General features: G+C 35.8%; 4 protein-coding genes and 2 long non-coding RNA genes across 12 annotated transcripts; all 6 read right to left on the minus strand.

Moving 5' to 3' along the window:
* Nucleotides 1-3,393: 3,393 nt before the first annotated feature.
* Nucleotides 3,394-9,505, minus strand: LOC126825343 (uncharacterized). Of its 2 annotated transcripts, XR_008788582.1 has the most exons (4): nt 9,374-9,505; nt 6,046-8,049; nt 5,427-5,521; nt 3,394-4,987 (listed from the first exon to the last, which is right to left on the minus strand). It is a non-coding gene; the product is annotated as an uncharacterized LOC126825343 (long non-coding RNA). The 2 variants fall into 2 exon arrangements; XR_007681907.2 differs by lacking the exon at nt 9,374-9,505 and having other exon boundaries at nt 6,046-9,007.
* Nucleotides 9,506-9,898: 393 nt separating this feature from the next.
* Nucleotides 9,899-12,467, minus strand: LOC130013216 (uncharacterized). The gene is made up of 3 exons (XR_008788583.1): nt 12,375-12,467; nt 10,660-10,778; nt 9,899-9,923 (listed from the first exon to the last, which is right to left on the minus strand). It is a non-coding gene; the product is annotated as an uncharacterized LOC130013216 (long non-coding RNA).
* A 3,512-nt stretch (nt 12,468-15,979) lies between these two features.
* On the minus strand, nt 15,980-22,302 carry LOC126825347 (zinc finger protein 239-like). The gene is made up of 4 exons (XM_056101964.1): nt 22,080-22,302; nt 21,587-21,776; nt 19,153-19,240; nt 15,980-17,551 (listed from the first exon to the last, which is right to left on the minus strand). The coding sequence occupies exon 4, from the start codon at nt 17,522-17,524 to the stop codon at nt 16,943-16,945; it is 582 nt and encodes a 193-aa protein (XP_055957939.1). The 5' UTR covers nt 17,525-17,551; nt 19,153-19,240; nt 21,587-21,776; nt 22,080-22,302; the 3' UTR covers nt 15,980-16,942.
* Nucleotides 22,303-34,060: 11,758 nt separating this feature from the next.
* LOC126825332 (zinc finger protein 678) lies at nt 34,061-65,035 on the minus strand. Of its 6 annotated transcripts, XM_050554935.2 has the most exons (6): nt 64,967-65,035; nt 64,310-64,407; nt 58,527-58,601; nt 54,147-54,211; nt 36,646-36,754; nt 34,061-35,668 (listed from the first exon to the last, which is right to left on the minus strand). In XM_050554935.2, the coding sequence occupies exon 6, from the start codon at nt 35,651-35,653 to the stop codon at nt 34,688-34,690; it is 966 nt and encodes a 321-aa protein (XP_050410892.1). In that variant the 5' UTR covers nt 35,654-35,668; nt 36,646-36,754; nt 54,147-54,211; nt 58,527-58,601; nt 64,310-64,407; nt 64,967-65,035; the 3' UTR covers nt 34,061-34,687. The 6 variants fall into 6 exon arrangements, with proteins under 6 accessions (XP_050410892.1, XP_050410894.1, XP_050410895.1 ...); XM_050554937.2 differs by lacking the exons at nt 64,310-64,407; nt 64,967-65,035 and adding an exon at nt 61,278-61,443; XM_050554938.2 differs by lacking the exons at nt 64,310-64,407; nt 64,967-65,035 and adding an exon at nt 61,247-61,443.
* Nucleotides 62,593-63,917, minus strand: LOC126825338 (zinc finger protein 253). The gene has a single exon (XM_056101985.1). The coding sequence runs from the start codon at nt 63,880-63,882 to the stop codon at nt 63,190-63,192; it is 693 nt and encodes a 230-aa protein (XP_055957960.1). The 5' UTR covers nt 63,883-63,917; the 3' UTR covers nt 62,593-63,189.
* A 440-nt stretch (nt 65,036-65,475) lies between the features above and the next one.
* Nucleotides 65,476-79,243, minus strand: LOC130013223 (gastrula zinc finger protein XlCGF7.1-like). Its single transcript, XM_056101986.1, has 3 exons — nt 78,349-79,243; nt 70,716-70,791; nt 65,476-65,480 (listed from the first exon to the last, which is right to left on the minus strand). The coding sequence occupies exons 1-3, from the start codon at nt 79,210-79,212 to the stop codon at nt 65,476-65,478; spliced, it is 945 nt and encodes a 314-aa protein (XP_055957961.1). The 5' UTR covers nt 79,213-79,243.
* Nucleotides 79,244-133,927: the final 54,684 nt, after the last annotated feature.

Raw genomic sequence — 133,927 nt, forward strand, 5'->3', positions numbered from 1 at the left:
CCCCTGACCAGCCTATAAAATCATCTCTCTAGACCATCAGATTGTCGTGATTTTCAATGCATTGAAATAATTTGATTTAAACAGGGATAATTGACACTGTTAATTATCGTAGCAATGATACATTACGATCAAGACAATATTGTGAACACTTCAAAGTCTGATAACGTCGCTCCGCAACGAGTAATTTGGCTAAGATTTTCAATTTATTCATCTTTAGACTTTAGTTTTGCGCGTTGTGTTGTACGTGTAGTCTTGTCTTGTAGCGTCACCTGCCAATTGAGGTATAACCTTCCTATGTGACACCATAGCCCGACTCAAGATAAGGAGTCCCCGAGACTGTGTAGAAAGTTTGGTGTCTACTGTAAACCACACGTTGATGGGGGTTCGTTATATTTTACGCCTGAGATAGAATTAACCATATTTTAGACCTGGGCTCTCCTTTCGGTACGATGAATATTATAAATGCTAACTAGACGGCCAGGATACCGTGAAGAACTTACTAATTCGTATTCAAAATTGGGGGTTTGAGTTGGTGAAAAAAAACTAGTTTCTTTGTAGACCCAATTTGTGTTTGTCTTATAAATCGTATATCTAGTAGATGAGGAGGAAGTGAGAGTCGTGGCCGGACAACTAACCGTAGCAATTATAGGGTAAGATCCGTCATATAAGGTCTCATGATGGACGTTCGGCGTAAAATATTAATATGAGTTATTCAACTTGAATCGAACTTTCTCATCGGTTGAATACAGATTCTAAGAATATATTTTGTAATTATTAAACTTGAAACGCCTATTAATCCAGAGGTCAATATAAATCGAACCTACTGATCAACTCAATGCAAGCTTCTCCAGATAAACAGATTAAATTAGACGGAAAAAGAACTGACTGGGTCAACTATCTCGTACATTTTGAATATGTGGCTATCTGTAAAGACCAGATTAAACGGAGCGGGCCCTGGGTACCTACCACTATGAAAATCATTTGTAATGGAAAAAGAAAAACAAATCCCCTAGAGACAACACGAAAGTAAACAAATAGGGCTGATTCGCAAATCACATTATAATAATGATAGAAAGCCCATGTAAACGTTTTAATATAAGACTGTTTCCGTATTTCACCAAACGTGAAATTGGATATATATATCACTTTATATACACTTATATTACACTAAACATACATTATGGCGTCACATTAATAATGATGTCATTGTATTAATCATATTAAACATACATTATACAAAAAAATATAACTGTCTATTGCTGGTCTTTCTTTAGGCCTGAAATGTTATCTAAATTATTAATAAGACATTAATTAACCTATCCAGACCATAATCAACTCTCGATGTCATCGCTAGCCTGCGATATTTACTGGATTAGGATTTTTTAACTTACCGACTTTAGTAATGATGATTGAGGCTATGGGAGGAAAATTCAATCGCTAAATTCTCGGTTCAGAGTGGATCAATGTGACTGAAATTTTCAGCAAATTCCAGTTAGATTATCTAGTTTTTAACTATTATAGTGCGAACTGTCAGCTCTTTATATAATCTCCCATAATGTATCTTTAATGCGTGCTTTTAAGGTTCTAAAAATTAGAGCTAACGACCTTTAACATAAACTGTTCAGAAAACACGCCCCGAGCGATACATAACTCATATTCTAATATTCGTGTGAAAGTGATAAGGAAATTTGAAATGCAACGGTATGAAAAGCAATCATATGAAAATTTATAAAGAGAAGGATATTTGAAATGCAATGATGAAATTAATTAAAACTAAATTACAGAAAATGAAAAGCGTATTGAACATTTTCACGTGGACGTATATTGTCATCGTTTCTGTCTGTCCAGTTCAACCAATAAAATATTAAAATTTAACCTAGATCGCACAATAAACTAACTTACCTTATGTATGTTGCTTGTTTGTTGTTTATTTTCTTTACATCATATTGCTGTGTTTATCATTGAGACAGTAAAATATCCAGGTTAACAGACCATATTAATAATTATTCATGGTATGTTATAGAATTAAAACAGCTATTTTAATATATCGTGCATGGTATTTAGTTATCAGTTTTCAATATGAAGGAAACATTTATCTAAGTTTAAATGAATGATGGAACACAAGATTGTACGAAAGGGTTATCGACTGAGACAGAGGGGTTCAAGTTAGGTGAACACGTTCAATTGCGCGAGCTCGGGTGTTCATCTAACTTGACCCCGAGGGTTGAAGGTCGGTAACTGACTTACACACTGGATTCTTTGTGTAAGAAGTTGAATGAGTCAATGAAAATGGGCGGATACGAGGAAGACGCAAGTTTATCACAGGCCCTTTATCACACAAAATAATTTTACTAAAATGTGGATTGGTATATGGATAAATGTATTTTAAGCCGATATGCTGATTTCCGGTTTTCGACACTTTTGTATACGCCAATATCGCGTATATTGTCGTCGCTCCCGTCAATTATGGCCATGAGACGAAGAATTCTGTTGATTTTCAATGATTTCCAGATTTATGGTCTTTGATATTTAATGTTTTTAGTAGGGCAGAATTAGAAGCCAAACAAGTATGACAATTACTTAATGGGTTTGTCATTCGTAATTATATTTTAGTGTGTTGTAAATGTTTTCCTTACCGACAAGGGGGCGGGGGGTTCGACGGCCGAATGGTTGGCGCGTCCGTGTTGTATCATAAGGTCTGTCATTGAGTCAACTGGCGTGGTTTCGATTCGCCGGTTGTACGTGACAAGGTGTAGGATAGCCTATCCAACCTCGTGGTTTTTCTCCGGGTCCTCCGGTTTCCTCCCACTGCTAAGGACCCCTACGCACAAGCGAATAATTGAAATAAACCCAACCATGTGTTAACAGTTGCGGTTCTCAATGAAAAATGATGCACAGAAAATATTTTCTTGGTCCCTACTATTGGGTGTTCAGCTAGACTGTTGTCTGGGATTTTCCACCCCGGGGGCTTATTGAGCAAGGTACAGGTACAGAGTCCGTGTGTTGACTAAGAAAGTTCCCCAGGATATACCAGCATGGTTTCCCCTTGACATAAAATGATATAGGATTTAACATCCTACTGTTCTGCTCCTATATTACTGGGCTAATGAAGACAGGCATATACCATACAGTGTGCTATGAGGAAAAGTTTGCCCAGATAGCGACGCTATGGATAACTCTTATTTCAAATTCTAACCGTCAATGGTTATTTAACATGTACGCCAGTGTGTATGTACACAATCCCTCGGTTTTTGTTCAATTCGAATTACTATACACCTGATGAACTTTATCTTCCAATGTAGGGATCGAACTCGGAACCACATTATTAATTATCGTTCTGCGACCTTCCATTCCGGAATTATGTAACACTACCTAGTGATAACAGTAGATCAGTTAAGTAAATATATGATTTATTTACATCAGGTATATAAAACAGCTACAGTTACATACATACAACGGGAACTAAACTACAACGGGAACTAAACTACATCGGGAACTAGACTACGACAGGAACATATATAACAATATTAAATCCACCATTCCTCCATTTGCCAAGACATCGTCTGAACTCGAGTCCATACGCTGGTCTCTTGTCTGCTTCTCTGCTTGTCTAGTCGTCTCCCCTTGTCTCAAGTCGTCTGCATAACTGTCGGTACACTCCTGATTATATAGCGCCGGAGAATAGATAAGACTCATGATCATGCATGCAATTGTCTATTTATCACGTCACGGTATGCTTACTGACCAGTGCATATTGCTTTGAAGTCATGTGGATCTTGTACACAGAGCAAATGTAGTTTGTAAATGACATATGGGATTAATTACATGTTTTAGATCATAGCCAGTCCGTGTGCCTTAACAGAATTTAAAAAGTCAATATCATATATTATCAAAAACACCTTAGGTCAATAAGTTCTCTACACCTAAATGATCGTTCAATTTGATGAAAGTTATAGAGTAGTTTGTCACAATTACCACCCTTTTCTGAAAACCCTGTCACCATAATAGAGGTCCAGTTTGTTGAAGGCATATCAACTTTGATCAAATTTCCACTCTTTGTGCAGCTATCAGCTTTCAGTTTAGATTAGAAATTAACCATACACTAACAGTTTGAATCCTGACACAAAAATTTACTTTAGATTAACATTCAATTTATAACTAATAACAAATATGTTAATATTATGTCTGAATTCCACATATTTATCATTTGTTAGAATGTACACACACTGGTATAATTATTTGATCCAAAATTACCGTTATTCAAAGCGAATAAATTATTACATCATTTTCTAACATAAAAATAACCATAACTATTCTGACGTAAAAGTAATACATTTAACAATATGATTTTTTACCACAGACATACTTATATATATTTACAATCTAGTCTATACATACTTGTACTTGCATCTCTTTCTATTTTAACAGGACAACTACTTGTGTGTCGTCTTAGATCATTATTAGTGGTAAATGATTCACTACAAAAATCACAAGCAAACGATTTTTCTCTAGTATGGAGTCTCATGTGTTTTTTTATATTACCCTTTCGCGTAAACGATTTACGACAAACATCACAAGAAAAAGATTTTACTCCAATATGTGTGTTCATGTGTTTCTGTAGATTACCCTTTCGCTTAAACAATTTTCTACAAATACTACAAGAAAAAGGGTTTTCTCCGGTTTGAGTTCGGGTGTGTGTAAGTACGTGTACACGTAGATGACTATTAGTGGTAAATGATTTACTACAAACATCACAAGGAAAAGGTCTGTCACCAGTATGACTTTTGTTGTGTGTTTTCAAATTGCTCTTTTGTATAAATGATTTATCACAAACATCACATTTATATGGCTTCTCACCAGTATGAATCATAATGTGACTATTTAAATGAGAATAGCTTGTTAGAGATTTACCACAAATATCACATTTATAGTTTTTATTGGCAATGGAATGCTTTGACATTTTCAGCTTTTCTCTTGATTCTTCTCTCTGAAAATTATAAAAAAAAAAATAGGCTTATAACTAATTACACATTTTAAATGTTTTTCTCTAAAAAAAATATTAATAATTAATTACAGAGTTCAAATGTTTTTTTCTATCAAAAACTAACCATAAACCATATTATCTTTAAGGTTGAATAGTTTTAATCTCAGTGAGACAGTTGCTTGTGTCTTTTGTTGTTAGATTATCTGCCAATAAACTTCATGTTTATATACAGTCCATTATAAATTAAATATTCTATCAAATTATTCATTTGTTTACCCTGGCCTTAACTTGAAACGATCACAGCTTAATATGGGTCTATAGAAAGTTAGTATGTAAGTGACTTAATAAGATGACTATTTGTGACACTATAGATCTATAAAAATAGCTTTCAAGTTTATTTTGATGAAATATGTTCAAAATGTTAGGCCTTAATTTACTCTACCTTTAACTGTAAGAAATTCCGCTATAAAGTCACTTCAAATCTCTTGAGTTGTTAGCTTGTAAACATCAGTTTCATCCTTTACACCAAAACTTACTCTGAATAAAGTAAGTAATTAATATTAGTTGATAATGTCTATAAAAGGCATTAATATTACAATGACCATCCACAATTAAATGAAATGAAATGGCGTTTAACGTCCTACTGTTCTGCTTCTATACTGGGCTATTGAAGATGGTCATACGCCATACAGTGTGCTATGAGGGAAATTTTGCCCGGGCAGCGGCACTATCGCCTACTCTTATATCGAATTCCAACTGCCAAGGGATCTTTTACGTGCATTCTAATGTATACACAGGACCTCGGTTTTTCGTCTCATCCGAAGGACTAGACAGCTGTCCTTGTCAGGCCCTCCGTTCTGCACCACTGACAAGGGGAAACCACGTCGGAAAATCAGGATGAACTTTCTCGGCCAATGCAGGGATTGAACACCCGACCTCCAGGCTAGTGAGCCAGCGTCTTAACCACCTAGCCACCGTGGCTCCCCCACAATTAAAAAAAATGTCAGAAATGAAAATACCGGTAGTCGTAAATCCATTACGTTGTGTTATGAATATCTTACTTTTACTTCTAATGTCACTGAAGGTTATTATGTTTCTTCGTATTTAATAGAACATTAAATAATGTATCTCAATCATCTATAATGAAGCTTAATACCCGTAAGATACATTAAAGTAATAAAATATCTCTGGATTGCTCGATCAGACGGCAGCCATTTTGTACCATTGGTTGAGTTTTAAATGTGACGTGGACCTTCTCCAGCCCGAGTAATTCATATTTGGACTTCAGGATTCGTCATTGTATCTGCGAGGGTATTTAATCCATAACTTAACTTATCAATATGAATGAGTGAGAGAGAGAGAGGGAGGGGGGCAACCCTACTCCTTGTCACGTTCAACAGGGGAATTGAATCCACGCCAGTTGACTCAATGACAAACTATCCGGTCACCCATTCCCTCTATTTCCCTTTACACCTTCCACCACTGACCCCCATTCTGTTTCCCTTTACCCCGCCTCCAGCTTATGATAAATATCTTTTATTGTTCAAAAGGCTGCCAAGTTATATTATTTCCTTTATTTTTCATTCATAAACAAACTAATTAAAACTCCTTTTTTACAGATTTTATTTTTCTTGTTCACAAGAAGAACCATTTTTGAGAGAGAGAGAGAGAAATATGGTTTAACATCCACTTGACACAGACTAGGTCATTTCGGGACTAAACATGGTTTAATTTTATTTCAATAATTTGCTTGCGCGTAGGAGTCTTTAGCAGTGGAAGGAAACCGGAGGACCCGAAGAAAACCCACGAGGTTGGACAAGCAACCCTACTCTACATTTGCTCCCAGTTCAACAACGAATCAAGTTCAAAATATTACTGTTAACTTTCAAGGCGTTACATGATCAATCACCAAAATATATCAAAGATCTGATTACCCCATATAAATCCATGAGAACTCTTAGATCCACAGATAAACAATTCTGTATCAACCATCAGTGAATCTTGAAATAGCAAAAAAAGATCTTTCTCGTTCTCTGCTCCTCTATTATGGATTTTGTTGCCTTACCACATTAGAACAATTGACTCCCTAGATGTATTTAAATCTCAGCTAAAGATGTTTCTGTTTACAGAAGCATTTCTGTAGTTCAAGCAAGAAAACTTGAAAAGCGCAATAGAAACTTTAGTTTTAGTATTATCGCGCTATATGAATAGAGGATTATCATATTATTATTATTGTCACATACAACCGAGGATTCGAAACCACGCCAGTTGACTCAAACCATTTTTGAAGATTCACTAATTTGTTATATCTGGTAAAATAAAGCAAAAGTTGTTCCTAATTTATGAAGTTAACCCAGTAGGTTATAATAGTTTATGATTTCATGTAGAATATTTCTGGTAGATAATGATATACATGTTTATTATAAATATTACAAGTTGTGGTGTCTTCCTGTTGTTAATGTCACGTATAGAGGATATTCCACATACACAGAGAGAATACAGTATGTTCAAAGTGTTTGAGATTCTCTTCTGTAAAATGAAAGTTCAACACAAAGCAACCACTAAACACAACCTACACTGTATATATAAATACGTCTTCAATGAAGTTTTTACTGTCGATAAAGATAGTAATTTTTATAGTCAATACATGGTTTTTACTGACGTCAACATCCAGGGATTCCACTTGACATCCACCATCTTGTGGTATGCTGACACTCAAAGCATGTTCAACCGGTGTTGACGTTACTGATTTAACACCCGATTTTTAAGAGAGATTTTAATACGACGGACAAATTGAACAGTTTATCATCAAAAACCAGGTATGCTGACACTTTTGATCCAATTTCCAAAGCTCGGTACTTCGATAAAATTAATCTAATTGATGATAAAGATCCATACAAAATACCGAAGAAAGAATGGTCAACTGAAAACAAATATCCAGAAATCCAGTATCCCGATATTGTTAACTATCTTGTGAATACACAAAGTACATATACCCTAAATGACATAAAGGCATATAAATCGTTAGAGTCTTATAATATCCACTGTTGGTCGATTGCCGAAAACTGAAATGAAATGAAATGAAATGGGGTTTAACGTCCTACTGTTTTGCTCCGAACTGGGCTAATGAAGACGGGCATACACCATACAATGTGCTATGAGGGAAATTTTGCCTGGACAGCGGCACTACGGCCTACTCTTATATCGAATTCCAACTGTCAAGGGATCTTTTACGTGCACGCCAATGTGTACACGGTACCTCAGATTTTCGTCTCATCTGAACGACTAGACAGCTGTCCTTTGTCAGGTCCTCCGTCCTGCATCACTGACAAGGGGGAACCACGCTGGAAAATCGGAACTTTCTCGGCCAATGCAGGGATCAAACACCCGACCAAGGAACTGTTCGTAAATATACATGGTATAACATGATCTATATTATATAACATTATCATACATGGTATAACATATATCTGATCTATATTACATAGATATATATACATAGTATGGCAGATAATAACCTGATCTATATTATATAACATTATCATCTGTCTGATCTATATTACATGGATATATATACAAGGTATAACATTCCATAACCTGATCTATATTATATAACGTTATCATCTGGTTATTTACCACAGATATACAACTTCTGTCTCAATCATATTGTAAGTCTATACATATCACAAGAATAATCCTGTTCTCTAGTATGAGTTCTAGCATGTACATAACCCCCTACAAAATGAAATGAAATGGGGTTTAACGTCCTACTGTTCTGCTCCTAACCTGGGCTAATGAAGACGGGCATACGCCATACAGTGTGCTATGAGGGAAATTTTGCCCGGACAGCGGCACTACGGCCTACTCTTATATCGAATTCCAACTGCCAAAAGGGATCTTTTACGTGCACGCCAATGAGTACACAGGGCCTCGGTTTTTCGTCCCATCCGAACGACTAGACAGCTTTCCTTGTCAGGCCCTCCGTCCTGCATCACTGACAAGGGAGAACCACGCTAACCCCCTACAAACATCACAAGAGGTACGGTTTGTGTCTAGTATGAATTCTGGTGTGTCTCTTTAGATGACTACTAGTGGTAAAAGATTTACCACAAACGTCACAAGAAAAAAGGTTTTCACCAGTATGAATTCTGGTGTGATAATGTAGATTACGATAGTTGGTAAATGATTTTTTACAAACATCACAAGAAAAGGGTTTTTCCCCAGAATGCGTTCCAATGTGTTGTTGTAGACCACTACGGTCGCTAAATGATTTATTACAAACATTACAAGGAAAGAGTTTTTCCCCAGTATGGGTTCTGGAGTGTGAATTTAAACTGCTCTTCTGACTGAATGATTTCTTACAAACATCACATTTATATGGCTTCTCACCCGTATGCGTTCGCATGTGTAGCTTTAGATTTCTTCTTTGCATAAACAATTTTCTACAAACATCACAAGCAAAAGGTATTTCTCCAGTGTGACTTCTGGTATGTTGCCGTAGATGACTACCAGTGGTAAATGATTTACTACAAACATCACAAGAAAAGAGTTTTTCTCTAGTATGACTTCTGGTGTGTTGCTGTAGATTAACACTTTGTGTAAAAGATTTACTACAAACATCACAAGAAAAAGGTTTTTGACCAGTATGGGTTCTGGTGTGTTGCTGTAGATTATTACTAGTGGTAAATGATTTACTACAAACATCACAAGGAAAGGGTTTTGTCCCAGTGTGGGTTCTAGTGTGAGTTTTCAAATTATTCTTTAGTGTAAATGATTTACCACAAACATCACATTTATATGGCCTCTCTCCCGTATGAATCATAATGTGTCTACTTAAATCAGAATAGTTTGCTAGTGATTTACCACAAATATCACATTTATAGTTTTTATTGGAGACAGAATGCTTTGACATTTTCAGCTTTTCTCTTGATTCTTCTCTCTGAAAGAAATTGATCTAATAATTATTTACACTATTTAAACATGAGCTAAATCTGCCTATTGCAGGTCTTTCTTTAGGCCTCAAATGTTATCTAAGTTATTAATTAGACATTACTTAACTTATCCAGACCATAATCAACTCTCAATGTCATCGCTAGTCTGCGATATTTACTGGATTAGGATCCGATTTGCTGCTCAACTTTTATTCATGATTTAATCATGAAATGGAGGAGAGAGAGAGAGGGAGAAATGGGGTTTAACATCCACTCGACACAAACTAGGTCATTTCAGGACTAACATATGGATCAATTTTATTTCAATAATTGGCTTGCGCGTAGGGGTCTTTAGCAGTGGGAGGAAACCAGAGGACACGGAGAACCCCCACGAAGTTGGACAGTAGGAAAGTAGGGAAGTTGCACATGTCTTGGTCTCTTGAATAGTCGTAATGACTCCACCTAAAAACCAACATGTTAGTTTGATCATAACAAGATTCTGATTTGGATCCAAACATTGAGCAAATTATATTCAAAGAACAATAATTTTTGTCTATATTTAGATATAACAGTAGTTATAAATTACAGGAATCAACAACTATTCACAATATTGTATATACACATAAAAACAAGGTAGCCTACAATATTTATAAAATCTCTTTTATTATATCTCTAAATCTTTCAATTGTCCAATAACAAGTTTATTTTGATGAAATATGTTCAAAATGTTAGGCCTTAACTTACCTTACCTTACTTTTAATCGTAAGAAATCCAGCTATAAAGTCACTTCAAATCTCTTGAGTTATTAGCTTGTAACCATCAGTTTCATCCTTTACATCACTACTAGATGACCAATACTGAACCTGATTAAAGTAAATAATTAATATTAATTGATACCGGTAATGTTCATAAAGTGACATAAATTATCATCACTACTACGAGGACCAATACTGAACCTGAATAAAGTAAATAATTAATATCAATTGATAATGTCTATCCCATAAAAGGCATAAATATCAATAAGAATGACCATCCAAAATTTAGAAATGAAAGTAGGTCAATAAGTTCTATACACCTAAATGATCAATCAATTTGATGAAAGTTGTAGAGTAGTTTGTCACTATTACCGCCCTTTTCTGAAAACCCTGTCACTATAATAGAGGTCTTATTTGTTGAAGGCATATCAACTTTGATCAAATTTCCAATCTTCAATAAGAATGACCATCCAAAATTTAGAAATGAAAGTAGTGGTAAATTATTATTATAATTTCATTTTTAAAGCGCTACATTGTAACAATAGTTATTTCTAAGTGCTGTACAGTCATATTTACACAATGGTAGGCGCATGACTCTATTTATATGAGTTACTAAACAGATGAGTCTTCAGTTTAGATTTAAACCGAGATAGGTGGGTATACTCTCTGATGTTTCTGGGAAGTACATTCTGAAGTTTGGCATCCCTAATGGAAAATGAAAACTTGCCCACCTGGCACTGAAAGTGTAAACATTAAACATATCCACCATACAATTAGAAGCTGTTTTGGGTATTACTGATTTATTCTGGGCGTATAAAAACGAGAATTTTAAATTTTATTCTGGCTCTCAGTCTTACCGGTAGCCTGTGTAGCTGCTTCATATACAATGAGATGTGATCCTGTGGCAAGTTATGTTATTATGAATATCTTACCTCTACTTCTAATGTCAATAAAAACAGAACTCAATGACCATTGAATACCGCTCAGGTTATTTAATGGTTCAAAAGAGTGTATCCCTGCACAAGTATTCCACGAGCAATAAGTTCTGTTTTTATTCTATAACTACATGCAAATCTCGAAATACACTGTACTATCCAGATTAACAACAAAAAAATCATCACCAATAAAATTAGAATTCATCATATGTTCTGCCCTTTTTTCTTACTTTTTACAAAAATTGTAGTTGCCTAGTGTTAACATCATTACTGTTTGACGTAATTCTGAAAGTTACGTCATTTTGGACAAAAGTAGTGCGTTTTCAAGCCATTGAATACAACCATAGGTTATTCAATGAAATGAAATGCAGGTATAACGTCCTACTGTCCTGCTCCTAACATGGGCTAATGAAGACGGGCATACGCCATATTATACAGCGTGCTATGAGGCAGCGGCACTACAGCCTACTCTTATATCGAATTCCAACTGCCATGGGGTCTTTTACGTGCACGCCAATGTGTACACAGGACTAAGTTTTTCGTCCCATCCGAACGACTAGACAGCTGTCCTTGTCAGGCCCTCCATCCTGAATCACTGACAAGGGGAAACCACGCCGGAAAAGGTTATTCAATGACTGTATTTAAAGGCTGTATTCAATATTTGCTTGTATTTGCGTGTAGTTATAGAATAAAGGCTATTATTATGTTTCTTTATATTTAATAGAACATTAAATAATGTATCTCAATCATCTATAATGAAGCTAAATACCGCTAAAATACATTAAAGTAATAAAATATCCCTGGATTGCTCGATCAAACGGCAGCCATTTTGTAGCATTGGTTGAGTTTTAAATGCGACTTGGACCTTCTCCAACCCGAGTAATTCATACCTGGACTTCAGGATGCGTCATTGTATCTGCGGGGGTTGATTATATTCCATATCAATACGAAGGTGAAATACAATTTCTACATGTGATTGATGTATTTGATGAAGAAGATAAGTTATGTCACAGGATGGGCGAGGCGTGACCGTTTTGGGGAATAAAGAAACTAAATACAAAAGAATTCATTTTATGTAACTCAAAATACAATATAACAATGAACACTTTAAAGTGCGCGCACTATATAAATTATGAAGCTAGGGAAAAATGTCCATCCGTCAGCATCACCATATATCGACACCATTTAACAAATATCATACATCGACGATACCATTGTTCAGCGACCACTCAGACGATACCATTCCCATAACACAGTGTCCACCCATCGGCAAGACCATACATCGACGAAACCACTTATCGGCGACTAATCATAGACGATACCATTCACAGAACAAACAGTCCACCCATCGGCAAGACGATACCATTTATCGGCGACTATCATAGACGATACCATTTACAGCACACAGTGTCCACACATCGGCAAGACCATACATCGACGATACCATTTATCGGCGACTATCATAGACGATACCATTTACAGCACACAGTGTCCACCCATCGGCAAGACCATACATCGACGATACCATTTATCGGCGGCTATCATAGACGATACCATTTACAGAACAGTCCCCCATCGGCAAGACCATACATCGACGATACCATTTATCGGCGACTAATCATAGACGATACCATTTACAGCACACAGTGTCCACCCGTCGGCCAGACCATACATCGACGATACCATTTATCGGCGACTCCAAAAGTGAACAGTTAACATCCGTCAGTAGGTACCCAAAAGGGGACCTGTAAAATTAGTCAACATTTATACATGAAATATTTACTCATACTAACAAAATATACAACGATGAGTAAAATATACGATACCTGCACATCGGAACCAAGAAACCAAAATTAATAGCATAACGATTTTACTCACCCAAGTACCCGATGGCAGTATCGAGTCCTCCAATCCAACTGTCATAATCCATCTCCTAAACCTGCCCGTTTGTCAGTTTATATACTACCTGTATGCACGTGCATTGAAGGTAGACAGTTTGGGCGAGCCTTAATATTACAGGTAAATAGTTTGGGCGAGCCACGCGGCAGAGTTTGGGCGACCCATAGTGACACTAATGAAATATGACCGTGACAAGTTACATTTGATAATCGTCACTGCAGCTTATCAACTCCCATCTTCACTAGAAGGCTTGATCTCGCTTTAACTACGTACATCAAGACCTTCACGTAATACCCTGCATATTTTGGCACTAATTTTGATTGGGTAAAAGCCCAGCTTGTGAGCCTTCCCGTCTCATCCTTTTTAATTATAATCAAATTGTAATATATACAATAGTTGCGGTTCTCAATGAAAAATAATCCCCACACTATCTGGGATTTTCCAGACAGGGGGCTTATTGAGCAAGGTAAAGACTAACCTGGAGACTGAGAAAGTTCCCCAGGATATACCAGCATGGTTTCCCCTTGACATGAAATGATATGGGATTTAATGTCCTACTGTTCTGCTCCTATCCTATTGAAGACAGGCATATACGAGATAGCGCACTATGGGTAACTCTTATTTAGAATTTTGTATGACATTATAGTCATCAGACAACAGACCCAATCCATCCATATTCATTGTTGCATAGCTTTTTGAAGTTAACCCTGCCGAAAACCATGTGAACAGGATAAAGACTAAGTTATTAGCATATTGGTTTGGGTTAAGCATTTCAAGGCCATGATGATGTTCAGAATTCGACAACTGTACACCGACAATTTTACAAAACCTTGTGAACATGATAGAGGCTACAGTCTTTAATAGTTTTTTTTTACAACTCTGATCTGTAGCATTAGGGTAATGAGAGGACAAATCTCATAAATAATTATCGTTCTGCGACCTTCCATTCCGGAATTATGTAACACTACCGAGTGATAACAGATATCGGTAAAGTAAATATATGATTTATTTACATCAGGTATATATAACAGCTACAGTTACATACATACAACAGGAACTAAACTACATCAGGAACTAGACTACAACAGGAACATGTATAACAATATTAAATCCACCATTCCGCCCCTCTGCCAAGGCAGCGGCTGAACTCGAGTGAGTCCATACGCCGGTCTCTCGCCTGCATCTATGCTCGTCTAGTCGTCTCTTCTCGTCTCAAGTCGTCTGCCTAGCTGTCAGCCAACTTCCGATTATATAGCGTCCAACAAATAGGGAAAATAGATAAGACTCATGATCATATATGGAATTGTCTTCTTATTACGTCATGGTATGATTACTGACCAGTGTGTATTCTTTTGAAGTCATGTGGAGCTTGTACACAGATGTAGTTTGTAAATGACATATGGGTTTAATTACATGTTTAATTAGATCATGGCCAGTCCGTGCCTTAACAGATGTATATAAAGAGTTGAAAAGTCAATATCATTTATTATCAAAAACAGCTTAGGTCAATAAGTTCCAACACCTAAATGATCAATCAATTTGATGAAAGTTGTAGAGTAGTTTGTCACTATTACCGCCCTTTTCTGAAAATCCTGTCACTATAATAGAGGTCTAATTTGTCGAAGGCATATCAACTTTGATCAAATTTCCAATCTTTGTGCGACTATCATTAGTGAGTGGTAGGTGAGATTAAAATGTTAGCATTGCATCTTCCAGAATGTATGTCTAAAAAACTTGCATCAAAAATATTTATCCTAAATAAGATAAAAGATCATTTACCTTACGAGACAAGAATTTTGTTTTATAACAGTTACATACTACCAATATTTGATTATTGCTCTATTATTTGGGGAAGTGCTACCAAAAGTAGATTAGACATTCTTTTAAAATTACAAAAGAGGGCAGCAAGAGCTATTCTTGATGCACCGATTGAAACTCCGTCCACCTCTTTATTTACAAAACTCGGTTGGCTTACCCTTACACAGAGGATTCTTTACAATAAAATTGTCTTATCATTCAAAATTATTACATTTAATACTCCACTTTATCTAAATTTCCATTTTATTGAAAAATCTCTTGTTTCCAAAACGGATATCTTGCTCCGTTCACAGACCAGTAAATCTCTTTTTCTTCAAAAATGCAAAACGGAATCCATGAAACGTACTTTTCATTATTCTGCATGTCTTTTATGGAACAATCTGCCCTTTGATATAAAGATGTGTAAAAATGTTGAAAATTTTAAGATTAAACTGAAAACTCATTTATTTTGCACACTGAAGGAACCATAATATTCAACTGATGACATACTTATTATTTTTAACTTGCAACTGCATTCTATTTTATTTTGTGTGTAATTATAGTGTTCTTCCTATATTCTACTTGTATAATGTATATGTTTTGTAGTTTGGGAGTGACTTATCAAACTTCCCACTTTAAAATGCTATTGCATTTCTAATGATTTTAAATTTATCCTGATATTACATGTATATATGTCTTTGTAGTTTAGGAGGGACCTATGGAAGATTAGGTTTTTTTTTGCAAACTAAATACGTTGCCTCATTAAATAAAGTTTTTATTATTATTATTATTATTATTAATGTACATGTAGATTAAAAACATACACTTAAAATTAAGAATATTTAAGATTAGGGTTAGATAGCTAAAGTAATTTAATTGTTTTGTTAGTATCCTAACATTAAAGTTACTTTCAAGTTACCAATCTGTTTCACAGAGAATTACGAGTCTCGTATAATATCTCTGTCATAGATGACTGCCTTAACACGTGCTGTCACAGCACGCGGTGTGAATCATTGGCTGAATGGCGCGTGCATTGTTTACATAAGACATAACTGCTTCGGAGAGAATGCTGCATTTTAGTCAATTTAATACCCATTTACGCTAAATCGGAAATAATTTTTACCTACAAATACGTCAAACGCCTTTTTTTATTTTTCCAATATATACAAAAAATGTTTTAGAATTTAATTTGTCGCAGGAAAAAAGTTAATATTTCTAGCTCATTAAGCCGCATCAATGTCATCCTTATCAGTGATTGTCGCGGCCAAGCAAATATTCACTGCGGATCAGTGTGTCAAGTTACATTAGAAACTTAATTGTTAGTATCCTGATATTAAACCAGCTTTCGGTTTATGTTAGAAACTAATCATAAACTAACAGTATGAATCCTGAAGCAACAATTTATGTGAGATTAACATTCAATTTATAACTAATAACAAATATGTTAAATATTATGTCTGAATTCCACATATTTATCATTTGTTAGAATGTACACACACTGGTATAATTATTTGATCCAAAATTACTGTTATTCAAAGCGAATAAATTATTACATCATTTTCTAACATAAAAATAACCATAACTATTCTGACGTAAAAGTAATACATTTAACAATATGATTTTTAACCACAGACATACTTATTATATATATTTACAATCTAGTCTATACATACTTGTACTTGCATCTCTTTCTATTTTAACAGGACAACTACTTGTGTGTTGTTTTAGATGACCACTAGTGGTAAATGATTCACTACAAAAATCACAAGCAAAAGATTTTACTCTAGTATGGATTCTCATGTGCGTATTTATATTACTCGCTCGATTAAATGATTTACTACAAACATCACATTTATACGGTTTTTCGCCAGTATGAGTTCTGATGTGTTCACGTAGATGACTACTTTGTGTAAATGATTTACTACAAACATCACAAGAAAAAGGGTTTTCACCGGTATGGGTTCTGGTGTGTACATGTAGGCCACTATTAGTGGTAAATGATTTTCTACAAACATCACAAGAAAAGGGTTTTTCACCAGTATGACTTCTGATGTGTACATGTAGAGAAACTTTTTGGCTAAATGATTTATCACAAACATCACATTTATATGGCTTCTCACCAGTATGAATCATCATGTGTTTACTTAAACTAAAATAGTTTGTTAGTGATTTACCACAAATATCACATTTATAGTTTTTTTTGGTGACAGAATGCTTTGACATTTTCAGTTTTTCTCTTGATTCGTCTCTCTGAAAATAAAAAAAAATAGGCTTAATAATTAATCACACATTTGGAATATTTTTCTCTAAAACATATTGTTAGGCATAATAATTAATTAGAGAATTCAAATGTTTTTCTATCAAAACTAACCATAAACCATATTACCTTTAAGGTTGAATAGTTTTAATCTCAGTGAGACAGTTGCTCGCGTATGTTTATATACAGTCCATTATAAATTAAATATTATATCAAATTATTCATTTGTTTACCCTGGCCTTATCTGACATGATACGATCACAATTTAATATGGGTGTATAAAAGGTTGTATTTAACATAAGATGACTATTTGGGTACTGATTTTTGTAATGTTAATAGATGGATTATCCCATAAAATACTAGTATTATCTATTGTCTCTGTTACAGCTGACTATTGCCTATTAAAGGGACAATAACACTCTTGCTGGCTTGAAAGCTCCAGAAAATAAATAATATCTCTATCTAAGTACTAGATGTTTAAGTGTCCTACCTGTTGTGTAAATTTTCCATTACATCCTATTTTACTTGTCCAGAGGGTTCGAAAATATTTTTAAATCAAAGTTTCATTTGAAAAGGTTTACGTTAGACGTTTCAAACCATTATGTTGAATTTTTCAAAATGTGTTAAGATGAAATTTGTATCATCAATTAATTGAAATATTCTAAAAGAGTACAATTTGTTGACCAGAATAAAGATTGGGACATATTATTCAGTTACAACAAGAGTGGTATTGAGCCTTTAACAGTGAACTATCAATAATTGAACTCTAAATAATCCATAAAGTATTATTGTCTATAATCTCTGTTACAGTTGACCATTATGTCAAGTTATGATTTATATCTACAACTTGGATGAATGACTGTATTAACGAGGTATTATTCAACAACTAAATCTGCCTACATGTATTGCAGCTCTCTCCGTAGGCCTTAAAGTTATGGAATTACGTAACAAGATGGGGGATGACGAAATATCTGGTGCACAATAGCCGGGCATCGGAAGTCTTGATCATAATGATTGTGATGTATGTACATTCATGTAAATAGAGATGTCCATCCAGAATTATATCATGATTATTATATGATGAAGTAATTATGTGTCATTCCATAATTGTACATTTCAGAAGGATGACTCATACTATACGTCACCCGCTCATGCGTAGTGCGCAGGAAGATGTTCGCCATGCTGATTTCTTGAAGTATACCATTTCGATGTTGTTTAGATGTAAATCATTCTTTTACTAATAAATGTTTGTCTACAACGAACATAATAATGATAGGTCTAAATTATCAGTGATATGCTTCTAAGTTAACCGTCCGTTTGTAATTCATTCATTCTTGCCATTTCATTTCTTCATGATCTTTCCCTACTTTGACAGGTTACGAAATGATCTGTTCCAATCAGGATGATATTTAAATATTTAAAAGCATAGGCCCTACCTTTGGATTTTTAAAGCGGAAATTGCAAATTTTCTAAGAAAGTCAAAACGTATTTATTTCTATGTCTTTTGCTCAATAGGTTGTCAACTCACAATTATACGATCATAGGTGTCATTCTCACACTTACAACTCATTTACACAGGAAATAACACAATTACCTCCCTTGTTTTCTATTCTCCAACATGGAGTAGCTTTTTTCAACGTTTGAAAATGAAGAGCAAAATGATATTCTTGCCAATTTCTCACCTGGCAATAGCGAATTATAGGATTATGGGATTATTCTTTAACAAGGTAGGACTGTTAGTGTTTATGGATACCATCTATTTTCAGGCTTTATTTTAATAAATTTTAAAAATATAACTTAAAAATTTGCTATTTCCGCTTTAAATACAACAGAAGTTAGATTATTAAAATGTCAGTCCAAAGAATTTATTACACATATGTTCGTTTCTCTAAAATTGAAGAAGAGAGTACCAATAACCCTTAAGTTAATTGTCTTCAACTTTGACCCCATCGGCACATATGGCATCGTGATATAATATAAATACTTCCATAATTTTGTGTGTCTTCATCAAAGTATTCACATTTACTAGTATCAGGGCTAGAAATTCATGTGAATCTCCAAATCTGATTCTCGCAAGGATTCTCAAAAGAGCTTACGCTGCGAATCTATAAAGATTCGCGTAAAATTTTTCTTAAAAAAAAAAAAAAATCTCGGAGAATTTTGAGTCCAACTGTTGAATGTCAGTCAGGGTTAGTTTTCTTAATCGATTGTATTTTGTAGGATTTAGCCGATTGATGTTTAATCTAGCCAATTGGTAAAACAATGAATCGGCCACATGGTATCATAAATCAATCTACTTGTCTTTTATCTAATATTACAACGCGTTAATTATTACTTGTTAATAAAGAAGTGTCGGCTACAACAACAGTCATATTGCGAATCGGCCATATGTGATTCATAATCCGAGAAATTAGCACATTTAACGGTGATTTTGATAATCCGGTAAAAAAACAAAACAAGCTTGCTGATAATTCATATCCTACTAGGTTCAGTAAAATACACCACGTGGTGAATGAAGACGATTGCGGCATGGTTTGCGAATCGCGCATCTTCCACACTCCGCCTGTGTGAATTCCAGGTATTAAAATAATAACTGGATCATACATTGATGGATTCACTGACCAGTTGTTAGGTAAAATTAAATCTTCATTGAATATAATCCCCTGATAGAACACCGAATACACGGAGAGATAAACAGTGGATATTTTCCCAACAGAATCTCGAATCCCGAATTCAATGACATGTGACATATTGGTTGGAATTAGGTCAATAAACCAGTTCTAAATAGCGTTTACCGTTATAATTTTTTATTTTATATACATGCTGACAGAGACTTAATTTTAAAAATATTATTGAAGGCTATATCATAGTCGTACCGAAGTTTATTTTATAGCAATTTCAGTTATGGTTGTCACGTGATCATTGTGCGGTTTGTCTATCATCGACGAATGAATAAAAACTTTTGCAAGTTACGTGACTAGTTGTGTGATGGACAAAAGACTACAAATTGTGCTATGAAGAAATGCCATGGTGCTGTATCAGCTTATTTTGACTACGGCATTTTCTGGATATTACTTTTGACACAATTTAAGTGTTTACTAAAAGCCCCATCTGACTGGGGTTTTTTTATCATTGTTGTTGTATTTTGGTGTTTTAGATAATCACAATAAACACAATTTTGTTTTTTAGACAGTACATGTATTATTAATTAAGATTCGGAGGATTCGCGCAGATTCCATCTTTGGTGAAAGAAAATGCTGCAGCAACAATTCCTTGGTTTGAATGACAGATATGTTACGGCTTTTTTAACTTCCGCTTTCACGTATGGACTTACTTATTTTTTTCACATTCTAGCCTACTAGACTTATCACCTACAGTGTCATGTTTATCGACAAATAGTCGATTTTAATGCGCCAATTGATTGTTCATATTTGAAGGCAAACAAATATAGTTTTACAATTTTTGCAGGATGAATTTGTGACCTCACTAAATTTGACCAAATAATTATGGAAGGGGTGCAGGCTGTTTCGTAACTTGGCTGTTTCGTACTAATAGTTCATTTGTACCTCACTTCGTACCACAAATTGATTCGTACCTTTTCCTATGTTGTTGAAATCAGTTGGATTTGATCAAATCGTTTAATATGTTTCATCTTTATTTCAATTTCTTTCAAACACATTTAGGAAAACAAACTAATCAATTTGAGGTACAAATATCGTGCATATTCTAATTATGGCTCGGCAGCCACTTTTATAAATTTAGCGTAGCCGTTGGATTTGATCAAATTGTTTCACCTTTATTTCAATTTATTTCTTTTAACTGATTTCAACAACATAGGAAAAGGTACGAATCAATTTGAGGTCTGAAGTGAAGTACGAAACGGCTCATGCGAGGTACGAATGAACTAAGTACGAAACAGCCAGGTTACGAAACAGCTGACATCCTATGGAAGTGCGTAATTATTACGGATGAAAACAGACATGCTGGCGGGTCATGAAAAACTAACAATCAATTACCCGCAGCCTTACCTTTAATATTAAGAGTAATAAATCCAGCTATAAAGACTCTTGTTGTGAAGATGTTTATTTAGCACCTTAAGCTCAGAATAGTTTACCTCCAGTTAAAAAGTCACTTGAAATCTGTTGAGTTGTTAGCTTGTAAACACCAGTTTCATCCTTTACATCACTACTAGTAGAGGACCAATAGTCAATACTGAGCCTGAATAAATCAAAAACAAATAGTAGGCCTACATCACTACTAGAGGACCAATACTGAACCTAAATTAAGTAAATAATTAATATTAATTCATAATGCCCATCACATAAATGGCATAAATATTAAAATGACCATCCAAAATTAAAATAAATTTAGAAATGAAAGCAGCTGTACTGTAAATCCATTACGTGGTGTTATTATGAATATCTTACTTTTACTTCTAATGTCACTAAAGGTTATTATGTTTCTTCGTATTTAATAGAACATTAAATATTTATTTTAATCATCTATAATGACGATATATACCGGTAAGATACATTAAACAAATAAAATATCTCTGGATTGCTCGATCAGACGGTTGCCATTTTGTACCATTGGTTGAGTTTTAAATGTGACTTGGACCTTCTCCAACCCGAGTTTTTCATATTTGGACTTCAGGATTGGTCATTGTATCTGCTAGGTTATTTAATCCATAACTTAACTTATCAATATGAATGAAAGAGAGAGGCAACCTGCTCCTTGTCAGGTACAACAGAGAAGTCGAAACCATGCCATCTGACTCAATGGCAGATTGTACCTATCCGATGTCTATTAATTCAGATAATAAAGAATATGATGATTTATCTGATATTGCTAATATTACGAATAATCATTTTACCAATGTTACTGATGATATTAAACCTGTATATAACCCCCTTTCCAATAAATATTGTGAAAAGATTGATAAATTTGTTCAAAAAACAATTCCTCCTGACAAAGAATTTACCATAAATTATATCTCATGTGCAGATGTACACAAATATCTAAATATGCTCGATCCAAGTAAGGCTACCGGTATTGATTCTATAGGACCAAAAATTCTAAGGATGTCGACAGACTATATTTTCAAATCATTAACTTATATAATAAATTTATGCATCTCAAAAAATATTTTCCCTGAACAATTAAAATTTGCTAAACTTATCCCAATCCACAAGAAGGAAGACAAGGATCTACCAAATAATTATAGGCCAATTTCTGTCTTACCCACCATATCAAAAATATTTGAAAAACACATTAGTTCTCAAATTACAGAATATTTTGAAAAATACAAACTATTTTATGAATTTCAATCGGGTTTTAGGAAAAATCATTCGTGTTCAACAGCCTTATTGAGAATTACAGATATCTGGCTGACAGAAATAGACTCAAGTAATATGACCGGAGTTGTTTATCTCGATCTTAGTAAGGCTTTTGATCTTATAGACCATAGATTAATCCTCCAAAAGTTAAAATTATACAAATTTGACTTGAAATCGCATGAAATAATTTCATCCTATCTGGATCCAATATTTGTCCATTACTTTTCTTGATTTTTATGAACGATCTCCCACTTCATGTCAGTAAATGCCATACTGATCTTTTTGCTGATGACAGTACCCTTCACTTCTCTAGCAACAATCTAGCTAATATAGAGATTGCCCTTCAAGAGGATTTACTAAATGTATTTAATTGGTGTAATGATAATGGTATGGTAATAAATGATAAAAAGACCAAAGCCATGCTAATCGCTTCAAAACACCAAACAAACACAAACTGCTTATCACTAAAAGTTAATGGAGAATCATTAGAAAATGTATCTGAAGCAGTGTTATTAGGACTTACTGTTGACTAAAATTTAGATTGGAATCTCCAAATTAACAAAATTTCCAAAATCATTTCCTCCAAAATCTACCTCCTGACAAAGTTAAAACCTTATTTACCACACCATCTTAGAATTTTATTTTTCAACGGCTATATTTGACCATACTTAGATTACTGTTCCACAGTTTGGGGTAATGCCAATAAAGGTAAACTAGAGGTCCTGTATAAACTGCAAAAGCGTGTGGCAAGGAGCATTTTGGATGAAAAACCTGGAGTCGTCTTCATATTGATTACGCGGGACCAGTGGAGGGGAAGATGATATTAGTGGTAGTTGACGCACATTCGAAGTGGATAGAAGCGTTAATTTGCAGTACAAATTCATCAAAAGTAACAATTACTAAGTTGCGTAGTATCTTTGCAACGCACGGTTGTCTCTGACAATGGTTCGTGTTTTACTAGTGAAGAGTTTAAGACTTTCCTTTGTAAAAATGGGGTTCATCAGTTATTCAGTTCACCCTATCACCCCAGTTCTAATGGTTTAGCAGAGCGTGCAGTAGAAACTGTGAAGGATTGGTTAAAGAAGAATAAACAAGGTACACTAGATGACAGATTAAATAGACTTTTATTTACATATCGCATATCTGTACACGCTACTACAGGAAGGTCTCCTGCAGAGTTACTTATGAAACGTCAGTTGAGATCTCGTCTTGATTGTGTGTTTCCAGATAGTAAACTGAAAATTCAACAAGAACAAGAGAGTCAAATTAAGTCACATGATAAGAAGGTTAAGCTTCGAAACTTTCAAGTCAATGATCGCGTTAGTGTAAAAAAATTATGGTTATGGACCTAAATGGATATCTGCAAGAATTGTTAAAGTTACAGGTCCATTATCGTATCAGATTCAGACATCAGATGGAAGAGTCTTGAGACATCATATAGACCAGATATTATTACGTCATGCATCTGATGATGAAGTTGTTGAGCCAGTGGTGGATCCGGTCCCTGACAGTAATATTCCAATGGATATTCCGGTGCTAAATGAAAATCATTTGCCTGTAGATCGTCATGGTGTTATTCCAGACAATGTGTCACGTTTTCCTGCTCGTGTTAGGAAACCACCTGCTTACTTAAAGGACTATGTTGTTCAAAAATAATAGTTCTATTAACCTTACGTAAAGTTTAGTGACTCTATGTTCTTCTGTGTTAATAACCCTTTTTATGGTTTCTAGGTGAAATTGAACTGTTTAGTTTTTTTTAAGATTATGTTTAATCTTAGGATGAGGAAATGTAATAAACTAGGACTTTAACAAGAGTTTCCTCCCTTATACTATACTATGGGCTGTACATTGATAAAGATAATAAACAGAGGGCGCTTGGTGTTCGCTTCGCCATTGACATGACTTTCTTGTTTGAGGCCTTATAACTTCTTAAAATGTCAGTCACCACTCGACTACCCGACAAATGTTCATCAGAAGGCATAAATCATCAGAATGGGGTTTAAAGTCATACTTTACTGGAACAACAAAGTTTTAAGGGTGAATGGAGAAGTCATAAAATCTTTTCAAAAGTAGGCCAGTGAAAGGAGTCATGGTGGATTTGTGAGCAAGGCATTAGCTCACTAACAATGTGGCCCAGTTATTGACTGAGAAAGTTTCCCAGGATTTTCCAGTGTGGTTTTATGGTTTCAGTTGCTGTCTGTGACAAATTTCGCTAATGTTGCTTGTTAAAATATTTATAATATAAAGAAGATAGAAAACTTTTAGTTTATATATGACTTTATTTTTACGAGTATCCGTGCAATGGTTTCAATATAAATCTCCTGGCGCTATTGCACTTTCGTACCTCTACCAGTTCCCGTAGTCGTAGGCACTTGAAATTTTCAGAGGATGTTAAGGGGGGCTAGCAATGACCACACACCAAATTTCAGCCGAATCGATAAATAACTTTTTATTTTACCGACCTTTTAATTTCTAACGAGAGAGAACTTCATCCGTTTGACGCCATTTGCTTTGTTTACTAATTAGACTTGAATAACAAGACACTAAGACGGAAACCGACTCGAATAACAAGACACTTAGACGGAAACCGACACACTGCACCAGCTGCCTAACACTGCAGTTCATAAAAATTAATATAATTTTCGTATACTTTAATTTTTGCGCGAAGCCACCATTTTCTATAAAATACTATTTGGTGTGGATCAGTGGATTGGCCGTTAGGTGTAAATATTGCCGTGACCTTGATTTTGACCTTGAGGCCAAACTTCCCACCCATATCGGGGCCTTTGCGTTTATGCTTGCCGTGGCCTTATTTCTTACTGTATTATCAAAGTTAATGTTCGAGGTGAAAGCAGAGATGACGTCCTTCAGAAAAGATAATTGGGTCAAAGTCGTAGGTCAAGGTCATGTTACAGAAAACTAAACTCAAACTTTTCAAAGTCATTTTTGGGACATTTGACCTTGACTTACGACCTTGACCCCGTAACCATTTTCGAAGGCTATCACATTGGCTTGAAACATGAACGTTTACCTTGGTCCTGTCGCACACTGCTCGGTCAGAAAACGGTCAAACGCAGAGGGTCCGTGTCCGAAAGGAAGTCAATGGGCGTGGTCAATGTGAAAGGTCGTGGTGACCTCCACTAGTCACCGTTAACCATCCGTAACCTTGACTCTGACCTTGAGTCCAAACGTCCCATCCATCTCGGGCCCTTTGCGTTTATGCTTGCCGTGGCCTTATTTCTAACTGTATTATCAAAGTTAATGTTCGAGGTTAAAGCAGAGACGACGTCCTCCAGAAAAGATAATTGGTTCAAAGTCGTAGGTCAAGGTCATCTTACAGAAAACTAAACTCGGACTTTTCAAAGTCAGTTTTGGGACATTTGACCTTGACTTACGACCTTTACCTCGTAACCATTTTCGAAGGCTATCACCTTGGCTTGAACCATCGACGTTTACTTTGGTCCTGTCGCACACTGTTCGGTCAGAAAAGGGCCAAACGCAAAGGGCCCGTGTCCGAAATGAAGTCAATGGGCGTGGTCAATGTGAAAGGTCGCGGTGACCTCCACTAGTCACCTTTAACCATCCGTGACCTTGACTTTGACCTTAAGTCCAAACTTCCCATCCATCTCCGGCCCTTTTCGTTTATGCTTGCCGTGACCCTATTGCTTACTGTATTATCAAAGTTAATGCTTCAGGTGAAAGCAGAGACAACGTCCTTCAGAAAAGTTAAAAAGGTCAAAGTCGTAGGTCAAGGTCATGTTACAGAAAACTAAACTCAAACTTTTCAAAGTCAGTTTTGGGACATTTCCCCTTGACTTACGACCTTGACCCCGTAACCATTTTCGAAGGCTATCAACTTGGCTTGAATCATGGGTGTTTACCTTGGTCCTGTCACACACTGCTCGGTCAGAAAACGGTCAAACGCAGAGGGGCCCGTGCCCGAAAGGAAGTCAATGGGCGTGGTCAATGTGAAAGTTCGTGGTGACCTCCACTAGTCACCTTTAACCATCCGTGACCTTGACTTCGACCTTGAGTCCAAACTTCCCATCAATCTCGGGCCCTTTTCGTTTATGCTTGCCGTGACCCTATTTCTTACTGTATTATCAAAGTTAATGCTTGAGGTGAAAGCATAGACAACGTCCCTCAGAAAAGATAATTGGGTCAAAGTCGTAGGTCAAGGTCATGTTATAGAAAACTGAACTCAATCTTTTCAAGGTCAGTTTTGGGACATTTGACCTTGACTTACGAGCTTGACCCGTAACCAGTTTCAAAACCCATCATCTTGGCTTGAACCGACGACGTTTACCCTGGCCCAAAAATGACTTTGAAAAGTTTGAGTTTAGTTTTCTGTAACATGACCTTGACCTACGACTTTGACCCAATTATCTTTTCTGAATGACGCCGTCTCTGCTTTCACCTCGAACATTAACTTTGATAATACAGTAAGAAATAAGGTCACGGCACGCATAAACGCAAAGGGCCCGAGATGGATGGGAAGTTCGGACTCTAGGTCTGGGTCAAGGTCACGGATGGTTAACGGTGACTAGTGGAAGTCACCACGACCTTTCACATTGACCACGCCCATTGACTTCCTTTCCGACACGGGCCCCTCTCCGTTTGACCCTTTTCTGACCGAGCAGTGTGTGACAGAACCAAGGTAAACGTCCATGATTCAAGCCAAGGAGATAGCCTTCGAAAATGGTTACGCGGTCAAGGTTGTAAGTCAAGGACAAATGTCCCAAAAATGACTTTGAAAAGTTTGAGTTTAGTTTTCTGTAACATGACCTTGACCTACGACTTTGACCCAATTATCTTTTCTGAAGGACGTCGTCTCTGCTTTCACCTCGAACATTAACTTTGATAATACAGTAAGAAATAAGGCCACGGCAATCATGAACGCAAAGGCCCCGATATGGGTGGGAAGTTAAGACTCAAGGTGAAAATCAAGGTCACGGCAATATTCACACCTAAAGGCCAATCCACTGATCAACACCAAATAGTATTTTATAGAACATGGTGGCTTCGCGCAAAAATTAAAGTATACGAAAATTATATTAATTTTTATGAACTGCAGAGATAGGCAGCTAGTGCAGTGTGTCGGTTTCCGTCTTAGTGTCTTGTTATTCAAGTCTAATTAGTAAACAAAGCAAATGGCGTCAAACGGATGAAGTTCTCTCTCGTTAGAAATTAAAAGGTCGGTAAAATAAAAAGTTATTTATCGATTCGGCTGAAATTTGGTGTGTGGTCATTGCTAGCCCCCCTTAACATCCTCTGAAAATTTCAAGTGCCTACGACTACGGGAACTGGTAGAGGTACGAAAGTGCAATAGCGCCAATCTCCTTTGTAATCAGCTTAATTTTAATTTGATATTTTTCATTGCCTAAACTCAAACGATCTACACTTGGATCCCCACCCCTGCAACAACTTCATTGGTTTCTCCTAACAAGTGACAAAAGCCATGTTGTCTTCCACTCAGTCGTAATTACAAGTAAATAGTCAAAATTTTTAAGAGATAACTTTTTTATTTGTTGGAATATTTAATTGTGCAATGGATTTTATTTAACAGGAGTTGATTTCAAACACACAGTTAAGTTTATAATATCCAGAGGTAAGTAGTTTGTTCATTTTAAATCGAAGAAATCCGTTTAAATTTTCAGAGGATGTTAAGGGGGGCTAGCAGTGACCACACACCAAATTTCAGCCGAATCGATCAATAACGTTTTATTTTACCGACCTTTTAATTTCTAACGAGAGAGAACTTCATCCGTTTGACACCATTTACTTTGTTTACTATTTAGACTCGAATAACAAGACACTAAGACGGAAACTGACACACTGCACTAGCTGCCTAACACTGCAGTTCATAAAAATTAATATAATTTTCGTATACTTTAATTTTTGCGCGAAGCCACCATTTTCTATGAAATAATATTTGGTGTTGATCAGTGGATTGGCCTTTAGGTGTGACTATTGCCGTGACCTTGATTTTGACCTTGAGTCCAAACTTCCCATCCATATCAGGGCCTTTGCGTTTATGCTTGCCGTGGCCTTATTTCTTAATGCATTATCAGAGTTAATGTTCGAGGTGAAAGCAGACGACGTCCTTCAGAAAAGATAATTGGGTCAAAGTCGTAGGTCAAGGTCATCTTACAGAAAACTAAACTCAAACTTTTCAAAGTCATTTTTGGGACATTTCACCTTGACTTACGACCTTGACCCCGTAACCATTTTCGAAGGCTATCACCTTGGCTTGAACCATCGACGTTTACTTTGGTCCTGTCGCAAACTGTTCGGTCAGAAAAGGGTCAAACGCAAGGGGCCCCGTGTCCGAAAGGAAGTCAATGGGCGTGGTCAATGTGAAAGGTCGTGGTGACCTCCACTAGTCACCTTTAATCATCCGTGACTTTGACTTTGACCGTGAGTCCAAACTTCCCATCCATCTCGGGCCCTTTGCGTGTATGCTTGCCGTTGCCTTATTTCTAACTGTATTATCAAAGTTAATGTTCGAGGTGAAAGCAGAGACGATGTCGTCCAGAAAAGATAATTGGGTCAAAGTCGTAGGTCAAGGTCATCTTACAGAAAACTAAACTCAAACTTTTCAAAGTATTGGGACATTTGACCTTAACTTACGACCTTGACCCCGTAACCATTTTCGAAGGCTATCACCTTGGCTTGAACCATCAAAGTTTACTTTGGTCCTGTCGCAAACTGTTCGGTCAGAAAAGGGTCAAACGCAAAGGGCCCGTGTCCGAAAGGAAGTCAATGGCCGTGGTCAATGTGAAAGGTCGTGGTGACCTCCACTAGTCACCTTTAACCATCCGTGATTTTGACGTTGACCTTGAGTCCAAACTTCCCATCCATCTCGGGCCCTTTGCGTGTATGCTTTCCGTGGCCTTATTTCTAACTGTATTATCAAAGTTAATGTTCGAGGTGAAAGCAGAGACAATGTCCTCCAGAAAAGATAAGTGGGTCAAAGTCGTTGGTCAAGGTCATCTTACAGAAAACTAAACTCAAACTTTTCAAAGTCATTTTTGGTACATTTGACCTTGACTTACGACCTTGACCCCATAACCATTTTCAAAGGCTATCGCCTTGGCTTGAACCATCAACGTTTACTTTGGTCCTGTCGCAAACTGCTCGGTCAGAAAAGGGTCATATTTGTAGATAAATTATTAAAATTTGGTTTATATAAATAAGCCTCTAGTATATACCAAAAACCTACAATACTTTGGATGTGTAAAGAAATATTTTTTTTTATATTCTGATGTTTTCCTCTCTAATAGGTTATAGTATATTATTTCATGTTGATCTTCATTAGCCCAGGGCGTTAAACATCATTTCATGTTGAATACGTTTGGTGGTAAATGGTTTACTACAAACACTACAAGATATTCTCTAGTATGAATTCTTTAATGTTTATTCAGATTACTTCCATTATTAAAAGATTTACTACAAACATCACATGTGTTCTTGTATGTTTTTTTCTGCAGTGTGTGATTTCATGTGTCGATGTAGACCACTACTTTGTGTAAATGATTTACTACAAACATCACAAGAAAAGGGTTTTTCTCCAGAATGACTTCTGGTGTGTTCATGTAGATGATTACTACGAGCAAATGATTTTCTACAAACTTCACAAGAAAAGGGTTTTTCACCAGTGTGAGTTCTGGTGTGTACATGTAGATTACTACTATTGATGAAAGATTTACTACAAACATCACAAGAAAAGGGTTTTTCGCCAGTATGGGTTCTGGTGTGTAAATGTAGATGACTTCTACGGGCAAATGATTTTCTACAAACATCACATTTATATGGCCTCTCTCCCGTATGAATCATAATGTGTCTACTTAAATTAGTAGAGGTTCCTAGTGATTTACCACAAATATCACAGTTATAGTTCTTTTTTGAGACACAGTGCTTTGACATTTTCTAAATCTTCACCCTGTAAATACACAAAACAAAATGATAATTAGGAGATAAACACCGACTGTTTAGAATTTAGAGATCTGATATTGTCCATTTGATACCGCTTTAAATCATAGATGATGGTCGTTTCTTGATATTTATGATGTATTATTATTACAGAGGTTTTCATTAGGTCAAAAGTATATTCTTTGGCTTTTACATCATTGTTGACAGTCGTTTTGGGGTGTTTAATGATGTAATGCAATCACTAGGTTCGCCGATAATGCGGTGAACCACTGGCATAATTTCATCGTCGCGAGTCATGTCACAGATACGCTAGTGCAATTTGCGTATTGGCTTTTCTTCCTCGTCGGATTGTCCATTGGTATGAAACTGCGGTTTCAAAGACTAGCTTTTCACCTCTTTTTCGAATTTTTACTCTAGCTGCTCCGAGTGCGGAGAAAACTAAAAGTCAAAATGAAAGTAGAAAACAACTTGATTTTTGGGACGGGTACCAGGATAGCATAGGGTTAATAATATATTGATTTGAAAATACATATATTCAACTTTAATTCTGTGAGTTTTCAATGAAATCGGTAGGTGCAGAGTCAAAATATGAAGTGTGGAAAATTTTTGAACCAGTTTCGAAGTGACTGCCATGTAAGAAATTGGAATTTTACCGCTCGCAACCGCGCAGAATGACCTCACTTTACATTCATTGTTCTTCAGACAAAAGGGGCGTTAATTAAATTAGCAACAATTAATATAGGGCCTTTCAAGCTCATTTTGGTGTCATTGTAAAGCTGTTGGACAGCCCTATCCAGACATAACAGAATTAATAATTAATGCCATACGGGATAGTTGAATTTTTTGTTGTCCTCCCTACAATCACTAAAGATTATAATAAAAAGGCCTATCTATATTTAGATATTCTGATATTCCGAACCTGAATAAAGTTGTACATTAAGTGGCATAAATAATCATCCATAAAACATATAAAATATATTGGGGTTTAATGTCCTACTACTGTGTGGTCTACAATATGGCGGGCTTGGTGGCCAATTCATTTCCGGTGAGTGTAACTAGGTCGTGCAGTTAAATCATTACCTTGTAGTAACTAAAATTATTTGTTATGCTTCTTCATATTTAATTGAACACTAAATAACAGATATTAATCATCTACAATGAATTTATATATCGGTACGTTATATCAAATTAATAATTACGTCTTATTTGCTCGAGTCAGATATCCGCCATTTTATAAACATTTGGAAGTTCTAAATTTGACGTGGACCCTCTCCTACCCGAGTAACTCATAATTCAAGATTACCAACCATTATAGTTTGAGTGAGTGTACATTATACACTATAAAGGATAAATACAGTCTGTAATTTATATCATAAGAATGATCCAGGAGATCAATTTTGCAGCTTATGACCCACACATATAAAATCATCTCCTAGCATTCATCTCAAACAAACTGCATGCTGAACTCCGTCACAATAATGGCAACTTAAACATACTGCTAAGTATAAAGTGTAAATATTGAAATTGTATTTTGTAGTATTTTGTATTGAGAAGAAGGCGATTTACTAAGAGGTTTTGACATCAATGTATATGTGTATTTGACATCAATCTTATTGGAATAAATATTGTTAAAGATAGTTCAGTAGAATGCTTAGTGAATTCAGGACCGTATCTTATAAAACACGATGTCGTCTCTTATAGATTATATCTTGTCTCTGATTTCTTGTTGAGGGGGCGGGGGGCGGACTTCATTATTTTATTTTTTTAATATCATCTGCAATCTGACACAGATTCTATTTCGTTTTGTTTTTAAGAGATCTAAATTTCATCTTACTGGTCTTTTACACTAGGATCTGGAAGAGTTGTTATATAACCCGCTTGTATGACCCCTAGCGCGATCTCCCACTACAACTGGCCAGATCATCATGTAGTGTAAGCCATTGACAGTATAAAAGAATGAAACGAAATATTGATTAGTATTTTATTCAGATTGTGTCATCGGCTTTATATAAACAATTGTTTCTTTAAAAGAGCTAAATCACTAATATTTGGGACCTAGAAATGGACACAAATGGGTAGCAACGCATATAATAATGTTATATGAATGTATATAAACTGATTTACATTCAATCGTCTCTCTTTTTCCGGTCATATGCCAGATGTCTCAATCGAATGGCAGTCCCTAGCGTCTGGTTATTTGGGACCTAGAAATGGACACAAATGGGTAGCAACGCATATAATAATACTATATGAATGTATATAATCTGATTTACATTCAATCGTTTCTGTTTTTACTGTAATTTCTAATCAGTTATGTTCGGCGAAATACACCAGAAGTTTCAATCGAATGGCAATCTCTTAAGTCTGGTTATTCCAGTCTACACCGATAGTATTTATTGCGCATGCTCTGCAGATAAGAATATGACATCGCCATTTGACATGACCTGTGGAATATGTCTAGCCTCGCTCTTCGAGTCCCTTGTTACAAATGGCACTGAAACTCATTACGGTACATGATTTGTTGATCAGTTTTATTGTAAGATGAATTTATATTGTTTAAAGGTAAATAAAAAGATCAATAACGAAATCTGTCATCGCTAAATATAAGGTCTAGTTATGACTAGAAGCTCTTCATGGTCAGGCCTTTCATCCTACAACCTTGTTAGGCCTTCCACCCTACAACCTTGTCAGGCCGTCTATTCCACAACCTTGTCCGGCCGTCGATCCCACAACCATGACCTTGTCAGACCTTCCATCCTACAACCTTGTCAGAGGGAAACCATGCTGGAAAATACTGAGGAACCATCTTGTCCGAGGTGTACCCCAATTTTACAAGATATGACAGAGAACAAGCTACAAAAAGGGTGATTTTTCTTACAATCAGGGGCCATAATCCAGGATGTTGCGATCCGATATGTATCAATATCGAAAGGAACTGAGATCTTTGGGATATAAGATAGATATTTTAAGACAGGTTTAGGGATAACAATATAGACCTTAGAGATATAAGATACATATTTTAAGACAGGTTTAGGGTTAACAATATAGACCTCTAGAGGATGACAAAACACATCCATTTGAAAATCTGAGCATATAAAAATTGATAGAGCAATGGGGTGATGGGTTTAATGTTATCTGTAGGTCTACGTCGTTTCAAATAGCTGACTAGGTTGATAAATGAAACTATCCTTTATTTTTCATTCATAACAAACTAATTAAACTCCTTTTGTACAGATTTTATTTTTCTTGTTCAATTGAAGAACCATATTTGAAGATAAATTTAATTGTTATTGGTGCTAAAATAATTCATATCTAAATCTATTTTATGGAAATAACCCTAGACAACAAAAACTTACAATACTTTGGATGTGTAAATAAATAACTTTCTTAATATTCTGAAGAATTTTCACCTGTTTATAAAAATTTATGTTGGCTGTAAATCATTTATAACAACTATCAAAAGAAAATAGTTTTCCTCTCTAATGTTATATAGTACATTATTTCATGTTGATCATCATTATCCCAGTCGGTGCAGAATAGTAGGACGTTAAACACCATTTCATCAACAGTTTTTATGTTGCTGTAGATGACTACAAGATGTAAAAGTTTTTTTCACCAGTATCTCAATCTCTTGTATGAATTCTTATATGTTTATTTAGACTACTTTTGCTTTTAAATAATTTGTCACAAACATCACAAGAAAAGGGTTTTCCTCCAGTATGAATTCTAGTGTGTATAAGTAGATTACTACTAGTGGTAAATGATTTCCTACAAACATCACAAGAAAAGGGTTTTCTTCCAGTATGAATTCTAGTGTGTATATGTAGATAACTTCTAGTGGTAAATGATTTCCTACAAACATCACAAGAAAACGTTTGTTTTACCAGTATGTGTTTTTGTGTGTTGTTGTAGATTGCTATTTCGTGTAAATGATTTATTACAAACATCACATGAAAAGGGTTTATCACCAGTATGAATTCTGATGTGTTGTCGTAGAAGACTACTGTTGGAAAATGATTTGCTGCAAATATCACAAAAAAAAGGTTTAACACCAGTATGAATTCTGGTGTGTCGCTGTAGATCACGACTAGTGGTAAATGATTTTTTACAAGCGTCACAAGAAAAGGGTTTTTCTCCTGTATGGATTCTGATGTGTTGTTGAAGATTACCGCTAGTGATAAATGATTTATTACAAACATCACAAGAAAAGGGTTTTTCACCAGTATGAATTCTGATGTGGTGTTGTAGATTACTGCTAGTGGTAAATGATTTATCACAAACATCACACGAAAAAGGTTTTTCACCAGTATGAATTCTGGTGTGTCGCTGTAGATGACTACTAGTGGTAAATGATTTACTACAAACATCACAAGAAAAGGGTTTTTCACCAGTATGGGTTCTGGTGTGTTGCTGTAGATGACTACTAGTGGTAAATGATTTTTTACAAACATCACAACAAAAGGGTTTGTCACCGGTATGGGTTCTGGTGTGTTGCTGTAGATTACTACTAGTGGTAAATGATTTACAGCACACATAACAAGAAAAGGGTTTTTCACCAGTATGAATTCTGGTGTGTTGCTGTAGAATACTACTAGTGATAAATGATTTACAGCACACATAACAACAAAAGGGTTTGTCACCGGTATGGGTTCTTGTGTGTTGTTGTAGATTATTACTAGTGATAAATGATTTTTTACAAACATCACATTTATATGGCTTCTCACCAGTATGAATCATCAAGTGTCTACTTAAATCAGCCAGGCCTCTAAATGATTTACCACAAATATCACATTTATAGTTTCTATTGGAGACAGAATGCTTTGACATTTTTTAATCTTCTCCCTGTAAATACACAAAACAAAATGGTAATTAGGAGATAAACACCGACTGTTTAAAATTTAGAGATCTGATATTGTCCATTTGATACCTCTTTAAATCATTGTTGATGGTCGTTTTCTGGTTTTAATGATGTAATCGGTATTATTATCATCGCATTACATCACAGATGTTTTCATTATGTCAAAATTATTTTCTTTGGTTTTTACATCATTGAGCCTACAATCACGAACGATTTTGTCACCAATAAGATTTCTGCTCATTGGGGAAATTACATTAGTCGTCCATTGTCTACATTGATACAATAGGTAGAACTAAAACCAACATGTTAGCTTGTATCATATCTTGATCATTAAACAATAAAACCAACATGTTAGCTTGTATCATATCTTGATCATTAAGAAATAAAATGGGGCTATGGATACGTTTACTCTGATTTCAAATTCCAACTGTCATAGGTTGATTTACTTGCAAGTCGATGTGTAGACAGGACTTCAGTTTTTCGTACCATCCATACAACTTGACAATGTCCCATTCCAGGTCGTCCATGTGGCCTCACCGACAGGGATGGGTGTGGGGAGACCTACTAAGCAACTTTCTCAACCAACATTAGGTAGCGAACCTGAGATCTACTGGTTAGTGAGTCAGAGTTTTACTTACTGATCCATCATGGCTCCCTCGATCTTAGTCTTAACTAGATTATATAAACATTATAATCTATAGGCCTATCTATATTTAAATATTCTGATACAGGATATACTTCAGAGACTTTAAGCAACCACTTTCTTGTCTTATAATAATAGTTTTATATACAGGAATCAACAACCATTTACCATTAAATATATACAAACAATAATCACATATTCACAAGGTAAATTTTATCTAAGCCTCGTTTCATAATTATCTTTTTCTAAATCTTTCAAGTTTACTTTGACAATAAGAAATTCAAATATTGAGGAAATATTTTAATAAAGTTGTATTACCTTTAGCAGTAAGAAATCCAGCTATAAATTCCCATCAAATCTCTTGAGTTGTTAGCTCGCAGACATCAGGTTCATCCTTTACATCACTACTAGAGGACCAATACTGAACCTGAATAAAGTAAATAATTAATATTAATTGATAATGTTCATCAAGTACCATAAATTATCAACCATAAAACTTATAGAATTTTAAACATACATCCCTATTGCAGGTCTTTCTTTAGGTCTGAAATGTTATATAAACTATTAATTAGATATTTATTAACAAAACAAGACCATAATCAACTCTCGATGGTATGGATACTTGAGATTTCAACTAGATTAGAACGGTTCGCTATTTAAAAATTTAATTAAAAAACGGGAAAGCGAGGCTAAGTCTTTGAATATACCAGAGCCCTGGTTACCACTATGCACACATCTTTTCAAAACTAGAAACAGTGATAACTTAGCTCAGAGTGAAGTAATTTGAATGAAATGTTCAATATTTTCATTTTACATTATCTATTTTTGAGCTATTATAGGAAGAATGGTCAGCTCTATATCTAAATCGTACATAATGTATCTTTAATAAAATAAATAACTATATAGATCTTTCCACAGATTTAATAAAACACAAGCCCTCATATTGTAAAATATATTCTTTTTTTGAAATATGATATACATGTATGTACAACAATTTTCATCTTTCCATAGATTTTATAACATACATGTCAACACACCATATTGTTGTGTATTTCCCCCACTATAATTATCTTTATATTATTATAGGTTCCCCCTGCTATTGTTATCTTTATATTGCTATAGGTTCCCCCTGCTATAGTTATCTTTATATTGTTATAGGTTTCCCCCGCTATAGTTATCTTTATATTGTTATAGGTTTCCCCTGCTATAGTTATCTTTATATTGTTATAAATTATTAATCAGACATTAATTAACTGATGAGCCAAATGTCATGAAGGAAGGTTAGATAAGCGTTATATAAATCAAATCTACCATCGCCAACTCCATCAGAACACTATAAAATATATAAAATCACCTTGTCTGCTAGACAAGCGTCCATTAAACACATAAAATTAACTGGTTTGCGAAACAAGCGACCATTTCCTCAAACCAACCTCAAATGTTAGAAACTTGTCAAAAGATATCAGCTTCTGGGAAGTTACAAAATCACCCAATGAATTCCGATGTTTATAAGTGAATTCCGGTGACTAGTCTACGCGTAAATTATCTATTAAGCTTCTTCGTCTTTAATTGAACATCAAATAATAGATATTAATCATCTACAATGAAGTTATATATCGGTAACGTATACCAAATAAATAAATACGTCTTGTCAGCTGCAATCAGAAATCCGCCATTTTATAAGCATTAGGAAAGTATAAAATATGATGTGGACCGTCTCCTACCCGAGTAACTCATATCTGAAGATTACGGACCATTATTGTTTGTGTGAGTGTACATTATATTTTATAATTTAAATTATTAATATAAATGTTAAACAGAATCTGTAATGTATTTGATAAGAATGATGCTGAAGAGAAATTCTAAATCATAATCGTCACTGCAGCTTATAAACCCCCAACATATGAAATCATCTACTACTATTATAAAATCTGCCTATTGCAGGTCTTTCTTTAGGCCTTAAATGTTATATCTTTTATTAATTAGACATTTATTAACTTGCCAATAACCAACTCTCTATTACATCAGATACTCTTTATTTTCAACAGATTTAGACATGATTGGCAGTTAATAATTTAATTAAGAATAGTAAAATCAATAATTTGTTTACTATTGTAAAAATGATATCAATGTCAATCGAGATTCCTGTATTTTCTAAACAGCCTTAATGTCGCTCAAAATGAAGTTGACTGGAATGTTAAAAGATTCAATAACGAGTTGGCAGTTCTCACTATAATAGTTAAAAACTAGATAATGTAATGGCAATTTGCGGAAAAATTCATTTAAATTGATCCACTATGAACCGATAACTAAGCGACTGAAATTTCCACCTAGCCTCGATCATCATTACTAAAGTCAGTACGATAAACAGCATAGTCTTGATTATCCATTTAATCGTTAAATCGTGAAGGAAAGTTATGCAGTAAATCGGCTCATAATCCTTTAAAGATCGCAGGCTAGCCATCTAGAGTTGATTATGGTCTGGATAGGTTAATTAATGTCTAATTAATAGAGCTATGTCCCTTGGTTACAACTTTCAAACTTGCTTATAAATCACATTTAGAGGGGCATTTTGACATAAAAACGTTACTTTAAAAGCAAATATGTTTGAATTCAATCAAAGTTTGTGCAACTTTTTTCTTTCTTAAAATTGTTTTATTGGAAATTACATTTTTTGCATGATTTTCAGAACATATTTTTATTCCTATTAAAGCAAAGATATTGCCACTATCTTGTTGTTTTTCATATGGCAAATAGGAGTTATGGAATTATGCAAGCACCCTATTGGTATAAGATACCATGGCACAATTTCTAGACCTGGAATTGGAATAATTAAAGCGGTTATTTTTAAACTGGTATAATTAAAGTGGTTATTTTTAAATTGGTATAATTAAAGTGGTTATTCTTAAATTGGTGTAATTAAAGTGGTTATTTTTAAATTGGTATAATTAAAGTGGTTATTTTTAAATTAGTACAATTAAAGTGGTTATTTTTAAATTGATATAATTAAAGTGGTTATTATTAAATTGGTGTAATTAAAGTGGTTATTTTTACATTGTTGTAATTAAAGTGGTTATTTTTATATACCTGAGACACCGGAATAAAACAGGTTTTAATCTGTAAATATTCCACAGGTCAAGCTATTTGGTTTTTATAAAGAAAACTTTGCTATTCTACATAAAGCAAGCAGATTCTTTTTCCCCACAGTTTTTTTTCTATCTGCACTGATCACACCAACAAACATCAACTAGCTGGACTTCCTGTTTTAATTTGTCTTTATTACGACAAAGGGAGAAGATGACCTGCCTTCTCACTACAGCGATTTTAACACCAAGTGACTGTCCACAATATCATATTACAATGTACTGGATGTTAAATTTTTTTATATTTTATATTACGCCTCCATATGTAAGTAAATTACTCAAATCAACCTGTCCATAATATCATATTACAATTTTAAATTTGTAATAAACAACAACAACGTAAAATCTTTCAGAAGTCCATCATCGAGAAAAAACATGGGTCTGGTCAGGTAATCATACTCTTCATTACCTACAACCTTTCAGAACATCCATCGTTAAGAAAAACCATGGGTCTGGCCAGGTAATCATACTCTTTAATTACCTACAACCTTTCAGAACATCCATCGTCAAGAAAAACCCATGGGTCTGACCAGGTAATAAATTAAGAAATCTTTTAGTTTTTATTGATAAAAAAAACTAATTAAACTGCTTTTGAACAGATTTTATTTTTCGTGTTTAATTGAAGAACCATATTTGAAGATACATTAAATTATTATTGGTGCTAAATTAAATCATATTCAAATTTCTTTTATGGAAATAATCCTCTAGTAGAGGGTGTGTAAATAAATAATCTTCTTTATAAATTGTGATCTATCACTAAATGCCACTCAAGGATTATATTCATCATCAGTATGGAGATGAGGCAGTTAAGTGTGTTAGTAAGTCAACTTAGTAAACTAGAAGGTAAAAATGTTCACACATGTAATAACTTAACTTTTCTCATGCGGTGTAGGGACTGTGACATTGTGCCCAAGGGATTTCAGCTTAAACCATGTGTGCACTCTAATGCTGCGAACAGGATACTACACATCGCAAGTAAGCTTCAGGCCCGTGAACAAATACAACACCACAGAAATACCAAACGATTATTTCCCCAGATTTACCAATTACACCAGAAGCTACAGAATCAATTCACAGGAAGATTACCAGTCTCTTCATACCATTATCAGCTCCGCAAATCTTACCAAAGATGAGAAGATTGCCAACAAAAGAAATTTGAACATCTAAAAAAAAGCATAATGACCACCACATTCTAATGAATTTTATCTGGATATCAAAATTTCTATTGACTGTAAATGATTATCACAAACATCAAAACAAAATGGTTTTCTTTTCATGTTGAATACCTGTCTTTATTAGACCTAGTGTCGGTGGAGGGTAGTGTTCATTATCCCAGTCGGTGGAGGGTAGTCTTCATTAGCCTAGTCGGTAGAGAATAGTCTTCATTAGCCCAGTCGGTGCAGAATAGTGTTCATTAGCCTAGTCGGTAGAGGGTAGTGTAGCGTCTTAACATTTATTAGAGACTTTTTAGGGGTTCGTTCCAGCCTAGCACTTCAATCGAAAGAACTAACAAACTCGGGTGTAGATAAAATAAACATCTTTATTTGAATCAATTTATAATTGGGATACATCGCATTAAGGGGAGATAATTTGGGTGAGACGCCAACCCTTTGGATAAATTCCCAGGTATGGAAACAGGAATTAGGTAAATAAATACATTTGCCCTGTCAGGCCGGTGGATATGACGGGATTAAATCGGAGATTTGATGACATAAGGAATTGGTAAGACTTGGCCTTGGGGGAATGGGTGAACCACAACTAGGCCTAGTCTATCTTGGATCAAGCCAGTCAAGGTTAAACCAACCTATGAGTCTTTAAATAGGAGACCAGTTAGAGGTCTATGGATAAATTACCACAGCCAAAGCTAGGATATTAATTCCTTACCCATTTTTGGTGATCCATATCCAATTTAAAATAGCTGGATTACTGCCAATTACGTAAGGAGCTTTCCCGAGTGCACCGAGTGTCCACTGAGGATTTCCTTGTCGTCTGCTTTTATTTATAAGGGGATTCCGATGACGTCAGTTGTCGACCAATCAATGCGAGCGTTACTAACAATGACGACGTTATAGCCTTGACCGCGCCAAAGTGTCATGGCCGCCGGCTGTTTGATGTCGCTTGTTTCGCTAACTGATTTGTGTCAATTCATCGGCCTAACGGGAATGTTATAAATATAATTATGTGAAAAGGACAAGATGGATATCGGGCATTATATTGTGATACATGGTAATGTATGACATTGTTATATAAATGTGTTTCGGGCGTGAACTCTACAAGGGAGCTGGTCTCATTTTTTTTTGACACTCTCAGTCGGAAACGACGTGCGAAAGACTGGAATCGCCTGGACCGTAACATTGCCCCCTTCCTCGGAGAAGTTCGTCCCGAACGCTAAAACGGTTATCCAACACACACTGACTCTGACGTGATTGACTTTGCCAATGTTATCTTCCATGTGATGACTGGAAATAAGGAAAGAACAACTCACTTCTGCAGTGGTAAACGTGGATATTATTGCCACAAGATTAATTTTTATTTTAATACAGGTGAGTGGCTCAATATAATATTATATTATAAACATTAATATTAACATACGGGGTAATAATATTGAGTAAAAATAGTATATACAATTTCATATATGTTAAAGTTTAACATCCTCACTTGAAAATTACATTTAAGTTAATTACAATTTTGAATTAGATATGTTTATATTATTATAATGATAACAAAATTCACAATGATAAGAGCATTAATATTATAATATGGAATTAACATAATTTTATAACAAGATTTTAATAACAGGTATAATACATTAATATTCGCTCATTTTCTCTTTAGTGACTTCTAGTAAGGCATCTAGTTCATAGAATTTCGCTTCCTGGATTATGGCAGCGAGTTTAAGACCTTGGATAGGTAACAAATGTTTAAAAGATATGGGGGAGTTAAAATTTCGAAGGTACTCTAAGATAATGGGGAAATGATCAGGGCTACGGTCTAAAAAATAATAACTATAATAGTTGTCTTGTTTGTAGGGTTGAAAAGGGGAGTCAGGGGTTATCATCTTGGCCAGGATACAGGATGGGTCTTTGCTTAAAATGAAATTGCTTGTGTAAAATAGGGTACCTCCAACATTTAACGCAATACGGTTGTCCTGGGCGGTTTGAAAGGATTTCAGTTTTAAGGTTATTCTGTTCGTAGGGATTGGAGTTCGCTACTGTGGGGGTGTAAGGCAACAGCCCCAGGAATGGCTGGGTTAATTGTATTACTATTATTGTTACAATTATTATTAGATTTCGACACGGATGACAATGATGATGATGAGGATGATGATGACGACGATGACGATATTGAAGATAAAAGTAGATCTTGGATTATGGAAACTGGTGTCTTCGTCTTCTCTGGTGAAATTGGTGATTTCTCTGACAACACTGGTGTTTTTTCTGACGAAATTGTTTTTTTCTGTAAAGGAACAGATGTCTTGTCTGATGCAGCTGATGTCTTCTGTACGGTATCGGGTATCTTCTTTAATGTAATTTTTGGTATTGTAGGAACTGGTAATTTAACTTTAGGATGAATATAATTTTTATTTGACTGAATAGGTGGGGCAGGCGGGTCAATCGATAGTTTCAGGTGCTTCATCCCATTGTATGGTTTTTCTGGTATCGTACGCTTTCGAAACGGGGCTTGTGGATGCTTATCTGTAGGTAAAGATTGTCGTGTAATTATTAATGCCCTTCTCCTTCCACAGAAAGCTTTATATTCATCCTCGTCGTTTTGATTGAAGGTCATGGTTGCTTTATTGATCAGTTTCATCCTGGCAGTTCCAGGACATTTTGGATGTTTTACGTCCGCTCTAGCGGCCAGTCCAAAACAGTGCGTGCACTGATAGCCAAAGTTACTATGACATGAAGTGACGTGCCTCTCCGCATACTGATATTTGGCGAATTCTGCGTTCATACATAGTTTACACCCATACCGTATGTTCTATCAAAAAAAATAAAAATAAAGAGTTGATAATTTATGACATCTTTAACCAATTGGGTATATTATTTCCCGTATACGGTTTCAGATGATTATGGTGGACCACTTTAGGTTGGGTCTTTGGGGATTTTTGTATTTTATAGACTACATTATTAAGACATTTTGTCACCAGGTAGGGTCCCTCCCATGGACACCTTAACTTTGAACCTCCACCTTTGTATTTGTGGTTATAATACCATACAGGACTGCCGGCATTGTATGGATTTAATTGAATAGATCTATCGTGATCAACTTTCATGTTTGCCGTGGCTTGTTTTAAACGCCCTCTAGCAAAACTATGTATTCGTTCTATTTTATTTTGTAAGTCAAAAGCATAGTCTGACTTTATTTTTAAATTTGTAGGTTCCACTGATCCGAGAATGAGATCTACTGGAAGACGGATGTTGCGGCCGAAGACCATTTCACATGGAGAAACGCCCAGTGATTCGTGTTCTGCAGAACGATACGCTGACATGAGTAAGTATATGTGATCATCCCAATCATTTTTATTAATATTTACAAATGCTGACAACATGGCACTTATGGTACGATTGGCCCTCTCAACCATTCCATCGGATTGGGGTCTATAGGGGGTGGTTCGAGTTTTCTCAATATCTAAAATTTTACACATTTCTTGGAACACCTCAGACTCGAAGCTTGGTCCTTGATCGGAATGGATTTGCATGGGGGTACCAAAAATTGTTACAATTCGGTCAATAAAGGTTTGGGCTATTGTTATAGCTCTTTGATCAGGTATTGGCATAGCCTCAACCCATTTAGAGAAATAATCGGCTGCCACTAGTAGGTATTTATTTCCATGCTTTGTTTCCGGTAATGGACCCAGGACATCTATAGCCCATCTTTCCATAGGTAAACCCACGTTGTAGGTTTTTAAAGGGCCTTTGGCTACCTTGGCAGGGGATTTGCGAGAGGCACAAATATCACAAGTCTCACACCATTTCCTTATGTCATTATGCATTTGATACCAAAAGTATCGGTTTTTGATCTTAGATAATGTTTTTTTATAGCCTAAATGACCCCCTGTTCTGTGTTCATGAAGTTGGGACCATGCAGAATTTCTCAGGATATGAGGGAGAATAATTAAGATGGCTGGATCTTGGCCTTTCCCCTTATCCCAGATATAGTATAACCGATCGTGATCAATTAAAAGGGATTCGAACCGCATCCAATAGTATTTGGTGCGCTGATCTCTGTCCGATATGTTTGGTCACGAAGGTTTATCGTTATGCTTAACCCACTGGATTATTTCATGGAGTGTAGGGTCTCCCAACTGTAGGTTGATTATTAATTTGTCGTCATATATATTTATTTCTTTATTTATATTTTCAGGAAGGGAAGAGGAAGATAATGGATTTTTGTTTAATTGGTCTATTGGAGCACTTGTGCAAGCCAAAACATTAAGGTTTTCATTGGAGGTACGTGGATCTTCGATAATACTATGCTCGTATCTCTGTTCCGCTTTGGTACAGTGGAGACAGTCAACCATGCATGGTCGTCGAGATAGTGCATCTGCATTATTGTGTACTCGTCCTGCCCTGTACTGAATAGTGAATTGGTAGGAAGACAGGAACTCAAACCATCTAGCAAGTTGTCCTTCAGGATTTTTAAAATTTATAAGCCATGTTAATGCACCGTGGTCACTTCTGACTGTAAACGGTTGACCATAGAGATAATGGTGGAATTGTTTCACTGAACTTATAATTGCTAGTAATTCTCTTCTGGTTACACAATATTTCCTCTCCGTTCTACTAAAAGCTTTACTATAGTAACTTATCACTCTTTCTACACCATCTTGTGTTTGTGAGAGCACAGCACCTAAACCATTATTGGATGCGTCAGTGTCCAAAATAAAATGACCTTCTAATTTAGGGAATGCAAGTATAGGCGGACTGGTTAAAGCTTCTTTGAGATTATCGAAGGCAGATTGGCATTCATCGGACCATTGGAATTTAGTTCTTATCTCTGTTAGTTTATGAAGGGGTTTAGCGATATCTGCAAACTTATTGACAAATTTTCTATAGTATGAGCATAGCCCAAGGAATTGTCTGACCTCTTTAACATTTTGAGGAATAGGCCAATCGCGTACTGCGTCTGTTTTAGATGATTCAGTGGTAATTCCATCCTGATTAATTATATGACCCAAGAATGATACTTGTTTTTTAAACATAAAACATTTCTTTGGATTCATTTTCAGGTTTGCTTGTTGGAGCCTCTGGAAGACTTTTTCTAAATTGGATAAGTGCTCGTCAAAGGATTTTGCAAAGATAATGATATCATTCAGGTACACCATACATATTTCCCATGATAAGTTAGCTAAGACCTTCTCCATCAGTCTTTCGAACGTGGCCGGCGCGTTGCACAATCCGAATGCCATGTTTTTGAACTGCCACAGTCCACATCCGGGTACAGAAAAAGCAGTTTTGGGCCTATCTTGTTCGGCAATCTTGACTTGCCAATATCCCGATCTTAAGTCAATCGTTGAGAACCAAGAGAAACCAGACAAGGCATCAAGAGTAGTGTCAATCCGAGGTAATGGATGACTATCTTTTATGGTGACATCATTTAGACGTCTGTAATCAATACAGAACCGTAGTGTATTGTCTTTCTTTTTAACTAAAACGACAGGAGAACACCAAGGACTATCAGATTTTTCTATTATATTTTTCTGTGCCATGCTTTCTATTTCCAATTCAACCTCTTTTCTGCTTGCCAGGGGGACGCGACGAGGATGCTGACGAATTGGTGGAGCACAACCAGTATTAATCCAATGCTCAGCTTCATTGGTGATGCCTATATCAGATGAATCTTTGGAAAAGGTATGTTTGTATTTTAACAAAAGGGATTTGAATGAACGTTGCTCGTTCTCAGTTAATTCATCTATTGAATTATTATAAACTTCCATCAAATAATCAGGAAGGATGTCTGAATCCAATGCAGGAGATTGATTAGTGTCTATTTCATTAATGGGAATATTACTTTTCATTTCTAAGACCAGCTGAACTGTGTCAATACGGGCAATAATTGTGTTTTTTCGGACTCTTATTTCTGTGTTGGTAGCGTTCATTAAACGTACGGGCACAGACCCCGAGCTAGGGTTAACAACACTTTTTGCCATTAACAGTTCTGTCTTTTCCAGAAAATTCTCAGTAGGTTCGACAATTGCGCCACCACTTCTAGGTATCGGATCCATTAAGATCCCAAAGACAAAAGTCTCACTATTAGCGGGTATAGTAATATCCTCATTCATGCAAATCCTACTGCAAGTTTGCTCCATAGAACTTTGAAATCTATAGCATGGTAGATCATCTCCTTTAATATTCAGGCAATTCCTGTCGAGAAATATATTTATTGAATTGGAAGTAAGTAGGTCAATGCCAATAATTCCTTGCTGTGTAATATCAGCTATTAAAAACTCATGTTTTATCCTATGAGTACCAAGGGTTATATCGATCCAGCATTTACCATGGAACGGTTTCTTTTCGCCAGTGGCAGTTACCAGGTTAAGATTAACAGGCTTTATATTTAATTCATCCAAAGCCCCTAATGTTTTCATAAATTGCGTACTAAGTATAGACACATTAGCTCCAGTGTCTACAAGTAAGGATATAAATTTCCCCATTATATTTGCATTAATAAAAAATCCATGTTTATCATCATTAATATTACTTATTGTTACATTATTGGGCCCTTTGTTATTTTCAATTTCTGCTGAATTCTGACCCTCGAGTTCAGCAACATTTAGTTTTCCTGGTTTTGGAGATCCCTTTCCCTCTGTAAATGGGGATTATAGGTTGTCTCCCTTGGTTTAGATTGTGACTCCTCATCAGGGTTTTGATGATTAGGTTGATTCCAATTATATGGTGGACGAGACCATCCATTTCTTGTGTTTGCCATATGCTGGGGCCTATCTGTTCTCCTATTGGAGTTATATTGATACCCGCCATAATTATTATTAGAGTTTGTATGTTGTTGGTTATTTGGCCAATGACTCCGACTGTACTTGGGATTTTTATTCCAGGAGCTACGTGATGATTGCTGCAATGGTTGTCCCTTATTTAGGGTATTTATCAAGTGTTTGGTAGTTTTATCCAATGATGTGATTGAACCATTCAAGGTAAGTATATCAATTTTGCTTTGACCCATATCATCAGATTTTACAGCTCCAGCTCCAACCTGGTTTATATTATGATTTAGATCTACAGAATGAACTGAACGTCCTCTTTGTTTATCTGCCAGTCTGTGGGCTTCGATAGAATGTATCTCAGCCTAATTGATATCCTTGGGTCTTAGTTCCCTAATTCGTAATCTCATTTCTGAGTCTGGTATGGAGTCTATAAAATGTTCTAAGGCTAAAATATTGGTGAGAGATGCATCTGCCGTGGGGTAGGCCTGTCTCGTTAGTTTGCGAATGGATTGAGCCAGCTCAGATAAGGATTCGTTTCTTCCTCTAATACGAGTTTGTAATTTTGCTCTATATATTTCAGATTTTTCCATTGATCCAAAACGAATACTTAGGAGGGTTGTGAGGGTATGGAAATCCGTTCTCTGGATAGTATTTAATTCTGACAAGATTGTCCTGGCGTTTCCAGACAAACTACTGGCTAGGTAAAGGGATTTTTCTTCGTAGCTCCACTTGTTCAATGTGGCTATTATATCAAATTGGGAGATATATTCCTCAAAATCTTCACTTCCATCATATGATTGTGGTTTGATCCTAAGGGGGTTATTAATTCTAGGACTGGTGGGAACATGTGCTTGGATTGAGGTATGATTAGAATTTTGATTATGGCTTGGTGTGCTTCTGTTTTGAGCCTCTCCATTTCCATTTGAGTAAAATGTGGCAGGATTTGGATCATTTACTTTTTCATCCAATTTATTAACATGGTCTTTTAGTAATCTAACATCCTCCTTTAATTCCTTTAAATTGTCTAAAAAATCATTTTGAACCTGAGCATTTTCCAGGAAGAATTGATTAAATTGTCGGCTAATTTCTTTAAGAATTCCATCGTCACCCATATTCTGATTTTCTGATTCTACCGAGGGCATATCCGGATCAGTGTCTGGGATAATTTCGAACTCTGGGGACAAGGATTTGGTGGCCATTTTTATAGATGTGTTTAGAATCTATTACTATTATTATTAATATTAATAAAGGAACCTAATTTATTTATTTATTTGGAGTTTGTGTTTATTAGAACTTCCGATCCACTAGACACTGGAATAAGCTTCAATGAAATCAATTTAATTTGAATCCCACTTCTGACACCAATGTAGCGTCTCAACATTTATTAGAGACTTTTTAGGGGTTCGTTCCAGCCTAGCACTTCAATCGAAAGAACTAACTGTTAATGTTCTTTATTTCACCTTTTTATAATTATACTTTCATTTTACCTTTATCACTTTACTTTCACTTTGTTTATACCGGAAGTGGAACTCTTCACTGAAGGAGTCTGGGTAAGTGTGAAATAAATATGGTTGACAGAGCACATGTGTTTTATTGAATAAGAGCCAATTTTAGCTGATTAACAGTGGTAGCAGAGCGTGGTTGATAAACTACAGAGTGTAATATTGAAATATTAAGTGAACAATCAAAATGACCACAAAAATTAACCCACCAGACTTAATGGGTAAAAGCTATGAAAGCTACAAGCAGGAACTTTTAGCATGGTCAGAAATTACAAATTTAGATAACAACAAAAAAGGTGTAGCAGTGGCACTGCTTTTGCCAGAATTAAAGGACCAAGTAGCAGATAAAATAAGACAGGAAAGACCAGAAGTGTTTAAAATTAGAGGACAAGTTTTTGACCAGATTCCAATTGATGATTTGAAAGAAGAGGATGGGTTAGAAACTCTCATAGCTTTCATGGATAGACATTTGGGTAAAGATGATCTTGTTGATAGTTTGGAAAAATATGAACAGTTCGATAATTTTATTAGAGGAGAAAAAGAATCCATAGAATGTTATATTGCTGAGTTTGATATATTATATAGGAGAGTGGAAAAGAAAAGAATGTCACTTCCCTCAGAAGTACTTGCCTTTCAATTGTTAAAGAGGGCAAAATTGGCTGAAGATGAGAAGCTATTAGTCTTAACAGGGATGGATTATTCCAAACGAGAAAGTCTATATGAACAGACGAAAACTTCTTTGAAGAAATTTAAAGGGGGTGAATGGCGTTCGAATTTTCCCAGTTCCACTATTCCTGCAGTAAAATTAGAACCAGCATTTCAAACAGACCATGAAGAGGCTTTATACTCATCAGGCCATGTAAGGCGTGATAATTTTTATGGAAGAGGTGGTTACAGAGGCAATAATTTTAGAGGTTATAGAGGTTATAATAGTGCTAGAGGTAATTTCCAGAGAGGGGGGATATTTAGAGGAAATTATAGTGGTGTACCAAAATTGACGAAGAAGTTAAATTCTATAGGACCCGATGGTAATCCGCTTACATGTAGATCATGTGGCTCCTACAGACATATGCTTGCAGAGTGTCCGGATAGTTATGAGAATATATCTAGAGTTAATTTAGTAGAAGGTGAAGAAAATGTAATTCTTTTCACTGGAAATCAGAAAGCTGATGTCTCTTTTTTAGGAAGAGATGCTCAAAATTGTGCTGTACTAGACAGCGCTTGTTCAAGTACAGTATGCGGATCAAAATGGATGGACAACTTTATAGAATATTTAGATGATGAAAATAGACAGAAAATAAAAGTTACAGAGGGTCATAAAAATTTTAAGTTTGGTGGTGGTACGTGTCTTAAATCAATGAAACATTGCGAAATTCCAGTTACAATGGCTGGTAAAAAGGTGACATTGAACACAGATGTAGTAGATTCAGATATACCATTGCTGTTATCACGTGATGCAATGAAGAAAGCTGAAATAAAACTGAATACAATTGATGATACTGCTGAAATTTTAGGAAAAAATGTATCATTAAATCTGACGGCATCTGGCCATTATTGTATACCAATTTGTCCTACGTTTGATGAGATTCCTATAGAGACAGTATGTTTGGCTAGTTTACCGTGTGAAAATCCTGAAGATCAACTTAAAGTTTTATTAAAATTACATCGCCAGTTTGCACACCCCACAAAAAATAAATTCGCTGACTTGTTGAGAGATGCTGGGGCTTGGCGAGAAGAATATGAAGAGATATTGCTGAAAATTTATGAACGGTGTGATACATGCAAGGAGTTTTCTACTACCCCTCCCAGACCAGTAGTCGGATTACCCATGACCAAAGTGTTTAATGAAATTGTAGCTATAGACCTAAAGTATCGAAGAGGAAAACTCATTTTACACATAATTGATATGTGGTCTCGTTACACACTGTCAGTGTTTGTTAATAGTAAAAAACCTAGAGACATTATAAATCATCTGCTAAAAAATTGGGTTGCTGTATTTGGTATTATGGGTGGCATAATGAGTGACAACGGAGGCGAGTTTAGTAATGAAGAGATTCGCGAAGTAGCATCTATTTTAAATATTAGGCTAATAACGACAGCTGCTGAAAGTCCTTTTCAGAATGGGCTTTGTGAGAGAGTTCATTCAATAACTGATGCCATGTTAGATAAATTAGAGGCAGATTATCCTAAAACAGATCTTCATATATTGCTATGCTGGGCCAATATGGCCAGAAATTCACTAAATATGTGAAACGGTTATAGCAGTCATCAGCTAGTATTTGGAATGAGTCCAAACTTGCCAAACATAATGAATGAAACATTACCTGCATTTCATGGAACAACTACTAGTGAAGTATTTGCAGAACATTTAAATGCTTTACAGAGTGCACGTAGAGCTTACATACAAACAGAGGCTAGTGAAAGAATCAGACGAGCGTTGAGAAGTAAAATCAGAGTTTCAGAGGAGAGTTATTTAAATGGTGACCAAGTATTTTATAAAAGGGACGGTAAAAATTGGTGGTTAGGACCGGGAAAGGTAGTATTCCAAGACGGGAAAGTCATATTTATTCGCCACGGTGGCGTATTTATCCGTGCTTCTCCTAACAGGGTTAAAAAGGCCGAAAATCCGTTTGAAAAATTTGCTGAAAATGATGACCTAATTGCTAATCCAACATTAATTAAATCAAAAGAAAACTTTGAAGAAACCATTGGTGAGGAGCAAAGTGAACAGGAAAATTTTAATTTGCAAAATGGAAATGGTCAGAGACAATTAGATCATGATGGGATTATGATTCCAAATCTAAAACCAGGAGATAAAATACTATATAAGATTGAGGATAATAATCAATGGACAGCAGCTGAGGTATTAGGAAGAGCAGGAAAAGCAACAGGGGTTAATAAATACTGGTATAACATTAAAGATACACAATTGGAAGGAGAACCAGGAAAGAAAAGTATTAATTTAGAGCAAGTTGAATGGAGGCACCAAGAAGATTTTCAAATAGAAGAAGTCAATAGTGTTGAATTAGAAGAGGCAAAAACTGAAGAATTAAACAAATTTAAAAAATTTAACACATATCAAGAAGTAGATGACTGTGGGCAAACAACAGTATCAACTCGTTGGGTGATAAGTAATAAAAATGGTCAAGTTAAAGCTAGGCTTGTAGCGCGAGGCTTCGAAGAAGAAACTGATTTTAAAACAGATAGTCCCACAGTTGGAAAAGGGGCTATTCGACTATTTTTGTGTATATGTGCCAGTAAAAAATGGACAATAAAAACAACAGACATTAAATCTGCATTCCTACAAGGGAAGTGTTTAGAGAGAGAGGTTTATTTGACACCGCCTAAAGAAAGTAAAACTTCAAAGGGGAAGATTTGGAAACTGAATCACTGCCTGTATGGTTTGAAAGATGGAGCTCGACAATTTTATTTAAGTGTTAAAGAAGAGCTGATAAAGTTGGATTGTAAACAATCTGATTTAGACCCGGCTTTATTTTCTTATTGCATCAAGACTGAAACTGTTGGTATTGTATGCTGTCACGTTGATGATTTTTTACATGGTGGTACAGAGGTGTTTAATAAAATGATGGTAAAATTAACAGAGAGATTTAGAGCTGGTAAAGAAGAGAATACAGAGTTTTGTTACATTGGATTCAGGTTTCTCCAAAATCAAAATGGTATAGTATTAGATCATTCAGATTTCATCGAGAAATTAGAATATACACCTCTTCATACGCAAAGAGCCAGAAATAAAGATGATATATTGACAAATGACGAACAAACAATATACAGAAAAACAATAGGCCAATTAAATTGGGTTGTACAAGTTTCACGACCTGATATGGCCTTTGAACAAATTGATTTGAGCACCAAATTACAACAAGCAACAGTTGGTGATTTGAACCGTGCAAATAAAGCTATAAATAGACTAAAAGATGTAAAGACACAAATATCATTTAGGTCATTTGCACTTAACCCAGAAAAATGGGAAATACATGTTTATAGTGACGCATCTTTAAATAATATAAATGATGGAACTGGAAGTGTTGGTGCTCATATTATTCTTTTATATGATAGATCACTGGATATATACAGTCCAGTAGTCTGGCAGGCTAACAAAATTAAACGAAAAAAAAAAGGAGGCAATGTTAATGTTCTTTATTTCACCTTTTTATAATTATACTTTCATTTTACCTTTATCACTTTACTTTCACTTTGTTTATACCGGAAGTGGAACTCTTCACTGAAGGAGTCTGGGTTAGTGTAAAATAAATATGGTTGACAGAGCACATGTGTTTTATTGAATAAGAGCCAATTTTAGCTGATTAACACTAACAAACTCGGGTGTAGATAAAAATAAACATCTTTATTTGGATCAATTTATAATTGGGATACATCGCATTAAGGGGAGATAATTTGGGTGAGACGCCAACCCTTTGGATAAATTCCCAGGTATGGAAACAGGAATTAGGTAAATAAATACATTTGCCCTGTCAGGCGGGTGGATATGACAGGATTAAATCGGAGATTTGGTGACATAAGGAATTGGTAAGACTTGGCCTTGGGGGAATGGGTGAACCACAACTAGGCCTATCTTGGATCAAGCCAGTCAAGGTTAAACCAACCTATGAGTCTTTAAATAGGAGACCAGTTATGGATAAATTACCACAGCCAAAGCTAGGATATTAATTCCTTACCCATTTTTGGTGATCCATATCCAATTTAAAATAGCTGGATTGCTGCCAATTACGTAAGGAGCTTTCCCGAGTGCACCGAGTGTCCACAAGGATTTCCTTGTCGTCTGCTTCTATTTATAAGGGGATTCCGATGACGTCAGTTGTCGACCAATCAATGCGAGCGTTACTAACAATGACGACGTTATAGCCTTGACCGCGCCAAAGTGTCATGGCCGCCGGCTGTTTGATGTCGCTTGTTTCGCTAACTGATTTGTGTCAATTCATCGGCCTAACGGGAATGTTATAAATATAATTATGTGAAAAGGACAAGATGGATATCGGGCATTATATTGTGATACATGGTAATGTATGACATTGTTATATAAATGTGTTTCGGGCGTGAACTACAAGGGAGCTGGTCTCATTTTTTTTGACACTCTCAGTCGGAAACGACGTGCGAAAGACTGGAATCGCCTGGACCGTAACAGTAGTCTTCATTAGCCTAGTCGGTAGAGAGTAGAGTCACTTAAATTATGAAGGCCATCAAATGATTTACCACAAACATCACATTTATAGTTATTTCTTGAGACACAGTGCTTTGACATTTTCTGAATCTTCTCCCTGTAAATACACAAAACAAAATGGTAATTAGGAGATAAACACCAATTGTTTAGAATTTAGAGATCTGATATTGTCCATTTGATACAGCTTAAATCATGGTTTAAATCATTGTTGACAGTTGTTTTCTGGTTTTAATGATGTACATGTAATGGGTATTATTATCATCGCATTACATCACAGATGTTTTCATTACCTTAACATTAATTTCTTTAGTTTTTACATCATTGAAACAAACAATCGCCATAAATGGGAAATGAAATGAAATGGGGTTTAACGTCCTACTGTTCTGCTCCGAACTGGGCTAATGAAGACGGGCATACGCCATACAGTGTGCTGTGAGGGAAATTTTGCCAGGACAGCGGCACTACAGCCTACTCTTTTATCGAATTCCAACTGTCAAGGGATCTTTTACGTGCACGCCAATGTGTACACGGGGCCTCAGTTTTTCGTCCCATCCGAACGATTAGACAGCTGTCCTTGTCAGGCCGTCCGTCCTGCATCACTGACAAGGGGGGACCACGCCGGAAAAAAAGAAATGGGGTTTAATCTCCTATATTGATATGCTAATGAAGATGGGCATACACCATGTTGTGTTCTATGAAAGAAATTTTGCCCAGAGAGAGAGAGAGACAAATGGGGTTTAACGTCCACTCGACACAAACTAGGTCATTTCGGGACTAACATATGGTTTAATTTTATTTTAATAATTCGCTTGCGCGTAGGGGTCTTTAGCAGTGGGAGGAAACCGGAGGACCCGGAGAAAACCCTTGTCACGTACAACCGGGGATTCGAAACCACACCAGTTGACTCAATGACAGGCTTTATGATACAGCACGCACGTGCTAACCATTCGGCCATCCAACAGCCCAATTTGCCCAGGCAGAGGTGCTATGGTTTAGCCTACTATGATTTCAAATTACACCTGTCATGGGTTCATCGACTTGAAAGCCAATATATAAACAGGACTTCAGTTTTCCGTCCAATTCATATGACCAGAATTCTTCGGCTACATTTTTATATACACATTACAGATATAAAGAAATGAAACATTCTTTTCATTTGGAAAATTTGCCATTCATTAAGAGTTCTATACGGTCCGTGATCAACGACTCCACGTGCTGTACTTGATGGCAAGCGGTAAATTTTACCTGCATGTTATTTTTATAAAATTGTTTTTAGCTTATTATAGATTGATTTGAAAGTTGTGTTCAACCTTTCCTTTCAACTTATTCCCCGAGTCCGAAACGGATGTTGTAAGTCCGAAATGATGATGATGATGTACTTTTTTAATATAGAATATACATGTATATATAACAATTTTGATCTTACCATAGATTTTATGGTATCACGTCATTTGGGACTCACGTCATTTGGGACTCAATATAAACGACAGTTGGGACTATTTATTTATGAGATATATAGTAACAGCTGTCTTAGTTGTCTTTCGTTTTATTTAGTTGATCGGGGATTGTTGAGACCGCGATTAACACTGCTAGTTCTCCTTTGTTTTGTTTTATCTGCGAGTATAAAACTTCTCCTTTGTTTTGTTTTATCTGCGAGTATAAAACTTGACAATAATATATAGTTGAAAATTTGTGTATATTTAGTAATACCAGGTACTTCTTTGTTTTTCTTTTATCAAATAGTAAACGAGCTTGATTGAGCGACCACTGCTAATGTTTTTTCGTGAAACGGTATAACTGCAATCAACACACGGCCGCCATTCTCGATGATTGACAACTCACATTTTTCCTCATCCACCAAAGAACCGTCAGGTTTCTTTGAACATACTGCAATAACATCGGGATTATCAGTTAATCAGCTTTAATTATCCCGCTTTGATCGTTGCCATTTCTTATATTTTCCACAAAAAAACTTTACCTTGTACGCACTAATTTATCGATTGGTATTGCCATCTACGACAAGCATGTCAACGTGCAGCTCACGGATTATCGTTAACAATTTCTAGGGGCTTGTAAAAAAGATTGCATGTCGTGTAAATATTTATTTTGTTTTTTGTGTAGGTCATTTTCAAATAAATTCATCAGCATATTATTCGTTTTAAATAAATATATAACTTTTATGAGAAACGATGATTATCAAAGAACCGTAAGTGCAACTAATGTTTTATCGTTTGGTTGAACCTTTTACTAACCACGTGTTTCATGTTATTAAATATTTTCTTTCGTGTTTTGAATTGGCCTATTTCTAATAAATTATCCCGAGTCCCAAACGTCGTATACCTGAGTCCCAAACGACGTATACCAAAGTCCCAAACGTCGTATACCCGAGTCCCAAATGTGGTGGTCATATTTTTTTTAGTCCCAAATGACGCGAGTCCCAAATGACGTTAGTCCCAAATGACATGTAATCGATTTTATAACATGCATGTCCACACACAATATTGTTATAGGTTTCCCCGCTATAGTTATCTTTATATTGTTATAGGTTCCCCCGCTATAGTTATCTTTATATTGTTATAGGTTTCCCCTGCTATAGTTATCTTTATATTGTTATAAATTATTAATCAGACATTAATTAACTGATGTGCCAAATGAAGGAAGGTTAGATAAGCGCTATAAAAATCAAATCTACCATCGCCAACTCCATCAGAACACGGCGCTATTGCACTTTCGTACCTCTACCAGTTCCCGTGGTCATAGGCACTTGAAATTTTCAGAGGATGTTAAGGGGGCTAGCAATGACCACACGCCAAATCGATAAATAACTTTTTATTTTACCGACCTTTTAATTTCTAACGAGAGAGAACTTCATCCGTTTGACGCCATTTGCTTTGTTTACTAAAAAATTAGACTGGAATAACAAGACACTAAGACGGAAACCGACTCGAATAACAAGACACTTAGACGGAAACCGACACACTGCACTAGCTGCCTAACACTGCAGTTCATAAAAATTAATATAATTTCTGTATACTTTAATTTTTGCGCGAAGCCACCATTTTCTATAAAATACTATTTGGTGTTGATCAGTGGATTGGCCTTTAGGTGTAAATATTGCCGTGACCTTGATTTTGACCTTGAGGCCAAACTTCCCATCCATATCGGGGCCTTTGCGTTTATGCTTGCCGTGGCCTTATTTCTTACTGTATTATCAAAGTTAATGTTCGAGGTGAAAGCAGAGATGACGTCCTTCAGAAAAGATAATTGGGTCAAAGTCGTAGGTCAAGGTCATGTTACAGAAAACTAAACTCAAACTTTTCAGAGTCATTTTTGGGACATTTGACCTTGACTTACGACCTTGACCCCGTAACCATTTTCGAAGGCTATCACATTGGCTTGAATCATAAACGTTTAACTTGGTCCTGTCGCACACTGCTCGGTCAGAAAACGGTCAAACGCAGAGGGTCCGTGTCCGAAAGGAAGTCAATGGGCGTGGTCAATGTGAAAGGTCGTGGTGACCTCCAATAGTCACCGTTAACCATCCGTAACCTTGACTCTGACCTTGAGTCCAAACGTCCCATCCATCTCGGGCCCTTTGCGTTTATGCTTGCCGTGGCCTTATTTCTAACTGTATTATTAAAGTTAATGTTCGAGGTGAAAGCAGAGACGACGTCCTCCAGAAAAGATAATTGGGTCAAAGTCGTAGGTCAAGGTCATCTTACAGAAAACTAAACTCGGACTTTTCAAAGTCAGTTTTGGGACATTTGACCTTGACTTAAGACCTTGACCTCGTAACCATTTTCGAAGGCTATCACCTTGGCTTGAACCATCGACGTTTACTTTGGTTTTTCTCTAGTATGAGTTCTGGTGTGTGACTGTAGATTACTACTAGTGATAAATGATTTACAGCACACATAACAACAAAAGGGTTTTTCACCAGTATGAATTCTGGTGTGTTGCTGTAGAATACTACTAGTGATAAATGATTTACAGCACACATAACAACAAAAGGGTTTGTCACCGGTATGGGTTCTGGTGTGTTGTTGTAGATTACTACTAGAGGTAAATGATTTACTACAAACATCACAACAAAAGGGTTTGTCACCGGTATGGGTTCTGGTGTGTTGTTGTAGATTACTACTAGTGATAAATGATTTACAGCACACATAACAACAAAAAGGTTTTTCACCAGTATGAATTCTGGTGTGTTGCTGTAGAATACTACTAGTGATAAATGATTTACAGCACACATAACAACAAAAGGGTTTGTCACCGGTATGGGTTCTGGTGTGTTGTTGTAGATTATTACTAATGATAAATGATTTTTTACAAACATCACATTTATATGGTTTTTTCACCCGTATGAATCATAATATGTTTACTTAAACCAGTAGAGTCTTTAAATGATTTACCACAAATATCACATTTATAGTTTCTATTGGAGACAGAATGTTTTGACATTTTCAGTTTTTTTCCTGATCTTCTCTCTGTAAAAAAAACAAACATTAATTAATTTCCTAGGTTAATCTAATTCAAACAGGTATACTTTTTAACCTCTGATAAAATATCAGTAATAACTCAATCGTCATTGAAAGGCAACAGACAACTGACGTGAATTCTTTCCTTCATCCAGCTCTTACATTTCCCTAAAAAAACATTCAGATGACCGATTTTAATCACAAATTGAGCAGCATGTGGTAATGTCTTGCTCAATAGAATGTATAAGTCATGAAGCTGACGAGGCAAATTTTTCGATACACAAACTGTAACTTAAAGTGGGAGCTATCCTCATTCAAAATACACTTAAAGATAGGTTGCCAGGCGACAAAACATAATCCCACAACGTCCAAGTCATTCAGGTAGTCAACAAGGTTGTCGCATATTTCTTCTTTTGTCAGTAACGAGAATGTTTACAACACATGAAAATCTTTTTATGAGTAATAGTCCATTAAGTAATTATCAGAAATCATTAGAATTTGTTTCGATTATTTTTTGGCTCATGAGCCTGAACAATTTATACTAACTTTAACCTCTAGAGCATCCACAAAATTTACTCAAAGTGACTAAGGGTTATAACTTTGGCAGTAATAATCGGAATTGTTGAAAATCGATATGATTCATCGTCTCATTGTATTAAATACGTATAAATTTGAAGCCAATCGGAGATCAGTTTTAGATATTTCAAAGTGATCAAGGGCCATAACTCTGACAGTAATTATCAGACTAGGATCCTTCATCTCATAACCTTAAACAATGTGTATATATCTAAAGTCAATCGGGTATAAACTTATCCCTCCAGATCATCTACAAGATATTTCAAATTAATCAAGGGCCATAACTCTGGCAGTAATTATTAGAAATCATTGAAAGTGACTAGGATCCTTCATCTCATAACCTTAAACAATGGGTATATATCTAAAGTCAATCGGGTATAAACTTATCCCTCCAGATCATCTACAAGATATTTCAAATTAATCAAGGGCCATAACTCTGGCAGTAATTATTAGAAATCATTGAAAATCAATATATTTTTAGTCTCATGATCTTAAACATTGTCTATAAATTTAAAGTCAATCAGATATTAACTTTAGCCTCTAGGGAATCCACAAGATTTTTCAAAGTGATCAAGGGCTGTTGAAAATCACTGGGTTTTCTGGTCTCGGTGACATATAGCACTGTGCAAGTCAATCGTATATGAACTTTAGCCTCTAAAGCATTCACAACAATTGTGGACGCCGGAACGATGCTAATATATGACCTCATTTTAATGTGGGGGTATAAAAATGGTAAATGGAGAAATCATAAAAATGTTAACTATGTGTTATGTATACATAAAAAGCTCATCAACACAAGTGTCAAGGATATTTTGATGTTGAAATTAATCTATTTTCCACATAGATCATACATTTTTAATCCAGATGATGTTTGTGATCATACCCCAAACAAATGATTTAAAGATGTCCAATGAAAACGACCATGGTGGCTCAGTCATCAAAGCACTGGCTCAATAACCAGTAGGACCAGGTGTTTACAGAGAAAGTTTACACAGGATTTCCAAGCATAATATAACATTGCTCAGAATAAAAGGTGGCAGGTTTCACCCAAGTCCACTGTTATTTCAAATCATATGATAATAATTTACATCTATTTTTGATAGTATACTGTTCTTTGTGCAAAATAGGCATTTTTAATTTAAAATGGTAACGTTTTTGTTTCAAAAGTCCCTCAAAATGAAATTTAGAAACAAATGATTTTGTGCAATACACAAGTTATGTCCCTTGGTTGAAATAATAGTGGATTTGGTTAGATTTGGGTAAATCATGCTACGCCAGAATAAATATGTTCATTTTTCATAATAAACACAAGTTTCAAGGCAATTTTATTATTTTCCAAATAGACCCTACATTTTAATCCAGTTTATAGAGGTTCACAGAAAGGAGCCATTTAGAAAAAAGGAAGATTTAAGAATATGGCAGCCCACTCTGACAAAATATCCCCAAGATACGTCTTTGCTGAATAAAATTGCAAATAACTCGCTTTCACTCCTTATTTTTGCACTAGTTGTTGAACTTGATATGTGCGGATAGTTACATACTCTTTTAATGGCTACCCATACATTTTGTACAGAATTATTTGAGAAAAGCTTCAGAAATACGACATTTTGACATGATGGTGTAAATAAACACTGTTTAATAAATGTAGGCTACTGTAACGGTTGATAAATAAAAGCATTTTTAAAAATTCCATTTCTTTTGATATCTTGTCATGTGCATGTCCAATTACACTTCATCAATCAAGAACAGACAAGAAAGTGATTTTGACAGTGCCATAAATTTATTGTAGGACAAACTCAAATTATATAATACTATATGTTGACTTTATATTCTATGAGTTGGCGTAGGATCTAGTGATAGCGAGTCCACGGAACATTGACACAACAATACTGGGCTTCCCATATGCCTTGCAATCACAAATTATACCACTGTAACTGCAAGCCAGTTGTATGTGTATTAATTATTTACACTCAAGTTACATCAAATAATAAACAAAAACAAGCCTCTCTCTTCTGTGATGGATTATAATACTACTCAATATAGATATTAATCCAGAACAATTTACTTATATAGGCTACCGGTACTATGTTATATCAATTTAATAATTACGTCTTTTCTATCGAAATCAGACATCCGCCATTTTATAAGCATTGGGAAGTCTAAATTATGACGTGGACCATCTCCTACCCGAGTAACTCATACCTGACGGTCACGGGTCATTATTGTTTTTGTGAGAGAACATAACATTCTATTATTTCACTTATAAATATAACGGTTTAATAGAATATGTAATGTATGTGTTAACAAAAATGCTGAAGAGAAATTCAAATTTATAATCGTCACTGCGGCTAATCAAACCCCAACATATGAAATCATCTACTACTATAAAACTCTTTCAAGAAGAGTTCAAGATTCATTGTGCATGAGCTAAATCTGTCTATTGCAGGCCATCTTTCATAATTTTGTTTTTAGTATAATTTCATTCTTAGTTGTGACTATATTTTACAGATAAAGTTGGTAAAATGTAATTTTTATGTGTTTATTATAATAGGAGTTTATTATAATACTGACTGATAAAACCAATAATGAGACCATATAAAATAAACAACTGAAATTAATAATATGAATGAATTAAATCTCATAAGCTGATAAGTATAATATTCTCAAAATACACAAATTTAATATTTATGGAAATCTACTAGTAGCTTCATTATTTCATATATAAAATACACTCAAAGTCATTAAAAACGCAATGCCTGATTCATGAAATATTTCTGGTAAACGTTTTCTTGGGCTTTCCTATTTTATGGCACATAGGTGAAACTTGTGATGGGTCTCTTTTTGTGGAGTTCTGGGTTTGAACCCAATATCAGTTCTCGGTAATGAACGAACTTTGTCCGTGCAAACCCAACACTTGCCTTTTTTAACAATTTTAAGCACTCCCATGTCACACGTTTTGCATGTGCATTCCCTGCAATCTGGCCCTTTGAATACAGATCAAAATTTCAACATTCGGAGAAATCCCACGCCTTACACAAGAAAACAGGAACAGAGATATTGGCATGCTGGATCAGGGGGGCTTCACAGGTAGCCGTTGCCGGACACTTTAATGTCCACCTATCAACCGTTCCACGCCACTGAAGAGTTTCCATTCGATCCCCAACCTAGAGCACCACCTGAAACAACCACTGCTCAAGATTGCCACATTCAACTACAGCATCTGCGCACAGATTCCAGTCAGCTACTGCTACTGCCAGGGGAACTGTTGGAACACGACAACGTCAGATCATATTAAAGAGATAGCGGTCATCTAGACACCTCTTCATTACACTATCTTTTGTTTCTTCATTCATAACAAACTAATTAAACTCCTTTTTTACAGATTTTATTTTTATTGTTCAATTGAAGAACCATATTTAAAGATAAATTTAATTGTTATTGGTGCTAAAATAAATCATATTCAAATTTATTTTATAGAAATAATCCTCTAGTAGAAGGAGATAAATAAATAATCTTCTTTATATTCTGATGAATTTTATCTGTTTATAAAACTTCTATTGGCTATAAATGATTTATCATAAACATCAAAACAAAATGGATTTCCTTTCATATGAGTTATAGTTGAATACCCATCTTCATTATCCCAGTCGGTGCAGGGTAGTCTTCATTAGCCCAGTCAGTAGAGAATAGTCTTCATTAGCCCAGTCGGTGCAGGGCAGTCTTCATTAGCCCAGTCGGTACAGAATAGTCTTCATTAGCCCAGTCAGTGCAGGGCAGTCTTCATTAGCCCAGTCGGTAGAGAATAGTCTTCAATAGCCCAGTCGGTGCAGGGTAGTCTTCATTAGCCCAGTTGGTACAGAATAGTCTTTATTAGCTCAGTCACTGCAGAATAGAACATTTCATGTTGAATATTTTTGGTAGTAAATGAACAACTCCAAGAATCACAAAAACATCTTTTTCTCCATTATGAGTTTTTGAGTTGCTATGACTACAATATTTAATAGGTTTTTTCACTAGTATCTTATTCTCTAGTATGAATTCTTTTATGTTTATTAAGATAACTACTCTGTTTAAATGATTTTCTACAAACATCACAAGAAAAGGGTTTTTCCCCGGTATGGGTTCTGATGTGTTTGTGTAAATCACTGCCAGTGGTAAATGATTTTCCACAAACATCACAAGAAAAGGGTTTTTCACCAGTATGAATTCTGGTGTGTCGTTGTAGACTACTACTAGTGGAAAATGATTTACTGCAAACATCACAAGAAAAGGGTTTTTCGCCGGTATGGGTTCTGGTGTGTACACGTAAAAAAGTGCTAGTGGAAAACAATTTTCTACAAACATCGCAAGAAAAGGATTTTTCACCGGTATGAATTCTTTTGTGTGCATACAGACTTGTACTAATAGTAAATGATTTTCTACAAACATCACATTTATATGGCTTCTCACCAGTATGAATCATCATGTGACTATTTAAACCAGTAGAGTTTTTTAGTAATTTACCACAAATATCACATTTATATGGTTTAGCTACAGAATGGGTTCTGGTGTGGTGTAGTAGACCACTACTACTGGTAAATGATTTACTACAAACATCACAAGAAAAGGGTTTTTCACCAGTATGGATTCTGGTGTGTGAAGTAAAATTGATCTTCTGACTGAATGATTTATTACAAACATCACATTTATATGGCTTCTCACAAGTATGAATCATAATGTGTCTACTTAAATTAGAATAGTTTCTTAGTGATTTACCACAAATATCACATTTATAGTTTTTTGGGGAGACAGAATGCTTTGACATTTTCAGTTTTACTCCTCAATCTTTGCACTGAAAAAAAGACGTTAAATAATTTTACAATTTAGTTTTTTAAATCAAACGCAATCCATAATTACATCAGAAGCAACTTTTTCGCCATTAAAAGGCAACTGATCACTGACTTGAATTCTTGTCTGCATACAGCTCTTAAGCGGTGGACACACTAGCTTACTATGAACGAAGGAATCGGATATTAACTTAAGACTCTTGTGGGCGTATATATAAAAAAAGGTGATTTTTTTAAACAGTTTGATACCTAATATATAGAGTTTATTTTGAAAAATATATGTTAGAGGGAGATTTTGAGAAAAGGATATATCACCTTTAACAGTAAAAATCCAGCTATAAAATCACTAGAAATCACTTGAGATGTTAGTTTGAAACATTGGTTACATCATTACTTGAAGACCAACACTGGCCCTGAATAAAGTAAATAATTAATATTAAACATACATTATGCAAGAGCTAAATCTGTCTATTGCTGGTCTTTCTTTAGGCCTGAAATGTTATCTAAATTATTAATTAGACATTTATAAACCTATCCAGACCATAATCAATTCTAGATGGCTTGACTGCGATCTTTAATGGATTATGAGCCGATTTACTGCATAACTTTCCTTCACGATTTAACGATTAAATGGATAATCGAGACTACGCTGTTTATCATACTGACTTTAGTAATAATGATCGAGGCTAGGTGGAAATAGTGAGAACTGCCAACTCGTTATCGAATCTCCCATAATGTATCTTTAATTGAGGCATGAACATAAAAGAATTCGTGGCAGTTGGAATTTTGTCGCTGCCTGCCTAATATTTCCCTCAAAGTAGCCTACACTGGCACTGCATGGCGCACGCCTGTCTAGCTTAGTTTAGGGCAGAATAGTAGCATGTTAAAGCCCATATTTGTGTATATTCAAATCTTTATATTTAATTGAACATTAAATAATGTATCTCAATCATCTATAATGAAGCTAAATACCGTTAAAATACATTAAAATATCTCTGCAATGCGCGATCAGACGGCCGCCATTTTGTACCATTGGTTGAGTTTTTAATGTGACTTGGACCTTCTCGAACCCGAGTAACTCATATCTGGCTCCGTATTCAAGGGATATTTTCCTTAACTATACGTAACGTCGTGTAAGTTAAGGGTAAGTGGTAATCAAAGGCAATATTAAGTATCAAATTTTCCATTAAAGTTAATCTGCCTTAACTTATAAGTGTTTAGTATTTTAGTGGTATTCAAAGGCCAGTTTAGGTGAGAAAATAGAAATGGGGTTTAACGTTCATCCGACTCAATAATTCGCTTGTGCACAGGGGTCTTTAGCAGTGGGAAGAAACCGGATGACCCGGAGAAAACCCACGAGGTTGGACCGGCAACCCTACTCCTTGCTATGTACAATCGGGGAATCGAAAACAAAACGCCACTTGACTCAATGACAAACCTTATGATACAGCGCGGACATGCTAAACATTCGACCATCCAACCTACCCTGAGTACAAGCAGAATTTTTGATAAATAGATAGTCAGAAGATATTAAGTGAGATAGTGTAGGCCTATCTATCTATTTACAATACAATATTTGTTGTTTCTGTAGCCAGATTAATTCATGAAGCTGGGAATGTGATGAGAAGAGGGGATTATATTACCTGACATAGACTTTCTACCTAAATTAACCAAACAATTTTTTAAAATCTTATAATGTGTTAACATGTGTATATTATTGTGAAAAACAGTTTAAAATTCCATCTGGTTGCTGTGTTGTCTTATTGTTCATAATTTAAAAATAATAAATTTGGGAGCTTAAGTATTAAAGGGAGATAATGAAAGCAAAATGTTGGGCTGAAAACATAAAAGGGGGACAATTCTTCTTTTACTTTCCACAGATTTCAAAATAATTAGCTGCAACAAGATTGTGATAGATTAACAATATTAGAAAATAAATATTTTATACACTAAAAATAGCTATATATAATACAAATACACTTGGGTCATGGGACAGTTGGGTCAAAGACACCAAAGTTCTAGGTCTCAGACCCAATATGCCGAAAATGACTCAAGATCTAGGCCAAGGGCCAACACTTTGTGTAATAATAATAATAATAATAATCGTTTTCTATATTGCTGAACATCCAGTCAGTCTGACTGCTCTGTGCCACTTTACATTGTAAATAAACAAAGAAATACAAAGAAATGAGGCAAAGTCTGGAAATGAGGCACATGCCACTAACAATGTCAGGCACAGATTCAAGCTTTGTCAGGCACAAAACCTCTGGTGCCTGTCATTTTGTCAGGCACTGATTTGTCTTTTTTTAATAATATTAATGCATGTCCGGCAATAAATTAAAAATGTCAGGTACCATTTCATTAGGGCCCGACATTTTGTCAGGTAAATCTAAAACAGTTATTATATATATAGAATATATATATATACATTAGGTTTTAGAAAGAAAGAAGTAATTTCTTCTTTTCAAGCGCTTTCACAAACTACGAAAACAGAATATGCTGAAAATTTCGGTCAAATTGTTTGACTCTGAACCGAGATATTAGCAATTCAATTTTAGACAAGCCTTGAACGACATTACTAACTTTGGTGCGATAATAAACCAAGTCTTGATTATCCATTTTTATGTTAAATCCTCCATCACAGAATGTATTCAAATCCACTAAATATCGCAGACTAGCGATGACACCGAGAGTTGATTATGGTCTGGATAAGTTAATTAATGTCTAATTAATAATGTAGAAAAATGATTTTTTCTTCAGAATATCAAGTTTGAATACTTTTATGATTACGTAGACTTCTCATCTGTGTAATTGTTTACAACAAATATCACAAGGGTATTTATCCAGTATGAGTTCTGGTGTGTTGTTGTAGATTACTACTAGTTTTAAATGATTTATTACAAACATCACATTTATATGATTTTTTACCAGTATGAATTCTTGTGTGTTCCTGTAGATGATTATGACAACTAAATGATTTACTACAAACATCACATTTATATGCTCCCTCCCCAGTTTGAATCATAACGTGTCTCTTAAAATGACCATTTTCTGTAAACGATTTAGTACAAACGTCACAAGAAAAATGTTTTATACCAGTATGGGTTCTAGTGTGTGAATGTACACTGTCAATAGTGGAAAACGATTTCTTACAAACATCACAAGAAAAGGGTTTTTCACCAGTATGAATTCTGGTGTGTTGTTGTAGATTACTACTTTGTGTAAATGATTTACCACAAACATCACAAGAAAAAGGTTTTTTCTACAGTATGAATTCTGGTGTGTATCTGGAGACTACCACTAGTGATAAAAGATTTTTTACCAACATCACAAGAAAAGGGTTTTTCTCCGGTACGAGTTCTGGTGTGTCTCTGTAGATGACTACTAGTGATAAATGATTTTTTACAAACACCACAATTATACTCAGCCAAATTAAAAACTTGACACTCGGGATTTTGGGGACTAGATTTTTAATATTTGGTTTAAGGCAACTATTTTAGTGTTATGTTGTGCACAGAAGACCTTGACATCAACAGAAAGCAAGAATACGTCTCGCCGAAAGTCCTTGACATTGATAACGTTCGTGATGTCACAGTACCCCCCAAAATGCAATTCACAGACTTGGAGAACAATCGGAATAAAGTGTTTAGTAACGGTTGTGGCCTCCTCTAGTGTCTCGTACTGCCACACAACGTCTTCTCATGGATCTCAGAACATTAGTAAACACTACCTGAGGAAGACGTTGCCACTGCTCAGCAAGAGCATGTTGAAGGTCCTGCAACATCAGTGGTGGATTCACTTGCTGACGAACACGTCGACCCAGTTCATCCCAGATGATGAATTTCAGAATCAAGGAAATTTCAGCTTTGTGCAACAATGATAGTTATGGACAATGATAGACCCAGTTATTGACAATTATAGACCCAATTATGGACAATGGTAGACCCAGAACAGTAGAAAATTTATCCCCATATTTATAGACATAATAATTTTTTATTTAATTATTTCTGTAGTTTTGTCATCCGAGTTCAGCTTTAAATAAAAATAAATACTTGCAGTGTCGGTAAGTTGCCACATGAGTGAGTTTAAAAGATAGACAAGCGGTTGCCATGCAAGATACGCCCACATTTGGCAAGAGATGGACAGAGAACAAGCTCAGAGGCCATAATTCAGGAAGTGATGGAAGGAATTTCGAAAGGAACCGTGATCTGTTGGTTATAAACATACATTTCAAGTTTAAACCAAATCGGATAAATGAAATGAAATGGGGTTTAACGTCCTACTGTTCTGCTCCTATACTGCTCTAATGAAGACGGGCATACGCCATACAGTGTGCTATGAGGGAAATTTTGCCCGGGCAGCGGCACTATCGCCTACTCTTATATCAAATTCCAACTACCAGGGGATCTTTTACATGCATTCCAATATATACACGGGACCTCGGTTTTTCGTATCATCCAAGGACTAGACAGCTGTCCTCGTCAGGCCCTCCGTTCTGCACCACTGACAAGGGGAAACCACGTCGGAAAATCTGGATGAACTTTCTCGGCAAATGCAGGGATAGAACACACAACCTCCAGGCTAGCGAGCCAGCGTCTTAACGACCGTGGCTCCCCAAATCGGATAAAAATTGTGACCTCTACAGTGTTCACAAGCTAAGAACGTGATTTTTCGTACAATCAGGGGCCATAATCCAAGAAGTAACAGTCCGATATGCGTGAATATCTACAGTAATCTAGGTCTTCGGGATATAAAAATATTTTAAGTTTCATCAAAATCAGAAAAAAATTATGACCTCCAGAGGGTCCACGACCTTGGTACCATATACCTTGACACTATTTGCATATAAGGATTGGCCATTTTGTCGGGCAGTTTTGATCCTATTTTTTACGAAATTCAAACTCAACCATCGTTATGGTGTAACGATGATATATTTCACTGGTTTTTAAAATCTGATAAAAAATAGTGGCCTCTAGAAGGTACACAAGCTAACAAGGCAATTTCTCGTACAATCAGTGTAACATAATCCAGGAAGTTACAGTCTGATATTGTCAAATAGCGAAAGTAACCAAGATCTTTGGGACATAAACATATGTTTTAAGTTTCATCAAAATCTGATAAAACTTGTGACAGATAACAATATGTGGGCAGATAACAATATGTGGGCATATAAAAACAGACGAAACTACATGAGGTGATTCTGAATTGAGAACCGTTACAATATATACGTCATTGGTTACAATCAACTAAATTAGGAAAAAAATCGCCGAGTTCTAGCAAAAATTTTAATAAATTCGTAACTACATATTTATAAAAGTCAAACGAATAAAGAAGTTTTTCGTCTCATTTGGCGGTGGTCGAACACAATCATAAGCCATGTCATGTATGCTAGTCATGAGTTTAATCCCATGGTGTTAAGTGAGAAGGAGTAGGGTCTGCTATCTAACATCATGGGTTTTCTCCCGCTTCTAACAACCCCTGCACACAAGCGAATTAACAGATAAATATAATGTGTTAGTTCCAAAATGTCTTGGTTAAAGATGAGTGGACTTTAAGCCTAAAACTAAAACATCAACAAATACTTATAAACAACAAAATTTGCTATTATATATGGTATATTACATCAACAAATACTTTAAAACTTTAGAATATGATATTATATATAACGTATTACATCAATAAATATGCTATTATCAATGGTATATTACAAAGATATATACATACATATAATGTCTATTACAAAGATATATTACAAAAATAATGATTGACAAGAAAATGATTTTCCTACAGTGTAGTTTTGTCATCCGAGTTCAGCTTTAAATAAAAGTAAATTTTAATCTTGCACTGTTGGTAAGTTGCCACATGAGTGAGTTTAAAAGATAGAAAAGCAGTTGCCATGCAAGATACGCCCACATTTGGCAAGAGATGGACAGAGAACAAGCTCAGAGGCCATAATTCAGGAAGTGATGGTCCAATATGCTCGAATATCGAAAGGAACCGTGATTTGTGGGTTATAAACATACATTTCAAGTTTAAACCAAATCGGATAAATGAAATGAAATGGGGTTTAACGTCCTACTGTTCTGCTCCTATACTGGGCTAATGAAGATGGGCATACGCCATACAGTGTGCTATGAGGGAAATTTCGAACGGGCAGCGGCACTATCGCCTACTCTTATATCAAATTCCAACTACCAGGGGATCTTTTACATGCATTCCAATATATAGATGGGACCTCGGTTTTTGACGGTTGTAATAGTTAATAGATTTGTAGAGAATTGCATGTGCCATGGCTATTTATAGTATCATACTGTCAGAAAGTTGGTCTCGACACGGCTAATGTGCATGCTTCAGTGGTAGTCTCGAACTATCAGCGATGGACTGTATTTCTGTAGAGTGCATGGTTCACCCTATCTCTGGTATGAGTTTTGGTGTGTTGCTGTAGATTGCTACGAGTAAACGATTTACTACAAACATCAAGAAAAGTTTTTTTTTTCTTCAGTATGGGTTCTGGTGTGTCGTTGTAGACTATCATTAGTGGGAAATGATTTACTACAAACGTCACAAGAAAAGGGTTTTTCCCCAGTGTGAATTCTGGTGTGTCTCTGTAGATTACCACTATTGTTAAATGATTTACTACAAACATCACATTTATATGGCTTCTCGCCAGTATGAATCATCATGTGTTTATTTAAATTACATCTGTCTTTGAATGATTTACCACAAATATCACATTTATAGTTTTTATTGGAGACAGAATGTTTTGACATTTTCATCTTTTCTCCTGAATCTTCTCTCTGAAAGAAAACCCATAAATAATTAAATTTACTGTTTAATAATTTCCTTCAAAATTAACCATAAACCATCTTAGCTTTTGACTTGAAATGCTGTAGTTTTATTTCAGGTGAGAAAATGACAGATCATGTTATTTTTACCTGGATCTAATTGTTAGAAGTAATGAAATAGCCAGTTTAATTTAATTAAATTCAGAATTCAATTTATTTCAAACACTAACCATAAACACAGGTATATTTTTCAACCTCAAATAAAATATCAGTAGCGACTCAGTCGCCATTTAAAGGCAACAGACATTGTTTTACCACAAATGGAGCCGTTTGTGGTAACATCTTGCTCACATGAGGTTAACAAGGTATCTCTTTATTTGGGTTGAAGGTTTTTTTACCACAGATGGAGCAGTATGTGGTTAACAAGGAACCATTTAAAAATCAACAGTACAATCGCATAAAAAGTGTGACCTCTAAAATGTGATTGTTTTTGTACAATTAGGGGCCATAATCCAAGAAGTTGTGTTTTGATATGCAAGATCTTTTGGATATAAACATATAGCTTAAGTTTCACCACAATCAGATAACAATTGTGACATATGTGCCATTTTGTCAGGCAGTTTTGTCCCGATTTTCACGAAATTTGAACTCAACCATCATCAGGGAGTAAAGATGATATATTGAAATGCTTTTAAAAATCACACAAAAATTGTTACCTCTTGAACATAATCCAGAAAAATATAGTCCAATATGTGCAAATATCGAAAGGAACCAAGATCTTTTGGGGATAAACTTATATTTAAAGTTTTGACAAAATCAGATGAAAATTGTGACCCGTAGAGGGTCCGCAAGCAAATGGCAGTGGCTAAATACCACGCTCCAAAATACCACGCTCCAAAATACCACGCTCGTCCCTATTACTTCTATACAAATGTAACGTGGTACGAGATTTTGGTACCACATACTTTATAATTTTGGTGATTTTACCTTATTAAAAGCTTATTTTGCAAATTACATTAATTATTTAATGAATTTCGATGTTTTATACTATTTATAGATGATATTTACACTTAATGTTTAATATATTCTAATTCAGACAGTAGATCGGTCCGTTAAAATAATCGCCATTTAGGTTCGGTGTAAAATTTATTGTAACCCATTTAAAAAGACCCTACGTGGTATATTGGACTACTGGGTAGATGATGAAACAAACCGTAGCAGATAAAAAGTGGTACAATAAAATAGGATGATACGAAAGTGCAATGAGTTGATAAGTAAAAAAAAACCGTGGTACAGTAGAATCCAAGGCTGAGATAACAGTACCACGTTCGCTTGCTGCTTCTATACAAACGAAACGTGGTACACGACTTTAGCAAATTATGTTGATTATTTAATCCATTTTGATGTTTTTATAGGGTATTAATATTATACTGCACCCCATTTAAAAAGACCATACGTGGTATATTGGGTAGATATGAAACAAAATATGGCAGGTAAAAAAGGTGTATAATAAAATATGTGGATGATACGAGAGTACCGTGAGTTAATAGTTAATAAAAAAAAGTGGTATAATAGAACCCGGGGCCGAAATAATCGTACTACGCTCGCCTTACCGGCTCTATGCAAATGGAACGTGGTACGCGACTTCGGTACGGAAATGTGGTATGCTCGCCTTACTGGTATAATAGAATCCAGAGCTGAGATAACCGTACTACGCTCGCCTTATTGGTTTTATACAAACTGAACGTGGAACGCGACTTCGGTACAAAAAACGTGGTATAATAGAATCCTAGATTGAGATAACCGTACCACGCTCGCCTTACTTCTATGCAACGGAAACGTGGTATGTTCGCCTTACTGGTATAATAGAATACGAGACTGAGATAATCGTACCATGCTCGCCTTACTTCTGTGCAACGGAAACGTGGTATGGTCGCCTTACTGGTATAATAAAATTCAGAGCTCAGATAACCGTACCACGCTCGCCTTACTGGTTTTATACAAACGGAACGTGGTACGCGACTTCGGTACAAAACACGTGATATAAAAGAATACGAGACTGAGATAATGATAATCGTACCACGCTCGCCTTACTGGTTTTATACAAACTGAACGTGGTACACGACTTCGGTACAAAAACGTGGTATACTAGAATTCAATACTGATCCAGATAACCGTACCACACCCGCCTTATTGCTTCTATAAACTGAAACGTGGTATACTCACCTTACGGCTCCAATACAAATGAAACGTGGTACGCGACTTTGGTACCACGTGCTTTTATAATTATAGAAATTTTGCATTTTTTGAAGAAGATTTTGCAAATTGTGTTGATTAATTAATCCATTTTGATGTTTTTTTATAGGCCATATTTACACTTTATGTTAAAATAAATTACATGACAGATAGTCGATTGTTCGGTTAATAATCATACGGTTAATAATACTTGTACTGTGTAAAAGTTATTGTACTATACCCTACTTAAACAGACCCTAAGTGGTAAATTGGGCTATAGGCTTGATATGAAACAAAACGTGGCAGGTAAAAACGTAGTATAATAAAATATGAAGATGATACGAAAGTGCAATGGGTCGATAAGTAAAAAAACGTGGTACAATAGAATCCGAAGCTGAGATAAGAGTACCACGCTCGCCCTACTGCTTCTTTACAAACGAAACGTGGTATGCGACTTTGGCTTATTTTGCAGACTATGTTGATTATTTAACCCATTTTTATGTTTTTATAGGCCATGTATTCTAACCCATTTAAAAAAGGGTAAACGTGGAATAACAAATATAAGGATTACAACAATCGGACGTTAAATAAAGCTATTTCACAAACACACAACAAACTCGCGGGTTGAAATGGTTAAGCTACTTCGGAAGAGTGCCATTAGGAAAAAGGCAGCATTCAACAACCAGTTTCCTACCGACTTTTAAAACCCTTTTCAGTCGAAATTCATGTCAAAGTGTCATGGCCATAATAGGATCAAATCTTTTTACAGGTCACAAGTTGACAAATTGTAGGCTATACAGTTATCTCAGCCTCGAATTAAAAGGCACGTGGTACCAAAGCCGCGTACCTCGTTTCCGTTGTATACAAGCAGTACGGCGAGCGTGGTAGGGTTATCTCAGCCCCGGATTGTATTATACCACTTTTTTTTAACTATCTCGTATCATCCACATATTTTTATACCCCGTTTTTACCTGCCACGTTTTGTTTCATATATACCCAATCTACCATGAGTTGATAATTAAAAAAAAGTGGCATAATACAATCAGGGGCTGAGATAATCGTAGGACGCCCGTCTTACTGGTTCTATACAAACGGAACGTCGTAGCGACTTCGGTACAAAAAACGTGGTAACCGCGAGTATACCACGTTTCAGTTGTATAGAAGCAGTAAGGCGGGTGTGGTACGGTTATCTCGATCAGTATCGAATTCTGATACCTAGGACGTCCGCCTTACTGGTTCTATACATATTGGACTATTGGCTAGATATGAAACAAAACGGGACAGGTAAAAACGTGGTATAACAAGCCAACAGTGAGGCTGATGTCCCCCGCCGAAATAGGAAAATAATTAGAGGACACATATAAAAATCAAATTGCGTATCGCTCTGCTTACCCTGAGCAGAAAATGCTCATTATCAAACTTAGTCAAGGTATTACTGTAATGAAACTATACACCAAGTTTCATCAATCTCACTTAATTAGAACTAAAGTTATCGTGTCCCAAAGCATCAACCAATCAAATTGCTTATCTCTGCTTACCCTAAGCGGAAAATGCTCATCTTCGAACTCCATCAAGGCATTGACCTAATCAACACATACACCAAGTTTGAACATTCTAGCTCAATTAGGAAGAGAGTTATCGTGCCCCAAAGTATCAACCAATCAAATTGCTTATCTCTGCTTACCCTAAGCGGAAAATGCTCATCTTCGAACTCCATCAAGGCATTGACCTAATAAACACATACACCAAGTTTGAACATTCTAGCTCAATTAAAAGTTATCGTGTCCCAAAGCATCAACCAATCAAATTGCTTATCTCTGCTTACCCTAAGCGGAAAATGCTCATCTTCGAACTCCATCAAGGCATTGACCTAATCAACACATACACCAAGTTTGAACATTCTAGCCCAATTAGGAAGAGAGTTATCGTGTCCCAAAGCATCAACCAATCAAATTGCTTATCTCTGCTTACCCTAAGCGGAAAATGCTCATCTTCGAACTCCATCAAGGCATTGGCCTAATAAACACATACACCAAGTTTGAACATTCTAGCTCAATTAGGAAGAGAGTTATTGTGTCCCAAAAAGTGTGACGGACAGACAGACGGACGGACAGACGGACAGACAGACAGACGGACAGACAGACAGACAGACAGACAGACAGACAGACAGACAGACAGACAGACGGACAAACCCATTTTAATAGTCCCCTGCTTTCTTCGAAAGGCGGGGGACAATAAAATATGAGGATGATGCGAAAGTACAATGAGTTGATAAGTAAAAAAAAAAATTGGTAGGCTACAATTGTATCCGAGGCTGAGATAACGATACCATGCCCGCCTTACTACTTCTATGCAAACGAAACGTGGTACGCGACTTCGCTTATTTTGCAAATTATGTTGATTATTTAATCCATTTTGATGTCTTTTAGTCTTTACAGGCCACACACTGTACCACATTTTAAAAGGTCCTACGTGGTATATTGGGTAGATATGAAACAAAACGTGGCAGGTGAAAAGGGGGTGTGATAAAATATGTGGATAAAACATTTCCCTCGCAGAACACTGTATGACGTATGCCAGTCTTCATTAGCTAAGTCGTCGGAGCAGAACAGTAGGACGTTTAACTAAACCCCATTTCATTTCCAATATATCATGTAAGGTCTTTTTAAGCAGGGTATAGTATAATAACTTTTACACAGTATTATTAACCGTATGATCATTAACCGACCGATAGGTTATCTGCATTGTAATTAATTTTAACATAAAGTGTAAATATTAATATGGCATATAAAAACATGAAAATGGGATAAATAATCAACACAATTTGCAAATTTTGCTACAAATAATGTAAAGTGCCTATAAATTAAAAAGACGTGGTACCGAAGTCGCGTACCACGTTCCGTTTGTGTCTATAGCACAAGTAAGCGTGGTACGGCTCTCGCAGCCCCGGATTCTTTTACATCATTTTATTTTTTTTAAATATCAACGTATGGTTCTTTCTTATCGTCCCCATATTTTATTATACCACGTTAATTTTTACCTGCCGCGTTTTGTTTCATATCTACGCCTATCTAATATTCCAATGTACCACGTAGGGTCTTTTTAAATTGGGTATAATAAAGGTTACACCGTATTATTAACCGTATGCATCAACCGACCGATCGGCTATCTGTATTATAATTTATTTTAAGATAAAGTATAAATATAGGCTATAGCCTATAAAAACATCAAAATTGATTAAATGGTCAACATATTTTGAAAAATTAGCTATAAATAATGTAAAATCCCTATAATTAAATAGTAAGTGGTACCGAAGCAGCGTACCACGTTTCGTTTCTATAGAAGCAGTAAGGCGAGCGTGGTATTTTGAAGCGTGGTAATAACCAGAGTTAAGTAGTTTGTTCATTTAAAATCGATGAAATCTGTTTAAAATTTACAACGGTTCAGACAGTACCTTACATAAGTTTTGAGATAGGGGTTTCAGGTCTAAATTTTAAATGACAGAAAAAATTTTTTAAAAAATATTTTCTGAAAATATAGGCCTACATAAATGCTACCCAATTTTTTTTATTTCATCAAAATATTCTAATTAGATCCAAAGTTATGCAATTTTAAAATTCGAGATTGATGTCAATAATGTAATCAAAATGCTCTATACCAGTCAATGCCTACCATGGAACCAAAATAAGTGCTTTTCAGTCATATCTGAGTGACGTCATAATCGGTATTTTCCCTTCAGAATTGCTAGTACCAATTTTAAAACCCAAATACGCATGTTATAGTCAGGTAAAATTTATTAAAATCGTAATAATTTGAATGATAATATTTCAAATATTTATAATCTGGATGATACCACAAAAAATGTAGGCTATATTTAGTCAAAATTTAGCAAAATTCAGTCAGCAAAACAGAAAAATCCTGATTTCTACGGCTGTAATTGTCGTAGCTTGGGGTATCACACATCATAAGAGCGGTATTTTCTCGTGCATTTCCTGTACATAAATGGTAATTTCAATTACATTTCAATAATTTTTGAGTCTGAATCTTTGCAGATATTGAGACTGATACTAAACTATTACAATACAATTGCTAGTAATACATTTAAATAAAATAGTAATTCAGAATCATAGATTGAAGTGGGCTATATTTCAGACGCTGGCTGTCAGATTTCACTCTATGGTCACACGACCTGAAACCCCTACTATGTAATTGGCCTATTTTAATTTGATATTTTTCATTGCCCAAACTCAAACGATTGAAATGATCGGGCTTTGTTTTAATTGCTACACGTTGGATCTGTCCAAGTTAAACCACCCCCGCAACAACTTCATTGGTTTCGCCCGACGTAGTTGTCTTCCAATCATTCGAACATGTTTATCATGAAAGGAGCGCTATATAAATACATGTAATAATAATAATAATAAAAAATACTCAAGAGAGAATTTTTCTATTCGTTGGAATATTTAATTGTGCAATGGATTTTATTTAACGGGAGTTGATTTCAAACACACAGGTAAGTTGATAATAACCAGAGATAAGTAGTTTGTTCATGATCGATGAAATCCCATTTGGAGGTGGTCGAACACAATCATAAGCCATGTCATGTATGCTAGTCCTGAGTTTAATCCCATGGTTTTAAGTGACAAGGAGTAGGGTCCGCTATCTAACTTCATGGGTTTTCTCGGGGTACTGAGGTTTTCTCCCGCTACTAACAACCCCTGAACACAAGCGAATTAAGAGATAAATATATGTGTTAGTCCCAAAAAGACCTGGTCAAAGTCCCATTCCTCTCTCTACTATCAAGACTGAAAAATCCTTTAAATCAACAAAATATGCTATTATATATGGTATATTACACCAACAAATACTTTAAAACTATAAAATATGCTATTATATACGGTATATTACACTGACAAATACTTTAAAACTATATAATATGCTATTATATACGGTATATTACACTGACAAATACTTTAAAACAACAAAATATGCTATTATATACCGTATATTACATCAACAAGTACATTAAAACAACAAAATATGCTGTTATATATGGTATATTACACTGACAAATACTTTAAAACTATAAAATATGCTATTATATACGGTATATTACATCAACAAATACTTTAAAACTATAAAATATGCTATTATGGTATATTACACTGACAAATACTTTAAAACTATAAAATATGTCTATATTAAAAAGATATGTATACATATTATTTCTTTCAAATTATCTATGGTATATTACAAACATATATATGATATATATACATGTCTAAATTACAAAAATAATGATTGACAAGAAAATGATTTATCTTGGGTGTCTTATTCTCTAGTATGAATTCTTTTATGATGAAAAAGACTACTATGGTGTGTAAATGATTTTTTACAAACATCACAAGAAAAGGGTTTGTCACCGGTATGGGTTCTGGTGTGTACATGTAGATCACTACTAGAGGTAAAAGATTTACCACAAACATTACAAGAAAAGGGTTTTTCACCAGTATGGGTTCTGGTGTGTCTATGTAGACCACTTCTAGTGGTAAAAGATTTTTTACAAACATCACAAGAAAAGGGTTTTTCGCCAGTATGAATTTTGATGTGTTCCTGTAGATGAGTTCTACGAGTAAATGATTTATTACAAACATCACAAGAAAAGGGTTTTTCACCAGTATGAATTCTAGTGTGTTGATGTAGATCACTACTAGCAGTAAATGATTTATTACAAACATCACAAGAAAAGAGTTTTTCACCGGTATGAATTCTAGTGTGTCGATGTAGATTACTACTATTGTTAAATGATTTCCTACAAACATCACATGAAAAGGGTTTTTCACCAGTGTGGCTTTTGGTGTGTACATGTAGATTACTACTAGCCCTGAATGATTTACTACAAACATTACAACTAAAGGGTTTTTCACCAGTATGAATTCTAGTGTGTTGCTGTAGATTACCACCAGTTGTAAATGATTTACCACAAACATCACAAGAAAAGGGTTTTTGTAAAGCATGAGTTCTGGTGTGTCGTTGTAGATTACCACTTTGGTTAAATGATTTACCACAAACATCACATATATATGGCTTCTCGCCAGTATGAATCATCATGTGTTTACTTAAATTAGCATAGTTTGTTAGTGATTTACCACAAATATCACATTTATAGTTTTTATTGGAGACAGAATGTTTTGACATTTTCAGCTTTTCTCCTGAATCTTCTCTCTGAAAGAAAACCCATTAATAATTAAATTTACTGTTTAATTATTTTTATCAAAATTAACCATAAACCATTCTAGGTTTTGACTAGAAATGCTGTAGTTTTATTCCAGGTTAGAAAATGACAGATTTAACCTGGATTAAATTAGTAGAAGTAATGAAATGGCCATAATTTCACAGCTTAATTCAATTAATTTCAGAATTCAATTTATTTCAAACACTATCCATAAACACAGGTATATTTTTCAAACTCAGATAAAATATCAGTAACGACTCAATCGCCATTTAAAAAGTCAAGACATTTTTTTTACCACAAATGGAGCAGTATGTGGTAACATCTTGCTCACATGAGGTTAACAAGGTATCTCTTTATTTGGGTTGAATGTTTTTTACCACAGATGAAGCAGTATGTGGTTAACAAGGAATCATGGGCGTCACACCTGGAGTCCGCCCCCCCCCCAATTGTTTTTCTAGGGGGGGGGGGGTCTGAATATACTTGGACACCCCCCCCCAAATTTACATAGTAGGCCCAAACTCCTATTTATTTACAACAATTATTAGGATTAGTTAAGATTCTATCTGTATAAAACCTGTACATATCCCCATATTATGGTTTATATTGCTAAAATAAAACACGGACATAATCATCCTGGAAACATGTGTGAAGTGAAAAGTACCTGTGTGTTCCATAAAATTGTGGTCTAGTTAGCCTGTCAGTAATATTTTGTTAATTGTTTTCTGCCACTTATCAGAGTGAATCGCATGTAGGTACCCAAAAACATAACCGCCTAAACCATATATCTTTCGCCCGCTCAGCCAGCAACGTAACCATAATGCTTTTGCACGCGGTGTCTTGGTAGACAGCATGGTCACATGGTGTTTGTTTATATTTTTTAGGCGTTTAAAAAATGGGTTAGGGTTAGGGGTTAGGGTTGCGGACCCCCCCCCCCCCAATATATATTTTATGCCTACGCCTCTGCAAGGAATCATTTAAAAATCAACAGTACAATGCATAAAAAGTGACACCTCTAAAATGTGATTTTTTTTGGTACAATTAGGGGTCATAATCCACGAAGTTGATTTTTGGTATGCAAGATCTTTTGGATATAAACATATAGTTTAAGTTTCATCAATCATAATCAGATAACAATTTTGACCTCTAAGAGTGACCATTTTGTCAGGCAGTTTCGTTCCGATTTTCACGAAATTTGAACTCTACCATCATCAGGGAGTAACGACGATATATTGAAACGGTTTTTAAAATCACACAAAAATTGTTACCTCTAGAGGATTCACAAGCTAGTCACAATATTTTCGTAAAATCAGTGACTATAATCCAGAAAGATATGGTCCAATATGCGCGAATATCGAAAGGAACCAAGATCTTTGTTATATAAACAAATCGAAATTGGGTAAAAATTGTAACATCTACATGTAGAGGGTTCACAACCTTGATATTACACACTTTAACACTATTTGCGAACAGTGGGTGGCCATTTTGCCCAGTAATTTCATTAGGGTGTAACGGCGAGAGAGAGAGAAATGGGGTTTAACATCAAAAGCCATGTTGTCTTCGACTCAATCGAAATTACAAGTAAATAGTCAAAATTTTTAAGAGAGAACTTTTTTATTCATTGAAATATTTAATTGTGCAATGCATTTTATTTAACCGGAGATGATTTTTTCAAACACACAGGTAATTCTATAATAACCAGAGTTAAAAGGTTTGTTCATTTAAAATCGATGAAATCTGTTTAAAATTTACGACGGTTCAGACAGTACCTTACATAAGTTTTGAGATAGGGGTTTCAGGTCTAAATTTTAAATGACAGAAAAAAATTTTTAAAAAATATTTTCTGAAAATATAGGCCTACATAAATGCTACCCAATTTTTTTTATTTCATCAAAATATTCTAATTAGATCCAAAGTTATGCAATTTTAAAATTCGAGATTGATGTCAATAATGTAATCAAAATGCTCTATACCAGTCAATGCCTACCATGGAACCAAAATAAGTGCTTTTCAGTCATATCTGAGTGACGTCATAATCGGTATTTTCCCTTCAGAATTGCTAGTACCAATTTTAAAACCCAAATACGCATGTTATAGTCAGGTAAAATTTATTAAAATCGTAATAATTTGAATGATAATATTTCAAATATTTATAATCTGGATGATACCACAAAAAATGTAGGCTATATTTAGTCAAAATTTAGCAAAATTCAGTCAGCAAAACAGAAAAATCCTGATTTCTACGGCTGTAATTGTCGCAGCTTGGGGTATCACACATCATAAGAGCGGTATTTTCTCGTGCCTTTCCTGTACATAAATGGTAATTTCAATTACATTTCAATAATTTTTGAGTCTGAATCTTTGCAGATATTGAGACTGATACTAAACTATTACAATACAATTGCTAGTAATACATTTAAATAAAATAGTAATTCAGAATCATAGATTGAAGTGGGCTATATTTCAGACGCTGGCTGTCAGATTTCACTCTATGGTCACACGACCTGAAACCCCTACTATGTAATTGGCCTATTTTAATTTGATATTTTTCATTGCCCAAACTCAAACGATCTGGCATTGTTTTAATTGCTACACGTAGATCTGTCCAAGTTAAACCACCCCCGCAACAACTTCATTGGTTTCGCCCGACGTAGTTGTCTTCCAATCATTCGAACATGTTTATCATGAAAGGAGCGCTATATAAATACATGTAATAATAATAATAATAAAATATACTCAAGAGAGAATTTTTCTATTCGTTGGAATATTTAATTGTGCAATGGATTTTATTTAACGGGCGTTGATTTCAAACACACAGGTAAGTTGATAATAACCAGAGATAAGTAGTTTGTTCATGATCGATGAAATCCGTTTAAAATTTACGACGGTTCTGAGTAACTTACAAAAGTTTTGAGATTCGATTTTAGCCCGTCAATGTTAGTACTTTTATTTGGCTTAGTCCATATGTATGAAATATGAATATGTCGCGAGAATTCTAGTGTTTATCAAATTTACATTTTAACATTAAATAATATATCGTGTGACCTGTAATAAACTTCTATACTGGTCTTCTATACTGGTCTTCTATACTGGTACCTATCATCCGCTTGAAAAAGATTGCCGCCATTTTTGAAGGAAGTCAAAAATATGACACGGACCGTCTCCAACCCGAGTAACTCATGTCGGTGAACAAGTGCGTAAAAGATAAATCAATTACAATTAACGGTGTTTTTATCTAATTGCCAAATCGCTTTGAATTTAGTGAAGATGTCCGTATACTCGATTTCAAATCACTTTAGCTATTTCATTAATTTGGTTATTTTAAATTGGAATAATTAAAGAGGTAATTTTTTAAGGAAATGTCACAACTAACAGGTATCATGATGTAGGGAAATAGCTTCAGACTATTCCTAGTGTAATATTAGTCTGTAAATTGAGCCATTGCTGAGACAATTTTGAAAGAGTTTGTTTTGAAGTTATTTTTTTCTGTAAATCAGTTAACTTTTGTTCAGTTTTGAAACAAAATTCACCATTTGATATTAGTATATTTAAAGTGGTTATTTTGAAAGACAGAGAGAGATCATTTTGGTACAATTATTTTTCTATCGCTTGCACATAAACCCAGTTTACATTACAAATTGTAAGCGTGCCAGGAACGGTACCAGGCACTGTTACTTTTTTTCTAGTGTAAACAGGTCTAACATAAGCATGCCGTTTTGAGTATCTGGCCCACTGTAATGAGATGGTCTTGGCACGGCACCAGTCACGACACAGTCAAATTTTCGCAGTGTAAACGCTATTCGGTCTGAGCACGGTTTCAGTACAGATCACTGCACGTGCGCAAAACAAACCTTGACCTTTTTTCCCCCCCGCAAACTTTGACAGTTCTGTTATAAGTTCTGTCAAAATGGCTGCTCAAACTAAATCTACTATCAGAATTGTTTTCATCCAGGTAACTTGCATAGGGACTGAAATTAACTTTTCTGTGAAGAGTTCCACATTTGGTGTGCTTGGCACGGTTCTGAGACCGGTTATTTTAGAGTAATGTAAACGGGTCAATTTCTTGAAATTTATCGTGGCCTGGTACCAAGTGTAAATTGGCTATATTCAGGGGACAAGATACAAGTGTCGATTCAGACCACTTGATCACCAACCCCAATACAAGCAATCTGATTAAAACACAGATCCAATTTCGTTTCGTTTTTATAGTTCAAAATTTCGATTTTACTTGTCTTTATTACACTTGGATCTGGAAGAGTTGTTATTTAACTCGTGTTCTGCTTGAAATGAGGGGTCAGCCAATCAAATGGTCTGTCGAATCGAGCGTTTGACCATTTTTGCGCGGAACTGTGGGTAGACATTAGCGGCAATAGAAATCAAAACAAAGCAAAAGTAGATAAAAAATACATGGCGGTCGCTAATTGGTTAATCGAATGACTGATGTAATCGGGTCAAATGTTGCTTGCTTGGTACCTGACCTCATAGAACGTGAACTCCCACTATAACTTGTTAGATCTTCATGTAGTGTAGGCCATCGAAAGTATAAAAAACGAAACGGAATATAGATCTATATTTTAATTAGATTGCAATACATAATGAATTTCAGAATCAAGGAAATTTCAGCTTTGTACTACAATGACATACCCAGTTATAGACAATGATAGACCCAGTTATTGACAATGATAGATCTAAATGTAGTTGTCAATGATATACCCAATTACTGACAATTTTGACATGATAGACACAATTCTTGACAATGATAGATCCAGTTATTGACAATAAAAGACCCAATTATTGACAATGGTAGACCCAGAACATCTGTGAAATTTAATGCTACAATAGATTGTCAAATACTGTTGCTATGATAATAAACAGTCTACACTTCATCATGTCAAAACTTCAAACATATATAACTGCTCAGAAATTTTTCATTATCTATTTTTGAGCTATAGCAAGAACAATCAGCTCTTTATCTAAATCTTACATAATGCATCTGTTATTTGTTTTATAAATTTAAATATTTAATTAAACAATAAATAATGCATCTTAATCATCTATAATGAAGTTAATATACCTATATATCATTGGAGTTATTCTTTGTGTATAGAAATGGTGATTATCATTAATATACATGTAGCTAAAAATCAAATACATTTTTTTTTCTAAACAATATTTATTCACAGAAACTGGATTGGAGAACAGACAGAAGCCTATAGACCCCCTCTCCATAAAAGTACAAACATATATATTGAAAAGATGTAAAAAAATAAAAAAATAAAAGTAGAGGAACGATTAAATTGTAAGATGGCTATATACACTATATATACACGATATGTACAAACCACAATTGGAATATTTATATTTCATATCTACTGTATATATTCGTGACCTTTACAATTGCTTCAGGACACCCAGGAGGCTCATGTGATTATCCGATTAATTTTAAATTAATACCCAGTGTTTATGTTGATGGGAGGGAGGGGTGGTGGTGGATGGCCGAATAGTTAGCATGTGTACGCTGTATCATAAGTTCTGTCATTGATTTAACTGGCATGTTTTCGATTCCCCAGGTGTATGTGATAAAGAGTAGGGTCACCTGTTCAGCCTCGTGGGTTTTCTCCGGGTCCTCCGGTTTCCTCACAGTGCTAGGGTCACCTGTTCAACCTCGTGGGTTTTCTCTGGTTCCTGGATTTACTCCCACTGCTAATGACCCCTATGCACAAGCAAATTATTGAAATAAAGTTGAACCATATGTTAGTCCCAAAACAACCTAGTTTGTGTCGAGTGGATGTTAAACCCCATCTCTTTCGCTCTCTTATATTGATGAAAAGAAGGCATGTGGTATTATTATTATTATTATTATTATTGTTCGATTTATATAGCGCTTCATTACACATGAGTGTTTCTGAGCGCAATGTTTCTATATGCAATTTATAAGTTTAAGTTGTAAGTGTAAGTGACAGGGATATGGGGGCCTCTGTGCACCCCCTGAATCAAGAGAAAATATAAAGGTGTTTTTAAAAGACATTGGCCCTGATTCACAAACTTTTAACTTAAGATAAAATCCAAATTCTAGTAGATACCTCAATTTTGATTGGCTAAGCACTAAAATCAATCGAATATTATCCAATCAAATTACTAAAATTTGGATTTTATCTCAGTTAAGTTTTCGTGAATAAGGGCCCAGGGATGGTGATGATTTTTAAAGATGAAATAAGAATAGTTTAACAATACAGTCTTAAGACCAACTAGAAATCAGCCAGATTTCTTCAAGTTTGGGAATGTGACCTCAAAGATTTGTTGAAGAGAATCCTGTCATCAATCTCTCAAAGACAATAAATTGTCGCCTAATTATTATCTATTCAGATGGTGTAATGTATAAGTGTCATATTACACTGCTCTTTATTTAGAATGTAAAACTAAAGCTAGATGGGTTTGGAATAAGATTCTATGAGATTTGAATAAGAGAATAAGAAAAACTAATCAAATTAAACATAGAAATAAACAAATTTAATAACAATTTAATATAATAAAATAAATTTGATTCAAATATTACATAATGTAATAATAAGTTTATTAATTAGATGTAATATCTACAGCAGATTGTCTAAGCCAGGGTATAAAATATGTTACATTATTTTACTCATATACTTTGACATTGACCAATTTTATGTTAACCAATTAAATGATTTTGAAATTTTTCCTGTGGGGAATAATATTCAATAGTAAAACAAGGGTTGTTGAGCACATTACAATTGTATAACTTTTGCCAATTATATATTTATTTCTATAGAAAGGGTTTAATATCGAAATATGAATGACCTATTGAGCCATCGTACAATACTATTTACGAACTTATCAATTATCATTAAAAGAAAAATTGATCCAAAATTATCTATGTTGGTGCAAAAATATGAACATTTACTGATTATTTACATACAGGGAAAAGGTCACCCCAAAACAATCTGCATGTATTTGTTATTTAAAGGAGCTAAATCACTAATATTTAGGACCTAGAAATTGACACAAATGGTTCGCAACACAAATTGATAATGTAATATAAATGTACATAAACTGATTTAGTATTTATTGCGCATGCTCCCCAGATGGGAATATGACGTAACTGTTGGTATGACTTGTGGAATATGCCTAGCCTCGTCCTTCGAGTCCCTTGTAACAAAATGGCGCTGAAAGGCATTCGTGAACCAATGGTAAAATTTTTATTTTGTCTTACAATTTTATCGAAGCCTATAACTACAATTCATAATTTCTACTTTTCGCCCCTTCATTACAAACTACTTCTGTATACATTGTAAACATGACATTAGAAAACGGTTTCTCCAGTATGAATTCTGGTATGGTGTTGTAGATTACTACTAGTGATAAATGATTTATCACAAACATCACAACAAAAGGGTTTGTCACCGGTATGAATTCTGGTGTGTTGTTGTAGATTACTACTAGAGGTAAATGATTTATCACAAACATCACATATATATGGTTTATCTCTAGTATGAGTTCTGGTGTGTTGTTGTAGAATACTACTAGTGATAAATGATTTACAGCACACATAACAACAAAAGGGTTTTTCACCAGTATGAATTCTTGTATGTCGTTGTAGAATACTACTAGTGATAAATGATTTACAGCACACATAACAACAAAAGGGTTTTTCACCAGTATGAATTCTTGTATGTCGTTGTAGAATACTACTAGTGATAAATGATTTACAGCACACATAACAACAAAAGGGTTTGTCAAAGGTATGGGTTCTGGTGTGTTGTTGTAGACTACCACTAGTTATAAATGATTTTTTACAAACATCACATTTATAGGGTTTTTCACTAGTATGAATCATAATGTGTTTACTTAAATTATAATTGTCTTTAAATGATTTACCACAAATATCACATTTATAGTTCTTTTTTGAGACACAACGCTTTGACATTTTTTTAATCTTCTCTCTGTTAAAAAAAAAAGAAAGAAAATGTTAGCTTGATCATATCATATCCTGATCATTAAGAAATAAAACGGGTAGAGCTAAAACATATTTTGATCATGAAGAAATAAAATGGGGTTTAATGTCCTACTTTGATACACTAATGAAGACAAGCATACGTCAGTGTGATATGAAGGAAATTTGCCCAGACAGAGGTGCTATGGTCAGCCATGTGGCACCACCGAAAAGGAGTGAGGGCAGGGATTCTGAGAAACTTTCTCAACCAATATAGGTAGCAAATAGGGGGCGGGGATCCTAAAATCCTGAGGAACTTTCTTGACCAACATAGGTAGGGAACCTGACACCACATAGTGGTTAGTTTCACTTATTGATCAAACATGGCTCCCTCTATCTTAATCTTAACTAGATTATATAAACATTATAATCTATAGGCCTATCTATATCTTAGTCTCAACAAGATTATATAAACATTATATTCTATAGGCCTATCTATATCTTAGTCTTAACAAGATTATTCTATTATCTATAATAGATTATATAAACTTATTCCCAACTTAAACCATATTTAAAATACCCTTTCATCATCATCAATTTGTAAATCTTTCAAGTTTACTTTTGACAATAACAAATCCAAATATTGAGTTTATTTTGAGAAAATATTTGTAAAGAGAGATTTTGAGGAAATTCTCTTCAAATCTATAAGTTAATAAAGATGATCTATTAGCTTGCATCACTACTAGAGGACCAATACTGAGTACCGGGATAATATTATAAAGTTGAGCTGTTACTATCTGAACCGTGGTAAATCATGAACGGATTTCGTCGATTGTGAACAAACTACTGAATAATTGTTACTAAAAACTTGCCTATGTGTTTGAAAACACCTCTGGTTGAATAAAATCGATTGCACAATTGAATATCCCAACGAAAAAAAAAGTTCTCTCTTGAAAAGTCAATGTTTTTACTTGTATTTTCGACTAAGTTAATCATAACATTGTTCATGTGACATGATGAGCTAAACCATCTTAATATGTTGAAGGGGTAAATGGTTGACAAATTTTGACAATCACATGTGCTGCAATCACATCAATGCGCAACCTTTCCGATCGTTTGAGTTTGGGCAACAAAAATGGCAACTGATGACAATAAAATTAATTTGGAAACAATTGATTGTCAGTCTACTTAGGAGATAAACACCGACTGTTTAGAATTTAGAGGACTGTTATTGTCCATTTGATACCGCTTAAATCATTAGAGGCCGAGATCGCGTAGCGATCGATCGCCTCTAATGAAAAATTTAAGCGGTATCAAATGGACAATAACAGTCCTCTAAATTCTAAACAGGAGGTGTTTATCGATATTGTAGCCCAAAATATTTAACATTTTTCTTGGAATTCTTTCTTTCGCGATAGTTGACGGTCGTTTTTTGGTTTTAATGACGTAAATACCAAGGAAAACAATTTTGACGTAATGAAAATATCCGTGACGTAATAAGATAAACACTCATTTCCATTCTATTTGGTTCACTAAGCGACTGGTTAATTGTGTCTGTTTGGAAAGGGAGGTCACTCTGCGATAATTTTAAAGATCGAAACAGAAATCGTAAGTGTATTTTATGTACTTTTTAAATGATTTTGAACTCCAGCAGTGACAACAAATTGCATATCGTGTTTGATAAATGTCCATACACTCGTGTGACCGTGTAGATATATGCTGTGTAGCGTACGCATGTGGTTGCTATGCTTGTTTACGTTGTCATTTCGACGCTGTGAATGTGATTCTTTTTCTTGGGAAAAAAACATGGCCTATGTATGAAAATCAGTCTCTGTCCTATTCATATCAGTATCAGCCCGACTTGTATATTTTTAAAAATATATTACGATCCATACGGAATTCAATAAATTGTAGTATTTTTATTCACTTGTTGAAAATCTTCGATTTTGACCAGTCTGATTATGATAGAATGACCATAGCAACCGTTATTTTCAGACCAGCCTTGAAATTAAATTTACTTATTATGCTTCAAATACACTCACTAATTTTGTTTTTTATGTGTTTCAGGTGAGTGTTTCAATAAGCCAATGGTTGATTTTCATTGTTGATGACATACAAGAAAAAATTCATGAAGATTTCCAAGAATAAAGTTTTGAGGTGTAGAATTTTTGGCCACTGCAAACAGAGTCTAGCACCCAGAAAATATTCATTCGCAGTGAGTCGCCCAGGAAATTTAGAGGACTGTTATACTCATTCGACGCCACTTTTCGACCAATCAGAATTCAAGAAATTTCCATTTTGGGCTACAATAAATCTTTTATATTCACAATGAATATATCACCGATTACACGAATACGCGTAAATATTGCTTTTCACATCATCATCATCACCTCATAATTGTAAATACCCTGCGTTAGTGTGTATTATATATATTTTAATAAATTATATTAGACCCTACATCTCTGTCAATTATATGCAACTCTGTGGCTAACATTTATAAATAAACATACTTTATTTCATAATTTTAATTGATAATATTTTCAAAGTTTTATGATTACCACAAAAACTATGAAAAAAGGCCACCGCTTCTCAATAATTTCCATATTTAATTCACATTCCGACTGTTCACGTCCATAATATTCCTGATAAATTTACTTTTTTTTTTGGTTTATTCGACAGATACTGAAATCGAAACATTGTTGATAAGACCATTTTTTTGATATCCAAACATCATTTATCGTCTTTATAAAAATGTATTTAAAACAAAAAATCACTTGTCAAAAGAGGTATCACAGATTGCATGTATTATTGGGTCTTGTGTGTTAATTATGCAGACCGTGGGAAAAACTTGTGCAAGTTTCGCGCTCAATTTAACCATTTTCACTGCACCTGTGTGGTATACAGTTACTCATATGGCATGGTTGGCTGAGGCATGATCGCGATCTACGAAATGCCATCCGAAAATTCCATTCTCTGTGGATTTCAAAATGCAGTTGTACTTGTGATTAATATAGGCCTAAAGTTAATATCTGAGAGAACAATTGTATGGATACATTGCCCTGTGAATTTCAAAACGAGCCGGGATTTTTGAAAATTAATTGTAATACAGTTTTTGCACAACGGAAATAATATTCGAAGAGAAATAGAAAGACATGGAACTATATCTGCCGATAATTAAACCGATGTGCGCTATGATTTGTTGTTGAATTTAATTTTTAGTATTTATATAAAAAAAATGAAATAATGACGTTTTATACCTATTCAATGATTCAATGGCCTCCGTTATTAATTTTGCCGAGGCAAATGTAAAATACATCAGCATTTATGAATTTACCTCATAACAGCCGATTGCCGAGGTTAATTGACAGGACTGCTTAAGTTCATCAGGAAATATTAAAGGAATGTCGTTCTTTTTGTTCAGCACCTGTGTTTAAAAGAAATAACCCTACCCAACTCTCTAACCAAATAATTAATGCAAGACGGAAACGCCCAAACTCATTACTGGTCCGAGAGCAATAGCTTATTCATACACAAAATTTGAACTGTCGTAGACAAGCTTTGCTGAGACCCCCTTATAAAAAATGATCTGTCCCGATAAGTGACATAATTAGCTTACATTTTTGATTTCTCGATGTCAAAGTTGGTGAGGACTTCAATTTAACAAGAGAGAACTTTTTTATTTGCTGGGATATTTAGTCGTACAATGGATTATATTTAACGGGAGGTAATTTTAAACACACAGGTAAGTTTATATTATCCAAAGTCAAGTAGTTTGTTCATAATCTGAGAAATCTGTTTAAAATTTACGATGGTTCAGATAGTAGGTTACATATTCTCTCCAAATCTGTAAGTAAATAAAGTTGAATTGTTAGCTTGTAAACATCAGTTTAGATGACTACTATAGGATAAATACTGAACCTGAATAAAGTAAATAATTAATATTAATTGATAATCTTCATCAAGCGCCATACATTATCAACCATAAAACTTATAGAATTTTAATAAAATAGGATTTTAACGTCCTACGGTTGTGCAATAGAATAACTGGGTTTAGTCATATCATTACCATAGAGTATCTTATTCTTAAATTATGTTTCATCGTGTTTAATTGAACATTAAAGGAGCTAAATCGCTAACATTTGGGACCTAGAAATTGACACAAGTGGGTCGCAACTCATATAATACTGTAATATGAATGTATATAAACTGCTATACATTCAATGGTTTCCGTTTTTACTCTAATTTCAAATCAGTTATGTTCCGCGAAATAAGCCCGCAGTCTCAATCGAATGCAAATTTCTAGAGCCTGGTTATTCCAGTCTACATACACTGTTTGGTTGGCGCAATAAGTCTAGCCTCGTTCCTCGAGTCTCTTGCTAGAACTGGGGCTGAAACGCATTATGGTACATGATTCGTGTACCAATGGCAAAATTTTTATTTTGTCTTAAATATTGGATATCAGAAGCCCATCTTTTTCCGGTTAGATCACAGCATCAATGTTGATTGAAATTGACAAATAATTTGTGTTTTCAATGTTGAAGATTTTGGATGATATTGAGTTAGAGACTTAGCTACTTTAAATAACAGATATCAATCATCTACAACGAACTTATATACCGGTACACGTTACATCAAATTAATAGGGGGTGCTCGATTGTCAGTCCGGAGCGTACCGAATTGACAGAATTGCAATCAAGTGATACAGAATTCAGTCCTGTCACAGTTCTGCCAGTCCCGACAGCTGAGGTGGGGTGAGCAGAATCGTGACGTATTTTAAGTAACAATTATGTTTCAGCTCCCATGATTGTGAGCAGAATCGTGACATATTTTAAGTAACAATTATGTTTCAGCTCCCATGATTGGTTGAGATATTTTTTATGCAGTCGGCACATGCGTTGTACTTCGAAACAAGCCAACAGTGAGGCTGATGTCCCCCGGCGAAATAGGAAAATAATTAGAGGACACATATAAATTTATCACAAATTATCTTTTACAAAGTATTGAACAATCAAACAGTATATCTTTACTTATAGTCTAACAATCAAAGTAGGAGAGTTATTGTTTTCCAAAGTCTCGACCAATCAAATTGCGTATCGCTCTGCTTACCCTGAGCAGAAAATGCTCATTATCAAACTTAGTCAAGGTATTACTGTAATGAAACTATACACCAAGTTTCATCAATCTCACTTAATTAGAACTAAAGTTATCGTGTCCCAAAGCATCAACCAATCAAATTGCTTATCTCTGCTTACCCTAAGCGGAAAATGCTCATCTTCGAACTCCATCAAGGCATTGACCTAATCAACACATACACCAAGTTTGAACATTCTAGCTCAATTAGGAAGAGAGTTATCGTGCCCCAAAGTATCAACCAATCAAATTGCTTATCTCTGCTTACCCTAAGCGGAAAATGCTCATCTTCGAACTCCATCAAGGCATTGACCTAATAAACACATACACCAAGTTTGAACATTCTAGCTCAATTAAAAGTTATCGTGTCCCAAAGCATCAACCAATCAAATTGCTTATCTCTGCTTACCCTAAGCGGAAAATGCTCATCTTCGAACTCCATCAAGGCATTGACCTAATCAACACATACACCAAGTTTGAACATTCTAGCCCAATTAGGAAGAGAGTTATCGTGTCCCAAAGCATCAACCAATCAAATTGCTTATCTCTGCTTACCCTAAGCGGAAAATGCTCATCTTCGAACTCCATCAAGGCATTGACCTAATAAACACATACACCAAGTTTGAACATTCTAGCTCAATTAGGAAGAGAGTTATTGTGTCCCAAAAAGTGTGACGGACAGACAGACGGACGGACGGACGGACGGACCGACGGACAGACAGACGGACGAACCCATTTTAATAGTCCCCTGCTTTCTTCGAAAGGCGGGGGACAATTATCCTTTTCACTCGATTGACACTATTTTCGGAATGGAGAGAATTTAATTCCGGAACGTTCAATCGAGTATCTCCTATGTCTTTTCTGCTGGAATCAGACATCCGCCATTTTTATAAGCACTGTGGAAGCACTCCTACCCGAGTAACTCGTATCTGATGATAACAAGTCGTTGTTTGTGTGAGTGTACATTGTATTCCATAATTTAAATCAGAAATATAAATGTAGAATAGAGTCTGTATTAATCTGTAATGTATTTAACTAGAATGATGCAGAAGAGAAATTCCAAATCATAATTATAACGGCAGTTTATCACCCCCCCAACAAATAAAATCCTCTCCTTCTATAAAAATCTTTAAAGCACAGTTAACTAATGATGATATTTTACACCGGGAAGCGTTCATTTTGAATAATCCATACTAAGCTGCATCACAATAATAGCAACTTAAACATAATATAGTAAATTTGGTGTCTGAACTAATGTTTTTGGGGTCAGTATTTCATTTGCAGATATCACTATAACTCGAGTGTAATTCAATCTTGTGTATCTAGCAATAATTTCTTTCACATTTAATATCAAATATTTGTTTACAATTCATTAAAATCATTTAAAATCACCCCAAAGCACCTAATTTGTACTTGTGTCTATATTAAAGCTGATAATTTTCATAATGAGTGTCAAATTTACATGTATTTAATTTACTGACCACTGTTCAAAAATTATCATTATACATCAATAATCAATTGGGTTTTTATTTTTTAACAGTGAATGAGAAATTAAACACTTGTAAATTGGACACTCATTATCAAAACTGAATGGTCATCTTTAAACTGGACATAAGTACAAATTAGATGATTTTGGGTGATTTTGAACAATTTTTTAAACAATTTTTCCGAATTTTAAAACATAAGATTTGATATTGAATGAATGTGAAAGAAATTTGTGCTAAATACACAAGATTAAATGATACCAGTGTTACAGTATTAGTGTTGGGAGGAAACCGGAGGACCTGGAGAAACCTACGAGGTTGGACAGGCGACCATACTCCTTGTCACGTACAATTGGGAAATCAAAACCCCCCTAGTTGACTCAATGACAGACCTTATGATACAGGGAGCATACACCAACCATTTGGTCATCCTACCCCCCAAATGCTCAGACAAGAGGTTAAAGTTATGATCCAATTGACTTTAAATTTATACACAATGTTAAGAAACCTACTGCTAGAATTATGACCCTTTTATCATTATTGTAAAAATCTTGAAGTAGCTAAAGTCATAATCCATATTGATTTTCAACGATTACCAATAATAACTACCAGAGTAACAGCCCTTGATATCTTTGTTCAAACTTATACATCTATTTTCCAAGTGTCTTTATTTTACACACTGTTCATGAATTAAAGAAGTTTGGAATGACTTTCGGAGTTCTTACACTTGATCACTTTTTGAAGAATTACTCAATTAGAAGCCAATGAAATTTTAATTATTTCTGTAAATTACTTAATGGGTTATTACTTTTGATCATTTTTTTAGGTTTTTTTTTAATGTTCTCCTTACCAATAACACAATAAATATACGACAAACCTTGTGGACGGATTGGACGACTTAGTTTCTGTGGGCATATGTTTCGCTGCATGGCACCTTATCTTTTAAATTATTAGGTATATCTTGATATTTAGTGTAAATGGGTATATAAAATAGTACGTGAAAGCACAAAATGAGTCCGTACAGTATGGTGCCTTGTAATCATTTTATATACTTATTTACACTAAATAGAAAATATCTTTTATCCAGATAAACTTCAAATGATTTATTTTTATATTATTTCAACAAAAGGTTATAGAACATCTAGCAGATGATTCACTAGAAACTTTGCTCTACAGGATATGTTTCACTTTCTTTAAACACCAAAAGTTATCATCCGATCTATATGAAATTTATATTTAGGTGCATTATTTATATTATAAAAACGAATATTCCTTGCTTCTGGAATTCTGCACCTTGTTATTATTCGATCTGTTCTTATCAAGCACCTGTTTTATGGAATAATCTACCATTTATTTTAAGATGTTTTACACTTAAAACACATTTATTTAATCAGGCTTTTAACTGACTCTGTATACAATCCTTGACATGTCCATAATCTTGTTGTTTATTTATGATTACATCGTCACTTTGTAAAGTGCCCCTGAACATGTGATATGAAAGGGTGCACTATATATGCTGTAATAATAATAATAAACAAACGTTAGAAGTTTCATCAATATCGGATGAAAATTGTGATCTCTAGAGTGCCCAGATGCTAAAACTGTGATTTTTCGTACAATCAGGGGCCGTGATCCATGAAGTTATGGTCCGATACATGCCAATATCGAATAGAACCGAGATCTTTGATTTACTACACACATCACAAAAAAGGTTTTTCACCGGTATGGGTTCTGGTGTGTTGTTGTAGATAACTACTAGTCATAAATGATTTCCTACAAACATCACAAGAAAAGGGTTTTTCGCCTGTATGGGTTCAGGTGTGTCGTTGTAGATGAGCACGAGTGTTAAATGAATTTTTACAAACATCACAAAAAAAGGGTTTTTGTCCGGTATGAATTCTGGTGTGTATATGTATTTAACTACTAGTGGTAAATGATTTACTACAAACATCACAAGAAAAGGGTTTTTGTCCGGTATGAATTCTGGTGTGTATCTGTATTTAACTACTAGTGGTAAATGATTTACTACAAACATCACAAGAAAAGGGTTTTTCTGCAGTATGAGTTTGGTGTGTTGTTGTAGATTATTACTAGTGGTAAATGATTTACTACAAACATCACAAGAAAAGGGTTTGTCACCGGTATGGGTTCTGGTGTGTTGTTGTAGATTATTACTAGTGGTAAATGATTTACTACAAACATCACAAGAAAAGGGTTTGTCACCGGTATGGGTTCTGGTGTGTTGTTGTAGATTATTACTAGTGGTAAATGATTTACTACAAACATCACAAGAAAAGGGTTTGTCACCGGTATGGGTTCTGGTGTGTTGTTGTAGATTATTACTAGTGGTAAATGATTTTTTACAAACATCACATTTATATGGCTTCTAGCCAGTATGAATCATCATGTGTTTACTTAAATTAGAATAGTTTGTTAGAGATTTACCACAAATATCACATTTATAGTTTTTATTGGAGACGGAATGCTTTGACATTTTCACCTGAATCTTCTCTCTGAAAAAAACAGCCATAAACCATTTGTTTATGCTTTTGCGTACAGCAGCCTCAAGATCGTGTGCAAGCTTGGTAATGGTATACAAATATCGTTTGCTACAACGCAGGATTTTGTCAATAAAACGAAAAAAAAATAATTTAGACATGATTCAAAATCGGTAATTTATTACGAATGCTACACATAACACGCATCTTACAACAAGAGTGGCATTCAAGAATACGTTTTCTCTTAAAAGAAAAAGACTAAAAAAAAACCCACGTTTTCCCTAGCATTTACCATGTTAGATACGTAAAAAAAAAAGGCACGATACAAGATCTTTGTACGATCTGGAAAATATCTTTCCGTGTTTATACCCACAATTCTAACCCTAACCCTTCAGAATAGTTTTACCCACAATCCACCATTTTTACAGCTACAATTTGTATGTTTAACATGTAATATGTAAACCTAGAGAAAGATATTTTCAAGCTCGTACAAAGATCTAGTATTGTGCAAGAAAAAGGCCAGACTAAAAATAGGCACCAGAAATACGTCACGCGTAAAAAATACCATTCATATGGCCACAGATCACTAAAGATTTGCCCATTGACTTTAATGTTAATTCTCGTCTCTTAGATCGGCTCTAACTTTTTCCCAAATTTTCGTTGGGTAGAGCACTTTCTACCCCAGATGGAGCAACATGTGGCAACCTCTTGCCCAAAAGCACGTATGAGGTTCACCATGGAAAAGATACACAAGCTGGAAGTAGAGACAAGTAAACATGCAATTTTGGACCCTACATTTCAACCTAACCAACCTCTCAACTCTTGTATCCTTCTGTCTCAAAATCATGAATATTCACCAAAACCTGTCAGAAAATGTATTTTCAAACCCTTTTCTTCGATTCTACACCATAAAGTCAACAAAAATTGCCATGCAAAAGGGGGAAAAGGGAAAGGGAGAGATAGAATAAAAATAACTTTCGCCCTACATTCGTCGGTGATGGCGTAGAAATATTTGGTGAGCTGTGTCCTATATAGGGGTGAAACTTCAGGTATCACCAAAAAGTCTTTTTTATATGCTTCCCATATGTTCTGGTAACATACCAGTGAAAGGAAATCAAAATCAAAGAATAACTGCAAAAATGATGGTCCTTTAAGTATACGTGCTGCTTTATGTACAGCAGTGCATCTCAGGTCCATGGGCCTTCTGTGCTAAAATTTAAAAATATTTCTTATTAAAGGCAGTATTTGCGTTTTGTGAAAAAATTAGAAAAGTTACAAACAATTACACAGAAAACACTCATAAGCTGGATTTTTTTTCAAAAATATAATTTTTTACTGCCTCGTCAGGAGGCTCGAGTCATTACTCGCGCGCATGCTATACTTGTCTGAAATGTAATTCGCGAGAATAAGGCATTACTCGCGCAAACATTTCTCGAAACTTTTTATATAAAAATGTACAATTCTTAAACGAAAATTTAAAACTATCTAAGGCCATACTTATTTGATTTTCTGGTTTGCTCGGTTCACAATTTTTAATTCAATATCTGAACGATAAAATACAAGACAATAGGCCAACTTTGTTTCCCGTTGTACGTGACACTGCAATAATATTATTCCGATTACACAATGTTACTTAGAATAGAGTAAACACAGAGGGCGTCTATTGATTGGACAATAAAGACATTATTTCAGGCTTGCAGCATAGAATTTTTATGACTGGTTAATTTAACTGAAATCCAAAGCAGAATTCTCGCAAGAAATATTACGAGATATGAAAATTTATAGAATATTGTAACGAATATAATGTCATTTATGACTATATTTTGAATAGTGGTTTGAACTGGTTTCATTTTAAAATAAATAGTAAACAAACTAGAATATATACTTAGCGCCATGGAAAACGCATCACTTAGTTTTTCGTATAACAAAATGATCCTGTAAACATATCTTATTTATTTAGCTTCTTATTGTGAACAATATTCAAATGGGAACACATCAATAACAACACATTTGTACACTTATGGATGTTTAATCTGTAATCAACGGTACAAAGTCAGAGGGGTCAAAACCAAAAGTACGACACAGATGTCAGTAGCGTGTGTGTCCTCCACAGGCTTTTACGCATGGAATTTACCAATGTTTAAAGGAAGGCCTGGGGCAAATTGTTCCTTTCTTGGACAAGAGCAGCTTCTAAAGCAGCAATGGTGTGCATCTGTGGTCTCCCATACAGACGGCGTCCAATCTCATCCCAGACATGTTCTATCGGTGCCATGTCCGGAGACATGGCTGGGCAGTCCATACTAAAACGGGCGGTATGCGGACGTGCATTATCCTGTTGGAAGTGCTGAAGTTATGGGTGCAATCGAAACATCGGAACAACAATTGGTTGCAAGACATCATCACGGTAGGCTACAGCATTAACGCAACCCCAGCAAATGTGTAGGGCGGTCCGGTGATGAAATGTGAAGCGTCCCCACACCATTACACTTCCCCGACCCCAGTCTGCAAGACGTTCCCCAAGACGTTTCCACACATGTTGACGGCCATCAGCGTGATAAAGATGAAAGCGACTCTCATCACTGAAGAGCACACTTTGCCAGTCTACTCTTCTCCATGTCTGGTGTCCTTGAGCCCATATCAAACGCCGCTGACGGTGATGATCCCTGAGGATAGCTCCAACATAAGGTCTCGGCACGGAGTCCTACTTCTTAGACGACGTCTTACGGTGTTGGCACTTACCTGTCCTTGTCTTCCGACGACTGCTGCACCTGTTCGAGTCGCTGGGCGGAATCTGTCACGCAGATGAGTGACCCGGATGTAGCGGTCTTGAGCCTAGGTTGTAACGCGTTGTGGACAAGGACGTTGACGGTCACGTGTTATTCCAGTAACTCGAACACCAACCTTACAATAATGGACTGATGACAATTGAAGTGTCTGGCAATAGCATGTGTAGACATGCCAGCCCTGGACATTCCCATGGCTTCATTCCGTTGATTTTCAGTAAGTCTCGGCATCTCTAGATCGATTCCTTCACACGTCCAACAACAAATTACGACAGATTGACGTTTCACAGTTCATGTACTGCACATTAAGTTGAAAACATGCTTTTAAAGGGCTCACACACAATGTTGCACATGAATACTGGGTTTTTCATGTGCATCTTGTGCAATTTTTTTTTTTGCACACGGGCCGATATTTTTTGCGATTGGGAGCATTACACTCGCCCTGTACGTTCAGGAACTGTCCTATTGAATACTTGTCAAAAATCTGTCCTGGTAAATTGAGTTGGAGACTTCACTACTTTAAATTATTTGCTATGCTTCTTCATATTTAATTAAACATTAAACAATGCATCCTCATCATGTATAATGAAGTTAAATACAAATGAAATGAAATGAAATGGGGTTTAACGTCCTACTGTTCTGCTCCTATACTGGGCTAATGAAGACGGGCATACGCCATACAGTGTGCTATATCGAATTCCAACTGCCAGGGGATCTTTTACGTGTATTCCAATATATACACGGGACCTCGGTTTTTTGTCTCATCCGAAGGACTAAAATAAAATGCGGTTTTAAGTGCTATTGTTCTGCAGCTAATAACACTTTAAGAAATGAAATAATGTCCCTCTTGCATATCGATCTTTGATTATAAAGTATTCAATTCAACATTTTAAAGCGAAAAGATGAATTCAAACAGAGCGGTTTAAGGGTGTGGACAAACACAACTTGTCAGTCAATTGGTCGACCAATCGTAAGTGCTACTTGTCAACTTTAGATGATTATATATTTATTCAAAGTAAGTAGTAGTTATTAGCACACTTTCCGAGGTGTATCGGTGAATATCAGGACAGTGTTGGTCGAGGGGCCCAGCCGAGGCGGCTCTCGACCAAAACTGTCCTGATATTCACCGATACACCGAGGAAAGGTGCTAATAAGTTACTTACATCACATTTCTATCGAGTATTGTGAAGCAAAATGTGAAAAATAATATTTATTATCGAGTCGTTTCAACCGAAAGGTGACAAATACTTTCTGTTCTTTCATTATTTATCCCTTTCTGAGCCTCACGTTACATTTCATGGTAGAATGATTTCGCAGTGGAGAGACGAATTGAGTAGTATTTACACGTGCGTCTTGCTATGATACTCTGAGCGTAAAACAATCACGTGTTTGTTTAGACCACATCGTCAAAACAATGTCTATGGCGTAGAGGACTGCGATATTATTAAATGTAGTGTAAAGGAAATGCGAAACGTGGGTCATTCCTGGTGAAAGTATGCATCGGCGGATGGTTCTTCCGTTGAAAATTATTTGTAATAAAGTTTATGACTTTCTAGGCGGTTTTTTTTTTCATCCTGCTTATTTTCAATGCCTGTGAAGTGTCCAGCAAGAGAACTGCGCCTTCTATCATCACAATTAAAATTATTATTCAATATTCTAATTTATATATTTTGCATATTAATATAAATCAAACCAAATTATGAAATAGATGCCAATTGGTATGTATAATAATTGATTTTTGTAATATGTTGTTATGTTAATTTAATGTCATTGTATATGTTTTTGAACTGCCATGTAGTTCCCACGAGTAGAAGTGGGATGTAAATTGTTACGTACATGTACTGTTATGTTCTTGTGTCTTGTTATGTAATCGTTCGATATAATGTAATAAAATATTGAATGTACAGAAAGCGTTCATATTTTAAGTTCTGTGTAAAATTCGAGGCTGCATTATAATAAAACTTCCGGTATTCGAAGGTACAATAATACACTTCTGGTATAATTGAGGCAATTCAGTATTCCGACATGCTGTCTAATCTGGCATATTGTATCGATCCTGTATGATGTTGGAATTGATAGAGTCCACTGTACAAGTATTTCATTTTCTATCGTACAAACGAAGGCAGTAATTGTTGAGGAATATTACTGAGTTGAAATTAAAGCCAGTACCGGTACGGGAATTAAATACAGAAAATATTAGAAATGGCAACGATCAAAGCGGGATAATAATTAAAGGTGATTAACCGATAATCCTGATGTTGTAGTACCAGGATTCAATAGGACAGTTCCAGAACGTACAGAGCTAGTTTAATGAGACCTACATTCAGAGCTAGTTTAATGAGACCTACATTCAGAGCTAGTTTAATGAGACCTACATTCAGAGCTAGTTTAATGAGACCTACATTCAGAGCTAGTTTAATGAGACCTACATACAGAGCTAGTTTAATGAGACCTACATACAGAGCTAGTTTAATGAGACCTACATACAGAGCTAGTTTAATGAGACCTACATACAGAGCTAGTTTAATGAGACCTACATACAGAGCTAGTTTAATGAGACCTACATTCAGAGCTAGTTTAATGAGACCTACATTCAGAGCTAGTTTAATGAGACCTACATTCAGAGCTAGTTTAATGAGACCTACATTCAGAGCTAAACTAATATACGGATAGAAGGTCAGAATCCTGCGATGCGGCCTACTGTAAAGGCGTACGAGCCGTTCGGGCAAGCTGATTTTTCGGGCAGGCGGGTAAAGTGAAAAAAAAAATTGTTTCATCTACTTGGCAAAATAAAGTGCCCGAAATCAATAAAACACTAATTTTACGGGTTGGAATAGCAGTAAAACGCGTTTGCTGCCGTCAAATATTCCAAAATTTTCTTGTGTGGGGGGTCCATACAAGGTCAGCTCCGCTTCTTCGCCTCTCGAGGAAAACCCGCGCCGCTGTCTGTAAACCTGAAATCTTTTCGGGCATTTCTAGTTTTGCTTCCCCAACTGTCATCGAGCCCTAATAAAACACTAATTTGACTTTTCTTTTAATTGAATGCCACGAATTTGTACTGAGTTGACTATGGATTAAAACATTTTGTCTGGAGCCACTCTATTTTGTGCGACTTTTATCTGACATCGAATATCATTTGTGAATGCAGCTGCAACAGTCTGATTGGATGGTTGGAATTCAGAATGGGATTTCGGTTACAAAACCATTGGATACTTTTGGAGTTGCTTACACGAGCTAGAATAGCAGAAAACGCATTTGCGGTGGTTAAATTTTCAAAATTTAGTCGAAATAAGTGGGGATAATTTTAAGTAATTCAATTACTGTCTTTACCGTATTTGACGGTAAAGGCAGTGATAGTTTTTATATTTTGTGCAGAAAAATGGATCGTGCTGCAGGCGCCCAGTGGGATCTGGGCAGGAGCCACGTAAGGTTCAACCGGTTGTCCCGGTTGGGGAGGGGGACTTTTCTTTTAGAGCAATGAGAACCACATGGGAGCCACCCAGCAGAGCCACATGGGAGCCACCCAGCAGAGCCACATGGGAGCCACCCAGCAGAGCCACATGGGAGCCACCCAGCAGAGCCACATGGGAGCCACCCAGCAGAGCCACATGGGAGCCACCAAGCAGAGCCACATGGGAGCCACCCAGCAGAGCCACATGGGAGCCACCCAGCAGAGCCACATGGGAACCACCCAGCAGAGCCACATGGGAACCACCCAGCAGAGCCACATGGGAACCACCCAGCAGAGACACCACAGAGGAATCGCCCGGCAGGGCTACAAGACAAACCGGGATACAGATTCCCTGGAGACCAACACAGCCGCAATGGATGTTTCCGGGAAATCGCACACACCGGACTCAGAACCGCAACCAAACCTGTCCCCTGATAAGATGTCACTTTGAAACTACGTTGGACCCGGAGATACTCAACAAACAGGTCCAAGGGTTGGAACGTTTGTGCAGTTTGGTGGGGGGTACCCCTTTTGATATTGCTTTCAGGTTAAAGAATCAAAATCTCATCCAGGAGGGTCTAATAAGGGCAGTAACGTTCCCTACTCTTCGGGCCATATGTAAAATCAAGAATTGACCGGAAAAGGATAATTATACCTTGATTCCTATAAATTCCCCCGCTTGCCTTATGTATTGGCGCTGTCTAATCTTATTGCTTAATTCTTTACCTCCCAGAGGTAAATTCGCACGTTTCCTCGACTTTCGCGGAATCGATTGAGTCGATTCTTGTATCGACACCAGTCAAGCCGGTATCCTGGAACTTTTGATCACCCCCCGGGGTGGTGATATACACAGGGGAACCGTCCGCGCGGTTAGCGGTCCCAAACCCGATGATCGTCGCACGATTATTCGACCCGTTCGACGTCATATCCCCTAACAAAGGCGATTTACTTAACTCACTTTGGACCGAACGCTCGCCTATTCGATCGATCCGTTCAAGTTTAAAGATTCCACTCCGTCATTGCTAACAAAACCCACACGCCTTTCATCAGTAGGATCCTTTCCGGGTATAGGGTTACTATAGGCGTTTTTGTGAACCGATTAGATTAGACCGATTAGCTATTATACGCATTTGTGAACCAAGTTGATTATGCTAATCGTTACATTTGTGAGACGATTTAACTCAACTGATTAGGCAAATCGACCTAATCGTCCCAGGAGGTGTTTAGGCGATTAGATTTGACTTTTTTAAAATAGCGAAATGTTCGACGTCGTAAGTAATTTTTAATGCTTATTGTTGTTTTTCTCCATAAAAAATGTTTTTTTAAAACGCATTTGACGTGCTTAATGTTAACTTTATAGTCCACAAGAATGTTAGATCACCTCTAAGCAATTTTATTCATTTACAGTTTTTTCAATATATTCCTCGATCCTAGGTTTTCTCAGGACACTTTTTACATGTTTTGTCACTTCAGTTTTCAAAAAAATACTTGAACTTGTTGGACAAAGGAGATTGTTTCTAACGGCAACCATTTTTCCTTTTTTGCGTAGATAACCTTCATTTGTCTTTAACAAGTCATCAATAATTAGCAGAGACAATTTTTTTTTCTGATCGGTGTCCGTACCAAATCGTAATTATCAAATTTCACATTTGTGGACCATAGCTAATCAAATCGAAATCATACCAAATCGTACTAGCAAATCAAAACCTAATCTAATCGACTCACAAAAACGCCATATGTTTAGGTCCTTGACTCGGGCAATCCCGTTTCCAGTGGCCCGTTTTACCACAGTTAAAACAAGACGGATCACGGTATGGTGATCGAGATCTAGACCGTTGTACAAAGTTTGCAAGTTTATTAAACCGTACAGTTAAATCGTCGAATTTCACAACTAAAGTGTTTAAAGTAGTCTCAAGCTTAATAGAACGGTTTTCAACACATTGCATACGAGTTTCCATTCCTTCGGACTTGGGCGAAACTGTCCCTTTATATTGGGGTGTATTTACCGCTCGTACACGATTAGACTCTACTCTCTGATAGGACTACGTGTCTCACGACGGCCTGTACGACCAAAAATAGCAATACGGTTATGCTTGTACCATTTAATCGCTTGAATTGCCCCTTCAAGTGTTTTCGGGCGAGAATTACAGGCATATTGTCCAGCCTCTTTATCATAAGACCCTTGGCAAAAACGAAGAATTACTTGACTTGTTACATGTTCATCGGTACAATCCGTAAAGGCACGGGAAGCCACTGACAAAACTCTATCAGCCCAATCGTTCAACTTTTCATCGCAAGATTGTCGCAAATTATGAAATTGAATCATAGACGTTTCGGGCAAATCCTGATTACCGAATCTACGGTCTAACTTAGCCATTAATTCAAAAGACGTCATATTAGTATACCTAGTGGAAACTATGGAGTAATACTCGCTGGCTTGGCCTTCCAGGCAAAAGCAGAGTTCATCCCGACACTCCTGGTCGGACCAATTGTTCATGGTTGCAAACCTTGTAAACTTATTTGCAAAAGCTTGCCAGTTAGAATTCCCATCGTAGGACAGTGATTTAGGCGCCAAAGAAAAGCGACGTTGTCTTTGGTCTTGTTGCACATTACTCCCATTCATATAGGTATTTCTAGTTGAACCGGAGAGTGGCGGTGTCGCGTCCTCAGAAAAGTCGAAACAACAAAATAAAGATGCTGACAAATCCATAACCTCTGGAATTTTCATCAATCCTTCCTTATCGAGCTTCCCACAGGCCTCGCGGGTCCACACCATTTTATCTGTAGCCACGGGGCTTACCCCCAGATTTAATAGAGACTTTTGGCAAGCGTAATTTCCTGGTCCGTATCGCGTATCCGTATGGATTTTGCGTGTGACGTCATCAATGTCTGTATTTCTCATACGTGATAGGGCACACGGATACGGCAGCACGTATGGAACGGCTTTCATACGGAAATGGTCCGTATAACACTGTCGTCTTTTTACCGTCGTTTTTGCTACTTTTAGACGCTGAAATGTTGCATCATAGCGTTTTTATGAATCTTTGTGTATCCTAGAACACGAAGGTGTATATTTGATGTGATTTTAACAGTGATAACGACTGCAATTTAATCATTATTTTTGATGGGTTGTTCTCGGAATTTTCATATTTTTCCCGCCTGTCTGCATACTGGTTGATCTACCAGGCTAAACTTTCTGAAATGATACATTAGTGAAACCAAAAATTTCTAAAATCTGCCAAAACTCTAAAACTACATTGACGCAACGTATCACGTATACGAAACGGATACGGGATACGGATGGGAAAAATCCGCTTGCCAAAAGTCTCTAATAACTCATCACGGGTACACGTGTTGACGTTTACCTTACAAGCCATAATGTCCCGTTAAACCTCGATACTAAGTTATAAATCTTTCAAAATATTCTCTATGCAATACAGAATTTATTCACCCAAGAATAAATGCAATAATTAATTAGCCACGTTTGCTTGACACTTGTATAACCCGACAGACGACTGCTCTGAAGACAGCGTGCAGGTAGCACGTGCAGTCAAGTGTTAGGCCCCCACAACGCACGTGGACTGCTACTGTATAAATTTATCAACAATGTGCTAATGAATTGTATCCGGAAATGCGAACACACGCTCACAAATACAACCCTTCACACTTAGATTGCCAAAAACAATTAGATAAAGGAACTATTAACTTTTATTTCGAATATCCTAATTCCCTCTCCCTTTCTATTTTGGACGAATAATTTAAATAAATGTCACAAATAATTTAAATTGTTTAATCCGTACTACCAAATATTGAATTTTCAGTCAACATGACTGCCGAGTAATGTCCGTAATTAGAAGTAATCCAATTACCTTTAATTAACTGTGATAATCTGTCGTTCACTCTGTGTGACTACTAAAAAGCTAACTTCAAGAAGATCCGCTGAGCAGACGGTCAATCTATTTATAGCCCAGCGTAGTAATACGGGAACTATGTTGTACCCTACATCTAGCCTCGGATGTATGACAGTAAGTGACATGTACCTACGCCTATACATTTGCGATGCGGCACCGGTTTACTTATAAGGGGAAACTTGCCCGCGTTTAGAAAGAAGTTCTCAAAATTGCGTCGTTCGAAGAGTGTGTAGAATTTTCAGTGCAAATTTGTCCTTGTCTAAAGAAAATCTGATAAACTTGAAAGAAAAACAGCTTCAAACTTTGAAAATTTTGTAAGATAAAACATTCTTCAAATACGTCATGGACAACGCCATTGTAATCCGGGAACTTGAAAGTAGTTCTAATGGCGGACTTTGTCATACAGCCGAGATTAGATGTAGGGTACTGGAATCTGGGCGCTATTGCACTTTCGTACCTCTACCAGTTCCTGTGGTCGTAGGAACTTGAAATTATTAGAGGATGTTACGGGGGACTAGCAATGACCACACACCAAATTTCAGCCGAATCGATCAATAACTTTTTATTTTACCGACCTTTTAATTTCTAACGAGAGAGAACTTTATCTGTTTGACGCCATTTGCTTTGTTTACTATTTAGACTCGAATAACAAGACACTAAGACGGAAACCGACACACTGCACTAGCTGCCTATCTCTGCAGTTCATAAAAATTAATATAATTTTCGTATACTTTAATTTTTGCGCGAAGCCACCATGTTCTATAAAATACTATTTGGTGTTGATCAGTGGATTGGCCTTTAGGTGTGAATATTGCCGTGACCTTGATTTTGACCTTGAGTCTTAACTTCCCATCCATATCAGGGCCTTTGCGTTTATGATTGCCGTGGCCTTATTTCTTACTGTATTTTCAAAGTTAATGTTCGAGGTGAAAGCAGAGACGACGTCCTTCGGAAAAGATGATTGGGTCAAAGTCGTAGGTCAAGGTCATGTTACAGAAAACTAAACTCAAACTTTTCAAAGTCATTTTTTGGACATTTGACCTTGACTTACGACCTTGACCCCGTAACCATTTTCGAAGGCTATCACCATGGCTTGAATCATGGACGTTTACCTTGGTTCTGTAACACACTGCTCGGTCAGAAAAGGGTCAAACGGAGAGGGGCCCGTGTCCGAAAGGAAGTCAATGGGCGTGGTCAATGTGAAAGGTCGTAGTGACCTCCACTAGTCACCGTTAACCATCCATGACCTTGACCCTGACCTAAGAGTCCGAACTTCCCATCCCTCTCGGACCCTTTGCGTTTATGCGTGCCGTGACCTTATTTCATTTTTGGGACAGGGCCAGGGTAAACGTCGATGGTTCAAGCCAAGATGATGGGCTTTGAAAATGGTTACGGGTCAAGCTCGTAAGTCAAGGTCAAATGTCCCAAAACTGACCTTGAAAAGTTTGAGTTCAGTTTTCTATAACATGACCTTGACCTACGAATTTGACCCAATTATCTTTTCTGAGGGACGTTGTCTTTGATTTCACCTCAAGCATTAACTTTGATAATACAGTAAGAAATAGGGTCACGGCAAGCATAAACGAAAAGGGCCCGAGATTGATGGGAAGTTTGGACTCAAGGCCGAAGTCAAGGTCACGGATGGTTAAAGGTGACTAGTGGAGGTCACCACGAACTTTCACATTGACCACGCCCTTTGACGTTCTTTCGGACACGGGCCCCTCTGCGTTTGACCGTTTTCTGACCGAGCAGTGTGCGACAGGGCCAGGGTAAACGTCGATGGTTCAAGCCAAGATTATGGGCTTTGAAAATGGTTATGGGATCAAGGTCGTAAGTCAAGGTCAAATGTCCCAAAACTGACTTTGAAAAGTTTGAGTTCAGTTTTCTGTAACATGACCTTGACCTACGACTTTGACCCATTTATCTTTTCTGAAGGACGTTGTCTCTGCTTTCACCTCAAGCATTAACTTTGATAATACAGTAAGAAATAGGGTCACGGCAAGCATAAACGAAAAGGGCCCGAGATGGATGGGAAGTTTGGACTCAAGGTCGAAGTCGAGGTCACGGATGGTTAAAGGTGACTAGTGGAGGTCACCACGAACTTTCACATTGACCACGCCCTTGACTTCCTTTCGGGCACGGGCCCCTCTGCGTTTGACCGTTTTCTGATCGAGCAGTGTGCGACAGGACCAAGGTAAACGCCCATGATTCAAGCCAAGTTGATAGCCTTCGAAAATGGTTACGGGGTCAAGGTCGTAAGTCAAGGTCAAATGTCCCAAAACTGACTTTGAAAGTTTGAGTTTAGTTTTCTGTAACATGAACTTGACCTACGACTTTGACCTTTTAACTTTTCTGAAGGACGTTGTCTCTGCTTTCACCTCAAGCATTAACTTTGATAATACAGTAAGAAATAGGGTCACGGCAAGCATAAACGAAAAGGGCCCGAGATGGATAGGAAGTTTGGACTCAAGGTCAAAGTCAAGGTCACAGATGGTTAAAGGTGACTAGTGGAGGTCACCACGACCTTTCACATTGACCACGCCCATTGACTTCCTTTCGGACACGGGCCCTTTGCGTTTGACCCTTTTCTGACCGAACAGTGTGCGACAGGACCAAAGTAAACGTCGATGGTTCAAGTCAAGGTGATAGCCTTCGAAAATGGTTACGAGGTCAAGGTCGTAAGTCAATGTCAAATGTCCCAAAACTGACTTTGAAAAGTCCGAGTTTAGTTTTTTGTAAGATGACCTTGACCTACGACTTTCACCCAATTATCTTTTCTGGAGGACGTCGTCTCTGCTTTCACCTCGAACATTAACTTTGATAATACAGTTAGTAATAAGGCCACGGCAAGCATAAACGCAAAGGGCCCGAGATGGATGGGACGTTTGGACTCAAGGTCAGAGTCAAGGTTACGGATGGTTAACGGTGACTAGTGGAGGTCAGCACGACCTTTCACATTGACCACGCCCATTGACTTCCTTTCGGACACGGACCCTCTGCGTTTGACCGTTTTCTGACCGAGCAGTGTGCGATAGGACCAAGGTAAACGTTCATGATTCAAGCCAATGTGATAGCCTTCGAAAATGGTTACGGGGTCAAGGTCGTAAGTCAAGGTCAAATGTCCCAAAAATGACTTTGAAAAGTTTGAGTTTAGTTTTCTGTAACATGACCTTGACCTACGACTTTAACCCAATTATCTTTTCTGAAGGACGTCATCTCTGCTTTCACCTCGAACATTAACTTTGATAATACAGTAGGAAATAAGGCCACGGCAAGCATAAACGCAAAGGCCCCGATATGGATGGGAAGTTTGGCCTCAAGGTCAAAATCAAGGTCACGGCAATATTCACACCTAAAGGCCAATCCACTGATCAACACCAAATAGTATTTTATAGAAAATGGTGGCTTCGCGCAAAAATTAAAGTATACGAAAATTATATTAATTTTTATGAACTGCAGTGTTAGGCAGCTAGTGCAGTGTGTCGGTTTCCGTCTAAGTGTCTTGTTATTCGAGTCGGTTTCCGTCTTAGTGTCTTGTTATTCAAGTCTAATTAGTAAACAAAGCAAATGGCGTCAAACGGATGAAGTTCTCTCTCGTTAGAAATTAAAAGGTCGGTAAAATAAAAAGTTATTTATCGATTCGGCTGAAATTTGGTGTGTGGTCATTGCTAGCCCCCCTTAACATCCTCTGAAAATTTCAAGTGCCTACGACCACGGGAACTGGTAGAGGTACGAAAGTGCAATAGCGCCGGAATCTGTTGAGGTTTGCCGAGTGATAGTCACCGTATGTGTTACGGTCATCAGCAAAAATACAGCACTATTAAACTTTATTTTATATTAAAAATGTACTGTAACTTACAATCCCCGGTAATCTAAAAGGAATTTAGACGGTCTATAATAATAAGTAATATACCCACAAATTAATTAAATATAGCTCGACTTGCTTGACCGAAAACGTTTTCCGCCATTTTATAAAGAATGTAGTTGTTTAAAAATTGCGACTTGGACCTACTACAACCCGAGTAATGCATGTTTACAGATTGCAATTCATTATTGCGTTTTTGAATAAAAAGGTGATATTCCAAAATATTATAATTTATATCTATATGTGATAATATACCGATTCTTTATGTGAAATGGTCATTTTAAACTGAACATCGTGGCGTTTCTCAAAATGCGATTTCAAAGCAAGCGATTTTCTGTAATACAAGAGTTCTGTCCGTTGGTTACAATTTCCAAACTTAATTAAAACTCACATTTTGAGGGTCATTTTGTCATAAAAACGTTACTTTATAAGCAAATATGTTTGAATTCAATGAAGGTTTGTGCAATTTTTTTTCTTTCTTAAAATTGTTTTATCGAAAATTACATTTTTTGCATGATTTTCAGAACATATTTTTATTCCTATTAAAGCAAAGATATTTCCACCATCTTGTTGTTTTTTACATGACACATAGGAGTTATGGAATTAGGCAAGCACCCTTTTGGTATAAGATACCATGGCACAATTTCTAGACCTGGAATTGGAATAATTAAAGTGGTTATTTTTAAATTGGTGTAATTAAAGTGGTTATTTTTAAATTGGTATAATTAAAGTGGTTATTTTTAAATTGGTGTAATTAAAGTGGTTATTTTTAAATAGGTGTAATTGAAGTTATATTTTTATATACCTGAGACACCGGAATAAAACAGGTTTTAATCTGTAAATATTCCACAGGTCAAGCTATTGGTTTTTACTGAGAGAACTTTGCTTTTCCACATAAAGCAAGCAAATTCTTTTTCCCCACAGGTTTTTTTCTATCCGCACTGATCACACCAAACATCAACTAGCTGGATTTCCTGTTTTAATTTGTTTTTATTACGACAAAGGGAGAATATGACACACCCCTCTTCTCACTACAGTGATTTTAACACCAAGTGACTGTCCATAATATCATATTACAATGTATTGGACGTTAAATTTGTAAAAAAGAAAACATAAAATCTCTCAAAATTCCATCGTCAACAAAAAACGATGGATCTGGGGCCTGTTTCACGAAATTTTAACTAAGATAAAATCAAAATTTTAGTCATTTGATTGGATAATATTAGACTGATTGTAGTGCTTAGCCAATCAAAATTGAAGTATCTACTAAAATTTGGATTTTATCTTTAGTTAAAATTTCGTGAAACAGGACCCTGGCCAGGTTATCATACCCTTTATTACCTACAACCTTTCAGAACGTTCATCGTCGAGAAAAACCCATGGGTCTGACCAGATAATAAATTAGGACATCTTTTATTTTTCATTGATAAAAAAAAAGTAATTAAACTCCTTTTGTACAGATTTTATTTTTCTTGTTCAATTGAAAAAAACATATTTGAAGATACATTTAATTGTTATTGGTGCTAAAATAAATCATATTCAAATTTGTTTTATCTGCTTATCAAAACTTCTATTGGCTGTAAATGATTTATCACAAACATCAAAACAAAATGGTTTTCCTTCCATATGGGTTATATTATCATATATTATCAATAAAAATGTAGACATTTTAGAATGTTTGGGAGCTTTTGTATACAATGTGTTCATGTCTTTGTAAAGTTGTGTATCTTTGTATAATTATGTATATGTATCTTTGTTTACTGCATGTATCTTTCTATTATTTTATTTGTATATGCACATAACCTTGTAATTTATTTATGCAATAAAGTTTCTTCTATTACATTAAATTTAAAATATAAAAAGCTTAGTATAACTTTATGTTACGGTGGCTGATAAGGGACATGAAAAATAATATAATTTGTTTTTTTTATAATTTTCACCCAAGTCAATTTTAATTTCCACCCAAGTCAATTTTAATATAATTTGTTTTTTGTAATTTTCACCCAAGTCAATTTTAATATAATTTGTTTTTTATAATTTTCACCCAAGTCAATTTTAATATAATTTGTTTTTTTTTATAATTTTGAAAATTATTTACCACAAACATCACAAGTAAAGTTTTCATGTGTCGATGTAGATGACGACTACTACTGGTAAATTATTTACCACAAACATCACAAGAAAAGGGGTTATTTTTTTTATGTATGAATTCTGATATGTCGTTGTAGATACCTGCTAATGGTAAATTGTCGTCTACAAACGTCACAAGAAAAGGGTTTTTCACCAGTATGAATTCTGGTGTGTTGTTGTAGATTACTACTAGTGTTAAATGATTTACTACAAACATCACATTTATATGGTTTATCACCAGGGCTAGATTCCTAGAAAATTCTTAGGCACGTTCTTGTGCTTAGATTTTAAGTAGACTTTGCATGATGAACCCTCACAGAAACAATGACGAATCTTAAAGTACCAATATGAGTTACTCGGGTTGTACCAGGTCCAAGTCATATTTGAGACTCACCCAATGCTAAAAAATGGCGGCCATGTGATTGAGAAGACAAAGAGGTATTTTAGTAGAATAATATATCATATGTTAATGGTCGAGAACGAGACATTAAGTAATATATTCCAACAATGCAAGACGAGGGGCGTTAGTCCCAAGTGTTATTTCAGAATGTAAATGTTCAGTGTGTAAGTCTATTAAGTGATATACTGGTGTTAAAGTAGCTAAGTCTCTAACTCAATATTATCCAAAATCTTCATTGATGCTGTGATCTTACCGGAAAAAGATGGGCTTCTGATATCCAATATTTAAGACAAAATAAACATGTTACCATTGGTACACAAATCGTGTACTACAATGCGTTTCAGCCCCAGTTGTATCAAGAGACTCGAGGAAAGAGGCTAGACATATTGCTCTAAACCAAACTGCGTATGTAGACTGGAATAACCAGACGCTAGAAATTTGCATTCGATTGAGACTGCTGGCTTATTTCGCGGAACATAACTGATTTGAAAGTAGAGTAAATACGGAAACCATTGAATGTAAATCTGTTTATATACATTCATATTACAGTATTATGAGTTGCGACCCACTTGTGTCAATTTATAGGTCACAAATGTTAGCGATTTAGCTCCTTTAAAGTGTGTAAATATGGCAACTTTTGACTGTGATAAAGGGAAACTTTTAAATGTAATGTTATAACTATCAAATTTTATTGAGTTTTAACTGTAATATATTTTAATGTAAATTTAAAATTTGTTTTAATTGAAATATTTATGTTGGTCTAAAAGCTCCACAGAGCTTTTGTTTTTTAATGTACATATAATGTAAGAGATGCATGAAGACAAGAATTCAAGTCAGTGGTTTGTTGCCTTTTTATGATCAAAGGTTGGAAAATATACCAATGTTTATAAATAGCGTTTGAATTTAATTAAATTTTGAAATTAATTAATGTTATTTTTTTTCTACAGAGCGAAGATCAGGAGAAAAGCTGAAAATGTTGAAGAATTCTGTCTCCAATAAAATCCATCAATGTCATATTTGTGGTAAATCACTAACAGACTCCAATAGATTAAATAGTCACATTATGATTCATACTGGTGAAAAACCCTTTTCTTGTGATGTTTGTAGTAAATCATTTATCACTAGCAGTAATCTTCAACAACACACCAGAATCCATACTGGTGAAAAACCCTTTTCATGTGATGTTTGTAAAAAATCATTTAACAATGGAAGTAATCTGGAGCGACACACCAGAACCCATACTGGTGAAAAACCCTTTTCTTGTGATGTTTGTAAAAAATCTTTTACCACTAGAAGTTATCTACATGTACACACCAGAACTCATACCGGTGAAAAATCCTTTTCTTGTGATGTTTGTAGTAAATCATTTGCCACCAATTGTGGTCTAAAGAAACACACCAGAACCCATACTGGCGAAAAACCGTATTCTTGTTATGTTTGTAATAGATCATTTGCCTCTAGTAGTAATCTACATTCACACATCAGAACCCATACCGGGGAAAAACCCTTTTCTTGTAATATTTGTAAAACATCTTTTGCCTATCGAAGTTATCTACAGAAACACAAAAGAACCCATACTGGATGAAACACCCTTTTCATGTGATGTTCGTTGTAAATCTTTTACCACCAGTAGTACTAGTCATCTGCAGGAGTACACCAGGGTCCGGTTCCAAGAAAATTCTTAAAGTAAGCACAAAGTTATGCTTCACTTTTATATACGCCCACATTTTCATGTGGACGTATTATGCTGTCCGTCCGTCCGTCCACAATTGTTTGTGGACTCTCTACAGGTCACAATTCTTATCCGATTTTGACAAAACTTGAAATATAGGTTTATCCCCAAAAGATCTCGGCTGCTTTCGATATTGGCATGTATCGGATCGAAACTTCATGGATTATGGCCCCTGATTGTACGAAAAATCACGTTTTTAGCTTGTGGACCCTGTAGAGGTCACAATTTTTATCCGATTTTGTTGAAACTTGAAATGTAAGTTTACAACCCAAAGATCTCGGTTCCTTTCGATATTTGCGCATATCAGACCGTAACTTCTTGAATTATGGCCTCTGATTGTACGAAAAATCGCATTTTTAGCTTGTGGATCCTATAGAGGTCATAATTTTTATCCAATTTAAAATACCGTATTATTATATCACCGTTACACCCTAAGGACGGCTCAGTTTGAATTTCGTGAAAATCCGCCCAAAACTGACAGACAAAATGGTTGCCCTTTGTTCTCAAATAGCGTAAAAATAGGGTATATCAAAGTTGTGGACCCTATAGAAGTCACAATTTTTATCCGATTTTGTTGAAACTTGAAATGTAAGTTTATAACACAAAGATCTCGGTTCCTTTCGATATTTGCGCATATAGAATTGTAATTTCCTGAAATATGGCCTTTGATTGTAGGAAAAATCACTTTCTTCTTAGCTTGTTCTCTATCCATCTCTCGAAAATGTGGGCGTATCCTGTCTGGCAGCCGCTGGTTTCTTACATATGAGACTTTATAAAATACCGTCTCTAGAAAATTCTCAAGACCTTTCTTACGTAAGCACAGGTCAAGTATGAGTCTAAGCACATGTGACTGGTAAACTGAGACTATGATGCTCTCTCTAAAGTCATAAAATCAATTTTGGTATGCGAATTACGTCATAAATTGGTTGGCTGCATAGAGTTATAAATAGATCAATGACATTAACTTCCTGGCAAATGGTCGATTTAGATGCATTTGAAATGTCCCCCACACACATATAAAATGTGCCACAAGGAGAGACATCTGAACTCTTAGATATGCATGATATTTTATTATCTTTTATATGCGCACGTTTGGTTTTGTATTTTGATACATTATGTACCCTGTATGTGATTTTTATACTGTCGAGTTATGTGATTTATATACTGTCGAGTTATGTGATTTTATACTTTGTACGTTTTGTTTCGTATTTTCATAAATCTGAATCATGTAGGCAGGTTTTATACTGTCTATTTATATGAGTGCTCAGAATTTATGTCCGTCCATATTTTTGTACCCGTCCAAATTTTTGCAATTGTATTTAATATTTTGTATATTGCATGTTGTCCTCAAGGGAGATTCCGATGCAATACTGTTTGTCTTGTTGTTACATGTATAATTGTCATATTGTTATAATTTTATGTACATGTTCATATTGTATGCTGTCCTCAATGGATGTTTCGATACAATAAAATCTTATCTTATCTTGTCTTATATTACAAAAGACGGAATAATTGTGAGAGCGCCTGATCTTAAAGTAGGCCATGTTTGTGTTGTTTACTAATTTGTAAATAAATAAAATGGTTTCAGGGTAGAAGCAAAATTTTCTATAGCATTCTTCTCGAGAATATGTTTCTAAAGGATTTTCTCTGTCTTTCAATTGTCTCGTTGGTATCAAAAGATGTAGGAAATGCCGTCGAATAACTAACTCTACGGTCAGCCATCTTGGTTGAAGCAGAAACAGACTTGAGGTTGGTAAGCAAGCTGTATACCTTAAAGGACAATATTGGTGCCAGTCATTATCATAATTCGAAGGAATTATTAGTGAGCAGAAATTCGGACGTGTATCTGTTATCACTCGTCACATAAGTCAGTTATATAGAGGTATGACTCGTGTTTTCCTTTGGCGTTCGTCACTTCCGATTCTGGAAACCTGTATTACTCAGCTATCGTAGCAATGATCTCTGTGTTAAAATTATATTTGGAATGTGTTTAACCAACTGTCACATATGTGATAATGAATGGCACCAATATTTTCCTTTAAGGTTTTTTTTGGAACTGCACATAATAACGTGCTTGTGCTTACACTGAAGTCTACTTAAAATCTAAGCAAAAGAGTTTTCTGGGAACACAAAATAGATAAGTTTACTTAAATGCAAAGTCTACTTAAAATCTAAGCACAAGAACGTGCCTAAGAATTTTCTAGGAATCTAGCCCTGGTGATAAACCATATAAATGTGATGTTTGTAGTAAATCATTTAACACTAGTAGTAATCTACAACAACACACCAGAATTCATACTGGTGAAAAACCCTTTTCTTGTGACGTTTGTAGACGACAATTTACCATTAGCAGGTATCTACAACGACATATCAGAATTCATACATAAAAAAAATAACCCCTTTTCTTGTGATGTTTGTGGTAAATAATTTACCAGTAGTAGTCGTCATCTACATCGACACATGAAAACTTTACTTGTGATGTTTGTGGTAAATAATTTTCAAAATTATAAAAAAAAACAAATTATATTAAAATTGACTTGGGTGAAAATTATAAAAAACAAATTATATTAAAATTGACTTGGGTGAAAATTACAAAAAACAAATTATATTAAAATTGACTTGGGTGGAAATTAAAATTGACTTGGGTGAAAATTATAAAAAAAACAAATTATATTATTTTTCATGTCCCTTATCAGCCACCGTAACATAAAGTTATACTAAGCTTTTTATATTTTAAATTTAATGTAATAGAAGAAACTTTATTGCATAAATAAATTACAAGGTTATGTGCATATACAAATAAAATAATAGAAAGATACATGCAGTAAACAAAGATACATATACATAATTATACAAAGATACACAACTTTACAAAGACATGAACACATTGTATACAAAAGCTCCCAAACATTCTAAAATGTCTACATTTTTATTGATAATATATGATAATATAACCCATATGGAAGGAAAACCATTTTGTTTTGATGTTTGTGATAAATCATTTACAGCCAATAGAAGTTTTGATAAGCAGATAAAACAAATTTGAATATGATTTATTTTAGCACCAATAACAATTAAATGTATCTTCAAATATGTTTTTTTCAATTGAACAAGAAAAATAAAATCTGTACAAAAGGAGTTTAATTACTTTTTTTTTATCAATGAAAAATAAAAGATGTCCTAATTTATTATCTGGTCAGACCCATGGGTTTTTCTCGACGATGAACGTTCTGAAAGGTTGTAGGTAATAAAGGGTATGATAACCTGGCCAGGGTCCTGTTTCACGAAATTTTAACTAAAGATAAAATCCAAATTTTAGTAGATACTTCAATTTTGATTGGCTAAGCACTACAATCAGTCTAATATTATCCAATCAAATGACTAAAATTTTGATTTTATCTTAGTTAAAATTTCGTGAAACAGGCCCCAGATCCATCGTTTTTTGTTGACGATGGAATTTTGAGAGATTTTATGTTTTCTTTTTTACAAATTTAACGTCCAATACATTGTAATATGATATTATGGACAGTCACTTGGTGTTAAAATCACTGTAGTGAGAAGAGGGGTGTGTCATATTCTCCCTTTGTCGTAATAAAAACAAATTAAAACAGGAAATCCAGCTAGTTGATGTTTGGTGTAATCAGTGCGGATAGAAAAAAACCTGTGGGGAAAAAGAATTTGCTTGCTTTATGTGGAAAAGCAAAGTTCTCTCAGTAAAAACCAATAGCTTGACCTGTGGAATATTTACAGATTAAAACCTGTTTTATTCCGGTGTCTCAGGTATATAAAAATATAACTTCAATTACACCTATTTAAAAATAACCACTTTAATTATACCAATTTAAAAATAACCACTTTAATTATTCCAATTCAAGGTCTAGAAATTGTGCCATGGTATCTTATACCAAAAGGGTGCTTGCCTAATTCCATAACTCCTATGTGTCATGTAAAAAACAACAAGATAGTGGAAATATCTTTGCTTTAATAGGAATAAAAATATGTTCTGAAAATCATGCAAAAAATGTAATTTTCGATAAAACAATTTTAAGAAAGAAAAAAAATTGCACAAACCTTCATTGAATTCAAACATATTTACTTATAAAGTAACGTTTTTATGACAAAATGACCCTCAAAATGTGAGTTTTAATTAAGTTTGGAAATTGTAACCAACGGACAGAAGTATTACAGAAAATCGCTTGCTTTGAAATCGCATTTTGAGAAACGCCACGATGTTCAGTTTAAAATGACCATTTCACATAAAGAATCGGTATATTATCACATATAGATATAAATTATAATATTTTGGAATATCACCTTTTTATTCAAAAACGCAATAATGAATTGCAATCTGTAAACATGCATTACTCGGGTTGTAGTAGGTCCAAGTCGCAATTTTTAAACAACTACATTCTTTATAAAATGGCGGAAAACGTTTTCGGTCAAGCAAGTCGAGCTATATTTAATTAATTTGTGGGTATATTACTTATTATTATAGACCGTCTAAATTCCTTTTAGATTACCGGGGATTGTAAGTTACAGTACATTTTTAATATAAAATAAAGTTTAATAGTGCTGTATTTTTGCTGATGACCGTAACACATACGGTGACTATCACTCGGCAAACCTCAACAGATTCCAGTACCCTACATCTAATCTCGGATGTATGACAAAGTCCGCCATTAGAACTACTTTCAAGTTCCCGGATTACAATGGCGTTGTCCATGACGTATTTGAAGAATGTTTTATCTTACAAAATTTTCAAAGTTTGAAGCTGTTTTTCTTTCAAGTTTATCAGATTTTCTTTAGACAAGGACAAATTTGCACTGAAAATTCTACACACTCTTCGAACGACGCAATTTTGAGAACTTCTTTCTAAACGCGGGCAAGTTTCCCCTTATAAGTAAACCGGTGCCGCATCGCAAATGTATAGGCGTAGGTACATGTCACTTACTGTCATACATCCGAGGCTAGATGTAGGGTACCGGAATCTGCCGAGGTTTGCCTTGTGCGAGACTATAACAGACCAAACCTAACCAAGTAGTACAACATAGTTCCCGTATTACTACGCTGGGCTATAAATAGATTGACCGTCTGCTCAGCGGATCTTCTTGAAGTTAGCTTTTTAGTAGTCACACAGAGTGAACGACAGATTATCACAGTTAATTAAAGGTAATTGGATTACTTCTAATTACGGACATTACTCGGCAGTCATGTTGACTGAAAATTCAATATTTGGTAGTACGGATTAAACAATTTAAATTATTTGTGACATTTATTTAAATTATTCGTCCAAAATAGAAAGGGAGAGGGAATTAGGATATTCGAAATAAAAGTTAATAGTTACTTTATCTAATTGTTTTTGGCAATCTAAGTGTGAAGGGTTGTATTTGTGAGCGTGTGTTCGCATTTCCGGATACAATTCATTAGCACATTGTTGATAAATTTATACAGTAGCAGTCCACGTGCGTTGTGGGGGCTTAACACTTGACTGCACGTGCTACCTGCACGCTGTCTTCAGAGCAGTCGTCTGTCGGGTTATACAAGTGTCAAGCAAACGTGGCTAATTAATTATTGCATTTATTCTTGGGTGAATAAATTCTGTATTGCATAGAGAATATTTTGAAAGATTTATAACTTAGTATCGAGGTTTAACGGGACATTATGGCTTGTAAGGTAAACGTCAACACGTGTACCCGTGATGAGTTATTAGAGACTTTTGGCAAGCGGATTTTTCCCATCCGTATCCCGTATCCGTTTCGTATACGTGATACGTTGCGTCAATGTAGTTTTAGAGTTTTGGCAGATTTTAGAAATTTTTGGTTTCACTAATGTATCATTTCAGAAAATTTAGCCTGGTAGATCAACCAGTATGCAGACAGGCGGGAAAAATATGAAAATTCCGAGAACAACCCATCAAAAATAATGATTAAATTGCAGTCGTTATCACTGTTAAAATCACATCAAATATACACCTTCGTGTTCTAGGATACACAAAGATTCATAAAAACGCTATGATGCAACATTTCAGCGTCTAAAAGTAGCAAAAACGACGGTAAAAAGACGACAGTGTTATACGGACCATTTCCGTATGAAAGCCGTTCCATACGTGCTGCCGTATCCGTGTGCCCTATCACGTATGAGAAATACAGACATTGATGACGTCACACGCAAAATCCATACGGATACGCGATACGGACCAGGAAATTACGCTTGCCAAAAGTCTCTATTAAATCTGGGGGTAAGCCCCGTGGCTACAGATAAAATGTTGTGGACCCGCGAGGCCTGTGGGAAGCTCGATAAGGAAGGATTGATGAAAATTCCAGAGGTTATGGATTTGTCAGCATCTTTATTTTGTTGTTTCGACTTTTCTGAGGACGCGACACCGCCACTCTCCGGTTCAACTAGAAATACCTATATGAATGGGAGTAATGTGCAACAAGACCAAAGACAACGTCGCTTTTCTTTGGCGCCTAAATCACTGTCCTACGATGGGAATTCTAACTGGCAAGCTTTTGCAAATAAGTTTACAAGGTTTGCAACCATGAACAATTGGTCCGACCAGGAGTGTCGGGATGAACTCTGCTTTTGCCTGGAAGGCAAAGCCAGCGAGTATTACTCCATAGTTTCCACTAGGTATACTAATATGACGTCTTTTGAATTAATGGCTAAGTTAGACCGTAGATTCGGTAATCAGGATTTGCCCGAAACGTCTATGATTCAATTTCATAATTTGCGACAATCTTGCGATGAAAAGTTGAACGATTGGGCTGATAGAGTTTTGTCAGTGGCTTCCCGTGCCTTTACGGATTGTACCGATGAACATGTAACAAGTCAAGTAATTCTTCGTTTTTGCCAAGGGTCTTATGATAAAGAGGCTGGACAATATGCCTGTAATTCTCGCCCGAAAACACTTGAAGGGGCAATTCAAGCGATTAAATGGTACAAGCATAACCGTATTGCTATTTTTGGTCGTACAGGCCGTCGTGAGACACGTAGTCCTATCAGAGAGTAGAGTCTAATCGTGTACGAGCGGTAAATACACCCCAATATAAAGGGACAGTTTCGCCCAAGTCCGAAGGAATGGAAACTCGTATGCAATGTGTTGAAAACCGTTCTATTAAGCTTGAGACTACTTTAAACACTTTAGTTGTGAAATTCGACGATTTAACTGTACGGTTTAATAAACTTGCAAACTTTGTACAACGGTCTAGATCTCGATCACCATACCGTGATCCGTCTTGTTTTAACTGTGGTAAAACGGGCCACTGGAAACGGGATTGCCCGAGTCAAGGACCTAAACATATGGCGTTTTTGTGAGTCGATTAGATTAGGTTTTGATTTGCTAGTACGATTTGGTATGATTTCGATTTGATTAGCTATGGTCCACAAATGTGAAATTTGATAATTACGATTTGGTACGGACACCGATCAGAAAAAAAAATTGTCTCTGCTAATTATTGATGACTTGTTAAAGACAAATGAAGGTTATCTACGCAGAAAAGGAAAAATGGTTGCCGTTAGAAACAATCTCCTTTGTCCAACAAGTTCAAGTATTTTTTTGAAAACTGAAGTGACAAAACATGTAAAAAGTGTCCTGAGAAAACCTAGGATCGAGGAATATATTGAAAAAACTGTAAATGAATAAAATTGCTTAGAGGTGATCTAACATTCTTGTGGACTATAAAGTTAACATTAAGCACGTCAAATGCGTTTTAAAAAAACATTTTTTATGGAGAAAAACAACAATAAGCATTAAAAATTACTTACGACGTCGAACATTCCGCTATTTTGAAAAAGTCAAATCTAATCGCCTAAACACCTCCTGGGACGATTAGGTCGATTTGCCTAATCAGTTGAGTTAAATCGTCTCACAAATGTAACGATTAGCATAATCAACTTGGTTCACAAATGCGTATAATAGCTAATCGGTCTAATCTAATCGGTTCACAAAAACGCCTATAGTAACCCTATACCCGGAAAGGATCCTACTGATCAAAGGCGTGTGGGTTTTGTTAGCAATGACGGAGTGGAATCTTTAAACTTGAACGGATCGATCGAATAGGCGAGCGTTCGGTCCAAAGTGAGTTAAGTAAATCGCCTTTGTTAGGGGATATGACGTCGAACGGGTCGAATAATCGTGCGACGATCATCGGGTTTGGGACCGCTAACCGCGCGGACGGTTCCCCTGTGTATATCACCACCCCGGGGGGTGATCAAAAGTTCCAGGATACCGGCTTGACTGGTGTCGATACAAGAATCGACTCAATCGATTCCGCGAAAGTCGAGGAAACGTGCGAATTTACCTCTGGGAGGTAAAGAATTAAGCAATAAGATTAGACAGCGCCAATACATAAGGCAAGCGGGGGAATTTATAGGAATCAAGGTATAATTATCCTTTTCCGGTCAATTCTTGATTTTACATATGGCCCGAAGAGTAGGGAACGTTACTGCCCTTATTAGACCCTCCTGGATGAGATTTTGATTCTTTAACCTGAAAGCAATATCAAAAGGGGTACCCCCCACCAAACTGCACAAACGTTCCAACCCTTGGACCTGTTTGTTGAGTATCTCCGGGTCCAACGTAGTTTCAAAGTGACATCTTATCAGGGGACAGGTTTGGTTGCGGTTCTGAGTCCGGTGTGTGCGATTTCCCGGAAACATCCATTGCGGCTGTGTTGGTCTCCAGGGAATCTGTATCCCGGTTTGTCTTGTAGCCCTGCCGGGCGATTCCTCTGTGGTGTCTCTGCTGGGTGGTTCCCATGTGGCTCTGCTGGGTGGCTCCCATGTGGCTCTGCTGGGTGGCTCCCATGTGGCTCTGCTGGGTGGCTCCCATGTGGCTCTGCTGGGTGGCTCCCATGTGGCTCTGCTGGGTGGCTCCCATGTAGCTCTGCTGGGTGGCTCCCATGTGGCTCTGCTGGGTGGCTCCCATATGGCTCTGCTGGGTGGCTCCCATGTGGCTCTGCTGGGTGGCTCCCATGTGGCTCTGCTGGGTGGCTCCCATGTGGTTCTCATTGCTCTAAAAGAAAAGTCCCCCTCCCCAACCGGGACAACCGGTTGAACCTTACGTGGCTCCTGCCCAGATCCCACTGGGCGCCTGCAGCACGATCCATTTTTCTGCACAAAATATAACTATCACTGCCTTTACCGTCAAATATGGTAAAGACAGTAATTGAATTACTTAAAATTATCCCCACTTATTTCGACTAAATTTTGAAAATTTAACCACCGCAAATGCGTTTTCTGCTATTCTAGCTCGTGTAAGCAACTCCAAAAGTATCCAATGGTTTTGTAACCGAAATCCCATTCTGAATTCCAACCATCCAATCAGACTGTTGCAGCTGCATTCACAAATAATATTCGATGTCAGATAAAAGTCGCACAAAATAGAGTGGCTCCAGACAAAATGTTTTAATCCATAGTCAACTCAGTACAAATTCGTGGCATTCAATTAAAAGAAAAGTCAAATTAGTGTTTTATTAGGGCTCGATGACAGTTGGGGAAGCAAAACTAGAAATGCCCGAAAAGATTTCAGGTTTACAGACAGCGGCGCGGGTTTTCCTCGAGAGGCGAAGAAGCGGAGCTGACCTTGTATGGACCCCCCACACAAGAAAATTTTGGAATATTTGACGGCAGCAAACGCGTTTTACTGCTATTCCAACCCGTAAAATTAGTGTTTTATTGATTTCGGGCACTTTATTTTGCCAAGTAGATGAAACAATTTTTTTTTTCACTTTACCCGCCTACCCGAAAAATCAGCTTGCCCGAACGGCTCGTACGCCTTTACAGTAGGCCGCATCGCAGGATTCTGACCTTCTATCCGTATATTAGTTTAGCTCTGAATGTAGGTCTCATTAAACTAGCTCTGAATGTAGGTCTCATTAAACTAGCTCTGAATGTAGGTCTCATTAAACTAGCTCTGAATGTAGGTCTCATTAAACTAGCTCTGAATGTAGGTCTCATTAAACTACCTCTGAATGTAGGTCTCATTAAACTAGCTCTGTATGTAGGTATCATTAAACTAGCTCTGTATGTAGGTCTCATTAAACTAGCTCTGTATGTAGGTCTCATTAAACTAGCTCTGTATGTAGGTCTCATTAAACTAGCTCTGAATGTAGGTCTCATTAAACTAACTCTGAATGTAGGTCTCATTAAACTAGCTCTGAATGTAGGTCTCATTAAACTAGCTCTGTACGTTCTGGAACTGTCCTATTGAATCCTGGTACTACAACATCAGGATTATCGGTTAATCACCTTTAATTATTATCCCGCTTTGATCGTTGCCATTTCTAATATTTTCTGTATTTAATTCCCGTACCGGTACTGGCTTTAATTTCAACTCAGTAATATTCCTCAACAATTACTGCCTTCGTTTGTACGATAGAAAATGAAATACTTGTACAGTGGACTCTATCAATTCCAACATCATACAGGATCGATACAATATGCCAGATTAGACAGCATGTCGGAATACTGAATTGCCTCAATTATACCAGAAGTGTATTATTGTACCTTCGAATACCGGAAGTTTTATTATAATGCAGCCTCGAATTTTACACAGAACTTAAAATATGATAACGCTTTCTGTACATTCAATATTTTATTACATTATATCGAACGATTACATAACAAGACACAAGAACATAACAGTACATGTACGTAACAATTTACATCCCACTTCTACTCGTGGGAACTACATGGCAGTTCAAAAACATATACAATGACATTAAATTAACATAACAACATATTACAAAAATCAATTATTATACATACCTATTGGCATCTATTTCATAATTTGGTTTGATTTATATTAATATGCAAAATATATAAATTAGAATATTGAATAATAATTTTAATTAATTGCGATGATAGAAGGCGCAGTTCTCTTGCTGGACACTTCACAGGCATTGAAAATAAGCAGGATGAAAAAACAAAACGCCTAGAAAGTCATAAACTTTATTACAAATAAATTTCAACGGAAGAACCATCCGCCGATGCATACTTTCACCAGGAATGACCCACGTTTCGCATTTCCTTTACACTACATTTAATAATATCGCAGTCCTCTACGCCATAGACATTGTTTTGACGATGTGGTCTAAACAAACACGTGATTGTTTTACGCTCAGAGTATCATAGCAAGACGCACGTGTAAATACTACTCAATTCGTCTCTCCACTGCGAAATCATTCTACCATGAAATGTAACGTGAGGCTCAGAAAGGGATAAATAATGAAAGAACAGAAAGTATTTGTCACTTTTCGGTTGAAACGACTCGATAATAAATATTATTTTTCACATTTTGCTTCACAATACTCGATAGAAATGTGATGTAATTAACTTATTAGCACCTTTCCTCGGTGTATCGGTGAATATCAGGACAGTTTTGGTCGAGAGCCGCCTCGGCTGGGCCCCTCGACCAACACTGTCCTGATATTCACCGATACACCTCAGAAAGTGTGCTAATAACTACTACTTACTTTGAATATATATAATCATCTAAAGTTGACTAAGTAGCACTTACGATTGGTCGACCAATTGACTGACGACAAGTTGTGTTTGTCCACACCCTTAAACCGCTCTGTTTGAATTCATCTTTTCGCTTTAAAATGTTGAATTGAATACTTTATAATCAAAGATCGATATGCAAGAGGGACATTATTTCATTTCTTAAAGTGTTATTAGCTGCAGAACAATAGCACTTAAAACCCCATTTTATTTTATTTCTATAAGTTGTATGGTTGATTATTTTATTTATTCAGGTTCAGTACTGGTCCTGACTCCAGTAGTAATGTAAAGGATGATGTTTACAAGCTAGCAATTCAAGAGAATTTATAGCTAGATTTCTTACTGTTAAAGGTACATGTAATATAACTTTATTAACATCATGCATGTATATTTCCTCAAAATGAATTTCTAACAAATATTTTCTCAAAATGAACTCAATATTTGGATTTGTTATTGTCAAAGTTAACTTGAAAGATTTACAAATTGATGATTATGAAAGGGGGGTTAAATATAGTTTACCTTGTGAATATGTGATTATTGTTTGTATATATTTAATGGTAAATAGTTGTTGATTCCTGTATATAAAACAACAAGTGGTTGATTAAAGTCTCTGAAGTATATCCTGTATCAGAATATTTAAATATTGATAGGCCTATATGTTAAGACTAAGATCGAGGGAGCCATGTTAGATCTGTAAGTAAAACTCTGACTCACTAACCAGTCGGTGTCAGGTTCGTTACCTATGTTGGTTGAGAAAGTTCATCATGATTTTACAGTTCCTCCCAAATTTTTGGGACCGAAATCGCGTTGACACGGCGAAAAAAAACCTCTCCGAATTCTCTAAGATTCCGTGGTGAAATTTCGCTTGATTCCGCAGCGATTTTTCTCTAAGATTCGCTTGGAATCCATTGTGTTTCGCTAGGAATTCACCGTGTTTCTCTAGGAATTCACTGTGTTTCGCTATGCATACACCGTGTTTCGCTTAGCATACATCGTGTTTTGCCATGCTTCCCGCCAGGAATTCGCGAGCCTACCTTAAGCTAGGGTCGAACTAATATTGTCTATAATAAATTGAAGGAGATGTAATATAGTAATGCTGCTGTGAAAACGTGTACATACAGAATGTACAGGCTGTGGCCATTGTATAAATATATGACATGCGCATGTAATGTACACGTCTGTGTCTGTGAAATGGCTTTATTCAATATCCGCATCCACCGAAATGAATTGGGCGATATAAAGTAGATGTATATTGTCACAGGGGAGATTTTTCTACGGCTGCGCAAAATCCCGTAAGAATATTCCTTGGTTGAATGCATGTAAATGTACAGTATTATATGTATACATAATTTGTAAAATAACAAATACATGGAGCTGTCACTTTTGTGACCTTCACAATGTACCCCCTCCAACCCATATCGTTTTAATGCATCATAATACATTATTATCATATACTGGTGACAGTCAAGATTTGCTAAATACTTTTCGCCGAGTAACACCAATCTTTTGGCGCGTTTCTGACTACGTTACTTACCGTTAAGCGCACTGCGGAGTGATTTATGTCACTGTGCTGTATGGATGGTTGATTTAGATTAACTGAAGCTGCGAGTAATCAAGATAATTGAAAGTTTGGATTTGATAGCAGGTAATAATTGATGGATTACATCTAATAGACGAAGATGAAATGATACGTTTAAAAAATTGTAAGTTTTTCATAGTTTGCATACATGTATACAGTGCGTTAGAAGAAGAATCCGAACCTAGCTTCCTCGCCAACGGTTAACATACTTTGTATTCAACTGAAATAAATTACTTTTTTTTTCAACATGCTTAAATCGGGATAATATCGGCACTTAAGCGATTCACCGTGTTCCACCGCGAAACACTGTAATACACCACGAAACACCCTATTTCGCGGTGATTTGGCTAGCTGTCGTTTCGCTAGCGATTCTCCAAGATTCCGCCGTGGAACAGGGAGTTTTTCCACCGTGTTCGACGATTCTAGTCCCAAATTCCAGCAGCGTAGTGTAGGCCCCCCCTCCCTTGCCTAGTCGTATGGATGGGATGAAAAACTGAAGTCCTGTGTACACATTGGCTTGCAAGTAAATGAACCTCTATGACAGTTGGAATTTGGAATCTGGGCAAAATTTCCTCCATACTACAAAACAACTGATGTAACTTCCCCAATGGCAAACGGTGTGAAAACTAAAGAAAATGATGCGATTGTTTGTTTCAACAATGTAAAAACCAAAGAAAATAATGTTGAGGTAATGCGATAATAATAATACCCAATACATCATTAAAACCAAGAAACGACCATCAACAATGATTTAAACGGTATCAAATCGACAATACCAAATCTCTTCATTCTAATTCTAAAGTGTTTATCTCCTAATTACCATTTTGTTTTGTGTATTTACAGGGAGAAGATCCAGAAAATGTCAAAGCACTGTGTCTCAAAAAAGAACTATAAATGTGATGTTTGTAGTAAATCATTTAGCACCAGTAGTTATTTACGTAACACACCAGAATTCATACTGGAGGAAAACCATTTTCTTGTGATATTTGTAGTAAATCTTTTACCACTAGTAGTAATCTACATGTACACACCAGAACCCATACCGGTGACAAACCCTTTTCTTGTTAGGGGGATCACGTGGCTAAGTGGGTAAGACGCTAGCTCGCTAGCCTGGAGGTCGGGTGTTCGATCCCTGCATTGGCCGAGAAAGTGGGCGATTTAATTAAATTCTTAATTGGTATACCAATTCTTTGAAATGTGGCCGAACTCCATTTGTAGATAGATATTAACTACCGTTATTGAGATATTACCAATAAAAGTGCCATTATTTATTTGAAATGTGGCTGAACTCCATTTGTAGATAGATATTAACTACCGTTATTGAGATATTACCAATAAAAGTGCCATTATTTATTTGAAATGTTGTATATTAATTATATATCTAACTGATTATTATAGAAATAAGAATATCAATAAAGAAATTTATCAAAGTAAACAAACTAATTAAGACTTTATCATTAAATATATTGGGTATTAATGGAGAACATGTGTTTAGTATATTACATATATACATGTATATAGTTCAGTTCATCTCCATATTATCAAGGGCTACATATTTCAGCTATATAATATAGTCATCCTTAAGAAATCATAATAATAAGTGCAAAGACAAACATGCGGACAAGATACAGACTGACCAGATATTGCAAGCACTAAACAACTATCCAAACAACTAAATGGGTTCAAACAATGACAGAGCGTATGTTTTAAAGCGCACCCCTTTTCGAAGAGGGTGTGACTGGGTGTATTTGACTGAGTGGACCAAACTCTGTCCTCGAAATTTTCAACCTGTGTGTTCGTCCCCTAACTGCACAGATCGAAAACTCTTGCAACATTACCAGGCACCTCTTCTACTTGTAAAATTCTCAACAGCCGGGATATGTTTAATTTCCATTCAGCTGCCATGTGAGTTCCTTCACTCACATTCACACAGCATTCATGCTGCGCATTTTTGGGAGAGTTCCGTATCTGTATATGTAGGCCTTATAGAATTGAAAATGATCAAGATATGCTCAAAAACGAGTAAATTAATGTGCAGTTTTAGTCATATTTTGTTGGACGTCAGTTTTGACTTCAAATTGAAATAATCGTCTGGAAAATTAGAAAATATATGACCGATTGCTTGGCAGATTGCCACTGGCCATGATGTTTTTGTACGCCCACATTTTCATGTGGACGTATATTGTCGTCGTCCCTGTCCGTCCGTTTGTCCACAATTTGTTTGTGGACACTCTACAGGTCACAATTTTTATTCGATTTTGACGAAACTTAAAATGTAGGTCTATCTCCCAAAGATCTCGGCCCCTTTCAATATTGGCATATATCGGACGACAACTTCATGAATTATGGCCCGTGATTGTACGAAAAATCACGTTTTTAGCTTGTGAACCCTATAGAGGTCACAATTTTTATCCTATTTTAAAAAAAAAATGTTTAAATTTATCACCGTTACACCCTAATGATTGTTGGGTTCCAATTTCTTAAAAAATCGAACCAAAACTCCCTGACAAAATGGCGGCTCTTTGTACTCAAATAGTTTTAAAGTATGTCATAAAAAGATTGTCGACCCTCTAGAAGTCACAATTATTATCAGATTTTGATGAAGCTTAAAATTTATGTTTGTCCCAAAGATCTCGGTTCCTTTCGCTATTTGCGTATGTCAGACCGTCACTTCCTGGATTATGGCCCCTGATTGTACGAAAAATCGTGTTTTTTAGCTTGTGGATTCTCTAGAGGTCACATTTTTTTTTTATCCAATTTTAAAAACCATTTAAATATATCACCATTCCACCATAATGAAGGTTGAATTCGAATTTCGAGAAAATCGAAATGAAACTGCCCGACAAAATGGCAAATTGTGTAAACAAATATGTAATACGAAGGCTGTGGACCTTCTAGAAGTCACAATTCTTATCCGATTTTGATGAATTTTAAAACATATCTTTATATCCCAAAGATCGGTGCTCTCTTGAACCATTTTCAGGGATTTCATTACCCCAGAAACATGCTGCCCAGAATCCATATTTATAATGGGGCACAACTCTGCACAGTGTAGTAATATCGTCGTTGCGACATTGTTTTTAAATTTATTGACAGGGAATAGAGATATAAGATGGTTTAAACAATATTTGTATCTTCACAAATTATTCGCTTTTGCCAGTATATTAGCTATGGTATTAGTTTATTTAAAACGCAAATTAATTGTTTATGAAATAGTGTGAGAATAACAGGAAAGAGGGTCTAAGTTCAAGGATAGATTGTGTCAAAAAACATGTGACTGGAAATTTACCTATTGCATCATTTGGTTTCGTCTGACCAATGTCTGTAATTATTTACATCATATTTGACCAGAGAAAGAGAGAGAGAAATGGGGTTTAACGTCCACTCGACACAAACTAGGTCATTTCGGGACTAACATATGGTTTAATTTTATTTACATAATTCGCTTGCGCGTAGGGGTCTTTGGCAGTGGGAGGAAACCGGAGGCCCCGGAGAAAACCCACGAGGTTGGACAGGCGACCCTACTCCTTGCCACGTACAACCGGGGATTTGAAACCACGCCAGTCGACTCAATGACAGACTTTATGATACAGCGCGCGCACGCTAACCATTCAGCCATCCAACCCCCCTCATATTTGACCAATTAGATAATTGAAGGTCCAAAACCCAAAGCTACAAAACTATCAGCTTGATAATATACTCAATAATATTAGACAATGTATTATGGTACATTTCCACCAAAATAGATTATATACTCTTCAAAAAAAGTAGGTGATATTCAGAAACGTTACAAAACTGCGGTATTCCAATGCTGTGTTTATTAGAGGTAACCAGTGTATGTTAATAACAGGCCAATTGCCTACACATGAACATAAACAGTTCATATGGGCGGCTTATCTGACGGCCCCATTTCACTCTCAAAGAGACACACTGTCAAAAGTGAAAATGGACGTTTTTGATTTTTGTCTTAATAATGAATAATTGCTCCACCAATCCTCAGACATTCAGCAATTCGTCGTGGCATGCGCCTAATCAACCGTCCAATCACGATTTGGGGCAATCGGATCCGCTCCTCTTGCCACGTCCAATTCTTGCAGTGTTGTCGGTTGATGTTGACGTCGACGAACACGTCTCCCAGTCATGTCCCAGACATGCTCTATAGGGGAAAGGTCAGGACTCATGACTGGCCAAGGCATATGGACAATATGGTGACGCTGGAGGTAGTCATTCACGACACGAGCGCGGTGGGTACGGGCATTATCATCTTGAAAGATGAAACGTCGACCTGCACGCTGAGCAAAGGGCAGAACTATCGGTGCCAGGATGTGGTCACGGTAGTAGCACTGTAACTTGGTACAAGTTAACAGAAAGCTGATTGGCCGTTTGTCCTCGATTTCGCAAGACCTGTGTACGAATGTATCGATCCTGGGCTTGTGTAGTGGCTCTAGGACGACCTGAACGAGGTCTATCATCAGCATTGTGTGTTTGTTGGTACCGATTCCACAGTCTGCTGACTGTGACACATTAAGCATGTTGGCTTTAGCTCGCTGTGTAGAACCCATTTGAAGCATGCCAATAGCACGTAGACGTTCATCATCTTGAATACGTCTCATTGCAAATTAAACTTAACACACTAAAGCAAAGATACGCTAAACAGTAAATCTTATGCAAGAACCGACAGGAAAGCAACCATGGATAGGATAAACCAGCACGCGGCAGTTTTCATTAACCCTTCCTTGAAGTGTCAAATTTGACAATACACCTCTCCCATGTGCAGCTCAGTGGTTCTGTTGGGGTGATAAGTTCTTCATCTGTGAACATACCCTCAAAGCATGTCAAGTGTCCATGGCTATTTATCATATCACAGCCTGCATAGGTATTTGCATCTGAATATCCCCTACTTTTTTTGAAGAGTATATAATGGGGATATAAACTCACTAATAGTATTCTAAATAACAAGACATGGGTTTCTATTAAATTATAATAAACATAATATATAGCAGATATCAATATCTGCTGCTATATATTAGAGTCTGTCAACATACTATTCATACAGTTATCAAATATCCAGTCCCTCACTATATATAACTACAGTGACCTATATCTAAATATAGCTGTTATTAGTCTCGACTATTTAGGCGTCTACAGACTATATATAAATAAAATAAAACCAAGTACGAACAATCCAAACCATATATAAAACAATATTAACAAAATGAAACTAGCTTTGCACAACTGAAACCTTTGTCGTAGTGTTATCCCAGATAGAGATGATGGCCTTGTTCTAACAGTTCTAAGAGTTTTTCAGAATTTTCATTTATCTTGAATATCACCCAAAAGATCAGAATAAATATCTTGAGTGTGCTCATTCTTTTTCTGTTTTTATAAAGTTTTAAATTTATTTTTTGCTTCTTTGTAGATGATCTGAAACGTCTGTACAGTAGACTTTGTCACATCCAGCTTCTGAATACTACGGCTTTCTATGAAATCCGTCATCATTTTCGTTATTACTTCAACCAAATTCTTTTTTGAGTAATCCGTATTCTGAATATTACGAATTACGTCATCAATCAGCGACCCTGTCACACGATTTGCATTGAATTAACATTGTATAGTTCGGCCTCCAATCCGTGCGTGTTAACCTACAAAAGACTGACAAGTAATCATCAATCAATTATCAGTGAGATTAATACTCGTGTCGGTTTTTGTTGAATGCCTTGATATCAACAGAATCACGCACGAGTGGTTTCAACATCAAAGCCTTAACACATTCGGCACACCTCAGCCAGTTCTACCAATCTATGGTTGCACATTCCGTCTGTTATTGAATTGTATTCTCCTGAAAACATTTTTAATCGTAATGAAACCGGTTTGTTTTCATTCCACCCGAAAACAGTTCTGTCAAATTTATGGAATATTTTTTCACGCAATTCGAAGCTTAGTTTCAGAAAGCCAAAATCACGACACTCACCAGCCGTTCCCTCAATATTTTTGGTCATGATCTCCTCCACAATGGAATATCAAACATGTCTTTTCAACATTTAACCTCAAACTGCTACTCAACACTACAAGCCCCCCCCCTCCCTCCCTCCTCCCCCTCCCTCCTCCCTCCTCCTCCCCCTCCCTCCTCCTCCCTCCTCTACCCCAATAAAAAACCTGATCCATATCAGCATCCATAATAGCAGCCCATCTTACAAAATCAGACGATCTTAATAGTTGCGCAAAATAATATTAAATATATTAGAATCCATGGTGTTGG

Source organism: Patella vulgata, chromosome 6 (assembly GCF_932274485.2).
Source record: "Patella vulgata chromosome 6, xgPatVulg1.2, whole genome shotgun sequence".
Classification (NCBI taxonomy): Eukaryota; Metazoa; Mollusca; class Gastropoda; family Patellidae; genus Patella; species Patella vulgata.

What these genes read in the sequence shown, in the direction of transcription:
- LOC126825347 (XM_056101964.1), bottom strand. Translation starts at nt 17,524, where the DNA reads ATGTCAAAGCATTCTGTCACCAAAAAAAACTATAAATGTGATATTTGT.
- LOC126825332 (XM_050554935.2), bottom strand. Translation starts at nt 35,653, where the DNA reads ATGTCAAAGCATTCTGTCTCCAATAGAAACTATAAATGTGATATTTGT.
- LOC126825338 (XM_056101985.1), bottom strand. Translation starts at nt 63,882, where the DNA reads ATGATTCATACTTGTGAGAAGCCATATAAATGTGATGTTTGTAATAAA.
- LOC130013223 (XM_056101986.1), bottom strand. Translation starts at nt 79,212, where the DNA reads ATGTCAAAACATTCTGTCTCCAATAAAAACTATAAATGTGATATTTGT. An exon ending in AAAGAATTCATACTAGAGAA is followed by an intron (nt 70,792 to 78,348) that starts TAAGACACCCAA and finishes GTTTTCTTTCAG; the next exon opens with AGAGAAGATTCAGGAGAAAA.